Source organism: Amphibalanus amphitrite, unplaced genomic scaffold, assembly GCF_019059575.1.
Source record: "Amphibalanus amphitrite isolate SeventyFive unplaced genomic scaffold, NRLGWU_Aamphi_draft 000004F_arrow, whole genome shotgun sequence".
Classification (NCBI taxonomy): Eukaryota; Metazoa; Arthropoda; class Thecostraca; order Balanomorpha; family Balanidae; genus Amphibalanus; species Amphibalanus amphitrite.
Window position 1 is genome coordinate 2,525,468 of NW_024881501.1, and position 144,179 is coordinate 2,669,646.

Here is a 144,179-nt window from a genome sequence, read left to right on the forward strand (position 1 = left end):
TCCCCAGTCCCCCCAAACAACAATTGTTGACAAATACTGTAATGGCCTAAAAAATGCCCTCAATTGTGTTACGTAGGGGAGAATGAGGTAAGTTGAGCCGCTTTTTGTTTTTCGTAAGCTACAGGCTAACTTACTGATCATTTTTCTGCGTTTACGGGTTGGACGGACAGAGTGGTCATTTGCGCATGTAATGGTGGCCAGAAATGTTTCATACCGCTTATTTTTGTACTGAAAGGCTACGTCAAAAATCATCTTGCACGTTGCTCATCTTACCCCATGGGTGGGGTAAGTTGAGACACATCGTGGGGAAAGTTGAGCATGGATAGAAAAAGCGAACCTCTTCTTTTCCCGGGAGCGGCGAAGAGTGGGCTCTTATTCACTCCATGGCATACATACTTATGGCAGTTTTTTTCCTCCATCAAAAAGTGACTGTAACAACAAAAAGTGACAACATAGTGCCTTCCAATAACTCGTCAAGTTTTCTATCACGGAAGAAATCATTTTATCCTTCAGATAATCTGCAAATCACTTACAACTTGTGTAATCAACAAAGAAAAACAATTTGCTACCATTTTTATTCAGCAGAAACAAGCGCAGCTCAGTTTGGTTTTCGACAGCGGAGACAACAATGGCTTATCCGGCTCATCTTCCCCGAGGTGAAAGTGGCTCATCTTGCAGCCCCACCCGTGGCCATTTTCGATTAATGACACCCGCTAAGGAAAATAACCATGCACAGCAGATAACAACCATCTCATTTTAAAGGCAAAACATGTCTTAGTTATCAGGGGCGATACCACATGTTACCGGGTGCTGAGCGTGAGAACGTTGCCGTCTCACGTGAAAGACTGCAGCATCGTAAGCGAATGGCACATGGAAGCTCAAGTTAATTAGCGTCATAGGAGCTGAGAAACATGGGGTGGCTAAACTTGCCCCTTGGCTCATCTTACCTCACTCTCCCCTATTTGGGGCTCTCAACCTTGATTTGTTAAAGTTATTTGTCTGTTCATTATAAAAGCTGTCAAATTTGCCGTATCATTTAACTTTTATTGAGTTTGTATTTCACACTTACCTAAAATGAACAATTTTGTCACTGGCTTCTTTTATTAATGGAATTGGATGGTCGCATGAATGAACGAATGAATAGCTCCATTTGAGCATCAGCTGAAATCAATCCTAAAATTTAATCTACCAGTCTGCAACGAAAAGGTTTAAAAACCAGTGCAAGTTAGGTGCAGTTTCTAATCTATGCCGTTTTTTATTAAGTGTCTCATAGCTCCTCAATCTTGAGCCGCTTCTCTCACGATTCATTTAATGTGGTGCTTCTTACATTGTTCAAGAAGTCATAGTATTCGAGCTCGTTGGTCTTAAAAACTGCTATCGAAGTAAATTAAAGTGCTTCGGGCTTCGGCACTTAAAAACCAATCGATATTTAACCCTCACCCATTTAGGCATTTCTTTTCAGCGTCTTACATGTAGCGGAGGGGCGTAGAAACCCTCAGCCATTCGGCCCTTGATAAAAAGAGCCAGAGCTTCGCTGAAAAATAAAAAAGAGCGAGCTGCTCGTGACGAGAGAAATCCGATGATTTGAGGGTCCTGGTCATCGCTGACAAGAAAAAGCCAATTATTTTTATGTCCTGGTCAATGCTGAGATCCTAGGTCACTGGTTGACCTCCCAGATCAGGTTAATAACCCAAAAGCACGGAAAATTGGGTCCTGCTAGAATTTCTACAAGTGAAGTTTGCTGGGACTTGGCTTGCTTCTGACTCCGAATTTGCACTTGTTTTGATCAAAGATGATGTATCAAAGCATTTGGGGTAGGACGGGTCACGCCAGATCACCCATTAGGCGTTCTGCCGGCTTTCCATAGAATGTTAACCAGCACTTACAGCCTTGCAACATATTGCATAGGCACTATAACTGATACCTAAGTAAGTATGCCTAGTTTTCAAATGCTAAAATGGGTGATAAATTTCAAACCAACACTTCCTAAAAACCACAGTAAAAAGGTGTAAATTTAAGGAAGTTAACCGAGATCATTTCAAGTAAATGACCTCAACCTGACTTTCACGTGACCTTGGCACCCACAACAATCAATGATACAAACATTAGATAGTATATTTCACATGTTGTCACGTTGCTAATCACGAAACGACTATGGAAACACACAGAAGATGTGCGCTGACTTTCAATTGCTATTCTGGCCTGACATGATCTTGAGAAAAATAATCACAGGTTAAAGATATTTTGGTTCAGGGATTTAAAATTCTCAGACAAGATGCAAAAAATGATAAGGGCTATTTAATTTTCCGGGAAGTTATAAAATTGATTAACTCCAGGGCACCAAAGAATCGTCGCAATCCTTCGCTTTGCCGCGATTTATTGGCGAAAAACAGGGGGCGCGGTCTACTTACCTCTACTTATATGTGTGGTGAGGGCTAATATTCATTTTATCTGTGTTGATGAATGTGCAACAATTTCTACATGAACTGAGACCAGTCCATATGAGTATGTTCTTCTCACGGACAATGACAATATAAAAACAATGCGAATAAAACCAAACGTTTCGGACAACAACGTGCCTTCGTCAGTGGAGAAAAATAAGTGTATAGGTTTAACATCGATGAGAACTAAATGCGGCACCGTCTCGGTCTGGCCAGCCGGGTTGCCGATAAAATACACAAATGTTTATAAGCTTCCATGATGTGCCTTAAAAAACTTCTGAAAATGTATCTTAAAAATAAAGATAACTATACTTCACCGATTTTATCGAAAGAAAACATGTATGCCTAATTACTTATTTATTGCCACTGACGGAGGCACTTTTTGTGCGAAACGTCTGGTTTTATTCGTATTGTTATTTATTGTCATTTCCTGTGAGAAAAAAGGATAACTCTTCAGTTAGTAACCATAACAGCGAAACGGCTTATTGTAACACAATTCACTGTGTATACGAAACCTATAAGTCCCTAAAAATAATCCTATTTACAACTTTTAAAAGATACAGCTTATACAGCTTGAGCATACAATTTTTTCTGCATTAAGATAATATTCATTTATCTCCACAGAATATGGTAAATTAGTGCTGCTGAAGTTCGCTTTCGAAGAGTCTCCTTCAGGCATTCCACAGCTCTCGTGCCATTTTGGATCACGGAACATGGCTGGGCGCAGGACAGGTCGTCTGCGAGCTTGGACGGACCACGTGACCACCTCCTCCACTCCCCCTCACTCCCGTCCCCTTCCCCAGCACGGCGTCCGATGAGATCTAACCGCGCCCCAGGCAGTCGGCTCGGTCCGACCCTCCCCATGGTCGAGCCACGGCCCGGTGCCGCCTGAGTTTGTGCCGGGTGCAAAACTGGAGCAGTAACTAGCGCCGGAACTAGTAGTCAGCACGACCATCGTCAGATGGCAGGAGTAAATGGAATAAGCGGTTCCAGGTTTCAGAAGGAATGGGGCAGGAAAAAGCGCTGAAAACAGTGTTTTGCTGATACAGCCATAAAAAGTTCACTGAATTAGGAGACCAGCACATCAGTTTAAAGCCCTTCAGATGGTGGTTTTAATAAGCACAAAATCATTTCCCAATTCGCCTCCAACGGTGTCACAGGCCAAGAATACGCTGAAATACTAGTGTGTACAGAAGCAACTGCGGGTCCCTGTACCTCTCACTAAACTGCACCTCTGCTACCGTACATGCAATTTATATTTCTGGTATACACAACATGGCGGAAATCGATAGACAAAAACAAGTCACCAATGCTCCTTCCAGTATATATTAGAGTTCAGTGGATTTCACCCAGTTTTGCAAGCGAAGAAACTGAGCCTAAGGCGCGTGCCGTCTGCTCGGCGCCGGCCGCGGCCAAAATTCCGCAAAGATGCGCCCGCCACGTGCAAACCGCCGAGCGCACCCCCACCAAAATTTAATACGACAAACAGATGCACGCGTCTGACTCGGCGCGAAAATTTCACCCCCGTAGCCCGCACCGTTCCGGAGCAATAGCCCGCCAAGCGTGACTGACGCGTTACATACATACGTACAGACATTTTGATTTTTATATATGTAAACTAGAGGGACAGCATTACGCGCAGCGTAATAAATCAATTTTCATTAAAATCGGCCCAGTAGCGGCCGAGTTATGGCCAGAATAAATTTGGCGTCTCCTCCTGGCCGGCGGTGCTCTGTTCCGGTATTCATTGCCAAAGGTCAGTGACCTTCCGGCTCCGATTTGGCTCAGTTTTGCAAGCGAAGAAACTGAGCCTAAGGCGCGTGCCGTCTGCTCGAAACCGGCCGCGGCCCAAAATCCCGCAAAGATGCGCCCGCCACGTGCAAACCGCCGCACGCACCCCCTCGAAAAGTTGATACGACAAACAGATGCACGCGTCTGACTTATGTCCAAAATTCCACCCCCGAAGCCCGCGCCGTTCCGGAGCAATAGCCCGCCAAGCGTGACGGACGCGTCACATACATACATACATACATACATACATACGGACATTTTGATTTTTATATATGTAACTAGAGGGACAGCATTACGCGCAGCGTAAAGAGGGACAGCATTACGCGCAGCGTAATAAACCAAGTTTCATAAAAATCGGCCCAGTAGCGGCCGAGTTATGGCCAGAATAAATTTGGTGACTCTTCTTGGCCGGCGGTGCCCTGTTCCGGTATTCATTGCCAAAGGTCAGTGACCTTCCGGCTCTGATTTCGCTCAGTTTTCGCAGCGAACAATCTGAGCCTACGGCGCGTGCTCTCTGATCGGCGCCGGCCGCGGCCAAAATGCGGCAGAGATGCACCCGCCACGTGCAAACCACCGAACCCACCCCCGCCAAAATTTAATACGACAAACAGATGCACGCGTCCGACTTGCGTCGAAAATTTCACCCCCGCAGCCCGCACCGTTCCGGAGCAATAGCCCGCCAAGCGTGACTGACGCGTTACATACATACGGACATTTTGATTTTTATATATGTAACTAGAGGGACAGCATTACGCGCAGCGTAATAAATCAATTTTCATTAAAATCGGCCCAATAGCGGCCGAGTTATTGCCAGAATAAATGTGGCGACTCCTCTTGGCCGGCGGTGCCCTGTTCCGGTATTCATTGCCAAAGGTCAACGACCTCCGACTCTGTTTTCCCTCATTTTCGCAGCGAACAATCTGAGCCTAGGGCGCGTGCTCTCTGATCGGCGCCGGCCGCGGCCAAAATTCCGCAAAGATGCGCCCGCCACGTGCAAACCGCCGAGCGCACCCCCTCCAAAAGTTGATACGACAAACAGATGCACGCGTCCGACTTACGTTCAAAATTTTACCCCCGTAGCCCGCACCGTTCCGGAGCAATAGCCCGCCAAGCGTGACTGACGCGTCACATACATACATACATACATACGGACGTTTTGATTTTTATATATGTGACTAGAGGGACAGCATTACGCGCAGCGTAATAAATCAATTTTCATTAAAATCGGCCCAGTAGCGGCCGAGTTATTGCCAGAATAAATTTGGCGTCTCCTCTTGGCCAGCGGTGCCCTGTTCCGGTATTCATTGCCAAAGGTCAACGACCTGCCGGCTCTGATTTTGCTCAGTTTTCGCAGCGAACAATCTGAGCCTAGGGCACGTGCTCTCTGATCGGCGACGGCCGCGGCCCAAAATCCCGCAAAGATGCGCCCGCCACGTGCAAACCGGCGAGCGCACCCCCACCAAAATTTAATACGACAAACAGATGCACGCGTCCGACTTGCGTCGAAAATTTCACCCCCGTAGCCCGCACCTTTCCGGAGCAATAGCCCGCCAAGCGTGAGTGACGCGTTACATACATACATACATACATACGTACAGACATCTCGATTTTTATATATGTAAATAAATTCATATTTCACCAGAACTGTGGTTCATCAACCCGTGCAGGAAAGATCACGTGCAATGTTTCATGCAGCACGGCTATAGGATAATGCTAAAGGGATATCTCGGCGTGGGGAAAGACATTCAAAAACGGTTATGACTTATAAGTGCAGATGCAGGTCTTGCTTTCTGGAATAGCCTTATACGTTATACCACTTTCTAAATCAGCATACAATAGAGAGAGAGAGAGAGAGAGAGAGAGAGAGAGAGAGAGAGAGAGAGAGAGAGAGAGAGAGAGAGAGAGAGAGAGAGAGAGAGAGAGAGAGAGAGAGAGAGAGAGAGAGAGAGAGAGAGAGAGAGAGAGAGAGAGAGAGAGAGAGAGAGAGAGAGAGAGAGAGAGAGAGAGAGAGAGAGAGAGAGAGAGAGAGAGAGAGAGAGAGAGAGAGAGAGAGAGAGAGAGAGAGAGAGAGAGAGAGAGAGAGAGAGAGAGAGAGAGAGAGAGAGAGAGAGAGAGAGAGAGAGAGAGAGAGAGAGAGAGAGAGAGAGAGAGAGAGAGAGAGAGAGAGAGAGAGAGGAGAGAGAGAGAGAGAGAGAGAGAGAGAGAGAGAGAGAGAGAGAGAGAGAGAGAGAGAGAGAGAGAGAGAGGAGAGAGAGAGAGAGAGAGAGAGAGAGAGAGAGAGAGAGAGAGAGAGAGAGAGAGAGAGAGAGAGAGAGAGAGAGAGAGAGAGAGAGAGAGAGAGAGAGAGAGAGAGAGAGAGAGAGAGAGAGAGAGAGAGAGAGAGAGAGAGAGAGAGAGAGAGAGAGAGAGAGAGAGAGAGAGAGAGAGAGAGAGAGAGAGAGAGAGAGAGAGAGAGAGAGAGAGAGAGAGAGAGAGAGAGAGAGAGAGAGAGAGAGAGAGAGAGAGAGAGAGAGAGAGAGAGAGAGGAGAGAGAGAGAGAGAGAGAGAGAGAGAGAGAGAGAGAGAGAGAGAGAGAGAGAGAGAGAGAGAGAGAGAGAGAGAGAGAGAGAGAGAGAGAGAGGAGAGAGAGAGAGAGAGAGAGAGAGAGAGAGAGAGAGAGAGAGAGAGAGAGAGAGAGAGAGAGAGAGAGAGAGAGAGAGAGAGAGAGAGAGAGAGAGAGAGAGAGAGAGAGAGAGAGAGAGAGAGAGAGAGAGAGAGAGGAGAGAGAGAGAGAGAGAGAGAGAGAGAGAGAGAGAGAGAGAGAGAGAGAGAGAGAGAGAGAGAGAGAGAGAGAGAGAGAGAGAGAGGAGAGAGAGAGAGAGAGAGAGAGAGAGAGAGAGAGAGAGAGAGAGAGAGAGAGAGAGAGAGAGAGAGAGAGAGAGAGAGAGAGAGAGAGAGAGAGAGAGAGAGAGAGAGAGAGAGAGAGAGAGAGAGAGAGAATATAAGAGCCAGAACATTTATTTCCGACAAACACTCCACGTCTCGGCCTGAACACTTCAACGTCTGAGGGCCTGAACACTTCAACGTTTAAGGGAAGCGTCACCTTGTCGAGCCTCGATAGGTGCCTCGTCTCTGTCCACTGACGCAGCTAGACAACGCAATAACATAAAAACTGGAGCACCTTTCGTCGAGCCTCCGCCGGCGGCGTCAGAGGTGCCTCGGCTTTGGAGGCACCTCTGAGGGGGCTTTACCCCATCGTCAATGACGAGCATGTAACGTTGTACGTACGCGTATAGAGGGGCCAGCTTTCGTTGGAACGAGAGATTGAACACAGAGTGCGCAAGAACCACAGCTATGAGCGCCTCCTCTTCTTTCATGTGCTCAATATCAAAGAGGACCACCACCACCTGGCGTCCTTCGATAATTGACGGCACGGGCGCCCCCGTCTCGTTGTTGAAAATGTCGTCTTTTGTGACGCCCAACTGTCGATACAGCTGTCCCAGCACCTTGTCTGGAACAAAAGAAAAAAAACTATAAGTTCTAGGACATTTAGCTGTTTATAGAAGCTATTTTCATAAGCATGCAATGCTCCTTTCCCAGTCTTCGACCAAGAGGCCGGACCCGGGGGTGGGTGGGCGGGGGGGGGGGGGTTGGTACCCCTCCTATAGTTTTTTTTTTCGCGATAGCTCAAAACAAGCTGGCGATGGAGAGCTGAAAGTTTGCATACCTGACCTTTGATTCAAGCCGGATCGTGTGACAATAGGGGCATTCCACGATAGATCGTACCACTTTTTTCCAATTTGACACCCTCATCTGTCGGATTTTAACGATAATTGGTCTAAGGGGTAATCAGGGGCTCTGAATCCTCCTGTGACAATTTCAGGCTAATCAGATGAGTAGTTTTTGAGTTATAATGTATAACATGTCTTGGATCTTGCGTTGCAGCGCCAAGTTTGGCGGGCTGTAACTCTAAGACGGATAATCCAAATGCCAAATGTTATACGGCATTGAACTTGCATTGAAACAAAGAATAATATGAATTTTTAAAATTTTGAAATATAAACTTTTTTATACATAACACATCGAGTTTCCATTCATTTGCATTTGTATGCCTTTGGGACCAATTGTTTTTGAATTTTTATTTATTTAAAAAACATTTTTGGATCATTATTAAGTAGCATGCAAAAATTAGAAGGTGTTCTTTCTATAAATGTACTTATTTTGCGTCACCGTAATGGTCTTAAATTGTGATTTCGGGAGGTGAGCCTACAAATGGCGTGGTAAAGCTGCCTAGTGACATCACTGGTTACTGAAAGTCCAATTGAAATCATTTTTGCCTCACATTTGCATTGTTGACCTTGCGTGACGTCATTCGTACGTCACTAGGGTCATAAGAGTTTCTCGTCAATACCTCTCGATCAAATTGAGCTAGAGAGACGGGAAAGCTACCAATGGACTCGGGAAGACCTTGCGAATCGAATAATGTGCAATATGATCTCATTCACCCAGCTTCGCGGCCTGACCCGACTGTTAACCATCTCTGTGGCGGCGCTGTTTGTCCAGCGCCGCGGACTCGGCTTTGCCGCGGACTCGGGGCGGTCACGTGATGCCCGGGGGCTGGCTGCCGGCTGGGCCGCCCGGTCGGGGAGCGGAGCCAAATACACGGCAGTGTGCTGACCCGAGGTCAGCGACTTAAAGGGAGATAATGACCTTTTTCCACAAAATCTGAGTTAGGACCATTTTCTGACAAAACACAACAAGTTATAATGTAAATTAAAACCATTTTGCTCAATTCGGTACCTTGCCGCAAATATCTCAACTTGAAGTCACGTTAGCGGGGAGCGCTGAAAATGACCGTTGAATAAGTACTTACATCACTTTTTGGTACTTGCATGTAATTTTGTAAAATGAGCGTATTCCTTACATTTGATCTTCATCACATCTAGTTAGTTAATGGTCGTCTATAGTGCCTTCAAAAGATATTCATGGTTTGGGGGTGGTTTATGTCTAAATTTACGCAACTATTTTTCCTGTTCATCATCTGACGCCATATGCTGCTATTTTAGTAGCAACGACTCAATTTTGAATCGGTCCCGCCGACTGCACAATAAAAGAAGATAGACACAACACTTTTGCGGCATCACTGAAAAACTTATGCAGTACTGTTATCAAAATTATCATAACACCGTTCGACAAACCTGAAGTCTTTGTGAAATAAATATGCTTGTATTTTTCGCTTCAGGCTCTGACGCCAAAATAATGAATTTCGTAGTCGCAATCGCAAGATTTGGCTGCGTTTCTGGCGCATGCCGTTCATTTGTGCCGCATGCCGCATGCCGAAACAAAGAAGAGTAGGCACTATGTACCCCCGAATTAGAATCTAATTAATTCTAAACCGAATTAACTCTAATTCAAATTAGAATCCTTACAAACAAGCAACGACAAGGCGATAACATAAACAAAAACCCAAGCGTCGCTGTTTGAAACAAAAGCGCCATATACTGCGACTTTTTTATAGAGAAGGACAACGCATTTCGGTGGGTGTTACAAGTACTGCAAGTACTGCTTCTTTTTTGCAACAATAAAACCTTTTTCACATACGAAAAGTGCTAGGAAATTTTCATATTTTATAGAAACTACAGTAGAAATAGTATAGATGTCGAGTAATTTTTATTAAAGAAAAAAGAAAGCTCATTATCTCCCTTTAAAGGGACAGTATCATCGAAAAAAAAACCAATGTATGGAGCTGATTTTTTTTTACTAGCATTTCTTATTTTTCTGAATCAGAAAAACATAGTTTGAGGACCGAACTCGGTGAAAAATATTGCAACCACATTTCATTTTCATGATTCATTTTCATGAGCGAACCACCACTATACAAGCATGGCCGCCAGTTTGGAAGCATGCAAAATTACTACAGAACTGGCGCAGATAATACATTTGTAGAATCTTCAGAGGTGATATCTTGAACGCATTGATTTCGTGTAGTTTATTAGAGCAACACAGACAGTTTCAAATGGTTTAAAGATTTTGCCGATTCACAGATTGAAGATTCTATAAACCAAGATGGCACTAGAGAAATTTAGGCAGTTATTTTACACCAAACAAAACCAAAATAATGCCCAAATATTCACAAACCAGGCCAAATTAAATTTAACACAAACTCGAGCTCATGTCAAAACGAAAAGTCAAAACAAAAACCGACACATTTCAAATAAACCACAAGCACTGATCCCAAAGCACTTCCGTTTGAGGTCGCATCACCACACTCCCCCCAGTGTGACGCCAGGAACACTCCCATCAGCAGCCGAGCGACCACGTCAGTATAGTTCGAGCAGCAGGGCGGTCACGTCAGTAGTTTCCGAGAAGCAGAGCGGTCATATCAGTAGTTCCCGATATTTTCCAGCACGCATAGCTTGGTAACGGGTCTCCTGTACGTTCCACTTGCAGTCTGCACCTCAGCTGAACGTACTCTTCCATCAGAGCTTGGGTATACTTGGGTGACCTTTGCAAGTGGCCAATGACCCCTTGGTGCGTTTTCATCATAGATAAGCACGATGTCATCCACTCGCAAATTCTGTGTTTCATTTGTCCATTTCTGACGCGCGATAAGAGTTGGCAAGAATTCTCTTCTCCATCGTTTCCACATCTGATTTGCTAGGGTCTGCGAATGCCGCCAGCGTCGTCTTCCCACGTAGTCTAGTTCACCAAAGACACCAGGCGGCAGTCCTGCGCCGCTTTCTGACGACTGTAGAAGAAAATGGTTCGGTGTTAATGCTTCGGGATCCCGGTCATCTGAGCTCACGTAAGTCAGAGGTCTCCCATTTAGCATGTACTCGACTTCAACGAGCAGGGTGTGAAGCACGTCTTCCGGTACACACTGAGTGCCGAGCACAGTCCGGAGTGCTCGTTTGACTGATGCCACTAGCCTCTCCCATGCTCCCCCCATATGCGGGGCGGATGGAGGATTCCACTTCCATTCGATTTGATGCTGACTGAGGTAGTCGGTTATCTGAATTTCATTCCAGGATTCGATGCCCTCTCGCAGTTCCCGTTCACCACCGACAAAATTGGTCCCACGATCTGAGCAAATCACAGTCGGCTTTCCACGGCGTGCTATGAAGCGGCGCAACGCCATAAGGAAGGAGTCCGTGTCCAGGCCACAAGCCAGCTCCAAGTGAAGTGCACGAGTGGCTAGGCAAGTGACGAGAAGGACGAAACGTTTTTCGGTCTTCCGGAACTTGCGTACTAGGAGTGGGCCAAAATAATCAATTCCGACAGAGCTGAATGGTCGGCTTTGATCGAACCGTACCTCAGGGAGACTGGCCATCAACGGAGCTCTAGGTCGGGCTCGTCTGTTGCGACAGTAAATACACCCATTCAAAATTCTTCTGATCGTCCCTCTGGCTCTCGGCATCCAATATTTCATCCGAAATTCATTGAGAGTGTGTTGAAGACCCGAATGAAACAGCTTCTCATGAATATCACAAACTATCAGTCGAGTTATGTCGCTGTCGGGCGCCATGATGATCGGATGCTGAGACGCATATGCGACCGGAGCTCGCTCTAACCGGCCGCCGATTCGCTGGAGGCCACGGTCGTCTTCAAATGGAGACAAGTGACCCAGCCCGCGGCCACCCTGCGCCTGATTTTCCCGCAAAATGAAAACTTCTGCGTTCTCTATTTCTTTGCTTGAAAGGGGACCGCTAAGACTCTCTTGTTCTGTTACATTTCGCCTCGCCTTGACATTTTGAATGAACCGCAGTACCCATGCCATAGTTCTTCGGAATTTATTCCAGGAAGAGAACCGTGTCGTATCGAGCAATTTTGGCCGGTTGTCTCTGGCAATTGCACGTACGTCCACCGGTACCACTTTGACTTCTGTGTCATCGGAATCTAGGGCGTGGTCAATACCCGGTTGTTTCGGCCAGCTTTCTTGTTTCATTTCTAAGAACACAGGGCCTCTCCACCACAATTGCGACTCTTTCAATTTCTCTAAGGAAGCTCCGCGAGAGGCGACATCGGCTGGGTTATTTTTACCTGAGATATGATGCCATTCGTTTATGCTAGAAGACTCTTGAATTTCAGAAACTCGGTTTGCTACAAAAGTGTGAAACCTGCGGCTTTCGTTTCGGATATAATGAAGCACAACTTTGCTATCGCTCCAAAAAAAAGTTTCGTCGAATCTGTATGTCATTTCTTGTTTGATTGTTTCCGCCAGTCTGACAGCCAGGACGGCAGCCTGTAGCTCCAATCTGACAATCGTCATTTGTTTGAGAGGGGCGAGTCTCGCACGTGACATTGCAAATGAGGTCAGTCTGCTTCCGTCAGATGCAACGGTGCAGATGTAAGCTACAGCCGCGAAGGAGCTTTCACTGGCGTCACAAAATACGTGTAGCTCGTACCGAGTTATGTCTCCATCCAGACCTTTGAAACATCTCGGAATCATGATCTCCTCCAAGTGGCTTGCTTGTGAAAGCCACTTCTGGCAGTCAACCAGTTCTGAGCCCCTCAGCATTTCATCCCAGGAGTACTTCAGTGCCCAAAGACGTTGGATAATAATTTTTGCTTTCAATGTAAATGGAGTGGCGAGTCCCAGAGGGTCAAACACGGACGCCATACTTCGCAGGATACCACGCTTAGTAAGAGAAGCCTCATTCACTTGTGACTGAACGCCTAATGTGTCTTGCTGTGGCATCCATGCACAGCCTAATGCACGTTGCTTTGGCATGGCCATGGCTTCGCGGGCTCGTTCCGAAATATCGATATTTTCCAGTACTTGAATATTATTGCTCATCCATTTGGTTAGTCGAAACCCGCCGCGTGCAACCAATTTTGTCACTTCCCTTTGCATAGCAACCGCTGCTGCCACATTGGGCTCGGATTTGAGGAAATCGTCCATATAAAAATGTTGCTTTACCGCCAAAGCGGCAGCCTGCGAGTCTGACGTGTCTTCAGCATGTTCTTCGGCAGCCCTGCGCAGCACATAGTTCGCGATAGCTGGGCTACAAGTCATGCCAAAGATGCTAACAGTCATTTGATAAACGTCAGGTTCCTTGTCGGTGTTCAAATCTCTCCAAAGAAAGCTCATCGCTGGCTGGTCTTCTTTGATTATGCGTATTTGATGAAACATTTGTTCTACATCTGCCACTATTGCTATCCTTTCTTGGCGAAATCTCAGTAAAATGCCGACCAAATTTTGCAGCAGATCAGGGCCTTTTAGAAGTTGATCGTTTAAAGACTTTCCGGCGAATCGTGCGGCGGCGTCAAATACGACTCTCAAGCCTTTCTTGTGTGGATTCGTCACAGCGTGATGTGGTAAATACCACCGTTTTGCATTACAAACGGCCAACTCTGATTGTGATACCTTTCGAGCATGACCACTGGCAATGTATTTCTGAATATTTTCTTGATAAGCTTTCGCCTTATCAGGCTGCTTGAGAAGGCCCCGCTCGAGCGATTTCAACCTACTGACTGCCATTGCCTTATTCGTAGGCATTATCACTGCTGGGTTTCGCCACAATAGCCCTACCTCGTATCGCTCACCGCATTTTCTGGTTGTTTGTTCCATTACAGTCAGCGCGATGGTGTCTTCTGCCGAACGATTGTCAGAACCCGTAAACTTGGTGCCAAAAGACTCGGTAGTCCACCAGTTTAGTATTGTTCCCTCGAGATGATCCTCAGGAGCACAGTCAGTGTACATAACTTCTTTTATTGTTTCAGGTACAAAATCAGAGACAGGGCCCGTGAGAGCCCACCCGAATGCCGTGCGAACTCCCACCGGTTGTCCCGGACGGCCCACTCTGACCTCTTGCTGCAATACCGCCTCAAGAACATTGGCGCCAAGTAGAAGCTCAATTTTTTCTGCAGTAAAATCTCTGATTGGCAGTCCCTCAAGATGTTTCCAGTGTTTCCAATTGTTCGATGGAATTACTGGCGTTCTAACATTCACTTGGGGCACAGAAAAGGCCTCAGGTACGATTATTTTGTGCCCATCAGCTATGGGACTCAGAGTCAACTTGACCTTCCGAGATCTCTGAGGCAGCCCCGTACCTCCTATGTGCCTGAGGACCAGTTGGGTGTCATTCCCAGCAATATTCAAGTCATTCACCACGTCATCATTGCACAATGTCGTTTGAGAGCCGGGATCTAACAGAGCCAATGTCTCTCGTGTGTGACCATTGGCACCATGAACGCGCACCGGTACGACTTGCAGCAGTGTTTGAGGACAATTTTGAATGACAGCGACAGATCGATGCTCATTTTCTTCGCCCTGATCTTCCACACCATCGTGTAACAATCTATGATGATTTTGCTTACAGTTGTGGATACCACACTCAGTCCTGAATTTGCAATATCTGGACAAATGACCTTTCTTGAGGCACGAAAAACAACGTCGATTGCTGAAAACATATTTCGATCTGGCAGCGGGAGTCATTTGTTTGAAAGAAGGACAATCATCTAACTGGTGCGTTCCTGAGTCACAACACACACAGTCCTTTGGAATAAAAAACGACGTGTCAGTACTGTAGTTACTTCTCATAGTTCTGGACATTTTCTGTGGCTCTGGTGTTACTGCCGACCGCTTACTGGTCGAAGTGGCTACGGCGGCATAATTTAGCGCAATGCGCACCTGCCTCTGCAGCCAACTGTCAAAATGAATCAAATTCGGCATGTGAAGGTCGATAGCGTATTCTCCCCAGTCTCTTTTTAACTCCGCCGGCAGCTTTTGGACAGCACGACGAAGGTTTTCAGTCGATCTCAAATCCCCGTCAAAGCCCATGTTTTGCAGGACGGTTACGGCACAATGAACGGCTCCGTGAAATTTCTCTAAACTGGACGGGTCGAGGTAAACAGGAGAAGAAGCAGAGAATATTTGAGACAAGTTGGCATGGACAATATCTTCGTCTCGACCAAAACGATCTTTAAGTGCGCACATCGCATCACGATATAAATTTCCATCAAACAACATACCTCCGATTGTGTGGCGTGCAAGTCCAGTTACTGCACCTTGCAGATGGGCCATTTTCTCATCATTGGACATTGGCTGGTCGTCGACTAAAGATTTAAATAGAGAGTACCATCTTGGCCAGTCTGCAACATTGCCGTTAAATGCTTCTAGCTCCAGACGAGGTAAACTGCTTCGGAAGAGATTGGACGGATTCGGTCGCTGCTCGTTCGTTAAATCTCTCGTTCGTTCAACTTCGCTGATTTCGGGATTGTGCATTCGTTGTCGCCAAATCGTTCGTTCGCTATCGTTTCGCTCGTCCGAGGTGCTATCTTCATCATTTTTCATTCGGTGCTCTACTTCAGATTTAATTGACGCATACGATGTGTTTAAATCAACGTCATGTAGTTTCTTTTGACCATCTTCGCTGGCTGCTGCACCTTTCCTTTCTCGCAACCGCGAAAGTATAGAATCTTGTAGCGCAGTGCACCTTTCAGTCGCTTCTTCTTCATAACGTTCTGCGCGTATTCGTTCAAATTCGTCGTCCTGAATACGATCAAAGTAATTCCAATTTGCATCTTGTAATTTGTGTAGTGCGTCATCGAGCTCCTTTAAAATGATCCAGAGCTCATCGCGGGTGCCGTCAATATCGAGAAGAACAAATCCTCTTCGTAGTATCCGATTTAGGGCGGCAAGTTCTTGACCACGTTTACGACGTAAATCTGACAATGAACGACTTGTACTTGCCATGGCAATCTTTAAACTGTAGAATCTTCAGAGGTGATATCTTGAACGCATTGATTTCGTGTAGTTTATTAGAGCAACACAGACAGTTTCAAATGGTTTAAAGATTTTGCCGATTCACAGATTGAAGATTCTATAAACCAAGATGGCACTAGAGAAATTTAGGCAGTTATTTTACACCAAACAAAACCAAAATAATGCCCAAATATTCACAAACCAGGCCAAATTAAATTTAACACAAACTCGAGCTCATGTCAAAACGAAAAGTCAAAACAAAAACCGACACATTTCAAATAAACCACAAGCACTGATCCCAAAGCACTTCCGTTTGAGGTCGCATCACCACAACATTATTGACGCTACGCTTACGCGGTCGTTCTTCTGATTGAGTTGTCCTTAGGGAGAGGTATCCTTAGGTATTGCCTATAAAAATATCACGTGACAATTGGAGGGAGTGACAATTGGACGTGACAATTGACAATGGGAGAAAATATCACGTGACAATCACGTGATAAACGTCATACATTGGAGGGAGATTGTGATTCAAGCTGGAGGAATTCCTTTGTTGAGCCGCTAGAATCCGAAGGAAACAGCGGAAATTGCCTACGACTATTTACTGAATTTAACGGTGATGAATAAGTGCGAAAAACGTTTTGGCGTTATAAAATTTGATGAAATGACCAGGGTAAAAGTTTTATTACTGGCGGTCAATTCAAAACGGCGCAAACATTTAAACAGTGAAGATAGTGAAGCACGATTCAAAGTGTAGTACACCTTTCGTACTTTGAGCGGCGATAGCGGGATAACGGTGTGGAGCTTCGAGGATCGGTCTTCAGTTCCCGGACCAGAAAGGTGGGGCCTATGCAATGTCAAATTTCATCAAAATGGTGATACTGTCCCTTTAAGCTGACCTCACCATAACAAACAGTATACCATTCGACGCGAGCTACGCAAACACAAAGATGCTAAAATCGCGGCTCTGCGACCATTTGTTGCGAAGTTATCTACCAAAAACCGGACCCATAATTTGGGTCACTTGAAATGACCTCAGGGGTAACCAATGAACCCGAGACCATAAAATGTGGTATCATTCGATGCATCTTGTAACGGCGCACATGCTCGTTTTTTCCGCAAGGCTCCATTAGGGCAGGGCCGTCCCGCCCGCCGCCGACGGTCTCGGCGGAGGGGATGCAGGGCCGGCAGGAAGGTGAAAATCTTCCGGGGGGAATGGAGCGCCGACAGCCATCTGAGCGCTCCAGGCACCGGGGTCTCTCCCCGTCGTGTAGGGTGCCGACAACCAAACCGTGACACCAGCCATGACAGTCCTGGCCAGCCACCGGAGGCCTCTGTTCGGCTCACCATCAGCCAGACCAGGCGGACGGCGATACACCTCACTCAGCCGCCGACCTCAGCGCAACAGCGGCCATCCGGCAATGACGATGCTCCAGCCCGGTCGGCCACCGCTCGTTCGCTGATCATCGGACACGCAAATGTCCGTTCACTGATGCCCAACATGGACAGTGTCCAGCAGACTCTATCTGATCACAAAATTGACGTTTTCTGTTTAACTGAGACCTGGCTATCTGAAAACGTCAAAAAGAAATTTCTGGTATTCCCTGGATATAAAATGGTGCGGTGCGATCGTCCGGGGGCGGGAACTCGTGGAGGCGGCGTTGCCATTCTTTACCGCGAACAATTAAAATGTGATACTCTCTCGATTACCAGTGACAGTGTCTCTAGTGAATCTCTGTGGGTCTCCATCAGCGGGGGCGGGAGACGCTCAATCACTGTGGGTGTCTTCTACCGCCCACCCTCTCAGCCGACCGCAGCAGGTTTGGACAGTCTCCATCTCCAACTACAAGCCGCCATCGCTACTGGTCGGCCTGTGTTCTGTCTTGGTGACTTTAACGTGAACCTCATGTGTCCCTCTGCTCCAAGCACGCGTCTATATACATCTGTTTTAAGTGATCTTAACCTCTCACAGCTCATCAGTTCCCCTACTCGATTCAATCCACCCTCCACTCTCGATCATATCATCACAAGCCTGCCCATTTCGGAATGCTCGGTAACAATACCTCCGGTGCCCATAGCCGACCATATGACTATCTTGGCCCGCGTTCCACTCCGTCGTCATAAATCACCGCGCCAGTCTTTTCAGATCCGCCCCTGGCGAAAAGTTAACTGGGACGCGCTGTGTCTGCATCTGTTACAGGCCGACTGGCAACCTCTGTATCGGGCGGAGGGGATCGAAAGCAAATTAGAGGAATTCATGAAAGTATGGCTCAGCGCTATTGATATTTACTGTCCAACTAAAACTGTGACGCCGCGCCGTCCACACTGTCCTTGGGTTGAAAATAACCCGGAACTGCGAGAGATCATGGACGAGCGGGACCGTGCTTTTACAATCTGGCGTGCATCTGGTGCAGAGTCTGATCTGTCAACGTACCGCCACCTTCGAAACCGTGTCAAGCGTCTTCTTGCCAAATCCAAGCGGGATTACTTGTGTTCTTCAATGCTATCCGACCGAACAAATTTTTGGAGGAACATTCGAAACTTCGCCATACGCCCAGGGACTGACAGCTCCTCCGAACCTTTAGGGACTGAAAAAGCCGACGAATTCAACCGCGACTTCGCCTCGGTTGGTCCCCGCATTGCCACAGAGCTGAAGGAGCGTCATATTGGCAACGACATGCCTGATATCTCACACAAGCCGCCCCGTGTCATCTCCACAAACCTGATCCTACATCCTGTGACACTTCCCGAGCTTTCCAAATATCTGAATGAACTATCCTCTTCAAAAGCCGTCGGTGTCGATGGTGTACCATTGATTGCTATTAAAAACTGTTTTGCCGTTCTAGGACCACATCTACTTCATGTCATCAATGCGTCGATTGTCAACCGTGTCTTCCCGGCCGCTTGGAAAATGGCATTAGTGGTACCAATCCATAAGTCAGGACCGCGCCATGTCGCGAACAACTTTCGGCCTATTTCCATTCTACCAGTTCTCTCGAAACTGTGTGAAAAAGCAGTGTGTGCACAGCTCTCCGCGTATTTTGTCAAATGTGATTTGTTTTCTCCCTCACAATACGCTTACAGGCCGTGCCACTCGACCGAGGACGCCGTCCTTGATGTGACTGAGTGGACTTCGCGACGAGTCGATGATGGACATGTGGTAGCAATCACGTCATTGGATTTAAGCAAGGCTTTCGACAGTGTTGATCACAGTGTGCTCCTGATGAAACTCCAGTGGTACGGTGTTGACCCGACCTGGTTCAAAAGCTATCTTGTAGGGCGACGACAGATGGTGAGGGGCGGCTCTCTTTTCCTTCCTCTATCCCATGGGGTCCCACAAGGATCCCTCATTGGTCCGATTCTCTTTAGCATCTTTACAAACGACCTTCCATCCTATCTCCCCCACGGTCGTTTGGTATCTTACGCCGATGACACCCAGCTACTTGACTCAGCACATCCAGACGACCTATCATCTCTTAAATCACGCCAGGAGAACTCTCTCCTAGCCGTTCAGTCTTACTTTACTGCAAATTCACTAAAAATGAACCCCTCAAAGACCACTCTCTTGCTAATAGGTACCCCCAATTCTCTCAAGAAGACAACATCCTTTCATCTGAACTTTCATGACTTCATTCTAAAGCCCTCCTCGTCCGTTAAAATCCTTGGAGTTACCATCGATAGCAATCTAACATGGGAAGCTCATATATCCACCGTTGTTAAAAAGTGCAACTCCTTTCTTTTTTGTCTACACAAAATCCGCCATCATTTAAATGCTGATGCCCGTCAACTACTTATCCAGGCACATGTGTTCCCCTTAATCCTTTACTGTCTTTCCGTCTGGGGAGGAGCCACCGCAAACCGTCTGGGCCGCGTGCAGAAAGCTCTTAATTTCGCTGCGAGGATCGTCACGGGAGCGCGGCGTAGCGACCATATATCTCCGATTCTAACAGCATTAGGCTGGCGCACTGTCTCAGAGTTAGTTAACCGTCGCGACTGTATGGCCATACACCGGGCCTTGAATGACCTCCGCGCTCCTACTGCCACCCGCGCACTGTTTTCGTACCGGGCTGATGTCAGTGCGCGAACGACGCGCGCCAGCAGTACGGGGGTACTTGAGTTACCTGGTTTTCGCCTCAGTATGTCGCGGCGAAGTTTCTCCTACAGAGCGGCCGCAACTTGGAACCGCCTGCCGCAACAACTTAGGTCTTCTCGCACCCGTGCCCGTCTCACGGCTATGCTCGATGAACATGCACTGCCCTGAATTTTGTATCGTCTAGTCGTCAATTTCGTCTTTGTCTCTGGTCACTCGTTCTCTGTTCTTTCTGTTGCACATGTACTTACTGATGTTACTGAACCTAACACGGATCGCACAATAAGCCACACACGTGGAATGATTCGTTAAATATATGAATATGAATATTAGCTCCATTAGAGGCGAAACGGCGAGCGGGTCGTACCGACCCCCCGGAAACCCATTTTGTATGCATTAAAATGAGGAACTTATAGAAAGAACACCTTTCAATTTTTTTTTGCATATCGATTTTAAATGACCTGAAATTTATTTTGAAGAAATAAAAATGGCAAAAATTTTGGTCCCAAGGGCCGTTATAGACAATCTTAAAAAAATATTACGACTTTTTTCAATATGTAAAGCTTTCCTTTCCAAATTGAAAAAAGCTGTATTAATCTTTGATTCATCGTTAGTTCAAAGCTGTTTACCGTTTGTTGCTTGCTTAGCTCGTTTTTGAGTTATAGCTCATCAAATTCACCCTTATGTACAATCTGAAGTTTAGAAAATATTATGCAATGTAGCTAAAAATGTTTTCATCTAAGAAGTCTGATATTTTGGCAGGTGTTTTGGAGCCTATGATTACCCCTAGTACCAATTTTCATTCAAATCTGAGAGATGAGGGTGACGGGCCTGGTACGATCTATCGTGGAATGCCCCAATAACCAAAATTTCAGGTCAGGTCAGCTCACTGATCTACAGGGTCAGCTCACTGAGACTGGCGCCGTCGAGGCGCCAGTCTCCAACAGCCACTGTACCACCATCTCCGGGATCTGACAGGGCGATCAGCCCAGCAATGCTGGAAACCCTGAAGCGAGGAGAGGAGGAGCGACGGGCGAGGGACGCCAAACGTGCCAGACTGGCCGAGAAGGCCAGGGAGGGGAGGCCGTCCCCAGCGGTGAACGCCCCGGCCGGCTCTCCGGCCATGCCCCCTCCCCCTCCCCCGCCTCTCCCGAGGCGGCCCCCTCCGCCGTCCCTTGGGGCAGCATCCGGTTCCCTCAGCGTGCCGGATCCTGCACCGAGCCCCCCAAGCTCGGTGCTGGCCGAACGCAGGCGTTCGGCCAAGCGTGGTCCCCCGTCGCCGCCAGAGCAGGGCCCTGGCCGGGTGCGGTTTGGCAACCGAACCGTTTCAGGCCCTGTGGGACCTCGGTCCCAGTCTGCCGACGGCCGACAGAGAACTAGCCACGCGAGGATTCAATACGAATCCTCTGGGGAGGTGATCTTTTAGTCGTTTTTCTACTCAATCTTTTAAACAGTTTTATCGCCTTCTTGGGCTGTTTTACGTCTGGACGGGCTTTTAAAACGCTTCTGCGCCTCTTTTACTGTCTTCTCCATGCAGAGTTTCTTACAGTGGAACTGTAGAGGACTCCGCAGTAGCCTTGTTGATTTACAGACGGTGATCCGTCGCGACTGTCCTCTCCTGGTCTGTCTACAGGAGACGAAGCTGAAGCCAGAGCATCACCTACATTTCAAAGGGTATTCCATTTTCAGGAAGGACCTGGATACCGACTCAGTTGCTCACGGTGGTGTTCTCGTGGCTGTCAGCCATAGAGTTTCGACGAGACCAATCCCGGTCAGATCCCCGCTTCAAGCGGTCGCTGTTCGGGTGGCTCTCGGTCACCGGGAGCCAACCTGTTGTTCGCTGTACTGCCCACCAGGGGAGTCTCTCCCTGTGCAGGATCTTCGTATGTTACTGGCAGAGCTACCTCAGCCAGTTTTGATTTTAGGCGATTTTAACTCTCACCACTCTGCATGGGGATGTCAGACAGATTGCACCCGTGGTCGACTTTTAGCATCTTTTATTGGCGATGAGGACTTATGCGTCCTTAACTCCGGTGCTCCAACTCATTTTACTCTACCTTCTGGCCAGACATCAGTTCTAGATCTCAGTCTTAGCAGTCCGCAGCTCGCTCCTCTTTTCACGTGGCGCGTTGCTGCGCACCCAATGGGCAGCGACCATTTTCCGATCTGGCTGGACCTCCGGGAGCATGGCTCAGTTGGCTGTCGGCCACCCAGGTGGAACTTAACGAAGGCAGACTGGACCGAATTCGAGGCGAGACTGACAGAGTCATTCTCAGATGTTTCAACATACAGTTTGTCGGTCGATGATTTCACGTCCAAACTCGTCGAGGCTGCCGAAGCCTGCATACCCCGCAGTTCCGGTATGCCCCGACGACCACCAGTTCCGTGGTGGAGTGATGCCTGTTCTGATGCAATTCGTGCCCGAAAGCGTGCTTACCGTGCCTTTCAGCGGAATAGTTCCACGGCCAATATGATAGCTTTTAAGAGAGCCAGAGCGGTTGCCAAGCGCACTATCAAAGAGGCCAAGATCTTATCTTGGAAACGGTATGTCAGCACTCTTAATCGTTTTACTCCAATCGGCGAAGTATGGTCGCGCATAAAGCGCATCTCGGGCCGGCACTCCTCTGTACCCTTACCCGTGCTGAAGGTGGATGGAAGGGACATCATGGAGCCAAACGCCGTTGCTTCGGAGATAGGCCGCGCCCTCTATCGGCGGTGTGGTGATGAGTCCCTCGACGAATCCTTTGTCAGGCACCGCTCGTCTTGTGAAGCTTCTGGGGTCAATTTTAGCACCTCCGACGTTTTGAGCTACAACGATACTTTTACCATGGTTGAGCTCAAGTCAGCTATAAGCTGTCTTAAATGTGTCGCAGAAGGCCCGGATTCTGTCCACAATGAGATGCTTCGCCATCTCCCTCCGGTTGCTCTGGATGCTCTCCTTCAGCTGTTCAACCTCCTATGGATGACGGGTGTTTACCCAAACTCCTGGCGGGAGGCAGTTGTCATCCCTGTTCTGAAAGCAGGGAAGAGCGGTTTGGACCCTCTGCACTACCGCCCAATTGCGCTCACATCCGCCGTTGGAAAGCTGTTGGAAAAGCTGGTGAATATCCGACTTACCTGGCATCTGGAGCGGCACGGACTTCTTGCGAATTCTCAGTGTGGTTTTAGTAAGCACCGGAGTACTGTCGACCACGTTCTTACTCTTGACTCAGTTGTCCGCTCGAATTTTAAACAAGGTCGTCAAGTAGGCGCCTTGTTCTTCGACATTGAAGCAGCGTATGATACCACTTGGCGATTCGGTATCTTACAGAAGCTGCATAAGCTAGGCATTCGAGGCACGATGGGTCATTTTCTAAGCAGTTTTCTTGGTGATCGTTTCTTCCGTGTTCGTGTGGGCAACCAGTTATCTGAGCGGTTCGCCCAGATTAATGGAGTCCCACAAGGCGGTGTGCTCAGCGTGACGCTTTTTGGTGTCATGATCAACGACATTGAAAAGGTCCTCTCTCCAGCCATCGGCCGCGCTCTTTACGTCGATGATTTCGCTATTTGGTGCAGTGCGGCGTCGACTCGATCAATGGAGCGACAGCTGCAGATGGCAGTTGCTCGAGTGGAGGCATGGGGCAAGGAGAACGGCTTCCGGTTCTCCTCTGCAAAGACGGTAGGCATGCAGTTTTCCCGTAAGCGTCGCCCCACTGCACCCATGGTGGTGAGGCTCTACCGTGAAGCCATACCAGTGGTTGCGGAGGCCAAGTTCCTTGGCATGACTCTTGACTGCCGACTCACATACCGAAGTCACATAAAGTGTCTCCGTGACAGATGTCTTAAAGCTCTTGACATTCTGAAATGTGTCGCTCGCATGTCCTACGGCGCTGACCGTAGTACGCTACTCCTTCTTTATCGGTCTCTGGTGCGGTCCCGTCTGGACTATGGATCTTTTATCTATGACAACGCTGCATCCTCATCCAAGCTTATCCTTGACACTGTCCACCACGCAGCGATTCGCATTGCGACTGGTGCTTTCCGAACCACTCCTGTCGTCAGCTTGTTAGCTGAGGCGAACGAGCCCCCTCTGGCCTTACGAAGGCAGATGTTGGGCATGCGATACGCCATCAAACTTCGTCAGTTCCCTTCCCATCCTGCTCACGGACCGGCTTTCTCCAGGTCGCTCTTAGCAGTCTTTGATGGCGACGAGAGGAGCCGCTCTAGAGTTTTCTGCACCCGAACGGCCGATCTCCTCCGAGATTGTGGCCTAAGCACTCGGGACATCATGCGAGTTGCTATCCTGCCTGAACCGCCTTGGAGGTTATCTGTCCCCTCTGTGGACCTAACCCTATCAGGCACACGGAAAGACCAAATTCTGCCTCTGGCCTTCAAGGCGAAGGCATTGGAACATATTGAATCATATTCAGGCCATGCCGTGGCATACACCGATGGGTCCAAGTCGGACCTCGGTGCTGGCTGTGCCTTCGTCTGCGGCGACGCTGTGCGATGTTTTACTTTATCTAAACATGCATCCGTTTTTACCTGCGAACTGGTCGCCGTCCTCAAACTTTTATGTTTTATCCAGATTCATCCCGCTCGGTCATATCTTGTCCTCTCCGACTCATTGAGCGGACTCCAGTCCTTGACACAATTCTATCCACTTGACCCCCTCGTACAGGAGATTCTTCTCCGTTTGACGGCTCTCGCCCGAGAGGGTACCTTAGTGACTTTTTGCTGGATTCCTAGCCATGTTGGTATAGCTGGCAATGAGCGGGCGGACCGTGCTGCGAACCATGCGGCGCGGCAGCCCTGCTCCCGCCGGTTCCCTCCACCGGCCAGGGACTTTTTCCCTGCGGTGAGCTCATTCTTCCGCGGAAAGTGGCAGGAGGCTTGGAGCAAATGTCAGACAAACAAGCTGCTACGCATCAAACCGGGTTTGGCAACCTGGTTGTCTGCGTCACGCAAGTCGCGTCGAGAGGAGGTCATCCTCTGTCGGCTTCGCACAGGACACACTTTCGGTACCCATGGACACCTTATTGGCGTCGGCCCAAGACCTGTTTGTGCGAGATGTGGCGACAGACTTTCCGTCCGACACGTTTTTCTGGAGTGTCCAAGACTGGAAGCTGAGCGGCTGAAATTTCTGGGCCTGCGCGGGGCCCAGCTTTCTTTGAGAGCAGTCTTAGGTGACGAGTCCTCTTTGCTTGACTCTTCTCGCCTCTTTTCGTTTATTGCGGCCTCCGGCCTTCAGGTGATTTTTAACGCCCGACACTGAGGAAGTCAAATAAGAAATGGGCGCGATATAGCCTCGCAGCTGGTGCGCCCTGTCACTCCAAATCATCATCATCATCTCACTGATCTATGACGTCATAAATGAACATGTGCAAGGTCGTAAAATGTAGCAAATTCGTTAGACCCTCAATGGCAGAGGAGCTTTCATAGGGAGATGAAGCCTACAGGACATAGTATCCTCCAGAGGTCTCACAACTTTATATCTCGGAGTTTTCATACGGGTCACCTGAAATCAGACCAGCCGTGTGACCTCATCATTGTAACTCAATGGGTAAATATGACAACTGTTATTTTGGCGCCGCGAATCATTAATGATCTTAAAGTAGGTATCTTAAGGACATGATATCCTTCTCCTTGCATGGTTCGATACTTCATTTTTGCATTGGTGGCCTTTCGTGACGTCACCAAGGTCATATGAGTTTTTCTCCAATAACTCCCGATGGAACTGAGCTAGCGAGTAGGGAAAGCTACCAACTGACTCTAGAAGACCTACCGAATCGAATGATATATGACCTCCTTTGACCCACGAGCCGCTTGGGAAGGTGGCATAAAGCTGCCCCCTTTACGTTTTGTGTAATATCTCCGAAACCTGATAAAACATGAGCTTGTTACATGATATACGTAGCTTCAAATGAATAGCTATACCATATTTAAAGAAAGGTTGATGGGCGCAGCACTTAAAATGACGTCACAGTGTCAAATCGAACACATTCCATGTCAAATCGAACAAAAATCGGCTGTTTTGCACCTTACCATCAACGATTTCATTATAAGTTTGTGAGCGAGTTCCTGTGTCGCTCCGGACATTACACTGACATTTTTGCACATTCTGACCTGAAAGACCTGACCACAGGTCTTTTAAATATAGGGCATCAAATTTTTACAAAATGTTGCATCTTTATATTTTTGAACGACCATAACTTAGGCTGTACTTGTTTGATTTGAATGACATGATACACTTCAACGGTAAAATAATCGTTCTAGAAGTTGTTGACTTCTTCTAAGGGCAATTTTTTTTTTAAATCATTCAAAAGGACGTAATTGACAAAACCCGTTGGTAACTGCACCCGGGGGATGGCACATTTACCATTGAAATGCGCCCCCACTGGCGCAATCAAATCACTGAAAGTAGTTTGCTTACCTACACATGCTATTCAGTTGCGCATATCAATAAAAAGCGAAGTTCAAATTTGGCACATACCGATGAATACCTATGTACGACTACGCACCGTACGTATTCATATCTTGCAGTAATTGAGGGTGAAGATGTAGGACGATCATTAGCGTCGCCACGGGGGGGGGGGGGCAAGCGGGGCAGCTTGCCCCCCCAACCTCGGACCGGGCACCCCCTGAGATCGATAGGGGAAGTTGGGGCAATGCCGGAGTTAGGGCAAAGCCGAAATTCAAGATATTTCGAAAACTGTACTACATGGATGCCACCTGTCAGTGATGTTCTGAAGCTTAAGTGACTACAATTATCGCATGTTTGTTACGAGTCGTCATTCGGAACACTTCGGCTGTGAGGGTGCCAAGAGCGTTTTCAAGGTACGTTTCCCTTGCACTACATGCGCCTTTGAAGCTGCATTTCTTACTCATTATGCTACCGTTTGTCTGGCCAATTCGGTCAAGTAATCTTCAGCATGTCTTTGCATAAGCGTGCTGCCTATTTGAAATTTATACAGCACGTTTAAAAGTTATGGGCCTGCAAATGAAAGTATGGCTGGCTGGGGTAATGCCGAAAACATGCAATTACGCACGTTAAAGCACGCTACGTGGACTTAACTGCTGTAGAATAGCAACGCGTATTTTTAGTCACACAAATTACACTTTCAACCGACACAACGGCCTGTTACCTATAAGGAATTATTTACCTGGCATTTTCTTATTATATCACACAATTATAACTTCCAGTGTGCACCAAGCGTCCTCAAGCTCTTAAAACGCGTGTCAGCTTTGATGAACTCTGGATAAAGTTTGAGATAAAATGGCAAAACATCAATGTCGGCATTCCCCGTAGATCATTTCTCCCATTTTCGGCTTTCCCCGCAGTCCGGGGCAACGCCGAAAAAGTCACTACTTTGATATTTTTAGTTTGTGCGCTTAACGGTATGCGAATTCATCAAATGCGCCTGGTATGTTTGAAAGGCAAAAGACTGGTCTCTCGAATGACGCCAACAAGAATAGCTTATGTTGTCTACCTTGAGTGCTACGGGCGTCAGAAAAAAAGTATTCGGCATTCCCCCAACTTCCCCTACAGATCCGATGAGATTTTGGAGTCGGGAAAAATGGGGGTACCTTTCTGAGAATGTCTGTGAGGTCAGACTCGGTTGGAGCAGAGTCTGACTCGCAGTTGCCAAAATCTTCAAGACTCCGAGTCCAGACTCGGAAATGTCAATGCTGTGATTCATTCCATGTTCCTGTAGTTCGTTCTTTATTACATTTTACAGCTGATTTGCATAAGTTTTGGAGTGCTGACACAATTTTCGTTCAAAGCGTGAAACGAAATCTTCGGGGCCTTTCTCAACTCTCGTCAAATGTCTGCGACAGGCTCAATTACCGTACAAGTGTCGCAGGGCTCATGAGCTTGCTTTAAACAAAGGCTCCTAAGGAGCTCCACTGAGCCCTAAAGAAGCTTTCAGAGGGCCCAAACGGGCCTCTGAAAGTCCCACTGGTGTCCATGCTCTCTGAGGGCCCATACAGGGATCTTTGAGCCTTCGAACATTTCTGAGAACCTTAACTGGCCTCTGATAGTTCAGCCAAACCTTTGAGGCGACAGACTTTGCTAACCCCAAGCCGGCATCTGAGGGGTCACAGCTCACGTGTCCCTCTGAGGTCCGCAACACATGTTTATTATGTCCCTACGTAAGGTCCTTAGGGATTCGACACAGACCCCGAGGGTCTGTGTCGAATATGTGGGTCACTGTTATCCGAGGGCTCCAGGCTCACCCTGGGCCTAGTCTCTTAGCGCCCGCCGCCCACACTGGCTTCTGAGGGCCCCACCTTGGGCTCGGAAAGCCCTAAAGCACCACGTACACGTAAACATTTGAGGTGACCCACGCCGATCTCCGGGATCCTAAGCATGCTTCTGAGAGTCAGCACTGGCCCTGAGTGGCCTGAAATGGCCTGGAAGTCCCAAACCTATCTCTAAGGGATCTCTTGGCGCTATGCCGTGCGTAACTTTTGGTTCCGTTTAACAGTTTTTGTTCGCGTTTGCAGCGCTTCCCTTCACACGAAAAACGAGAAACTTTTGTTCACACTCGAGTGAACAAAACACTTCCTCTCACTTGAGCAAAGATGAATTACTTCCGATTCACACTTCCGACATTCACTCTCCGCCGAATGCCCAACTTAGCTACGATCGGTGGCTGGGATAAGTCCAATGCATTTTACGTAAAACCTCTACATACATGCGTGAATGGAGGTTTAAGCAGGGTGATCCGATTAAATGGAGCGTTTTTCACCTTTTCTGGGTAATGATCATGAGCGTCGAGCGTCTACACAGGGGCCCTCTGCAGTGCGTCGGCAATCGCAGCCACTATATACTATAATTCTACCAGTTGTTTTTGTCATGAAATTTCAAAATTTCGAATTTTTCTGTAAAAAAATTACATGTCATAGCTAGAAGAAAACCTTTGTCACCATCGGATTCCTCGCACCATTGCGCGTCGAATGATATGTAAAACGAGTGAGTAAAGACTGGGGAAAGGCAAGTTTTAACACAAAAGTTAATTTTGCCCCCCCCCCCCCCCAACCGAAAATCTCTGGCGACGCCTATGAGGACGATGGTGCAGAAAACTTTCCAATGCTTAAAAACAGATGTATTCCCATCCTCCTTCCAATTGGGCGAACACCGTAACTTCAAACACGTAAAACGCGAAGCTACAATAAGTGAATACTGGTCCAATACTCACTGAAAGCCTGCAGTGTCCTTATGACTTAGCACGACTGTCAGTCGAATAAGGCTCGACACACTACAATGAATGAACCAGCATGAATGAACCAAAAATAAGAGGGATGAAAACTATGAAACACATCTCATCAATGAACCAGTAGGTGTAGGCACCTATGACTCTTTGTACTTACCTACGACATAATCACAGACAAATCCTGCGCTCGAACTTCCCTGAGAACAAATATCGTGATGTACTCAACGACAAAAATCACAGACAAATCCCGCGCTGGAATATCCCTGCGAGCAAGCATCGTGACACCAATTCTGACAGGCCTGACACTGAAGCCAGAGCTCATTCTGGCCTCTTACACCTTCTCCGCAGAAAATGCACGTATCTTGAGCCTCCTTCACGCTAAGACTGTTCTTTCTCATTCTTTTCTTCCCGTCCGCTTCTTTGCTTGCCTCTTGGCTGGCCGTGCATTCTTTTCCTTTTCCTCAAGCCTCCGCTTCGTAGGGGAACTGGTAAGTATCGTAGATCTCTGACACTTTACTTTTCGCTTGACCTCCCTCGGGGAAGGAATTGGTACTTTTAGCACATCTGATACTTTACGCCTTTCGCTTTCGCTCTTCTTCTGTCCGAAGCGGTCCATAAGCAGCTTGGTTATCGACTGAACTACCGCTTCGTCGCCTGGTTTTAGCTCTTCGTCACACTCACCTCCGGAAACAATGTCATCTATGTCAATATCGTCAAACGGCTCAGGTCACCCAGCCGCTGCTCCCCGGGCAGAATGGCCGGAACATCCCTCTAACGGGTCCTCCGTCAGCTGGCCAGACCGTCCTCCTGACGAGTTCTCCGCCAGCTCGCATGAACATCCCCCTGTCAAGTGCTCTCCCAGTTGACGAGAGCGTCCCCCTGCCGGCAGAGTTAAAACACGGCTGAAATCATGGTGTGTAAATAACGTCATCACACTCGCCACCATCACTATGTGATGACTGACGAGGGCGTGCTGATGGTGCACCGGGTAGATGTCGTAGACCGTTACAAAACGGCGTTACGTTAAAGCGACGGGAGTTCAGGTGAGTTTCAGAGTGAGCTGGAAAGAGTTCCGGTACATTCGGCATTCGGGATAAGGAAATAATTACGTCAGGCCTAACGACCGAAATAAGCTGAAGAAATTGCAGATACGCATATGGCGCGAACGTGTGCTTTTTACATGGATTGAAAACAAACCGATGTGCAGTGCCAGTGTTCCATTTTTCGGAAATTTGGGTGGAAAATCACACCTAATGAGCAAAATATTTGCATCTCAAAACCAGGAAAAATGGAATTCTTTTATGTTTGAAAAATGTTCGACGCATTCAAACAATTCACATCCAGATTACATACCAATGAATTGACAGTTGATAAACCCACATCCTTTTCTTTCAGATCCTGTCAAGATGAAGATCCTAACAAGAAATCCTGATTCCTGATCAATCAATCCTACACTGAGCAAATTGCCAGCTGTGGAGGGCTAAAACGATGGGTGGCCGCTTTGCCCCACTCTCCGGTGGTCGCGATCTAGCCTCCTTTGTACACCTCCTGCTTTATGACGCCCCATAGGTCTTCGAGTGGAAGACTACTTGAGGTACAGCCCACCGCTAAAGTAGTGTGTGGTTTTACCAATCTCAACGGATGGCTTTGACCGACGATATTTAAATGCGGACTGATTGAAAAGAAGACGTCAATAGATAAAGTTGTAGCTGTAAGAATGAAGATACATGTAAGCTACATTTAAAGTCTCGTTGCAGTCTGGCTAATCGTTCCTAGGCTTCAGAAGCAGAACATACCCATGACTGAAACCACACATTACTTCTGCTGTGGACTGTACTTAAAGGGACCCTCCCACCTTCAAGAAAGTTAATGAATTGGCATGAAAGTGATGTCGCTCGGTTCAGAAAGAGCAAAAACGAATATCTACCAAATTTCATCGAAAAATATTCACCGGTTTTCAAGATATTAGACTTTTACTTTTGTTTACTTTTTGGGATCTCCGCTGTTCCTAGCGACTTTATTTGAAAGTGCGGCATTTGTTGCGCGCAAAGCAGCATATACCACCGCGTGCTACAAAACGTTTTAGTCAAACATTTAACGGACGTTCGAAAGCCTGATGACGTCATCAGATTCCCGTAATGGTTAAGAGATAGGGACCACGCTGGTCCCACCCTGCAAGTAAAGGGAAGAAATTTCTTGAACACCATAAAGCTGCGGGGGTTGCGACCAGGATAAATGGTGGTTTCTGAGCCTGGCCGCAAACTTGGCTATCTCAACTCAAAACTAATGTTAAGGTGGGAGGGTCCCTTTAAGTCTGACTGAGTGGCGACTGGCGAGCTGTGACAACTCTTGTACGTGCGGGTGTATGGGGGTGTGTATGTGTGTGGGTGTGGGTGTATGTATTCGACGATTTTTTGTATGTGTTCTTTTTCCGTAAAATTTCGAGGTATGGTAAAACTTGTAGAGAATTCGGAAGGCCTGTCACGGAACTATGCATTTGTTTAAAGGTAGTGTGCCAGCTTTCTTGGACCATGTGGAGTTAATGACCCGGATAAGGAGAACCGGATTTTTAGAACTTATCCATACCTTCAAAACTCACGGAAACGTCTTAAATTCTTCAAATTTTGAGTACCCCAGTGCGAAATTCGCCCCGACGGGTTGTCGGTCGTACCCTAACCACATTTCACACCACTATGAACAATAAATCCACACACTAAAATCGCTATTACCGATAGGCTCATCCAATCAAGTTTCGATAAACCCGTTCATCATCATCTCCTGCGGTTTCGAACACGCCTGTTGGGTGGCTTCTGATGCTCGTCGAGGTCGGAATTTCCAAATACGCGTGGTGCGTCGGGCCGCGCGCTCTGACTTCGGCCAAGAAAAATGCGTGAGCTGATCATTGTCATTTCTGCCACTTGCGTGTGGTGAAATGGGGTCATAACTTAAGAGATGGCTGTTTCATATCAGTTATTTTACATAAAATTATATTTCAAAGCATAAATTAATGTTCGACAGCCAAATTAAAGAAACAATACCAATACAGGCTTACAGTTTAAGTTCAAAATTGTGTTGTCTACGATTAGACAGCTGATAACTCATTCCCGTACGTCGTAACTCTATAATGACCTTTGCTTATTGTCACATGTGCGCCGCATTCGCGATTGTTGCCGACGCCTGTTTGCAGGTCAGCCCACTACAGTTGTTATACATATCGAAAAACCGATAAACTTTTAGGCAAAAAAGGCACTATTCCAGGCCCATTTTTTTGCGATATTAGGTAAAAACAGAAGCTTCTTATCCTAGGAAAAATAAAATGGGAAATCATTGGAAGGTGGCACACTACCTTTAAAGGGACATGTTCATGGGGAATGGAGTTGAGATAACAGTTGTTCTAAATGAATTTGTATATAACCTCGCGTTGTGTATTATCTTAACATCTTAACGATATTTCTTAAAAAGTGATACTTTACTTAACCCTCGCACGACCAGGCCATTTCTCATAACACGAACGACCAGGGGGGGGGGGGGTTGTTACGACCCCCCCCCTGGCGTTTCGAAACGGAAGGTCGTAGAGCTTAGCGGAAAAAAACCAACGGATTGCTCTTCAACGAGATCTCGCGATTGGTGGTATATTTTTTGGTCCTAGGTCAACATTTGACCTACTTTTGACCGGTCCAAGGTCAAATTTTCGGAAAAATAGACTTTTTCAACTTTCCGCGGCGATTGCGGCAAAACGGTGGGAGATATCGACTTGAAACCTTCACTATCGTGTTCCTTGATCAATTCTCTATCGTTTGGTATGTATTTCGTTTCCCTAGCTCTAAAAATGGCGCGTTGGGAGCGCCGGAAGTCGGCAAGGTCACAGTCGGCGGCAGAAATTCGAAAAATCAAAATTTAAATTTTTGAAATCTGATTGTATTTTTGGATTTGGAAGGTCCATTTGCTCCTTATAGAAGCTAATATTGCTGCATATTGCCATTGAGGTGACAAGAATTAGCAAAATAGTGGTTCGGGCGCTTTTCAAAAATAGTACCGGACGCTGTTCCTCTTATGACGTCATAACTCCGTGACCTGACCTGACCCGGTCAATTTTCTTGCACCACACGATAGCCAATGCTTGCCCCAACATGCATGGGAAGTTTCATCATGATCCATCAAACAATGTGGGTATCACCGGCAGAAAACCTAGGGATTCGGCGCACACGTTTGGTAACTGTCGGCCGGAGGCTGTACCTCTTATGACGTCATAACTCCGTGACCTGACATGACCCGATCAATTTTTTTTCGGCAAAAGATGCGCAAAGGTTGCCCCAGAGGGTATTGAAAATTTCAGCCCGCTACGACAAGCCGTTTAGCGTGCACTTCGAAAAAAACCTCAGGGGGGGTTGATACAACCCCCCCCCCCTAGGCGTTCTAGGGTTAATTCTTAATGCTACTTCAAAACACCACGGTTGCTCAGTTCCAACAACTTTTATTTCTCTTCTCGTATTTTCACGGCGCAAGATATGCGCCTCGCGCTATGCCTGCTACTCATCCTCGTCTACATCTCCCCCCCCCCCTCTTTGGACTGACCTGTCAATCCAACACATAGCTAACTCAGAGACCACCTCCTATGGTAGTGGTTCATCGACACTGAGTTTGACCAGTTTGACTACTGGTCTCGTGACTGTTTTGCCCTTCAGCTTGACTGAGACCACTCTGACATGACCGTCAGCACCTGGCATCACCTCCTCCACACGACCCATTGGCCACTTCCCCCGTGGTGCGGTTAGATCGGTCACCAACACAACGTCACCAGAGGCGATGTCGATCTGAGGCTGAAGCCACTTCTGCTTCTGCTGCACTTCTGCTACCTGCCATCTCGATGTCTGATGGTCCTGTGATAAAGTTGGCAGGCGTCAGTGGAGGCTCGTCATCAGGGTCAGCAGACAGCACCGTCAGCGGTCTGGTGTTCATGAGCGCTTCTGCCTTGCAAAAGGCTGTCTGGAGCTCTTCATCCGACAGATCGGCATGTTCCAGGGTTTTCACCAGCGCTCTTTTCGCCATCTTAACCATGGCTTCGCAGGGTCCATTGAAATGCGGAGCACCGGGCGGTGTGAATGTCCATTTTGTGTGCGACTTCAGGAGCTCCCGCTGTATTTTGTTGTTGTCTAGACGTTCCACAGCCTGCCTCAGCTCTTTGGAAGCTCGAACGAAACTTCTTCCGTTGTCTGATGTTATCTCCGTGGGTCGACCTCGTCTGGCTATAAATCGTATCAGAGCCCTGACGAAACTTGCAGTGTCCATTCCATACGTCATTTCTAGGTGAACGGCTCGTACTTGAAGGCATGTGAAGACGCATAAGTATCTCTTCTGACGAGCTTTTCCTCGACCCTGCTTCGTAATGAATGGACCCGCAAAGTCCACTGAGCACTTGTCAAACGCACGGTAAGATGGGCAGACTTGAGAGCTCAGTTTGGGTGCCATCACTTGCGTCTCTGTTTTCTGGCGGAGTTTCTGACATGTCACGCACTGACGAATGCAGACTTTGATCATTTCCCTTGCCGCAGGAATCCAATATCGTGTTCTCAGTTCAGCCAAGGTGTGCTCTACTCCTACTCCGTGTCCTGCATCTTCATGGATTTGTCGGATGATCAGCCTACTGACTGGGTGTTTCTTCGGGAGAAGAATCGGGCGTTTTGCATTGTAGCTGAGGTCCGATCTTTGCAATCGACCTCCGACACGGATCACGCCGAATTCGTCCATGAATGGACTCAGCTGCCTGACTTGGCTCTCACGACATGCTTTTTTGGAGACGAAGTGACCCGTCTGCACCTTCGTCAGCTGCTTCACTTCTACGGGGAAGGACTCTTCCTGAACTTGTTTGATCCAGAATCTTTCAGCTTCTTCTACTTCATCTGGAGTCAGTTCATTCGACTTGGTTCTCTCAAAATTGCTTCCCTTGCTGCTTTCTCTAGACTTGAGTGCGTGTATGAACCGCCATACCCAGGCAGACACTCGGAGAAATCTCGTCCAGCTAGAGTAGTTCTCTGGCTGGAGCCGGAATCCTGATGCAACCGGTGTTGTCACAGCAAATGTTTTCCTCTGTTACAGCTTGCGAAATTCACTCTTGTCGAACTCTTCCTCGCTGAATTCCTTTCTTTTTTGGCCAGCACTGTTCGCCATCTAACAGATATGCCGGTCCATGCCACCACAAGCTGTGGTCCCCTAGTTCTTCCAGATCCAGGCCTTTTGTCGGCGCATCCGCAGGGTTGCTTGATCATGGAACGTGTTGCCACTGTTCCGGTGCGGTGAACTCTCGGATTTCAGCAACACGGTGCGCTACAAATGGCTGAAAGTGAGCCACTTCGTTCCTGATCCAGCATAAGATATCCATGGAATCCGACCAGAAGTATACTTCCTTTAAGTCCTTACCAAGTGCCTGGCATACCTTTTTGACCAGGCGCATGCCGAGCAACGCTCCCATGAGTTACAGTCTCGGAATGGTTTGCTTCTTTGCTTTTGGAGCTACTCTAGCGCGTGCTAGAACGAGATTCGAGACTCGAACGCCATCGTCTTCTGACACCACATACACCGCTGCGGCGTATGCTTGCTCCGAAGCGTCGCTGAATACGTGTACTTGTTGTTCAGGCTGTCCTTGAAATGGGTGGATGCATCGAGGCACAGATATGGTGCCGAGTTCGCCCAGCTCGTAAAACCACTCTGACCACTTCTTTTGCTGGTCTTCGGGTAGGACGTCGTCCCAGCCAGCACCATCACTCCAAGTCAGCTGGAACAGCATCTTCGCTCGCAGCGTGAACGGTGCAAATAAACACAAGGGGTCAAACACCGTCGACATCTCTCTCAGAACATCTCTCTTCGTCCGACTTCCAGACTTTGAACTGCGTTTTGTGGCATCCAGTGAGAGACTGTCATCTCCTGCTGACCACACTACACCTAGTGTCTTCGTTGGGTTTGCTCTTCTGTCTTCGATCCGGTGATGAGAGGTTGGAGCTCTGTCCTGCGCCGGTATCGTTTCCATAACTTCCTGGCTATTTGACTTTCATTTCTTCATCTCCATCCCAGCCTTTTCTAGCATTTCACGAAGCTGAGCTCTAGCTTCAATGGCAGACTCTGCATCCTTGAAGGACGCTATCGCATCATCCATGTAGACATGTTTGCTGACGACTTCTGCAGCTAAAGGAAATTCATCAGCATTCCTCCGTGCATGTTCTTTCAAGACGAACTGTGCCACAAAAGGCGCTGCAGCATTGCCGAAGATCCAGCGTTTGGCTTCATAGACGGTAGGTTCCTCATCTGTCTTCATGTTTCGCCACAATACGCGATGAAACTTCTGGTCTTCAGCCGCCAGTTCTACTTGGAGGAACATCTCACGGACATCCCCAACAAGCGCGACTGGGTGCTGGCGAAATCCGACGAGAGTTTCGATGAGGTCACCGTACAGTGATGGTCCTGGCAGGAGCTGGGAGTTCAGACTCATTCCTCGGAACTGGGCTGCCGCGTCGTACACAATGCGAATCTTGGTTGATGCCTTGTCTTCACGTATGACTGGGAAGTGAGGAAGAAACCATTCCTTTTTCCCACTGTCCTATCTTTGCTTGGCAGGAACTTTAGTCATGTATCCTTTCCGAACGTAGTCCTCCAAAATCTCGTGATACTTTGATGCTAGATCAACTCCTTGATGACGGAGAGAGTTTTCCAGCCGCACGAGTCGGTGTAGCACAGCCTCGTAGTTGCTGCTCAGCTCTGGTTCCTTCTCGCGCCATGGGACCGCCACTTGATAGCGAGTTCCTGTTTTTTTTTTCAGAGATTCTTCAGCTTTTTTGACTGCCAGCCTCTCTTCACATGATAGCAGGTTGGCTTCAGATGTCTTCACTTCAAGGAGTTCTATGTCCGTCATTGCCTTCATCGCTTGGAGTTCCTCAGAAAGTCGCTTATCCACCAGGTGAGTCCGCAGCGTACGTGCAGTGTTCGTCATGCTCTTCAGCTTTTCCAGCTCATACGACTCACCACTCAGCTCCGCTTCACCTATGCAGCCAAAGGCTGTCCATCCCAGTGGCGTCAACACGGCGACCGGGCTTGTTTTGTCTCCAGAAATCGTCTTGATAGGCACGAAGATCGGCATGGTTTCAGCACTGAGACCAATCAGCAAATCTATGCCATCACCTGCCATCTTGGGGATTGGAACGTTTGTCATGTGAGGCCAGTACTGCTTGATGTCCTCCCATTTCGAACAAACGGAGGCACCTTCCAGGCTGGGAATTACGTTTACGTCCAGCGACGCCTGAAAACTACTATGCAGTGATGATATCTCGACAGAGCCTGACATCATGCTGACGTCGTTTCTTCCGCTAACAGTGCCAAGCTCAAAGTGTACTTCTTCGCCTTTCAGGCCCAGTTGGTCGGCAGCAGCCTGGCTGAGAAAGCTGGCGTCCGAACATGGATCCAGTAGTGCATTCAACTTTAGGGAACGATTTTGGCACCGTACGACTACTGGAGCCGTTTGGAACGCGATCTTGCCGTTTTTCTTCTCAGGATCCAAGGATGCGACGTTGAGACTTGTACCAGGGGTGACTCCACTTCCTTCCGAGTTCCCTGGAGTTTCCACGCTGATGTGCTCTTGAGCCGTCCGTGGTATGAATTCTCGTGCTTGATGATTCATCTACTGGCGACTCACTTGCACCCGCTTCCCTGTTTCTGATTTGGCATGACGTGGCTTTTCACTCCCATTGGCATGCAAGAGGCTGTGGTGGGTTCCTCCGCATCCTTCTATACTGCACCCAGGAAACTTCCGGCAGTTCATCCCTCGGTGTTTTCCAGCTAGGCATCTGAAGTATATTCCTTCACTTTTGCAGAAGCCGTATCGTCTGGCCACACCCCAGCTTTGCCGTTCAGCGCAGCTTTCATTAGGGTGTTCCGCCTGACACACCCAGCAGCTCGGTCTGCTGGTTGGACGACTCGGCTGTTTCCGGGAAGAAAATGTCTTTTTCTGTCCACGACTCGTTTTGAACGTCGGCACATTTCTCTCCTTGCTTGAAGTAGTGGTTTCCTTTGCCTTTTTCTCCCACATTGCCTCTTCAGCCAACCAATTGGCAAATACTTCAAAACTGTCTTGCCGGCCCACAGTACTGAGCCATCTGTGGTAGTTTTTAATGTAGGAGTGGTGTAACTTTTCCGATACCAGCATGTAGAAAGCTGACACTTCTGACAGGTCACCCTCCGAGCCACTTTCTTTGAGACAGGTGACGAGACTCAGTATTTTGTGAGAGTATCCTTCCAGTCTTTTGGTGTCATTTTCGTCTATCTTCGGGTAGCTTCGAATTTCGTTCATCTCGCTCCTTCCTCGCCTTTCCCATCCACCGTATTTTTTCTCCAGCTCTTCTCTTGCCTTTGTGTATCCTGATTCAGTCAACCGGTAGCGTTCTACTATCCGAAGAGGGTCGCCACTCAAACTATTTTTCAGATACACCATCTTAAGTTCCGCTGAAACGTTAGCGTTGCCCACAAACGCGTCGAAAATCGCACACCAATCACTGTATCCTTTGTGGCCATCAAAGTTGGGCAGTTCGGGTGGCTTGATTCCTTTTATGGCTGTTTCATTTGTTCCATGACGATTCTGACTTTTTTCTCGTTCTTTCCTTCCGTCACTTTTTTCTTGTTCTGCCTCTACACTGGTTTCTGCAGCGGAACTGTTCTTTTCACAATCGATGTTTTCTGTCAATGCTCTTCTAATGTATCTGCTTGTGACATTCACCGACTCTTGAACGCTAGCTTCCACGCTGTGATACATCTCCCACAAGGGGCCCGATTGCACTTCACCACCGTTTGTTTCCTCCCAGATCGCTTCCACCACATCCAGTAGTTAACCGGCCTGTTCTCCGAGTTGGCTAGTAATCGCTTGCAGCTCTTCTACTGATGGGCTTTGGCTTCCAATTAGATCATTTAACTTGCTCTCACTCATACGAATTTCCTTCAGAATCCGTTGTTTTGTTCTCATTTTGCTCTCTGGCTTCTGTCTGTCCATAGCTTCTTCATTCGATGGATTAGCCATTTTGCGCGGCTTTCTCATATCCGGGTCACGGCACCAGGATGCTCTAAATGAATCTGTATATAACCTCGCGTTGTGTATTATCTTAACATCTTAACGATATTTCTTAAAAAGTGATACTTTACTTAATTCTTAATGCTACTTCAAAACACCACGGTTGCTCGGTTCCAACAACTTTTATTTCTCTTCTCGTATTTTCACGGCGCAAGATATGCGCCTCGCGCTATGCCTGCTACTCATCCTCGTCTACAACAGTTTTGTTCGTTAGGGTAAGGTGCCTAATTAGCGACCCTTTCCTATTTGCGACCTACCTCCCTATAGAAAAAGTGGTAGGAGAAATCGTGGTAAGAACATTGTCAAAAGGTGAGGCATACTTCGGTTATCAAACTTAATTATTTTCCGGTTGTCGGTGTTTCTGGTGGGACGTTTCAGGTGAGTTTAAATAAAAATGACGAGTTTCTTATCCAAAACGTGTGTATTTGGGCCCTCTCTGATGGAAAGCGATGCACATTAGTGTGATGCACCTTTTTTATTCTGAATCGACAATCCTTTTTCAATTGATTGCCGTTTTCCCATAGTGAATGGCTTAAATGTGCACTGCATGGTGGTTAAAAATGTGCTGCAACTCATATTTCCTATTTGCGCCCGACATGGTCGCAAATAACGCTCAAAAAGGGAAAGACAGGAGAAAAGAGAAAAATGAAAATGACGTGTTGCTGAAGCTTGCGATGTGTGGCGGGGGATACTAAATGTCGTCACCGAATGCAGGGTTTCTGAATCCAGCGCAGGCCTCGAATATCATACGAGGTAGCCCGCAAAATTTGGGTTTTCGCCTTCTTTTCGTCTTTGGTGCATCACGTGATCAGTTTTTACTTACGTAAACGTATTGGACAAACGTTCCTGTTCGAGTGATTGAGTGCTTTGCGTATAGGGTACCTTTTTGGGCTCATACTTCATCTTTTCAGGCGTCGCATTTTTGCCATTTTTAATATGGGAAAACCCATAGACTTATTAGCGACCCTCCCCGGTCGCTAATCGGGACGAGTTCCCTATTAGCGTTTTTTTTTTTTGCAATTGTTTGCCAAAATGCTCACTACAAAGAAATTGGTGGATATTGGGGCAGAACATGACTAGATTTTAATAGAAAAATGAACGATCTCTCCGAAAATCAAGCCAGTAATACAGTGGCACCCATAGAGCGTGAGCAATGACGGTTCAAATTAAGGGGGTCGCTAATAAGGCACCTTACCCTATATGCTAAAACCACGTAATCCGGAGCCATTCGTCTCAAAAATATAATTTGACAACACTAGAGAGCAATTTCGGTGGTATTTACCAGATCGCCAAGGTCTTTACCAGATATGACCAGAGGTGTATGACGTCCGCAAAGAAAAGCCTAGATTTCAAGTAAACGGGAACAGATTCGCCTAAAAGATTGGCTTTTTTTCAAATTGTGTTAGACTGTCCGCAAGCAGCATGTTTAGACGACACGGGCAGATGCAGCGCGAATCGTCGTAAAGCTTGAAAAGTTAATTTGACTGAAATGGATCCAAACTATTTCTGAAAAAATAGCACCAATTCAGGTTATTTTGTATGATACTCAGCAAAAATTAGCACCAATTCAGGTTATTTTGCATGATACTCAGCAAAGCGCGGGGCGGGGGACGGGACGGGACGGGATGAGATGGGATGGGACGGGACGGGACGGGACGGGAGGTGAACAGAGTGACAGTAGGAATGATTGAATTCAACATGTGGTTAGAGCAGTATTTTTATACATCACTAGCCTTGAAAAGGAAATTCTCGTTACACAGCATTTGATATGCACCTCCGCTGGACTTTTTAGGTGATCCTCACGTCTCGACCCCCGATGACAACGTCTGGATGGATGACGGGCCGCCGCGCGCCCGTCAGCAGGAGGCTGCCGCGCGCCAGTCTGCCGGTAGCTGTCGCGCGCCTGTCTGCCGGGAGCTATCGCGTGCCGGTCTGCCGGGAGCTGTCGCGTGCCTGTCTGCCGGGAGCTGTCGCGCGCCCGTCTGCCGGGATTCCTGCTGGCTGTTCCACAGTCGGTGGAGAGTAGGTAATTGAAGTAAATCTTTTTAATCTGTAGTAAATTTTCATTTAGTTAATCTAGTAATTTGGAAAAAAACTAGGATAGTTATAGCCCCGCAGGGGGCTGACCGTGGTCAGAGCTGCTGCTTAGCCGAGGTCATCTGGCCCCGGCTTTGCGGCGGCTGTGACTTCGGCCAGTAAGGGGAGTAGCGCCCCCTCGGCCCCAGCTTGACGCGCGTTTGACCTGGACTTGCTTTGGTTGCCGGATGGATTGCCTGCTGGATTGGCCCCGCAGGGGGTTGGCAGTGGCCTGGGTCGCTGTTGGACTGGGCTCCTTGGGCCCTCGCCCCGCGGCGGCCCTGGCCTCGGCCAGCAAGGGGAGTAGCGCCCCCTCGGCCCCAGCTTGACCCATGCTTGCTTACGATTTGCTTTTGATCACTGGATGGACAGATGGTACGGCCCGACTTTTCTTGGTTTCCGTGGTTTTGTTTCTCTTGAGCGGTCTTTGTTTGCTTTTGCTTTGCTTCTCACCGGATGTCCGCGTTTAGTTCGATCACATTTCCTTTCCCCCTTTTTTTCGTTGTTTTTTGCACCCGCAGGCCGCAGGAACACAGCCGAGTTGGGCTAGTGTAAGGGGAGTGGCGTCCCCTCGGGTACCAGCCGGTTTTACTAGGCTAGGCGAGCCGACCCGTACCCCAGGACAACGGGATCCTGGAGGTTGAGCCCCCCACCGTGCGGAGCCAGTCGCGGTGGCTGGGCAATACGCCTCTTTGGCCATGAGTTCTGTAAGGGCGGGACACTCAGTGGGGCGCCGCACTTGAGGAGCCATTCCCAGTCGTGATGCCGCCGGGGGTGGTGTCGGAGAGGTGTCGCCGGCGGGGTTCGGGCACTTGTGCTCGTCCTCCGTCGGTGGGACTGATCTGTCGCTGCCCCTGGCGGTGACTCGGCGAGGCGTCAAGGGAGGAGGCGGTATCCGACCGTGGGGGGTGGTGAGTCTCTCTCTCCCCCCTCGGAAGGTGCCGCCAAGTCCCGTACAGTCAGCTCGGCCGTCCCAGGCCTTGTAGCGGCGCCGTTGCGGAGCGTCGGCGGCCGAGCTGGCGGAGACCAACTTTTTCACATGGATAACTTGACCGATCCCCCTTCCCCCCAGTCCAATCCCTCGGCCTCGGCCGATCCTCGCCCGTTGGCCTCGGCCGACAGGCGAACGGTGCTCGACAAAGGTCCACGATCTCCTAAGATCCTTATCTTCCGGAGCGCAGACAGGGAGCTGAGCTCTCTGTCGCCCTTCCAGCGGAAGGATGGCTGTGACCGGTTTGGTTCGATTGTTCGTTGTGACCGGATGCGTGATGGCGCGCTGGAGGTCGAGTTCAGGAAAAGCGAGGAGGCGGCGAAAGCGTTGGACGCTACTCGCTTCGTGTTCTCCGAGGGACGGGCATCCGGCCGGAGGCTCGTCTCCATCCCGCTTACAGTGGAGCCCCACCGCTCTAAGAACTCCTCACGAGGGGTCATTAACTGCTTCGATCTGAGGGGAGTGAGTGACGAGGACATTGCGGACGGGCTCGCCGATTTCGGCGTGACAGCGGCTGGCCGCATCATGACGAAGAGAGGCACGGTCTCGACCAACAACATCATTCTGACGTTTGACTCCACTGACTTGCCGAGTGAGATTCGCGTGGGCTACGTGAAGGTTCGCGTGCGGCCTTTCGTCCCAGCGCCCATGCGCTGCTTCCGCTGCCAACGTTTCGGCCACACAAAGGACAACTGCCGAGGAAGACCCACGTGCTCCAAGTGTGCTTCGCAGGACCACACTTATTATTTATTTATTTATTTATTGCACTTCTTAGGTTCATTCCACACATGTGCGGCTATTCCAGAGCCCGTGTCAAGTACATATAAAGACTAGACGTAAATGAGGTGAGCGGATCACATGCATACAAGCATCACATCACTCATTGCACATCATACTCAATATATACAGTTCTGACGAAACCTGTGACTCGGAGACCCCCCGATGCGTCAACTGCGGAGAGGGGCAGACGCCGCACTCCGCGTATGATAGGTCTTGCCCTGCATACGTCAAGGAGAAAGAGATCATGACCATCAAGGCTACCAGAAATTTGTCTTTCAAAGAGGCCCGGGAGGTGTACAACCAGAGTCACCCGAAGACCTCGTATGCCCAGAAGGTGAGAGTCACAAACTCTACCGATGCCTCCCAGATGAGTGTAGCACAGCTCGTGCAGCTTCTCAAACGATTCGGCCTCACCGTCGTAGCCACTGGTGACTCAGCGGACACCACGGCGCCTCGTGCGCCGCCGAGCAACACAGAGCAGGCTGCTCAAGGGTCAGTGTGGGGTCCACCCAGTCCCGCTCCAGCCGCGAACGGTGATGGAGACGGCTGGACCGTCGTCCAGCGCCGACAGGGTGGTCGGCGCCCCCCGGCGCAGGGTAAGGCGCCACCCACCCCGCCCCGCCCCCGACCGCCCACGGCGGTGCAGGAGGCGCTGCGGCGGGGGGAGGAGGAGAGGAGGGCACGAGAGGCGAGGAGGGCTCGCCTCGTCCAGAAGGCCCTCGAGGCTAAGGAAGCCTCGTCTGCCGACTCCGCCTCCGGGAGTACCAATGCGGCTGTCGCCGCTGACACCCCGGAGACACCTGAGGCGGGGACTCGGCCCATCATGGGTCCCCCGCCGCCTCCTCCACCTCCGCAGCGGCGGCCACCACCGCCGCTGCCAGAGACGCCTGTGTCGAGGACACAGGCCGCCGCCTCGACATCCCCGTCGGGGTGGCAACAGCCTTCCGCGGCTCCAGGGCGCCTCGCCAAGCGGCAGACGCCCCCGAGCTGGTCACCTTCGGAGGGCGACGCCCCCCGGTCGAAAAGGCCCCAGCCGGGCCCGAGCCATGCCCGATCTGCCTCTGCTGAAGGGAGGCTTCACCGAGAGGGCTCAGGGCACCCCCGTATCCGCTACGGGGGGGAGCGCCTCCTCGGAGTTAGAGGACCTAGTCTAGTCTTTCAGTCTAGTCATTTCCTCTTTTATCCTTTTATCTTTTTCGCGCTATTGCGCTTTTTTTACCAGGTGCATTTCTCTCGGTGCTTTTTACCTTTTTTGTGGTCAGTCAGGTATCTGTGTGCGCCTTTGCCTCATGTTATACGCGCCCTTTTTGCGCCTTTTTAACCACGCCTTTTATTCTACAGTGGAACTGTAGAGGCCTCCGGGCCAACTACCAGGACCTACAGTCTCTTATCCGTTGGCGCACACCCCTTGTTTTAGGTCTCCAGGAGACCAAGCTAGCGCCAAACGTTACCTTTGCCATCAAGGGTTACTCTGTTTTTAGAAGAGACTTAGACACCCCGACCATTGCCCATGGAGGTGTACTTTTGGCAGTGCACCACAGTGTGCCCGCACGTCAGGTTCCGCTGCAGACTCCTCTGCAGGCGGTAGCCGCTAGAGTTGATTTCAACCACCGGGAGCTGACAGTTTGTTCTTTATACCTTCCACCAGGTATAGCGCTCCCGGTGGTTGAGCTGCATCGACTTGTCGATGAGCTTCCACCTCCGGTCCTGGTAGTCGGCGATTTTAACGCGCATAGCTTGCCAGCTCACGACTGGCACTCGTGGTCGAATTTTATAATCTTTTATCCGCGATGAGGCGCTCTGTATTTTAAATACAGGAAAGCGCACCCATTTTACCACGCCCTCCGGTCAAACATCGGCTCTGTACCTACCTGAGCTTAGTCAGTCCGCGGCTAGCTCAGCTTTTTACCTGGTCCGTCCATGACGACCCACTCGGGAGCTCAGCTTTTTACCTGGTCCGTCCATGACGACCCACAGCCACACTTCCCAGTGTGGCTGGAGCACCAGGAGTCCCCAGTGTCAGGCAACCGTCCACCTAGGTGGAATGTTCGGAAGGCCGACTGGGGCGAATTCCAGGCCGCCGTAGAGGCCACGGTTTTATCCAGAGCCGACGCCTCTGTGATGTCTACAGAGGATTTTACATGTTTACTCATTGACTCCGCAAACGGGTGCATACCCAAGACGTCGAGTCAGCCTCGTCGTCCTCCGGTCCCGTGGTGGACCAAGGAATGCGGAGATGTGATTCGTGCCAGGAAGCGCGCTTTTAGAAAGTTTGACCGGAGTAGTACTACTGAGAACCTCATCGCTTTTAAGAAAGCGCGGGCTTTTGCCCGTCGCGTTTTAAAAGAGGCAAAGGCTGTTTCATGGCGCACGTACGTGAGTTCCTTAAACCGTTTTACTCCTACGACCCAGATATGGGCACGCATAAAGCGCATTGAAGGCCGGTTCAGCTCTGTTCCGCTTCCGGTTTTAAGAGTGAACAACACGGACATATCCCACCCTTTAGACGTCGCAGAGACGATAGGCCGTGCACTCTATCAGCGCTGCCGAGGAGAGCCGTCCTCACGACCTGCACCAGCCGCCGTGGACTTCAGCACAGCTGAAAATTTGGTGTACAACGAGCCTTTCTCTACGGCTGAGCTCACGTCTGCCATCAGCTCGTTGCGCAGCGTCTCAGAAGGTCCGGATGCTGTCCACAACGACATGCTCAGTCATCTCCCGGCAGTTGCCCTCGAAGCGCTGCTAGCAACTTTCAATTCGCTTTGGGAGACTGGCACTTTCCCTGAGACCTGGCGGGAAGCCACTATCATTCCTATCTTGAAGGCTGGCAAGTCGGGACATGACCCTCTCCACTATCGGCCCATCTCCCTCACATCATCGCTTTCAAAGCTGATGGAGAAGATGGTCAATGTGCGTCTTAGCTGGTTTCTGGAACATCACGGTGTTTTTACAAACGCCCAGTGCGGTTTTAGAAAGCACCGCAGCCCTGTTAACCACATTTTAGCCCTCGACACCGAGATACGCACCTGTTTTACCGCAAAGAAGCACCTTGGAGCATTGTTCTTTGATATTGAGGCGGCCTATGATACAGTGTTACGACACAGAATACTTTCCAAAGTACACAAGTACGGCATACGCGGCCGGATGGGCCTCTTTATCAAGAACTTTTTATCGGGTCGTCGGTTCAAAGTCCGAGTTGGCAGTCGTCTTTCGAGCAGTTTTACTCAAGAGAACGGAGTTCCCCAAGGCTGAGTTCTCAGTGTGGCGCTGTTCGCTGTGGCGATCAATGATATTGGCGACAAACTTGCACCATCCATCGGCAGATCGCTATTTGTCGATGATTTCGCGATCTGGTTTTCTGCCACGACCGCCCGTCACGTTGCCAGACAGTTGCAGCTCGCTGTAACCCGTCTAGAGAGGTGGAGCGACGACAACGGCCTTCGTTTTTCAACAACGAAGACCGTCGCTATGCACTTTTGCCGCCGCCGCTGCGACGACTTAGCCTTGGGAATCAAGCTCCGTGGACAGGTGATTCCTACTCGGCCGGTGGCAAAGTTTCTTGGAATATTTTTTGACAGTCGTTTGACGTACAGAGAACATTTTAGAACGCTTCGGGAACGATGTTTTAAATCCCTGAACGTTTCAAAATGTGTCGCCCGCACATCTTATGGTGCGGACCGCAGGACGCTCCTTCTTTTATATCGGTCGATCGTCCGATCGAAACTGGATTACGCATGCTTTGTTACGACTCTGCCAGCGAATCCAGTAAAAAGGCTCTTGACTCCGTGCACCTCGCGGCGCTACGTGTTGCCACAGGTGCATTCCGCACGTCGCCCAAGAGCAGCCTCCTCGCCGAGGCACACGAACCGCCACTATCTCTCCGCCGTCAGATGCTGGGGATGAGGTACGCACTGAAACTCCGCCAGTTCCCAGGACATCCGACGTATCCGTACGTCTTTTCTCCTGATTTTAATCGTCTTGACAGAGTGCGACAATCGGTCTCCTTCGGATTGCGCATAAAAGAGCTCTTTTCTACAGTCAACATAGAGTTCCGTGAAGTGCGACGTACGTGGGGTACGCCCTCTCCGCCATGGAAATACGCTCCAGCGCAAGTAGACCTCACGCTCTCAGCTCTCTGAGGTCAAGAAGGACGACCTGCCGCCATGTGTGCAACGAGCACGGACATTGGAACACATTGCGTCATACGACGGTTTTATCTCGGTGTTTACAGACGGCTCGAAAACGGAGGACGGCGTCGGCTGCGCTTTCGTGGCTGGTCGCGACACGCGCACTTTTTCATTGCCTTCCTCTGCCTCCGTTTTCTCATCCGAGCTCATTGCAATCGAGAAGGCGTTGTGTTTTATCGAGGTGTCTGACAACTTGTCTTACCTCATTTTATCGGATTCTCTCAGCAGCCTGCTGGCTATACGGAGGTTTAACCCAGACAATCCGATAGTCCAAGACATTTTATCTCGGCTCGCGTCGGTGGAGCAGTCAGGCAAAACTATTAAGTTTTGCTGGATTCTAAGCCATGTGGGTATAATTGGCAATGAGCTCGCCGACGCGGCCGCGAGACGCGCGGCCGCGGCTCCATGCCTTCGGCGTTTGCCCCTGCCGGCTCGTGATTTTTACCCAGCCACCCAAACCTTCACGATGTCAAGCTGGCAGGCAGAGTGGCATCTCCAAGGATCTGGGAAGCTGCGGGGCGTGAAGCCTACCTTGGAGCCCTGGCAGTCTTGCTTCCAAAGCAACAGGCACCAGGAAGTGGCCCTGTGCAGATTCAAGTTCAAGTTCAAGTTCGGTGTATTGAGGACATTTCCACATAGTGGCTTAATATTTAGTCCGAGTCAGAGTACATAGATAAAAACATGACACAGTCAATATCACAGTAAATCACAATCAAGAGATGGGTATATAAAAACACGGTCCAAAGTCGGACAAACCAGACCCTCGACTAGTTCGACAGCCGGCGCAGAAACTCGGCGCGGGTTACAGAGCTGGTGACAGCCGGCAACAGGCGGTTCCACGCCGCGGCCGCTCGGTAAGAAAACGCGCGGCGCGACGCGGACAGGCGGTATGGAGGCAGCTCGAGAGCGCCCGCCTCAGTCGACCGGGTGCTGCGCCGGGAAACCGCTGTACGAGGGACGAACAGGGAGCGGATCGCCGCGGGAGCGTGCGGGTCCCTCAGCGCCCTGTAGACGCCGAGGCAGTCACGGCGCTCAACCAGCTCGCGCACGTCACACCAGCCCAGCGCAGCTAGGATCGGCGATATATGGTCATGCCTGCGCACGCCAGAGACAACCCTCGCACCAAAATTCATCGCCTTCTGCACACGGTGAAGGTGGCATGCAGCGGCGCCACCCCAGACAGAGAGGCAGTACAGGATGTGAGGAAAGGTATGACACTGGATAAGGAGCTTAAGGATGTCGGGATTGAGATGATGGCGAATTTTATACAGACATATAAGGATGGAATTGCACTTTTTGACAACGTTGGAGATGTGCTTTTCCCAGGATAAGGTGGGGTCTAGGGTCACTCCCAGCATCTTCACAAATGGCGAGGGTGTTAGTAAGTAGTCTGGCAGGTTAAGGTGGAAGGATGAGGTTTTCTTAAGGTTTTGGGCAGTGCCGACAAGGAGCAGAGTGGTCTTGGATGGGTTCATTTTTAAGGAGTTGGATGTGAAGTAGGAGAGGACAGCACGGAGGGTATCCTCCTGTCGGGATTTAAGGATGGATAGATCTTTAGGACGGGCCGAGTCAAGTAATTGGGTGTCGTCGGCGTAGGAGATGAGGCGACCGTGAGGAAGATAGGATGGAAGGTCATTTGTGAAGATGCTGAAGAGGATGGGACCGACTAGGGAACCTTGCGGAACCCCATGGGAAAGAGGCAAGGACAAGGAACCACCTCTCACCACCTGCCGTCGACCAGTCAGGTAGCTACGAAACCATCTAGGATCAATACCATACCAGCACAGCTTTCTAAGCAGAACGTCAGATTACGTATCGATATCGTCAGATTACGATACGTAAGCAGATTACGTATCGGTCATACGTACGCGACTCATGGCTATCTCCTCCGTGGAGAGGAACAACCCACATGCAGTCGGTGTGCCGTGCCTCTCACCGTCTCTCACGTGCTTTTATCTTGTCCTCTCGCTGAACCGAACCGGACACGCTATCTCGGGCGCATCGCTCCGGATACCACTATCCGCCACCTTCTGGGTGACGACTCACCCTGGGTTTTATCCGGCAACATTTTTTCCTTTATCCGTTCGATCAACTTCCAAGCGATTTACTCGACCTGACATTAAATCCAACTAGTCCTCTCTAGTCCTTACATCTAGTCAGTTGTCTAGGACGACACTCTTGCGCTGCTTTATCTTACCTTGCTCTTTTATATCGAGTCTTTTACTTTTTAGTCTTCGTATCTAGAAGGTTCTCTCTTTTGACACACTTGTTTTATTAAAACGACGTTATGGGCGCAAAATGACCTAAGTAGTCGGCGCGCCCTAAAGCCCCAATTAACAAACAAATAGGATAGTTATAGGCCTGCTGAATACATCTATGGTTCTACTTCTGTCCATTGGTAGCAAAATGATCTTGCTGTCAGCTGCTTACCTCCTCAGCTGTTGTGTTTATCCAGATGTACAGAAAGAATGTCCAGTCTGTTGAATACGTGCGCATCTGATCTGGTACACTGTAATTGCATCTGTTTGAACCATGTGGACTGAAGGAAGTCATCTGGTGTATGATATGATTGGCAGTGATTCGGGAGTCAAACTTTGGGAAAATAATATAAATGCTTGTGCTTCAGAAGTATTATTGAGGAGCGTCCCTTAAGTTGTGTCAGTCCCTATCCATGCCAGATAGCAAAGCCCAAAAGCTCCAAACCAAGGCTATATAAACTGCAAAAAACACTCAGGATTATCACAAAAACATATTTCAAAATTCAAAACACCCAAAGGTTGGTCACACACCAGTTCTTTAGGCGACCCCACTCAAACACAGACTGCTGATGCCAACACCATTTGCCAATTAGACTCAACATCAGCCATCAGTGTTATGCATCACATCAGGTGTTCAAAGTAACAAGGTATGTGCCACTTTTACAAGTTGTGCTACAATCATATTTGATAACCTGAAATCAGCCAGTAGCGCCCTAGCGAAAAAGTCCTATAGGACTGGCGAACTGTCCTATAGGACCAATAGGATTCCTATAGGAATTTGTCCTATAGGACACTCTTCTATAGGACTCCTATAGAATTTCTATAGGATATTGTCCTATAGGACAATTTCCTGTAGGACTTAATAGGACACCTGTAGGACACTTTCCTATAGGACACTGTCCTATAAGAGTGCTATAGGAATCCTATATGGCAGTTTCCTATTGGAGACTCTCCTATAGGAGTGCTGTAGGACTCTTATATGACCGTTAGCTTTAGGATACTGCCCTATAGATAGGAGTGTTATAAGACTCATATATGATACTTTACTTTCCTATGAACACAGGGGCGGTCGCAGACTTGGCGTTTGGGGGGGGGCCAACTTGGCAAAGGGGCCCCTGCACTGACCTGGGGGGCCCGGTGCTAGCTTAATAAACCCTCGCGGGCCCGGGGGGGGGGCGTTTTTCGCCCCCCCCTGGCGAATATTTGCGATAGCTCCCGAACGCTTAGGGATAGGAAAGCGAAACTTTCAGTACCTTTTCTCCCATCAATTTGACATCTTCTGAAGTAAAAAATTTGGACCTAGCCCCCTTGATGACGTCACAAGGTCCATTTTTCTAGACCCCTGCACGGCAAACTTCGGCGTCACAGACGCAAACTTCAAATAGCTGCTAAAAATAGAGTTTTAGAGATAAAGACAAATTACGAGCACGGTTGTGTAGCGTTTGACCTAGAGAAAAATAGAAAAATAGTTTTGGTGACCTGAGGTCAGAGGTCAGGTCAACGACCCCGAAATGTGGTTTTAGTTTTTCGCAAATAACTTCGACAAAAATTGTCCTAGAGCTACGGCAGTGGTACCATCGCATTTGCCTTGTCAAGCCGCGTCGAATGATATATATTTTGTTCGGAAAAGGTCAAGTTTTATGTTGACCTCATGTGACCTCGAATGACCTCTGGTTGACCTTGACACATGAAAGGTCTTTTATGATGGATTTGTACCCGCTGATCACGAATCTGGCATCTATTTTCCTCTACGCCTTCATTTAGAGCTTCCGGATGGCAAAATTGTCTTATTTATTATTACTAACTTGAATTAGTGAAATAGCCTCTAGCAGGGATAGGGTAAGGGCGGGTAAGAGTACGCGGGCGATAAGAGTACGCATCAGCTGTTTCGGTTGCTTAGCAACGCGGGTTTGTCGAGTTCATGAAGTGACATGAAGCCGCCAGTGCGTGCTTGTCAACCAACGGAATGTGGGCGCTGAGCGGCGACGCTGTTTAGTTTAAGGCGATGAATATTATTTTCGAGCGTTATGATATTATTATGGTATAGTACAATAATTTTGATACTTGGCAGTTGAGATAAGGTACATTTCCGTGATTGTTGTGGGAAACTTGTGAGGTTATCTGGGGAAATACTGTGCAGTGCAATATTCTGTTTGCGAAGTTTTGCACAACGTTTCGGGGTTGTTTTGTGCGCGAATTGCATGTACGGTAAGAGGACGCACTGTTCAGGACGGTAAGAGTACGCATAATTATACATTAAATCGAATATACAGAAATATAGAATTATTAATGTATCGCTCAATGACGTTTGTTTTGTAGGTATATCATCATTGGAGCACTGTGATGCAGATGCGTACCTGAAATTCTTCCAAATACGAGTTATTCTCCCTTATGATTGTGTATTTTTTTAAAGAAACGCACGACATGATTATTTCCTAATTTATAGACTTGAAAGATTTATTTTATGTTTTTCTTTCTGGATACCTACTAGAATTAACTTAAATGCCTTCTGAGTTTGAAGTTAAGCATTTTGACAGTACAAGCTGCATAGGTGTGTGTTCATATGCTTGCGTACTCCACCCGCCTGGCGTGCGTACTCTTACACACCCCATATGGTAAGAGTACGCAACTGCAGCGGTTCAGAAAATGTCAGTTTTAGACCACTTCCATTTACGCTGAAGGATCGTTGCCCCATGGGTTGATGGCTAATTCAATGAACTTTCATATTCCCTATTTACGATTTCTTTCCTTCAAATATTAAACAAATGAGAGCAAGAAATCCACTAAGTGCGTACTCTTATACGACTTCACCCTACTCTTCAGTGACCTTGACCTTTGAGCAGCCTTGTATCGTAAGAGGAACCACAAATAGGGAACTGATAAGCCTCAAAACATTTCAAGACATCTTGAAGGCTAGCACGCAAGATGTGCGAAAAAGTGCCAAGTTTGAGGTCAATTTTGAGCGTGACCTTGACCTTGACCTTTGATTTTGAGCACATTTTCGGAATCCTCAGACTCTCTTCTTTCGTTTGACACCCAAATTTGCCGGTTTGATGCCGCCTGCCCTCCCCTGGAAGGCTTACTTTGAGATCACTACACATGTGCCGGTTTTTGCCTTTGACCTTCACCTCTGACCTTGAAAATTGACCTGAGGTCAAAAATTTTAGGTGCTTTAGAATCGTCTCGTAAGGACCTTTCGTTTGGTATCGCTTTTGTTTCCGTAGCTCTCTTATTTACGGAGTTAGACAGGGGGGGGGGGGCGAAAAACGCCCCCCCCCCGGGCTGCGGTGGTTGGGATTACCCCCCGGGCCCGGCCGGGTTAAAGGGGCCCACGGGCGTAGTGCATGAGTGCAGAAATCCAGCCATGACCGGTGAAGCGGGGGGGGGGGGGGTGGTAATGTCAATAATTCACGCAACTGTGAATTGACTACCGCAAAAAAAAGTAAAACCGGCTAACATAGCCATTTTGAAGATATCGTGATAAACTTTTAACAGTGGGTCATCGGTATGTGTTCAATCACATGTGTTCCGTTTCTTATTTTTCACTTGAGCACGCATGTAAGTTTTGAAGACCATCACAGTAGCAAATGCATCGAAAGATAGATAGTAGTGTGCAAAATATCCTGAATTTGTCGTGCTGCATCGAAAGTAGTGTTGATGAGAAAATGGGTTTTATTCCAGTTTATTGTGGGTAGAGAATACATTGTCTGCACCCACTGGAGAATTATTGTTGGTGCAACTTCACCCACTGCACCTGTGGCTCCTACACTAATAGGCCCATGGATAACGCTTCGGCGATACCTATCGCATAGAGGCTGCAATGTGACCCTTAGAGTACAGTGTCAGACCCCCAGAGGCCGGCGTTGGACCCAAGGGTCAGCGAAGGGCCTCAAAGGCCCCAGATGGGGCCCCAGAGGCTGATGTGGGCCCTCAGAGGCAAATGCGTGACGCCCAAAGGTAAGTCTTGGGCCCCCATAGAACATAATACGGCCATCAGTGGCCGGTGTAGAGACCTCATAGGCCAGTTGGGGGCATATAGAGGCCAGTTTAGGGCCCTCAGAGACCAGTACAGGGCCTGCAAAGGGCAGTTTGAGACCATCAGGGACCGACTTGGGCACTCAGATGCTAATGTGGGTCCTTACAGGCCAGCATGGGGCCCTCAGAGGTTAGCGTGGCCGCCGTGGGGCCCTTAAAGACCGGCATGGGTCGGCGTTGGACCCCAGAGGCCAGCCTCAAAGGCCAAAGATGGGCCCTCAAAGGTGATGCGGGCCCTAAGAGGCCGGCATCGGGTGTTCAGAATCCAGTGCGGGGCCCTCAGAGGCTAATGTGCGCCCTTACAGCCCAGCATGGGGCCCTCAGAGGTCAGAATGGGGCCCGGAAAGACTGGCATGGGCCGGCGTTGGACCCCAGAGGTCAGCAGAGGGCCCTCAAAGGCCAAGATGGGCCCTCAGAGGCCGATGCGGGCCCTTAGAGGCCGGTATCAGGTCTTCAGAATTCAGTGCGGGGCCCATAGAGGCTAATGTATGTCCTTACAGGCCAGCATGGGGCCCTCAGAGGTCAGTGTGGGGCCCTAAAAGACCGGCATGGGCCGGCGTTGGACCCCAGAGGCCAGCGAAGGGCCCTCAAAGGCCAAGATGGGCCCTCAGAGGCCGATGCGGGCCCTTGGAGGCTGGCATTGGGTCTTCAGAATCCAGTGCGGGGGGCCTCAGAGGCTAATGTGGGTCCTTATAGGCTAGCATGGGGCCCTAAGAGGTCAGTGTGGGGCCCTAAAAGACCGGCATAGGCCGGCGTTGGACCCCAGAGACCAGCGGAGGGCCCTCAAAGACCAAGAGGGGCCCTCAGAGGTCGATCCGGGCTCTTAGTGGCCGACATCGGGTCTTCAGAATCCAGTGCGGGGCCCTCAGAGGCAATTAAAGGCTAGTCTTGAGACAGAAATGAGGCCACCAGAGCCTGTGTGAGGCCCTCAGCCGCCGGTTGGGCCCCTGAGACCGGTTTAGGGGCCCTAAAGGCCAGTGGAGGGCCCTCAGAGGTCAACGTGGGTCCTCAGCGGTCAATGTGGGCGCTTGACCGCCACTGAAGGGCCCTCAGAGGTGAGTGTATACCCTCAAAGACCGGTATGGGAGCTGTTAATAGCTGGCGTGGGTTTCTCGAGCCTCGTGACAATCGAATACGGGCCAGGGCCCCAATACGCCCATGGGGGCCCATCGGTTGTTTGGGGGGGGTGGCAAATGATATGATGGCCCCCCTGATTTGCCTTTGGGGGGGGGGGTCATGGCCCTGATGGCATCCCCCCCCCTGCGACCGCCACTGTATGAACACCCATCTGACAATGTCCCAAAGGATTCTAAAGGTAATCCTATAGGATATGCCTATTGGACACTTTCCTATAGGAGTCCTACAGGACACTGACTATCATATATATGATTCCTATAGGACTCCTTTCGCAAGCGTAACTTGTAGCATAGGGGTGGGTCTTCGCGCCAGATATACATGTGTGTGAAGCATGGGATCTTTGGAAATAAAAACGACGGATGATCACTGAGATTTTTGTTTGTGTGCGTATGTTGTAGTTTGCATGTGCGTGCCCGCAACAATATACACTATTTCACGCTCCTGCGTGGTGCCGTTCCGGCGCAAAACACCCAGATATGGATGACACTTTTCGTTTGTTACAGACGGACCTACAACTTTTTTATAATATGTAGGGGAAGTTGGGGCAATGCCGGAGTTGGGGCAAAGCCGAAATTCGAGATATTTCGAAAACCGTAAGACATGGATGCCACCTGTCAGTGATGCTCTGAAGCTTAAGTGACTACAATTATCGCATGTTTGTTACGAGTCGTCATTCGGAATACTTCGGCTGTGAGGGCGCCAAGAGCGTTTTCAAGGTACGCGTTCCTTGTACTACATGCGCCTTTGAAGCTGCATTTCTTACTCATTATGCTACCGTTTGTCTGGCCAATTCGGTCAAGTAATCTTCAGCATGTCTTTGCATAAGTGTGCTGCCTATTTGAAATTTATACGGCACGTTGAAAAGTTATGGGCCTGCAAATGAAAGTAGGTATGGCTGGCTGGGGTAATGCCAAAACGTGCAATTACGCACGTTAAAGCACGCTACGTGGACTTTACTGCTGTAGAATAGCAACGCGAATTTTTAGTCACACAAATTACACTTTCAACCGACACAACGGCCTGTTACCTATAAGGAATTATTTACCTGACATTTTCTTATTATATCACACAACTATAACTTCCAGTGTGCACCAAGCGTCCTCAAGCTCTTAAAACGCGTGTCAGCTTTGATAAATTCTGGATAAAGTTTGAGATAAAGTGGCAAAACATCAATGTCGGCATTCCCCGTAGATCATTTCTCCCATTTTCGGCTTTCCCCGCAGTCCGGGGCAACGCCGAAAAAGTCACTTCTTTGATATTTTTAGTTTGTGCGCTTAACGGTATGCGAATTCATCAAATGCGCCTGGTATGTTTGAAAGGCAAAAGACTGGCCTCTCGAATGACGCCAACAAGAATAGCTTATGTTGTCTACCTTGCGTGCTACGGGCGTCAGAAAAAAAGTATTCGGCGTTCCCCCAACTTCCCCTACACTAGTTATTCTGTATACTGTATTTGGTACAACCGTCAACAGAACATGACCAATTAATGACGCGGAGTCATATACGTACCTACATAGGTACCATCAGGTCAACTCATGCATACATGCTAAATGCAGCTACAGCAGCTTAAAACATTAGGAGGGTACATGTACCTACCCAGGACAAGGTTTGTGCCCACTCCACGGTTCCATCACTGCGTACACCAAATGCCATTTCAGTCGAGAACACCTAGATCTCGCATCTCGGAGACACGCTCTAATACTAAATGGTTGATGTAATAAGATTACATTTTCAGGCTATTGACAGGTTGGACCATTTATGCAGTCACTGTCGTTAAGAGCTATGTTATAATTCCTTTACCGTAACATGGAAAACACTAGTCCTGGTGGCGTAGTTAGTTAAGGCGTTGGTCTGCTATGCGGAGGGTCCTGGGTTCGATTCCCGTGTATGAATGGACCGCTGTTATTTACGTTTCCTATAGGATTCCTATAGGACTCCTATATAAAATTCCTATAGGACACCGAAAAAATACTATAGGACAGCCACTACGTTCTAACTTCTATAGGATGCCTAAAGGACTATGTAAAGGTCCTATAGGATTCCTATCACAAGTCCTATCGAACAACACGTCCTATAGGAATCCTATAGGTATCCTATAGGTATCCTATAGGTATCCTATAGGTATCCTATAGGTATCTTATAGGTATCCTATAGGTATCCTATAGGTTAGGGTGTGTCGTCAATCCAAAAATGATCTGCCGTTAGAATTATTTGGTGCCCTGATATGTTGCTAAATCATCTAGGACGATAATTCCCCTCAAAACTCCGTACTTGATGGCCTCTTCTGAAAAGTTTGTGTCTCCGTTCAGTCTCATTTGTATTAGTGGCGCCATCTGCAGAACAACATACGGCATATTGCGGAACTACTCCTTCTCATAAGTGGCGCTAGGTGGCGCTGAGTGCAAAACCTGTCCGACCGCTCCACGAACGCCGTTTTATGTCGTTTACTTGCCATTTCCGTGCTTATCAATATAATACTAATTAAATAGAACGATAGCAAACATCATGAGAGCCTGGCTCATCTGAATGCAGTACATGGTATCTCACAATGCCACGTATATCGATAGCTAACAAATGAAGCAACATTCACTACACTTCGAATCATCAATGCGAGATACGAGACAGGACCGAACTTTTTTTTCGTGAAAATCCTCGTACTAGATGGCATGTTTTGCGCTATAACTGTGCGTTTTTATAGATGCGTTTGAGGGGGCATTAGTTTGGGTGTGGGAACTTTTGATTTTTATTTGTCTTATTTTGTCGGAGTTGGATATTTGTTTGAACGGCATGGTACGCTGGTGCTGGTTGCGGGTTGTTAGAGCCTTTCTCATGGTTTGCCTTTATCGAACTCAAACACACCCTACCCTACCCTAACCTACTCATACCCTACCTTACTCATAACCTACACGTAGTTACCCTTCTCATACTCGATTAAAGTAATGTACCAAATTTGAGCGCAATCAGCCCAGCCGTTCTTGAGATATAAAAGCGGCGCGCTGCACGTGCGCACGCGCTAACTGAGACTCCAGATGACTTTTGCCAGCCACCTTTCTAAATTGTCCCCAACAGTGTACAAAATTAGAGCGAAATCGGCCCTGCTGTTCTTGAGATGTATAAGTGGACCCCTCACGTGCGCACGTGCAATCGATCCACCCTACCTGTCACACATGACCATACATCGTCAGGTGAGTGCCCCCTCCACCCACAGTCCAAGTTTTAGCTCAATCGGCCCAGTAGTAGCTGAGTTATTCCTAGTACAATAATGTGCTGTTTACTGGTAGGCGCTTATTTTCAGTGTTTGGAATTCCCCTTGGCGGGCGGTGCATTGCAGCCCATGCTTTGATAGCTATTGTCAAAAGTTGAATGGCCTGCCTGCCGAAGCCACCGATTCGATTTCGTCGAAAAATACCGGTAACGTTAACAAAACACGGTCGTATGTTTGAGTCATTTTCACAAAAGTTTATTGACTTTTCGATAATATTTTGGGTGGATATTGGTCAGAAAAGAATGCTCTTTCCGAATATGTAGGTTTCATAGCGATTGATCAGCGTTTTCAATACGTTTGATGTTGTAAAGGACAACGCGCTCCGCGCGAATCACATTTTCCAATTAATTTTTCGTTATTAAGGAAATGGTACGGATCATCACTTTTTATTTGTTTTCCTATCATTACACGTACATATGTCTGCAAAATGCTACAACACCGATTTCATTCCGTCAAGCCGTTTTCCAGCGGCATCGGTTTTCTTCCCACAATGCATGAAATCGGTCATTTTTTAACAACCGGGGGTATTGCCTTGCACGTGACGCGTGCTATACTATGAAACCATGTCAATACGCTAGGCCCATCTCTCCTCTATCCAGTGGTGGCAACCCGACCTCGCTGCGGCAATCTGTCGCCGAGTTTTGGGCCCGGGAAGTGGGCGCCGCAGGCCGGTTTTCGCCCGATCGTCGATTTGACCGTTTCCCGTGTTAACCCTATGGCGCACGCGAGCGCGTGCTGACGGCGCACCCCTGGCCCGATGACGCCCAAATTTTAATACAAAGGCCGCCCACGCCCACAGATTCGGCATGCCAAATTTCACGTCGCTACGCGGCGCCTTTCAGGCGCAATAAGACACATAAGGCATGACAGTCGTACAGACATGTTATAAATCATAATATAGATTAATCAACCACATGTAACATAAAATACATCAATCACTGCACCCGACGCAAACCGAAAGCCGAAACCATACACCAGACACCCACGTATGGGGTCTCATTCACGACATAATTCACGTATGAAGAAAACATCCTTTTACAGAATCGCAAAAACACGAAAATCTTCCGAGCATTCACGTAACGGTATGGCACTGCACTCTTAAAACCGGCCGAGCGGGGCGGGCGGGGGGGGGGGGTGGGGCGGCGGCAGCAGCGACAACCACATCACAGCGAGCGGCAGGGGCAGGCCCCGGCGGGTCGCAGCGGGCCAAGGCAGCGGCGACGGCAACTTCGAAGACACGGCGACAGGACCGAACTGGCAGTCACACGAACGGGTGACAGTGATCACTGAGCAGTTCAGCATATCTGGAAGTCTTTCTTCGAAGCGAAGACCGGATGGCAGCGGCGGTGCTTCAGGCGTGCAGTGATGTAGCCGTGACGCGCCTCTTCCCCACGCACCGCCAGGCACGCTTCGGTTACGGTCCGAACTGCCCGCTCCACCGCCTGCGTGTGGACCGGGTAGTTCGGCAGCTGCAGCGGAGAGTGCTCGATGGCTTGCAGCTGCTCGTCTGTGAGGTGGCGCAGCAGCGGCGGCTGCGTCACACTCTCCGGCGGGCTCCAGCTGATCACCTCTGTGTAAGCGGAGGCGCTGAAGTTCAGCTCCGGCAGCCGGAATGGCCGAACGTCCTCCGTCTCGCGCTGTCTGGCTGCCTGTATGTGGCGCACGGCCTCCTGTCGGACGCCAGCGTCACCGTCAGCCACCATCGCGAGCAGCACCTGCTCAGGATGCGCCCAGTACCCGTTGCGCTGCAGGACGGGTCGCACCACCTCCTGGATCATCTCCGGCAGCTCTCGGAGAAGCTCCACAGAACGGTGGAAGTTCTTTGCACCGTCTGTGCAGTCGGGGTGTCGCCTGATGCAGAACCACACCGGCACGTAGTGAGTCACCAGAAACTGCACGAGGAGCCGCAGGCTGTCAGACGGTGACTCTGTGCTCACGTACAGGCGCAGCACCCGCGCGCCGAGTGTCAGCCATCTGAAACGGACGCCACAATTTTGATCAGAAGAAAATTCAAGCACGCACACAAATCACAAACCAACGATAAAGTGCCGTACAAACACGGCTAAAATAAACCGTTTTCTGCACTGAACAGCGAACATTCGTTAGCTATAGGTAGAGGCGCTACTCCACTCGTATCACATGTGTTCTGTTGCAGTAACACAGTTTTATCAAAACTTAGGTAATTAATTTGATAATGGTATAGTCATTACTTATGTCTGTAAGACAAGTGAATGAAAGTTGACAACTTTCATGTTTCCAATGGTAACATAAACATGTATTTTGAAACCTGTATTGTTTTAGAGTAACAAAGAACACAAGCGAGGTTTCGATCTAAGTTATTAGGTAATAGGTATCTACTTTGAATGAAACGAACTAATAACTGATTATTATAATATTTGCATGCATAACTTATTCATTAAACAATATTCAAACTTGATAATGACGTAAGTTAAATGCTCGTTTGTCATTCTTTGCATGCTTCTGAAATAAACAATACCTGCATATGATTGTACGTGCGATCAATTGTTAATCTATTTTACTTGCGTAACTATGCATGTGTCACGAAATAACGGACATGCCTCATATTGCGCCCCGAGTACTGACCTGGCGTGGTTGAGTGGCCCGATCCTCTGTCGCGCCACGGAGTCCGACATGTCGCCAGTCTGCACCGCCAGAGCCAGTCGGTACAGCAGCTGCTGGTCGTGACTGAGGGTGGCGACCAGCTCGGCTGTCATCTCCGGCACGTGTCCGGGCACGGGCTGGAACGGCGCCACCTCCCTCCTCCACACGTCCTCGGCGCAGCTGGTGCCGATGGCGCCGTTGAAGGTTCGAGGTCCGCTGGTAGTGCCGTCCAGCGTCTTGAATACGTGCCGCAGGTTCAATTCATTGCCGTGCAGCATGCACACAAACCAGTGCACGGGCTTATTTGTCGCCAGCTCGAAAAGTCGGCACACACCACCGCTGGTCCCGATATTCACCGCCGTACCATCGCATCCCAGTGCTTTCACATGTTCACCGAACGCCACAGCGATGGTGTAGAGCTCGTTCACCATGTGAATGGCGCTCCCAGACTGAGGGGTGAAGTGTGTCAGGTACAGATTCCCCGGCTCAGACAGGACGACGACATGTTCTTGTATGTCTGTCGCCGCCGAACAGTCGGTACATGTTTTGTCCTTGCGCCCGTCAAAGTACAAGCTCTCTACTCCTCCGGACACAGCTGCGTCGATGTTTTGTCGGGCCGATTCATTCCTCATCATGTTTCTCGCGCGCCATATTTTCTTGGCGTCGACGACGTTCGACATGTCGTTTTCATTGATGCGCCCGATATCGACTTGAAACGCGTTTATGATAGCAGCAGCGGCCCGGTTAGAAACGCCGTACCGGTCCGCTGCGAGCGCCGTCTCCCTCAGATCATCTGCGTTCTTGGCACTCGGAAGTGCAGTCGGAGCTGTAAACTCTTCGTCATCCGCAGACGAGTCGCTGCCGGCGTCGCCGCCGCCGCTGTCACTGCTGTCAGTGTCGCCGAGGCGGAGCTGCTCGGCGGGCACAGCGCCGACGGTGCTGCCACTGCCAACGCCGCTCGGCCCAGGAGAAGGCTCCGTAGCGCCACCATGCTGCTGGTTGCGGTGTCGCGATAACTGACGCTGCAGACGCGCCTGCCTCGCCTCACTCGTGGCCCGATCGTATGATCCCAGCGTCAGTCGGCGCTTGTGTCGCTGGTCCTTGAGGAATGGCCACTCCTCACTTGGAACTTTTGCATCTCGCGGACAGCAGCACGCCGCACGGGAGGCACATTTGCACATGGCGATGTCGAATAGCTTCAAGAAGTGGCTATTGTCAGCGTCCGCCCTTTGAGATTTTTTCGTCCTGTTCGCGTTTTTATATGCAGCATACTCCTTTCGCACGAGCTCTTTGACATATTTAATTCCATGGACAGGGATGCCCTCTTGCGACCACATTTCACTGACACTAACAGCGACATGATTGAAAACTGAAGGAGCTGGCGTTTTCCGGGTGGTCGAGAACCCGTTGCTGTCTTGATCGAGAAATTTTACATAGTTAATCACATCACCCTTTGTCGGCAGCACGGTTGTAGGCAATGGACCTGCCTTACCCAGGATGAAATGATGCGTAGTAGCACGTGTTTTAGGCATCAGTTCAATCGACTTTGCTATCATTAGATACCCACCCCAGTAAGCCCTATCTCCCCACCACCGTCCGTCTCGGTATGAATTTGACCCGATGCAGAATTGTTTTGATTCAAAGCAGAATAGCATAAATCAATAACAAAAAAAAAAATATATATCAGCCGGTATCCTCGGGTTCCAAAACGTAATAAATCGTACATGTATATGACAACACATTCAGCATATTTCCATAGTTAGTTAATTTTGCAGATTTGAATATTACAGAATGAAAATAACATTGCTTGCAATAAAAAAACTGATCATAACAAAAACGACGCTCAAATGCCCTTGATATTGCATGCCGACAATCGAAGACTTCGAAACGATCAGTGGCGCCACCTTTAGTTTCGTAGCCATATCTTTAGTTCTTAAGTCGTCCGTGTGTTGTATCACAGATGGCGCTGGGGCATCTGACATCGGTGCAAACTTTCCTCCAGAGGCCAACATCTGCGCAGTTTTGAAACAAATGTTAGTGAAAAATTGTTTTGTGATGAATCAGCGCAACAAATTCCGGACACGGCATTAAGATCAGCGAAAATCACCCCCTCCACGACACACCCTACTATAGGTATCCTATAAGTATCCTATAGGCATCCTATAGGCATCCTATAGGATTCCTATTGATAAGTCATACACAATTTCTATAGGACTGTCCTATAGGACTCAATAGGACGTTTTTGCTAGGGCGATCAACGTCAGACATTGATGTAAAGATCAGACGTTACTTTTCGCACCATCAGCACCATTTAGTTGTGTTCCAAACATACCTTACATCAACATCAAAGCACAACCAGTTAATAATTATAAGTTGTGCCGAAAGAAGTCATGATGTTTGTAAGCGACTGTCCCTGGCTCCGAAACCTAGAAGTATGGAGCATTCAGAACCAGCTTCACCTAAATTCATTTTCTTTGCTTGATTAGCATTGTTCTGCATCGTGAATTTTGTAATGCATTATGCATGGCTTGAAATTATTCAAAAGGTTCTGCACTCCGCCGAATTCAAATTGATAAATTTAAATTTGATTCACCACTGTTCCATCCAATTTTCTTCATGGCTCTATCGCTTTGAAGTTTCGTTGCCAAACCCTTCTTGTGCCACACGTAGGACAAACTTCCGTTCGTTTCAAAGTTAAAATAAAAATAAAATTGCCAGGAAAAATGTTACAACGAAAGGAATGGGTAGAAATAGCCACAAACGCTTGCGCAATTATCGAAACTTCCACGCAATGTTTGTAACACACAGGATTCACCATAACTTGAAGTGGCTTGTAGTTCACTTCATTCCCACAACGGGGCTTTGTGTTGCACATGACGTCACTACCCTAAATAACGTCATCATTTTAAATATAGTTTTTCGCTGTTTTCATCCAAATTCGGCCAATTAATGGCATGTAGCCACCCATTCAGGTATTATCGACTATTTTAAAGTGTTTTGGAATCATCCACTTCACTTTTTCAAGGTGAAAATATTCCTTTAATGTAGGCATGATTTGTTCTGCATTCTCATTACCATAGCGATTAGTGTGTTTGTGATTGATGTGTGTGATGTGCTTAATTTCATCACATTCACCCTATAGATGTGATTGTATAGTGCAATTATAGGTGATTGTCACAAATCATTAAATGTGTATTTGTGCTTTGTAGCCTATGTATTAGAAATTTTTTTGTAACCCTTCGTAGAAGTGCCTATACCTAACTGCTGCTGCTATAGATTTGAATTTCAATGTGTTTGCACCAAAAATAAAAATAAAATAGAGCGAGTTGAAGAAGGCGTAAGCCGAAAGCTCCTCTGAATTATTAGGCCATTTTTACTATTTTCGTTTTTAATTATGAAAGTACGGTTACTTTTTTATTATATTTCTACGGATATTTGATTTGTAATAAAATAGAGCCAGTTGAAGAAGGCGTAAGCCGAAAGCTCCTCTGACCAGGGTTGTATACCAATCAAGTCGATTGAATTGATTGATTTGTTTCAACGCGTATTTTGAGTTGATTGGATTGAGTCGATTGACTTTCGAGATGACTGGTTGACTGACTCGTTTGACTTTAGCGACTAATTGACTGATTTGATTCCCGAAAATTAGAGTGACTCGTATGATTGAGTCGATTGAATGGAAAGTTCAAATAAGTTTTAGTTGACGAAAAATAATGACACCAATTGATGACATCAAAGATCACAAAACTACACTAAAAACTGTTTGTCATCACAACTGCAATATGGGGTAGATGGCCAAATAAAGAACAGGGCCTAAACATGAACAGCCAACTTTGACTTTCAACTGCAATAACTGCTCCAATCCTGGTGATAGAACCTGGCGATGCACCTACCTACCTTTCTGCACTCAGCAGGAAACGATTTTATTTAATCCAGATGATAAAGTGCAAGGCCCTATATACTAATAAAGTGTGATTAATTAATAATTCACATCTTCACATCTCCTCAGAAACAACCCACTGTGACTGAACTCTATAAATATCTGAAACCCCTACAAAAATAACTGAAACAAAAGCGCCGTTTTCGTCTCGCTAATTACGTTTCCTTACCTAACTAATAGCTAATTTGCTGCATTGTTTAATTTGCAGCAGAACGTTTGTTGATCCTTTTCTCCTGAGAGCCTAAGCATAACATATTTAATATATTTCATTTTCCTTAAAATATTTTACCGAATATTATTGAGTGGTTTTATTTCAAATGAAATAATAATTAAAACGAAATTGGTGTTTTCCAACCGATTTATTATATGATGATCTACCATACTACATGATAATCAATGACGTCATCTTACCAAAAAATCAAAAGACGAAGAATAAGGATTTATAAAAGCTTAGCATACTTAGGTATTGGCAAAACGTTTTCTTTGCTTCGCAGTCGCACCGTGCCTAATTTTCCTTGTTCCTACTTCCTTTGTCCTTAACTTATCCTGTGGTTCCAGAGTCCCTGTCCTCTCCATTTCCTTTTAAATATATTTTTAATTCTCACCTCTATCCCCTAGTCCTAACAGTTTCAAATTGTATTGCAATAAAATGTTTTGAATTCTCATTACATGCCACGTCCAGAGTCGTGGACCGCTAAATACCTCAAATCTCTTCCTTCCCAATCTGACAACATCCCACGTCTCAAATGCACATTGTGTGGAAAGATTTTTAAGGCTGCCCGTCAGTCTCTGTCTAACCGAAACCGTCACATGCAGGTAAGATAGTTATTTCTATTTCTCTATGGTTAATATGTTATTGATGCATATTATCCATTAAAATAGACATGGTGTAGGGTAAATGACCAAATCACGAACACTGCCAAAATCCGAGCAGTCATCTTTCAACTGCAATATCTGATATTTAGTGTAAATTGAGTTGGAATATGGCCAAAATTAAATTGACAACTTTTAGGTGAAAGGTGGTGATTTGGGTTAAGGGGCGACTCAACTACTGGGTTATTTTGCACCCATTAAATGAAACTTCTGCTCCAATTCTACCCATTGAACCTCAATATCATGATCCACCTGTCCATCACTAGGTATCCTTCCTTATTACATAGAAACTTTGAATGGCATGGCAATTTATAATTTCAAATTACAATATTTTTTATGTTTCTTCTGTAGGTAGGTAGGTAGGTAGGTACACCAGACTGCTATGGACACTTTTCCAAGTTGGTGGGGCAAAAAAACTAATGTATGTCTTGGTTTGAGTCGTTTGATTGAGTTGATTGATTCCTTTCATTGTCGCGTTTGAGTCGATTGAATCAATTCCCGAAAACTGCTGTGACTTGATTGATTTGATTGGTTTCCCAAATTTCTCGTGATTGAATTGATTGCTATTGATTGAGTCGTATACAACCCTGCCTCTGACTTATTGGCCATTTTTGCTATTTTCGTTTTTAATTATGAAAGTACGGTTACTTTTTTATTATATTTCTACGGATATTTGGGGCGTTCCACGACAAATCGACAAGTGCCCTGCACCCTCATATTTTATTTTTTGCTTAAAATTTGTCTAATGGGTTGTGATGGGCGGGGAAGCCAGCTGTGGCAAGGATTTTTTTCTTCGAGCAACGGTTTCCGAGATATAGCCTCGGGCAATTCCTGGAGGTCGCGCTGCAGCCCTATGTTTGGCGGCCTATAACTCAGAAACTATTGGTTTTCTACGATAAAAGCTTGATATGGTTCAACTCACAATCAACCAACAAACATTTTGGCTATCTCGGATTTTCAATTTTTGAAAATTTTGATCACACGACCTTTTGACCTATTTTTCGAAGAGTGACCTTGATATTTTCCCCACGGAAAGTTGCAATTTTGTCTGAAGACGATTAAAGCCTTATCATTTGTCATTCATATGCGATAATAAAAAAAGTGGTTATCGCCCTGCGTTGACCTCAGGTCAGGTCATTTTTATGACCTGTCCATTATTACGAGCGGGAGCGACAGCGAGATCTCGAGAATAAAGCAAGATAGCGACAAGCGGTAAACGGTACAGGGTACACACGGATAAGGTCCATAATTTTTACTAAGGTCATTTTCAAGCCAGGTCAAATATGACGTCACAGGAGCAAAAAGGAAGTCAAAATAGCGGCACTACATATATATGAAGTTTTTCCCGAATAACTTTCAAGGTATCCCAGCTAGGAACAAACTAATAGCACCATCGTGATCCTCTCGTCGATCCGCATCGAAACATATGTATGTTGACCTCGAAAGGTCGAAAGGTCAAAAGTTGACCTTAGGTCACGTGACCTCGAGGTCAACTTTTGACCTTTCGACCTTTCGAGGTCAGCATGCATATGTTTCGATGCGGATTGACGAGAGGATCACGATGGTGCTATTATTTTGCTCCTAGCTGGGATACCTTGAAAGTAATTCGAGAAAAACTTCATATTTATATGTAGTGCCGCTATTTTCACTTCATTTTTGCTCCTGTGACGTCATCTTTGACCTGACCTGAAAATGACCTCAGTAAAAATTATAGACCTTATCCGTGTGTACCCTGTACCGTTTACCGCTTGGCGCTATCTTGCTTTGTTCTCGAGATCTCGCTGACGCTCCCGCTCGTAATAATGGACACGTCATAAAAATGACCTGACCTGAGGTCAACGCAATGCGATAACCGCTTTTTTTATTATCGCATATGAATGACAATTGATAAGGCTATAATCGTCATCAGACAAAATTGCAACTTTCAGTGGGGAAAATATCAAGGTCACTCTTCGAAAAATATGTCAAAAGGTCACGTGATGAAAATTTTCAAAAATTGAAAATCCGAGATACCCAAAATGTTAGTTGGTTGATTGTGAGTTGAATCATATCCCGCGCCCCAGTGGCGGTCTCGGCCAACTTCGCCCTAGTGAGGGGGGGCATATGTTACCACCCACCTCTAACTCAAAAACTAAGAGGGCTAGAAAGACGCGGTAAAAAGCAGTCGATAGCTCTCAATACGTACGTTTGAAAGTATTTCGGTCATTTTTCACCTTAGAGCAATATTGGGGTCACCAGAGGTCATCAAAGGTCAAAATTTGCCAATTGTCATTATATTTTTCAGAAAACATGCCGCTATCTCAGGAACTGTGGTAGCTAGAAAAACGCATGGAAAAGCACTCGATAGCTTTTGAGCTCTTCTTTTGAAAAGCTCATTATCAATATTGTCCCCAGGTCAACGGTTTAGCCTCCAGAGGGCAAAAACTCCAAAAATAGCTGTTTTTACGAAAAGTGTTTTTCGACAATAACTTTCGACTACAAAAAGCCACGACATTTGTATTGCCAGAATCGTGTTCCCCTCACCGAGACGCGTCGAATGAACTATAATTTGACCTTGAAAGGTCAACTTAAAAATTTGACCTCAGGTCAAGGTCATGACCTGACCGAAAAAGGTCATGTTGCATATCAGTCGATGCGTCTCAACAAGACAAACACAATGAGACCATCCCCAGCGTTCTATGTCTTTCCAATCGCGAGTTATTGGCAAAAAACTGTTTGTAGCCTCAAATGACCTCGGATGACCTTTCTAGAGGCTATCAGCAAAAATGACACCTTGGTCATCACGAGTGGACTAAATCATTGTGATTCTGAAATATTTGGACTGTTCCTATGCGTACACACGGATCTAGAGGCATTTTCATTTTTCTCCATTGACTTGTAATGGAAAGGTCATGCCACTGACCTGACCTTAGGTCACGGATATAAAAAATCCGAGATATACAAATTGTAGGCTCCCATAACAGCATGCAATCCACCAAGTTTAAAACCTTTCTGACAAACACTGCAGGCTGGACATGATTGCAAACTTTTTTTAAGGCTTGGTCAGTTAACTTGACCTGGTGACCTGACCTGACATGACCTGGGGTCAAAAATTTCACACATTGTCCAAAATTGATGTACCAAAAGCTACCCCAAGCGGCGCGGCGCTACGCGCCGCGGTTTTTTATTCACACGCGAAAAACGCGACAGGGTGGTAACATATGCCCCCCCCCCCACTGGGGCGAAGGATATAAAGTTTTTATAATAGAAAACCAATAGTTTCTGAGTTATAAGCCGCCAAACATAGGGTTACAGCGTGACCTCCAGGAATTGCCCGAGGCTATATCTCGGAAACCGTTGTTCGAAGAAAAAAATCCTTGCCACAGCTGGCTTCCCCGCCCATCACAACCCCTTACACCAGTTTTCAACGAAAAATAAAATATGAGGGTGCAAATTTAATCTTTTATTTGTCGATTTGTCGTGGAACGCCCCATTTGATTTGCAACAACCTACCCCTGTAACAGATAGCCCCACTCCCCCTTTCAGGTCAAGTTGGATGATGAGGTAAATAATAAACCAAATTATTACAAATGCATTCAAATATATTCAAAAAGACACACAAAGCTTTCGGTTCATGGAACCTTGATCACTGTGCAAAAACAGTGATCAATAGGGTTGTTAAAAAAAACCGAATTTTGGAAAAGTATATGGGCTCATGGCTCATGTGGTGCGGTATTCTTTTCTGAGACCAATGATGCCCTTTTTTCTGAAAAGTATCATCTGTTAGGGGCTCCTCAAACGGCTTAAATAGGACCATGTTACGCCCGCCGACCGGCCTGTGTCAATAAGGGCGAGAACTCGACGCCGCGCGCCGGCGGCAGCGCCTTATCGGCACCGCGCGCCACGACATCTGCCGGGGTAACCGGACAAAAAGTCAAAAGGAATAAAGTCAAAAGACAAATAGTCAAAAGACAAAAAGTCAAATGCAAAAAGTCAAACGGGATAAAAGTCAAAAAGATAAAAGTCAAAACGGATAAAAGTCAAAAGACAAAAAGTCAAAAGCAAAAAGTCAAAATGTGCAAAAGTCAAAAACGCAAAAAGTCAAATGACAAAAAGTCAAAAATGAAAAAGTCAAAAGGATAAAAGTCAAAACGGAAAAAAGTCAAAAGACAAAAAGTCAAAAGCAAAAAGTCAAAACGTGTAAAAGTCAAAAGACAAAAAGTCAAAAATGCAAAAAGTCAAAGGATAAAAGTCAAAACGGAAAAAAGTCAAAAGACAAAGTCAAAACGAGTAAAAGTCAAAAGACAAAAAGTCAAAACGGAATAAAGTCAAAAGACAAAAAGTCAAAAGCAAAAAGTCAAAACGGGTAAAAGTCAAAAGACAAAAAGTCAAAAATGAAAAAAGTATAAAATAGAAAAGTCGAAGTCAACCCGCGCACCGACGGGGGGGGGGGCGGATATCCGCCCCCCCTGAGGTTTTTCGCGAATAGCGGGAAAACCGCGGCGCGTAGCGCCGCGAAATTTGGTATGACTATTCCCTTATTAATTTTACACATGGTGTGCAAGTTTGAACCTCCTACCTTTCAAGGTCAGGTCACCAGGTCACTTTGAATGACCCAACCTCAAGTCACTTTTTTGCAACTTTGTCACCGTGCCACAGCTACAGTAGATGTCGGAGGCCTTTGAAAGTCGCAGGATGTTATTAGGTCATTAGTAACTACAATTTGTATATCTCGGAATTTTGATATCGGTGACCTAAGGTCAGGTCAATTTCGCGACCTCCCCATTATAAGTCAATGGGGGAAAAATCAACTCCCTGTTTTTACCACTAAAACGGGTCGGAATGGCCCCATATACCATACATGACTTCATATACGATCAACCTTCACTACCTTGAGGTCTGTTTTGCTGTTGGGCAGCTGTGAGGTCATGTGACGTCATCAAAGGTCACCAAAGGTTTTTGGCCAATAACTCCGTACAGGAACAAGATACAGACGCGTGGATGGTCTCATTGTGTTCAGCTCGTCAAGACGCATCGAATGATATACATGATGACCTCGAGGTCACGTGACCTGAGGTCAACCTTTGACCTTGACCTTTCGAGGTCAACATATATATCATTCGATGCGGATTGACGAGAGGATCACGATGATGCCCTTAGTTTGTTCCTATCTTGACTAATTCGAAAGTTATTCGAGAAAAACTCTCTCCATATTCAGCGCCGCCATTTTGACTTTTTCGACCCCTGTGACGTCATCTTTGACCTGACCTGAAAATGACCTTAGTAAAAATTGTAGATCTTGACCGTGCGTATCCGATGCCGTTTACCGCTTGTCGCTATCTTGCTTCGTTCTCGAGATCTCAGGGGGGGGGGGCGGTCATCCGCCCCCCCCCCCCGTCGGTACTAAGTTGGCGCAGACCCCCGTCGGTGCGCGGGTCAAAGTCTGAAATAAAAAGTCAAGGATAAAAGTCGAAGCATCGATCTTTTCATCTTTTGAAAAATATTATACAGCGCAACGTACCCTACCCACTGAAGTTGTAAGGAACATGTAGTACGCGAGGGATTCTGACAGGTACCGGGGTCCGCAGCAGCGGGGCAGGGACGCTGGCTGCGGTGGTGGGGCCCACGCTCACATAATACGCGTTGAGCGCTTCCGGCGTGCACGCTGGCGCAGCAGCAGTGGCACTCTTCCCCGCCCCGATCACTGGCCGCAGCACTGTCCACATCCTCGCCGGTCCTGCCTCACGCAGCTGGTCAGCATAGTATGCCGCGTGGTCACGTCTGATGGCCGCTCGACACTGCCGGTTCACCACCGTATACTCGGCGCGCGGGCCGAGCAGTGCGCGCCGCCGCGCCAGCAGCGCTCGCGTGGCGTCCGTGGTGCGCGGAGCACCGGGCGGCGGCAGCCCCTCCCCCATGGGAGAGGGTGAAAAGCAGTGCCTCCTCTAAGCAGTTTTGACTGGGGGGGCCCGATTACGGGCAATGACTAAGGTAACCCCTACCAAAAACGTCTAAGACTAAAAAATGACAAGGTACCCCTCAGTGACCAGTTTGGAGGATGACTGCGGGGGCTGCAGCTCCCGCAGTTAACATGTTAGAGGAGGCATGGGTGTCGCTTTGTATAGGCATGGTAGGGCCCGAGCCCTACCAATAATTTTGGAAATTTAACATTATGCCTATGGCGTTGCGTGGAAAGAATCGCTTTGAATTGGCAAAAATTTACATTAGAGCCCTACCAATAATTTTCGGAAAGTGTCGCCCCTGAGAGGAGGCCCTGGTGAAAAGCCAAATCCTCAAAATAAAAAAAATACCATGTGATTAACGCTTAAATGACGTCAATGGACTTAAAGTAAAAAATACAAAAGACGAGATAATTTCAAAATTTTGAGTTGCAATTTTTGTCCTCTCAACTTTCAACCTACCCCATCAACTTTTCAAACGTTCCCGGGTCACCACTGCCCCATCGTGCAGTTCCAGTGCTATGGCAAAGTTTTATCTGAAAGTTTAAACGTGCCCGATAGACTGGACGCGATCCCCTCCGTCCACTCACGCTCTCTGGTCTCTGTACGGTCATTGCTGACTGGTCCAGCATCCAACGCGCTGGGTTTATAGAAATTTGGTTAAAAGAAATGAACATACTTTAATGAACGAACCCATTAAGTAATAAAATGAAAATGATTCACAGGTTATTATTACATGTGGGAGCACTGGCGCTGGAACTTTCTCAATGTTGGAGGGGCTCGAGGCAGTTTGAACTCATTTCTTTCCATGCAACGCCATAGGGTTAATTACGAGCGAGCGAGCGCAGCGAGCGAGCGAGTTCTTTCGTGTTTAAGGCAAAAATCTGAGTATGCGCGACCCGGCCCGACACGATCCGACCCGACACGACCCCATCACGCTCTTCAAACCATTATAACTCAAGAACCGCATGCCGCATCGACAAGCGGTCTTCTTTGCTGAATACCACTTGGGTGTAAAAGTTGTATGGCATGGACACCATGTTGTCTGAGTGTCGATCTTGGCACGTGGCGCGTGCTAAACTTGGGGTACTTTGCACACACCCGAAAACTATTATCCTCAATAACCGCACAACGGCTGGACCGATTATTTGACTTTTCCCATTTGATTTTTATCATTTTGACTTTTTTGCCGTTTTTTCACTTTTTGTCTTTTTGACTTTTTGCGTTTTTGACTTTTTGCCATTTTGACTTTTCGCCATTTGACTTTTTGCTTTTGACTTTTTGCGTTTTTGACTTTTCGCCATTTTGACTTTTTGCCATTTGACTTTTTGCATTTTTGACTTTTGGACGTTTTGACTTTTTGCCATTTGACTTTTTGTCTTTTGACTTTTATCCGTTTTGGCTTTTATCCATTTGACTTTTTTCCATTTGACTTTTATCCATTTTGACTTTTTGCATTTGACTTTTTGTCTTTTGACATTTTGTCTTTTGACTTTTTGTCCTGGAATCATCTGCCGGGCGGCCGGCTGGGCGGTGGGAAGTTTAAGTGCGTGGTCTTATTGCACACGATCGGGGTGAGCTATCCCATGTTTTCGGGGCGGAAAGTTTCAGTGCAGCATCGGTGCGTCTGCCACGGTGGTCTGTGTCGATGGTATAGAAAATAACTCAAGTAGAGCTTAGACAATACTGAATGATTCCGGGTAGTTGCCTCGAAACAATCCGTTTTAAGAATACAGCTGCCTTCTTCGTACCGTATCACTTGTTAATTCTTCAAAAAACAAACCCTGAGCAATAACACACCTCTTTGCATTGCTGTTGACAATTTACGTTAGTTTTTGACGGTGGCTCGCACCCCCAATATGCTGCCGCGCAACTTTATTCCAACGGCGAAACGGCAACGTCGCGAGAATCGAAAATTCACGATATACGTACAGCAGGGGCTGGCAATGCAGTATGCACAAGGACAGAATATGGAGGATACCCGACAGTCATCGGCCCAAGTTTGGGGGTGGCTTTGACGAGCATAGGCGTCACCAATGTCATTATTCAGATACGTTGATGTCAGATGCTGGGGCAACAGAATCGACGCCAGGTTTAACTTAGATTAGCGGGTCGAAAGAAAACATAACATGTCTGGGAGTGACAGGGTGGCCACCCTGACAGTGTGACGAAGTGAGACATGAGTAGAGACATTAGCCGGAGTACCTACTCATATAAATCAAGCGCCGTTTATCCAATCCTTCGAGCATAAGCGACGCCGGCAGTCCGGCCGTGCCCACCGATGCCGATCAAGAGCCGAATCCAGACCCGGCATAGAACACAGCTCTGCCCTGACGTGACACATTACCCCGGTGTGTCACTCATGACGGATAGACCAATGCAGGAGCCTTGCCAGCTCCTGTTGTACCTACTTCGTTAAATTTTCGATTCTCGCTAAGTTGCCGTTTCGTCGTTGGAATAGAGTTACGCGGCAGCATATTGGGGCTGCGAGCCACCGTCCAAAAGCAACTTAAATTGTCAACAGCAATGCGAAGAAGTCTGTTATTGCTCAGAGCTTGCTTTTTGAAGAATTAACAAGTGATACAGTACGTTAAGAAGGCAGCTGTATTCTTGAAACGGATTGTTTCGAGGCAACTACCCGGAATCATTCAGTATTTTCTGAGGTCTGCTTGAGTTGTTTTCTATACCATCGACACAGACCACCGTGGCAGACGCACCGATGCTGCACTGAAACTTTCCGCCCCGAAAACATGGGATAGCTCACCCCGATCGTGTGCAATAAGACCACGCACTTATAACTTCCCACCGCCCAGCCGGCCGCCCGGCAGATGTCGTGGCGCGCGGTGCCGATAAGGCGCTGCCGCCGCCGTGCGGCGTCGAATTCTCGCCCTTATTGACACCGGCCGGTCGGCGGGCGTAACATGGTCCTATTTAAGCCGTTTGAGGAGCCCCTAACAGTTGATACTTTTCAGAAAAAAGGGCATCATTGGTCTCAGAAAAGAATACCGCACCACATGAGCCATGAGCCCATATACTTTTCCAAAATTCGTTTTTTTTTGAACAACCCTAGTGATCAAGGTTCCATGAACCGAAAGCTTTGTGTGTCTTTTTGAATATATTCGAATGCATTTGTAATAATTTGGTTTATTATTTACATCATCATCCAACCTGTCATGGATACTCAACATTTCAGGTCAAGGTAGTGTTAAAAACTTGGCCATGTGGTCATAATACACGCTGTCTTTTTAGGGATTTCTGTTTTTTTTTTTTTTGAAAACTTGCTAAGGTGGCCAATCTTGTCATATGATTTGTGGAAGCAGTGGCGGCGGAGCACCTTCAATTAAGGGGGACACGGCCGACTTTTGGTCCCATTCTTTCCATGCAACGCCCATAGGGCTAATGTTAAAATGCGTAAATCAAAGGGGGGCACGGTGCCTCGGTGCCCTCCCCGTTCCGCCGCCTATGTGTGGAAGTGAGTAAAAAAGGCGGAAACCATTATTTTTAAAGACTATTTTTGCTGGGCCAAAGTTGTCGAACTAGCGTGTACAACATTGGGCACTTGCATTTTCACAAAAAAAATGTGTGTGCAGTGTTGCAGCACACACGAATTCGTCATTTTTTGGAACGCCAAGATACGCCTCTATCTATAGGCCTCTATAGGCCTTCTTGCTTAACTTTGTACAATAACAGATAGCTGAATTATTGAAGCTTTACCAAACAAGTGGGCCAAAGTTACACGAAACTACGGTACCACAATTCGAGGACCCCGGCTTCTATGAAACAGTATTGCATATTTTAACACCGACCTCGGCCGAATAAACGGCGCCTTAATGGCGCGCTGTTTGCCCTAAGATTCTCCCCAAAATGTTGGCGCTTGCCGTAAGTATGGACATTGGACATGCATACTGCGCTGAAATGACACATCAAGCGTCGCAATATTATCATTGACGGGCAATAAACTGGCCACGAGCTGCCAGAATGCACCGGCGGCTTGCTGTTCACTCCACAGCGCACTTTGACTGCATTGGTTACAGCCAGGAGTGCGGAAACGGAGTCGGAGTCTGTTTTGAAAACCGGCGTCGGAGTCGGAGCCACCAAAAATCAAGTGACTCCGCAGACCTGGCAAGGCTCTGGGGTGGTATTCTGTATTTGTGTTAGCCGACTACAGTCCTTGCCAAATGACCTTTGTCGCCGAGGCGTCCCTAAACTCAAACCATCAAACAGACTACAGTCCTTGCAGCCCATTTACAGTGGCACACTGGCAGTCATACACTACCTAAACTAGGTGACGAGGACGTGTACAGGGTGTCCCATAAGTTCGTTCTCACATTATATTTGCATGTAAAACAGAGTACAGTGCGTTTTGAAATATTTATGACCCGTCAATGTGCTCTTCAGTTCATGGGCAAACACATGAATACATGCTGCGGCATGCCACCCGTCATGTTTGGCAGCGTAGCAGGCTTGAAGTTGGCCCAGACTGACTTGACATTCGCCGTGAGCTCCTGGAGGCTGGAACAGCGTTTCGCTTCGACGAGCCACGATTTCAGTATCCCCAACGTATTTTCATGAAATTTGGATCCGATGAGTTGCCTGACATGTGATCTTGCGCCAGACGCCTGTCACACTCTCCTGGCACCGCTTTTGAGCTTTCCTTGACCTGTTCACCGATTCAGTGTCTCGCTTGAAGATGGGCTTACGACCTCCCGGATGCCATTTTCTCCTCAAAAATGTGTTCATATTTGCAGTTTGAGTTAAGCTAGAACGCTGAGATTCCTTTCAGATCTTCTTGGAGAAGCATTCTGCGTCCCAAATCTGTTTCTGGAGAACCAACCGTACCCTGGTCAGCGTCTGGACGCCTATAACCCCACAATACCGTGACCCTGGCCCGCTGGCCTTTTGCATAGGAACAAAGCGGGACGAAGCGGAGGCCTTCTCTTTCGCCTTTATGGGGCCGTTTTAGGGTTTGGACGAGTGTTTCATCTCGAACATGGACTATAGGTAGTCCAGATGACCACATTGATGTCATCGGCCCTCCAATTTCTTAGCCTCAGGCATAACGAAACACATGTTTGGCCATTTTAAGACATTTTCGACTGTTTTGAGTCCTCCGGCAAGTCTTAAGCTTAACCCTATTAGTGGCAGGGGGGGGGGGGAGTTGTTTTTATCCACCCCTCAGGTTTTTCGGGAATATCTCCGAAACCGCTGAAGCTACGATGCTGAAATTTTCTGACTTTTCCTAAAACTAAATTGGGCACATTCCCTGAAAATTTCAAGTTCATAACTTTACCAGGGGCGGCTCCAGAGCACTGGGAATTGGGGGGTCCTATTCGTGAAGCGAGTCATTTGGGCGAAGATCACGATGCTGCACCAGTTTTACGAACAGTGAATGAAAGGTATCATGTGATAACATATACAGTTATTGTGCATCCTCTTTTGACACGTTTTTGCTATAATAGGCGGATCCAGGCGTCCAAAAAGGGGGGTTATGTTTTACCTCCCAACATAGGTGCCCTGACACCGCCTATGCATGACCAATACAATTGTAGTCGTTCTCTCATAAGAAAATTGTAACATAACAAGACCATTACCACCCTTTTTAGAAACAGTACCAACAAAAACCTTATTTACTATACTTTTTGTGTACCCCCAATCTCAATGATCTGTATCCGCCTATGATTTTTGAAAATGCATATTTTTAGGATCCATGTGAATTCCTGGTTCATTCTCTATCGATCGGCAAAAGTTGCGTTAAGATTGGTTCAGAAACCTGGCCGTGATAAACAGCCTGAAATGTATCTGCAATTTGCCCGTTTTTACCCCCCTCTACCCCCCTATTGACATTTTCTAATTTTTATTTTTTAGAAATGTAGATCACGTTGAGCGAAATCGAATGCCGTTTGAATTTTGAAAATCGGCCCGTTAGATCTCGAGATATCAAGGGGGGGTCGTAAACAGCCCCCCCTGCCACTAATAGGGGTAGCCAAGGAGCCTGCCACTAATAAGTCACCTTGAGATATGTACCCCGAAAAATATTCTTAGACAGCTGATGATCCATCCTTAAAAGTCAGCTTATCAACTTTCAAACGTTTTGACCTTTTTAATGGCCACTTTGACGCTAGAAGTTTTGGCCATATGGCTCACTCTTGAGGGCTGACTGGAAGGAGGACAAACTTGCAGTGATTGACTCCCGACAAATCATCGGCGTCACGTGCTGACAGTGCGTACTAGAGATGTCAATCGGATACCAACTTTTTGGTATACCGATACCAAACCGATGCCAACTTGGTATTTGGTATTTCAATCCTAATGTGTTTGGTATTTTGTTGGTATTATTAACCCTTACTAATGTAAAAGAGGCTAAGAAATTGGTAAAAAGTTGGTATTTCCCTCATCTTTCAAAGTTGGTTCGGTTTCGGTATTTCCCCACGGTTTTTGGTTGGTATTTGGTTTGGTATCGGTATTCCGATTTTCTGTAATTGACATCACTAGTGCGTACTATAGCGACAGACATTGGCTTTAGACTGGTTGGCTTCAATCACCCTCAATCGTCACGAATGGTCACGTGCTGACTAAATACCGATACGATACGTACCCGTATCGGAGACCCCTATGTTGCGGCGTTAGCCACCTCTGCAGGAAGCGGACTTTCTAGCAAAAATTATTTTGCCTAGAGAAATTAGCTACTGAGTACTGTGGAGCATGTTGCTACCAGCCATGGCAAACACGTAAGCCCAGTTACGAGCCAAGTTCAGCGTGCCCTTAAGCAAGAGAGCCTCTAAACGAAAAATTTAGGTGAGTACGAACTTATGGGACACCCTGTACACTACGATGAAGACGACACATTACGTGTACATTCCCTGAGAGCGAGCAAACTCACGGATGTCTGATAAAACGGAACACGATGGTGCCAACATGTCAGCGGTGGGTGTATGCTGCAAGAAGCGGTTACAAAGCGCAGGGACACGGACAGTGAACCCTGACGTCACAGCATTCACATAACTGAACGACACGTGGAACAGCACTTTCTGCCGAGAGCGGCTGTTGGGAACTACTAGGCTAAAGACTGTCTTCAGGTAGAGGCAGTCGATCCTACTGAGATACACATTGGGTCTGTTCCTTTGGCTTCTCAGAAAAAAAAAGATGAGAGGAGCTTTGGCCTTTGAGGAGGTTGGAGGAGGCCGTATTTCGTCCCGATTTCGGTGACCACTGGAACGCAGTTCGCAGGAGGTATCAGCTGTTTGTGGAAAGAAAATGTTTGCAATCCTGGCGCATTTCACTCATAATATATATAAATATTTGGTTAATATTCGGTTATTAAGATTCGTTCAAATATCGGCTAACTTGCCTAATTTCATCCGATAACTACGCACACCGATAACTAGGCAGCACGGTGCACCTGTCTTGTAGTTGCCGCACCATTTGTGTCGTCCATGGCCTCCTCCGAAAAACCATCTTTCATTTCGGAGCAGGTTAGAGGAGGTTTGAAGCGAGTTTCAGAGGAGCTTTGAGGAGGTTGGAGGAGCCACTGGAACGATTTCATGAGCTTTGAGGAAGTTAGAGGAGTTAATGGAACATGCCCATTGAGTAGGAAAGAAAGATCGGCCTGCACAAATCGGGACTTCATCGAGCACAGACTAAAGCGGTTCAGGAGACACACATAATCGAGACTAGGCTCCATATCGGAGTCTGATGTAAGCCACATAAAAAACGGTGCTGCATAATTCGCTCAACCGCACAAGGTGTTTTTTTTTTATTGCTGCACCGCTCCAACACTGAGGAAGCTCCAACATTGGGGCACCGCCGGGGACATTGAGACAGTTGTCCACTGCACATTATTAGGCCTAACATCTTATTATATTTCCGTATGGTGGCATCAATGTGCTGTGCAAAGGTAAGCCTAGCGTCCAGAAGGATTCCTAAATCACGTACCTCTTGACGAGTGATCCCGTGACTGTTCACACTGTAGGTCGACTGAATGGGAGATGTATTAACCCTATTCCTGGCGGGGGGGGGGGGGGGGGCTCAGGAGCCCCCCCCCCTGAGGTTTTTTGGTTATTACTCCCAAACGCTTTAAGCTAGGAAGCGCAAATTTTCTGACTTTTACTAAAAGGCTTTTACGCAACATTTCTGAAAATTTTGAGTTGATCTGACCTCAGGTCAGGTCACCAGAGGCGGTTTGGTGACCCTACCTCAGAAAAGTTTGCAATCACGCCAGAGCTAGAGTTTTTGACCGATCAATTTCTTCTCTTCAGGCTTTAGTTAAGGTACCAGTATGTGTAATTTGTATATCTCAGAATTTTCATATCTGTGACCTGAGGTCAGGCCAGACTCGTGACCTTTACATTGCAAGCCTATGGGAAAATATTGAAACGCCTCCTGCTTCGTGTAAACGAGTCAAAACCACCCAATTCTTTCAGTACTATGGAAGATTATCTCATCGGTGATGATCCTGGTGCCGCTAATTGACAGGGGCACCGGCAAAGGTCATCTGAGGTCATGTGACGTCATAAATCGTTTTTTTTTTCTGTAAATAAATCACGACATGATGGTGCTAAAGACTTGTAAGTGGTACCAAACTGCTCGCCTGGTCAAGGCGCGTCGTTTGGTATGCAGCATGACCATACCCCACAACCTCATTGATGAATGACCTGACTTTGACCTCAGGTCAAATTTCAAATTGACCTGTGAAGGTCATCACATACTTATTTCGCATCGCCTCGGCGAGAGCAACAAAAAATGTATTGGTTTTATGTCTCTATGTTTCTTAGTTAAAAAGGTATATAGGTAACTAATTCCAAAACATTTTATCGTTGATGACCTCTGGTGACCTCAATATTGACCTGACCTGAAAATGTTTTATGTAAAAGTTGTAGATCTTTAAACGACCTATCAAACGCCGTTCGCCGTTTGTCGCTGCGATGTGTAGTTTTTGAGATCTGAAGGGGGGCCGAATCGGCCCCCCCCCCGCCAGTTTCTTGTCCCGGCGGAGCCCGCCAGGAATAGGGTTAACCCGCGAGTTGCTGGGGGGGGGGGGGGGCGTTAAACGCCCCCACTTTTTTCGCCGGGCCATAGCATAAAAACGGCGCCAAATTTTGGGTACCTGTAGGGAATTGATTGAAGTGTATTGTGACTAATTTCAAAAAAATCGGTCGCAAAAATTTTTGAGATATCGAGGTTTTAGTGACGTCATGATTTCTGAGTTTTCGGCCAAAAACGGCATATGTTCATAAAATCATATAAAATCACAGAATAGACATACAGACATGCCGTAAACGCCATTAGACTGCCAATACCATGAACAATCAAATGGCTATCTTCGATTATTGATTATCGTTCCGCATTTTCCAAAATCTTCAACTGAATCTTGGCAATTTCTCGTGACTACTTCACGACCATGATACATGCATTTCTTAAATTGAACTTTTTAAGCCAAACACGTACACATATGATAAAATGAATGTCACCATCGTGTTCTACGCTCCAAATTACCCATAAAACATGTGTCATAGGCTGCGAATATCAGTTTTGATTTTCGGGGATATGTGCCTACCCGGTTGACCTGACCTTGACCCTGACCTATGCTTTACTGACCCCTACATGGAGCTGACACTCTTGTAGGCCTTATATTATGGATTCTGCACCGTTTTGACAGAGTTTATGACGAGAGGCGCCCATTGCGAAGTCCTGAAGTCCATGCTACTGAAAGCCCGATTTCAGGTGTTTGACCTGACCTTGACCCGACCTGTGACCTCAAAATTCAACTTTAAAGTACTTATCTGAAGCGTCTCGTGGCGTTCTTTCGTTTGCCGCCTCGTGCGTTTCGCTGCGCCTATTGGTTCTCCAGTTATCGGCTGGGGGCGTTTAACGCCCCCCCCCCCCCCAGCAAACGGTGGGTGGCGAAATACCCCAGCAACTGCCGGGTTAAGGGTGAAAGTGATCGATCGTCTGACATCTAACCGGGTTGAGTTTTAGCCTCCATGTTTTACACCAGTTATGAAGTTTGTCTAAGTCAGCCTGAAGTAGAGCATCATCTGCACGTAACAGAGAGCCAGTCTTCATACACTTCGGGATATCAACGAGAAAACACGCGAACAACAAAAGACCCAAAATGCTGCCTTCGGGCACGCCGGACTGGACAATAGTCCAATAGTCCACGCCAGGGGCGTAGGCAGGGGGGGCACTGGGCCATGCCCCCCCCCCCCATTGGGCGCCGAAGGCGCCCTTTGCGATTGGAGGGCGCCGAAGACGCCCTCCAATCGCAAATGCAATTGTGATAGAATCGAATCGAAAAACAATCGCGACTGGAGGGCACCCAATAATATCATGATATGTATTTTAATAGAACCGTCCGGAGTCGGAGTCGGAGTCGGAGTCGATTTTTGAAGCCGGAGTCGGGGCACCCTAAAATCCATCGACTCCGCAGCCCTGGTTTCCAGCCGGCTCGCGTTGGCGCACTAAGGTCCTAGTGACACTTGATTTCAAGTGTCACTAGGCGATTTCGGTTCGCGCTGAACGACTAGCCGATTGGTGCAAAATACCGCTTAGTGTCAGTTGTCACCACCTTCAAGTGTCACTTGGCCGCCTAGTCTTACTAGCTTCTTAGTGCGCCATCTCGAACCGGCCCCAGAGATCTCGAGAACGGCTGGGCCGATTGTGCTCAAATTTGGTACATCGCTCGAGACCGGTTAGTTGGGTGCCGTGCACAACTCAGTTGGAGGTACATACCCCCTCGCAATTTTGCACGTGCAAGGCTTAGCCTCTCGCTCGCTACGTTAGTCGCCCCAAAAGGCGTTATACTGGTCAGTGGCGGATCTAGGATTTAAGTTTAGGGGGGGGGGGGGCAAACATTGCGCCGCCAGGCAAGTCGGCGAGAATTTCAAACGTCCAGTCTTAGGAACAAAAAAAAAAAACGAGCTACCCCTATTTTTCTCCTCGGATTTCGGGAATTATTTATTTTTTTATTTTTTACATTTTTGTCAGTTCGGCCAAGCCAGGGCAGCGCAAAAAAATTTGCAGCCACCCTGACTCCGGGAGATAGTTAGAGAATAGCTCACCGGCGCTATGGACGGTCCGTCCTCTACCTCCCGCATCACCTCGGCAAGACCTCGTCCGAAAGGTCCGCCCGCGCCGGTTCTCAAGGGCTTCTGTATCCGGAGACCGATAAGGGTCGCAGCAGCAGGTTCATGTGTAAATGCCCACGACCAAAGGCCACATCAGCGTACCTGCGATACTATACGCAGTCAGGGTTGCCACGTAGTTAAACGTATTAACAGTTGTTTCCGGTAATAGAAAATGAGATCAGTCGATTAAGAATCCCAACAAGAAATAGACGAAGAACAGCGCATTTGTTTTCGGTCCTGTATTTATTGATGCAATTACAATGAACATTCCTTAACTTTGGGACTAAACTTCGCGAGCTAGCAAAACTATACAATAAGTGTTACTTTCGAGAGGAGATAAACGATGCTTCTACAGACTACATAGGACCACAGCGCAACAGCCAACGGAATCACACTGAACAGCGTTAAGTTCCCACAACATACTGAGCTTCTCCAACACCTCGCAAACCAAAAGCTCTGACTGAGCCTTTCTGTGTTTGTCTCCGTTAGATAACGGTATGGCTCATGAAAAAGCCGCGATTGGTAATCTTCTTTACGTTATTCCCCTCAGAAACCTATCTCGCACTTGTTCGCACGCAGTACACCGTTCTTTCTGGCCATCACTGAGTGACACAGCGGCAGTAGCTCAACCATATCGTTCACTCAACCAGTTCTATCTCGCCTGCCATGTTACAGCTACCACCAGCGCAGCTTTACTTCACATTTCACAGCGTCTGACTGCCACATTGTTTACCCATCACTAATATCCACCGAACTCATCACTAATCCTCACCGACACCCTCTCCGGGTCAGATAAGTAGCCGGACTTATGAAGTGTCCACACCTCTCACTCACCTTCAGCGAGGACGCCTTGCACCATCCAGGAATCGCCTGACGACCTCAGACGTGGCTGGTAGCTCGGTGCGGTGTGCTTGTAGCAGAATCAGCGACTCCAGACGTTCCTCGGTCATGGTCGCACGTATGGCCGACAGGGTGAGGTTTACTTTCGAGAAAGTGCGTTCCGACTCAGCAGTCGACACTGGTAGCGTCGCCAGGATCCTCAGCATTGCTGATAGCGCTGGGAACACTGTCTTGTCACAGGCAGCGAGTGCTCTGATGGCTGTCACTGGCCGCTCACTTGGCGGAGTTCGGGACCACCGTGCCTTCCAGATGGTGAACTCTGCATCGGTCTGTCTTCCGACGACTTGACGAGTCCCTCCATTTATTTCACATTTTCTTTTCAAACACCATATTTTTAGTATTCAAGTTGTAGTTTTTTAGGGGGGGGGGCAAAAAGATATGTTTGCCCAGAGGTTTTCCGTTTAGGGGGGCAATTGCCCATTTTGCCCCAACGTAGATCCGCCACTGATACTGGTTACTTTAAAGTGAGACGTGTTTTTGCACTTATACTAACCTGCGAACCGATTGAGAAAGAGCAGTGCTCTAAATATATCGTTTTGGTATTGTATTTTTGTCATCACATTCTACTTAAAGGATTGAGGATAAGGTCAAATTACTCATACTGCAAAATACCTATCCAATCCTAAGTCAAGTCGGAGAAAGTGATGGGCGGAAATAGTTTGTTGGGGTAAGTGCGACTTGTCGAACTCTGAAATGAAGCGCTATTCGGTGAGCCAGCCTTGCACCCTCCCTGTGTAATGGCGTTCAGCCGTCTCGACATCTACTGGGCCGGCGGTGGCTCGTCGCCGTTGCTGTAGCCGCTCCCCTCGGTCATCCAGGTGTCGGTCCTCCAGGCCGGGTCGTAGCGGGCCACCCGGATGGTCTTTGGCCCGCAGCAGCCGCCGATGCCGACCAGCGTGATGTCCGGAATCTGGTGTGGAGCCGTGGTCGTGTAGATTGGAATGGCACCGTCGTTTTGGTGAATGGTGATGTCGCCACTGCTGTAGTGCACGGTGAACGTAATAAACTCCGAATCGCTGGTAATGGCGCCGGTTCTGAGGTACCCAGACGTTATATCACTGTCGCCATAGTAAATTAGCCCGATTCCTTCGTTGAACCAGCCACCGACAATTATGTCCATCACTAGGTGAGCGTTGCCCTGCAGTCGAACAATACAATCTCTCGCCGCTTTGCAGTCGTACTTGACGGTGACCTCGTTTGTGGCGGCGATCCGGCGGAAGACGTAGCTGTAGGACGGAACAGTCATGACGGCGTCGGTGGCGGTACCGGCCTCCTGGAACAGCCATGGGTCGGCCACGCCCGAGTCCACCCTCATCCACGAGTCAGCGTGCTCGCTGTGCACCGTGAAGAAGTCGAGCGGCTGGCTGACGCTCGCGAATGCTGTGGCCAGCGTCGGGTTGCTGGTGGGTCCGATGGCCATGTTGCCTCCGCACCAGGAAACCTTCAGTTGGCTGTAGGTGTCGCTGTTGACCATGCCGTTCGTATCAACTCCCATCAAAAGGTCGTGATCGGTTCCATCAATGTCCTTGTAGTACAGGTTTATGACCTCGCTTGTGAAGCGGAAGTACAGCCGTGTCCCAGCATGCTCGTCCTTCCAGGTGGTTACCAGTTGGACCTCTGCTCCAGTACCGAGCTTCACGGAGACATCGAGGGAGCAGGTACCCGGCTTCAGCTTTTTCCAGGTCCATTCGAACCGGTCCATCCTCCAGAGCTGCCAGCGGGGCAGCATCAGGCCGGGTCGCACCTCCCAGAACTCGTCGGACTCGGATTGCTGACAGGTGCTGTTCAAACAACGGTAAACCCCTGTGGGCTTCAGGTGGACGCTGCAGTGCGCGTCCACAGCGCAGAACTCACCGGCCGCCTCCGCTGCACACTCTGCCGCGCAGTATCCCCCTTCCACACAACTGGGGTCGTCCCAGAACGGCGTCTGGGTCTCGGCGGTCAGGTTCCGACGGTCGTCGTACACGTCGTAATAGTCGACGGCGGCGTCGGCGACGAGCGGCAGGCCGTCGCAGGCGCGCTGACCGAGCAGCTGGCAGTTGATCCCATCGGAGATGGTGCCTGAGTTGAGCGCCACACAGCCGGCCAGTTCGCCGCACAGGGCCAGACACTGTGTGACAGAGACCGCCTGACGCTCCTCCAGGGGCTCGGTCAACAGCTTGAAACCTGACCGACGAGCGCCACTGGCGTACCTGGTCTCCATGCTGGCCATGACCGTCCCCAGTGTGATGAGGAGTAGGACGGGTATGGGCCGCGGCACCGCCGGAGACATGACTGCTCACGGGCTGGGCTCCACGGCGCCTGTGGATGGACTTTCTGCTGCTACTGGACGGTGGTAAACAGGGCTGTCGATGTAGGCTGGCGTTGTGGGCGTGGCGACGCGACAGGCCCGCAAGTGGCCAACGGACGCATAGTTGCAGCCCGGCTGCCTGGATACCTAAACTGTCCATAACGATGCGGGGTGTCGAATATAGGTGCAGTTCCCAACGGTTGCTACCCACCATCCCGGCCGCCCGGGCCAGGGGAGCAGGCTACCACTGCACCGTGTTTTAACTCTGGCCAAAAACTGGCCAGGACGCGAAATATCTACTATTTTTAAACGTTTTCATTTGGCCACTATCGTGTTCAAAAATGATCAGAGCATCTTTAACGACGGAAGCTTTTATTCTCTTCTCTTTACTTTTAAAAGGGCTGAAAATGTACAACAAAGTCAGACAACTCTCAAAAGCTAAACTTCGGCGAACAAACGCAGAAACAGTCGCCTTGATTCACGTCAACATCTTCGAGCTTTGGATTGACAAAACTATATAATTTGGGTACCAAACGATAGCGCGAACTTTTGGCTTTGTAATGAGTCATAATTTATATAATTATAATGCATATAGGTGTTACATTTATTGATTTTCGTCAGCCCTTACATTGGCACACTTTTTTGAAAAATGTCAATGTTCTTTTAGAGCTACAAAAAATTGTACGCTAGTGTACGGTCTCAGACTACCACCACACTGTAGGTCAAGGAGTTGTCTATGTGTCCTCAAAATTTCAGCTGCGCCTGAGTGCGCCGGTGTTGGGGGTGAACACTTTTTTGAATGAGTCATGTCTGTTCCTGCTGAGCCATGGGACGGGCTCTAGCGTGCGTTAAGGGAAAATACTAGTACTCCTCGTTCATTCTCTCGTCTATTGTGACGAGTTGGTGGCCAATGGAAGGTCGCCGACCTGTGTGCGACCTGCCGTACCCTGGGGCGTAATCAGCTGACGGCACGACCCCCCACGACACGTGCCAGTTGCATTTTCATGTGTCGCGAGAAGAAAGCAAAGGGTCTCCGGAACCGGAGACCGGACAATGTCGGTAAATGACAGTTGTTCATTCAAAAACTGCTAGCATTCCTATGAAATATACATTTCTTAAATATCAACAGCATTATCGGTATAATCTATTATGTATAGTACCTATAGGTCTATAACAGGAACTTTCCACTCCATGGCTATTGCAGGAAATTCATAGATGGGCTCTGGAGCTGTATGGTCGCTACACATGCTTGCTTGATAGTTTATAAACATATCTTAATACCTACCTGATGGAGCGCAATAAAATATTCATTGTGCCCAGTTTGCGATGGGACTGTGAACTGAAAAGTGACTGTATGAGACCGGCCACAGCACGCATCGCTGATCACGATGATCGGCAGGGTTACCATCGGCCTCTTCAGTTAGTATTAATACGTTCGACGTAGGTGGAATGGTATCATTAGTGCTGTCCACCTTTATGAAAAAGTATCCGTTTGCTGCAGTAAGCGTCAGTTAGTATGGCAATGAAGTGCTTTTACGTGCACGTTGCATGTTACATAACGCACCATACAATAGGAATTGGTAAGTTTTGGGATACATTCTACCATTTCACGTCATGCAATGGCGGATCCAGTGAAAGGCATAGTGGGTATTTGCCCTCCCCATAGCTGAGTCGTGTGGGCAAGACTATCCTTTTCCGCTCCCAAAGCTTTTGGTGATGATAAACATAATACGGCGTCGATGCCTATCTGGACGAAAAGCAGGTCTTTCCGTCACAACCATTCTGAGGGATGGAGCTGACCGCTCACTGCTCATTATTTAGGTCGGTATGCTGATAACAGATGGAAATCCCTGAACTACACGCATGCAGATTGCAGGCGTAGTGAAGCGTTGTAAAGTCACCGGCGCGGCGGTGGGTCGGGGTCGCCGAATGGGTCGGAAACATTTGCCCTCTCCAAACGGATAAGCTGGATCCGCCCCTGACGTCATGTGACGTAAAACATACAAGACTCTGGACTTACTAAAGTGGAGACCGGGTTAACATCAAGCTGATATCAAAACATACGTTTAAAATGTTTTTGAAATAAATATAAAGATTGTAGGTCCTATATGAATAAGTCTTATAACTATAAGAACATTCAAGGTCACCTGAGGTCATCAACGCTAATTAACAAGGTCATGTCCTCAAACTTGACTTGCCTCGTCGATGAGCCTTGCTAAGACTTGCGGTTATTCTAAATTTATAGATAGGGTAGCCTGGGGCAAGACGCCCCAGATAAATTATTTTGCTACATAAATTTTGTCCCACATCACCTGAAAGGCCAAATTTGTGCTCAATGCGTTCTTTGGACATTTTACTTTAAATTGCACCCCTCAAATTTATTCACTTATGATCGGACTCCAAGCTAGAAAGTGATTTGTGAAGCAACTGCAAATGGGGCATTTTGCCCCAAGCCCAGGGCAAAACGCCCCACGGCCTGGGGCAAGTAGCCCCATACTTTAGATTACAGATTTAACATGGTAGTTGGCTTAATCTTATGTGAGAGGTCCGTTAGACCTCTGGAGGCACGGCTCTGAAGTTAGCACATTCCATCCTGTCAGGTGTTCAGCTGTGACACTATTGTATGAGCAGGTTTTTCACCTGCCTCATAAGACCAAATAATAAATTATTGCAATGCAAATGTTTACAGAATACTTCCTTTGCCATCCAGTTGCTGAGAAAAATGCACATAAAGGCATAGAAACTTACTGTTCGCCAGCTACCAAACATTAGAAAGTGGGTAGCCCGAACAACACATGAGGTAAAACGCCCCTGTGATTTAATGTTACCGCTTGAAAGGGCGTTGTTTCAAAAGTGCACGTGAACTGGTCATTATTTGTTAAGTGAATTGAATGTTCTGCTTTTTGGGTCAGGTGGGGTTAGGCCCTGGCAAGAAGGGAAGATTGCTTGGGGCTTAGGGGCATCTGGGAGGAGTATGACTTATGAGTAAAGTGATTATGTGGAAGACTCGTGTGGAAAAGGCGTAGGCCGGCCTTGGTGATCCGATGGTTCTTAGTGTCAATTGTGATTACTGATCATGTTTGTTCATTAATACGAAAGATAACTTATCGGACAGTTTTGGTGTCGAAGAGATCAAAGGACGATAAATCTAATCAAATTCCTACAAGCTATTTCGGCATTCCTTTTCGTTTTAGTCATTATTTCAATTCAACTATGGCAAGTTTCGATGTGAGATTGATCCCAGAATTCGACGGTACTGGGGATGTTGTCGACTGGATCGAAAAGGTGGAAATGGTATGCAATCTTCAGCAACCGGCTGCAGATCAAGTGGTAGTCATACCACTGCGATTGAAGGGTGGCGCTTCTGCTGTTTATCGGCAGCTGCCTGAAGTGGACAGGAGAGAGGCGGTTAAGGTAAAGGCGGCTCTGCGACGCGCCTTTGCCGCTGATAAATACACTGCCTATGAAATGTTCAGCGCGCGTCGGCTGGGCACGGGAGAATCGGTAGATGTGTATTTGGCAGACTTGCAACGGCTGTCAACCCTCTTTGGAGGGCTCTCCGAAGAAGGGATGGGATGCGCGTTCGTTGCCGGCCTACCCGAATCTGTGAAGCAAATGCTACGGGCCGGCGCTCGCATGGAGTCATTGACTCTATCTGAAGTCGTGGATAGGGCCAGAGCCATCCTACGGGAAGACTGCAAGGTACCCGATATAACGGCTATGGTGGTGCGACGGGGAAGAGACGGCCAAGACCAGCGCTTCAATGGTGGGAGGAAGGAGCGAGGGCCGTGTTACGCGTGCGGTCGTCTGGGACATATCGCGCGTGAATGTCAGGCGCGTGAAGGAAACGGTCCAAGCATGGTGAGATGTTTCCGGTGCAACAAGCGTGGACATATCGCGGCTCAGTGCCCGGAAAACGAGGAGCGAGAGGCGGTCCATGCGCCGGCCTCCTCTCGGGACTGAGATGGAACGGCGCGCTGCCGGTGAGGGAGCTATCGATGAACGGAGTTGACTGTGATGTCTTAATTGACACGGGATGTACTCGCACTGTGATTCATTCGTCACTCTGCGCTGTTTGGGAGAAGCGGGACGTGTACGTGCTGACGGCCAACGGGGAGAAGCTGGAATGTGCGGGTACGGCTGGTGTTCGTGTGCAGGTTCCGGGGATGGCACCAGTAGTTGTTGATGCACTTGTGGTTGCTAAGAAGCCGCTGGGATTCAGTGCGATTCTCGGCATGGATGGAGTGAGGGCTCTCGGGGGAGTAGCGGTGCGATCGCCCTCTGAGGTAAAGTTCGCCGGCGAGAACGAAGCATGTGGCTGTGTGGGGGACCCGCAAGATCTGACTGTTGATAAGGAAGACTTCCGTGTCGTTTTCGCTGCGGAGCTGCAGCGCTGGACAGTGGAATGGAAGTGGTCCGGTGAGGAGCCACCAGTTCGCCTCAAGAATGGAGTGAGCGAGTATACTGTGCCGGATGAGGTCAGAAAGGACTATGAAGAGGAGATTGAGACCTGGATCAAGAACGGATGGCTACTAGAATACGATGAAGAAGAACACGGTCCCCCGAAAGGCCTGATTCCACTCATGGCAGTGGTCCAAGAGAATAAAGGGAAGGTGCGACCCGTGCTTGACTTCCGCGAGATCAACACATTTGTCGACACGTACACGGCAGATGTTGATGTGTGTGACGAGAAGCTCCGCGAATGGCGTCAGATGGGAGCGAACGTAGCGCTTCTGGACCTCCAGAAAGCATACCTTCAGATACATGTAGACGAATCTCTGTGGCCTTACCAAACTGTCGAGTACAAAGGGACAAGATACTGTCTGAGTCGACTTGGATTTGGCCTGAACATCGCACCAAGGGTGATGAAGACAGTCCTCGAGGCAGTGGTGAATCAAGACGAGGACGTGGCAAAGGCAGTGTCATCATATGTCGACGATGTCTTGGTCAATGAGGATGTGATGTCCGCGGAAAATGTGAGCAAACATCTTCGAGCCTTTGGGCTCCAGTGCAAGGAACCAGTACGACCAAAAGAAGGCGCTCGGATTCTCGGTCTCCGAGTTCAGGAAGAGCATGGCAACCTCAAATGGAAGAGGGACAACGACGTCCGAGAGATCGACGGGCCGGTGACGAAACGCAAGGTGTTCTCGCTTTGCGGCCGTTTGACTGGACACCTTCCGGTGTGTGGCTGGCTGCGGCCAGCGGTGTCGTTCTTGAAGCGAAAGGCTAATGAAGCGGCGGACGCTTGGGACGACGTCATCGAGGACAGTTTAGTGAATGGGCTGATCGAAGAGATAATGACGCAAATAAACACAGATGACCCAGCGAGAGGTCAGTGGGACGTCAAAGGGAACGAGGTGACGGTCTGGGCGGACGCCAGCATGTTGGCCTTGGGAGTGGTCCTCGAGATCGAGGGCGAGGTGGTGGAGGACGGATGCTGGCTGCGACCAACCGACGGAACACATATCAACATGGCAGAACTTGATGCCGCGCTGAAGGGCGTCAACATGGCCATCCTCTGGGGTGCTAAGAGAGTTCGACTGATGACGGATTCGCGTACTGTGTACCATTGGATCACTGACCTCCTGAGCGGCAAAGCACGGTTAAAGACGAAGGCCGTCTCGGAAATGCTTATCAGGCGAAGGCTGAGTACACTGAAGATGCTGGCCGACGAGTACAGCCTGGAGATCAGCGTTCACAGCGTGGCCTCTGCTGACAACAAAGCTGATAAGCTCACCAGAGTGCCGGAGCGGTGGCGAGACACGCGTGCAGGCAGCGGTCCGGCTTGCATCATGGCGGGTGCAGAAGGAGACGAAGATGAAGCCGGGCTAGTGAAGGAGGTGGAGCGGGTGCATCATGCCGCTGGACACCCAGGTGTCAGAAGAACTTTGTACTTTTCCAAGAGGGCAAACTTGCGGGTCACCAAGCGTATGGCACGATCTGTTGTATCAGCTTGTCAGACGTGCCGGTCGATCGACCCGGCACCGGAGAAGTGGACTGGCGGACAGCTGTCGGTAGACATTGTCTGGGAGCGCGTCGCAGTTGATGTCACGCACTTTCAGGGGTGCCTCTATCTGACGATGGTGGACTGCGGACCATCAAGGTTCGCGATTTGGCGCCAGCTGCGATGTGAGAGCGCGGCGTACATCACAGGGGAGATGTCATCGATTTTCTACGAGAGGGGAGCACCTTCAGAGCTGCTGGCCGATAATGCTACCGTATTCCGCAGCCGCGCATTTCAGGCATTCGTCCGTGAATGGGGCACCCGGGTGCGGTACCGAGCAGCGTACGCACCATCGGGTAATGGCATCGTCGAACGAAATCACCGCTCCGTGAAGGTGATTGCTGCGAGGAAGGGATGTGGCGTGCCGGAGGCGGTGTATTTGTACAATGCGACTCCGAGGGACGACTCGACCGACGCAGCAACCCCTGTCAGCATGGTGTACAAGTACACAGTGAGAGTCAAGGCAGTGGATCCGGTTCAGCCCGCTGAAGAGCCCGAGCCAGATACATGCAGGTACAGCGTGGGAGATGCGGTGTGGGTGAAATCGGCGCGGGGGCGATGTGACGATCGGTACAACAAGGGAGTGGTGACTGGGCGAGTGTCACTGCAGACTGTGGAAGTGGATGGGGTGCCAAGACATGTGCGCCACCTGCAGCCCCGTGAGGCGCACGTGGAACAGCCTCAGAGTGATACCGCAGATGACGAAGGGCCGCTCCTTGTGCGTCTCCCAGAGGAGAGCCGGGAGGAGATGGGTCAGGGAGAGGGACAGTGCCGGCGGTCCCAGCGGCAGGTGCGGGCTCCCATGCGGTACGGTTTCGATCAGGATCGGGGAGGAGTGTGATTTAATGTTACCGCTTGAAAGGGCGTTGTTTCAAAAGTGCACGTGAACTGGTCATTATTTGTTAAGTGAATTGAATGTTCTGCTTTTTGGGTCAGGTGGGGTTACCCTAGTGAAAAAATCCTTAAGGACAGTCCTAAGGATTTGTTAAGGACGATCCTTAACAAAATCCTTGTACGAAATTGATACATAATCCTTAAGGATTTGGTTAGAGATTCCTTAAGGATTCTGCGGACAATCCTTAAGGATTTTCAGCTAAATCCTTAAGGATTTTCAGCTAAATCCTTAAGGATTTTTATCAATGTCTTTAAGGATATCAGTCATAGTCCTTAAGGACTCTGTCGTTTTTCCTTAAAGATTGGTACCAAAATCCTTAAGGATATTGGCTAAATCCTTAAGGATTCTTAGCAATGTCTTTAAGGATATCAGTCATAGTCCTTAAGGACTCCGTGGTTTTCCTTAAAGATTGGTACCAAAATCCTTAAGGATATTGGCGATAATCCTTACGGATTTTGAGGCTATTCCTTAAGGAATAGTATAAAATCCGTAAGGATTTTGTATCCATTCCTTAAGGATATTACCATGAGTCCTTAAGGATTAGCATGATAAATTGCTGATGGATCATTAAGGATCGCTTAGTATCCGTAAGGATTTTGTGACCATTCCTGAAAGTTAGGTTGGCATGAATTTGAAATTCACCCCAACCAAGTAAAATTCAAGTGAAAGAATGGGATGAGTCCATGATCAAATCATACACGATCGTGTAATATTCTGTAAGGAACATAAGGTGATATCACAAGAATAACTGAAAAAAAGCATTCGTGAGGGGCGCAAGGAATATTATATGAAGGGATAGCAAATTGGGGTAACTGAAACTCTGGCAAAAAAAAGGACTGTTGCCAACGCGAGTTGTTAATAAATCCTATTGGTAATGGTACGACATTACTTTAACGCAAAATATTGAGTTTAAAAACACATTTAAAATAATTGTCCATTCCTGAAAATTATTGCGTACTCTCAGACTGAATGCACAATGAAGCTATAAGCTATCAATCAATTGACTCGACATCCCTTCAATGAAATTAAAACAAAAGCTTTACCTTGGAGGCTGATGATGCGGGCTCATCTGCATCCAGCAGTTCCAGGACAGCTTTTGACCTGGCTCGTTCGTTTTCTTTTACCGCAGACTTCCCGGTCTTTTTCTAAAAAGAACAAAAACACATCAGAGTTAAGGCACTGCCAATGCATTTAATGGCTAGTACATTTTTGCAATATTCTCTTTGTTTATGGTAGAACAGCCAATGAACATTTACTGCTTAGAAACATGTTAACATATGTATACTATTATCCTACATTCAGACATTCTGCCCCAATTCTCTGGAATATATACATATATGTTTTATTTCTATCATCATATGCCGTATCCTGGGGACAAAGTATCCTGCTACTGACATGGTCAACAACATATGATTACTTTTGAACGCACAGTGAAAGCAGAACTGACTCATTACCTTCTTCTCAGCTTTCTCCACTGAAGAGCTCTGTTCATTCAGCATATCACTCTTGTGAGCCAACTGCTGTGGCTGGTCATCAATGATGGTGAGGATGGCTTTGTTCAGCACAGCTTGTGAGCCTGTAATCAACACAGATTTAGTCTAGTTAACTGCTACATCAAGGTCGTATACAAGGCTGGGTATTATTACAGAAAGAGTACGATCAGGAATGTCACTATAAAAGTCATACCACATTATACATTTTGACCTCCTGAGCTCGTATCTGATAATTATTCATGGCGCAACCAAGTGCAATACACACATGCAATATTTAACATCACCAACAGACGCCCACTACTCCTCCCGCATTGAAGATACATTTCAAGGTTGAGTGAAAAGTCAGATTACATGGTGACGTCATATAAATATTTGTGACAAGCAGTGCAGTGCCGAAGGCAATGCCTTAGGAGAGGTTACAGGCAATGGTAAGTCAAATATTTTTAGTTTAAGCGGTTGTTTAGAAGGCCTGAAGCCTGATGCATAGCCGCTTAACCGCCTTACAATTTAATGAACAGGCATGAAACCCGACAAATATACCAAACTAGGGTTAGTTTCCAATATGGTTAGTTTGAATGAAGTTAATGAATGTAATGTGTTAATGGTTATTTTCATCAAGGACAAAGCCACTTACCAAGTTTCACTATGATCGCTGGGAACATGTCCCGTTCAAATTTAGCTTCCACACGTGCCCCTTCTTCCAAAGGACCCTTGACATCCTTCACAGGAACTACATCCCACTTAGGTGGCTCTTCTATCCATCGCAACAATGCGTAAGCGCCCATGCTCTCAAGCCTCAATCCAGGGAAGATTTGCAATACTGATAACTCCTGATAGTTTTAAAGTCACCGCGCAACAACCACTTCGTCGAGAGACCTGACGCCAGCGTCGTTGCCGCGAACAAGCCGCGAAGGCCAACAATTAGAAGCAAGGCAAGGTTCCTATATGTTTGGAGCAAGGCCATCCCAGGTCAACAGACTAGATCCTAGACTTGAAACCAAGCCGTGAAACTGTTTTATCTGGTTAATTTTAGATCTTTTAACAACATATCATATGAAGTAATTGCTGAAATAAGAACGTATCATGAAAGTACACAAATCCTCTTCAATTGTAGAAAAATAGCAAAAATGTAAGGCTAAGAAAGCTAGTAGGTGCAAGTAGTTGAAAATATAGTAGGAACTCTGTAAGCATCCTGATCATCAATTTTATGTACTAAATTTGTTTGATCATACCTTTTCGTGTTCTTAAATTCAATTTCATGCAGCCAGAAAAATTATTTTATTAAAATATTCTCAAATATATCAGTCATGACTCACTCAGAACCAGAACACCCTGCTCAGAACTAAGGTACCTTATGAAGCAATAAATTAGGTGACGTCATTAGACCATGAACACAACACAACCACACTCGAACAAAATTCATTTCATAAGACTGCATTTATCCATAAAAGCGGACACATGCTAAATAATGGCAGTAATTTAGCTAAGATGGCAAAAAACTAGCTATATTTATAAACAGTTACTAGCAAGTGGAAGGCTACAGCAAGCACGCAGGGCTCATTCAATGACGTCATTTTACTTTTGTCAAAAACAATTTCAAATCTACCAATTGCATTTGCCAGCACCTTGGCCAGCACGGCCAGCAAGGCACGTGGTGTGGCTTCTTGGTGTCGCGTTTGTAGCTCAGGAGATCAAGATTGGGTTGTGCCGAGGCCACAGACAGATTGAGTGGATTGACGGTTCTGAACATATTTTCATAGTTCTGATAGCTTATTCTATTTGCCTTGAGTCCAATAGCTAGGCATCAACTGACCACAGGACAGGGCACAGATTTTTCTTAGCACTTTTTGCCTCTGTCGGTCATCATGGTGGGAGAAAGAAGCGGCGGATACAAGAGGTAAGCCTGAATACGATATCTTCAGAGTGTCATCCCCATATTCATTGGGTTTTCCCATTTGATCCCAGTTTGAGCTGCTTAATCCAAACCAATGGTGGCGGAACACCTTCAATAAATGGGGGGGGCGGCACTGTCGACTTTTGGTCCCATTCTTTCCATTTAATGCCCATAGGGCTAATGTTAAAATGTCAAAATCAAGGGGGTGGGGGGCTTGGTGCCCTGGTGCCCTCCCCGTTCCGCCGCCAATGATCCAAACCAATGTTAATGATACATGCCAGGTGGTGTCATGCAAATTTGTGCTCTGGCTGGAAGACGGCTGACATGGTGTGAACACCTACTGCAGTTAAAAACCATTTATGAAATTGAAATGGTTTAAGATATAAAAATTCTATTTTTTAAATAAATTCCCTCAATCTTATCATAGAATCCGGAAACAATGCACGCCGATCAAATAGCAGGCGTTTCACGTACTGCAACCCATTTGCGAAAAGTCGCCTCAAAGCAAGCTATAAATTAGGATCAATTATCCCATTGGATTCTATGTACAAAATATATCTTGAATACGCAATTTCACAGGAGCGAACAAACATGTAAATATAAAACATAGCAAATGAAATAGGGATCACTAGTCCAAGTGGACCTCAACATATTCAACCTGTGAAATAATGTTTTCATATGATTTCAGGTCAATACCTGTACAAAATTATTAAATGTGACTAAACGGAGCTCGTCGTGCAGGCTTTGGTACATAATAATTAAACATCAGCTTCTGGGCAGACTACAAAATATGGCTGGATCTGAGATAACAAATTTGCACCTGTTTGCACCAAGCAGGATGAATATTCACACCAGTCTATTCTACACCAAACAAGACCCAAAACTTTGTAACACAAATGATAGATTTACATGTGTGATAAGACAAAGCTGCCATAGATCAATCGTTCCCTGGTTGAACCTGTTGCGTCTCCCTTGCCCCGTTTTTGAGGTAATGCTACCCAGCATTGTGGTTCAACTCCAGCTGTTTCAGGCATGTTTCACTGTTCACAGGTTCTTGGATTCTGATGAGCAAATGTCTCGCCAGACAGGATGGAGGAGAAAAAAGCCCAAGAGTTCTACAACTGAACAGCGGTCTGAGGACTTCCAGATTGTAAGTCAATATTGCCATTTGCCTTTGGCATGTGGTTTAGGAAATGCATCACCTCCCCTCGCACGACCAGGGGCGTTGATGCGCCCCTCTCTAAGGTTTTCGTAATTAAAGTAAAAAACAAGTTTGGCATCCCTTTTAGATCATTATTCTGGCATATGATATAATCTGAGAATCTCAAGTCCTATATATTTCAGTTCAGGTCTTCAGATTCCAAAAACTGATACACATTTGGTTAAAATCGGAATGTTTAAGTGGCATAGGAATAACCAAGTCGTTCATAAATAACCTTAGTATGTACATTAGTATGCAAAAATAAAACGCCTACCTATTTGCATTTAACAGTACATCTCTTTCATTGCAGGCACCAGACGAAAACAGCAGGGAAGAGCCCTGCCATGGTGATACAACTGGAACCATTGGCGATGCTGCCATGGTGCAGCAGACTCCGTCTCTCAGCCCTGGACCCCATACCGAGGTTCCGGAAGCCAACGAGGCAGGCAGTGATAACGATGATTTGGATGCAGGTGACATCGAGGAGCAGTGTTCGGAACCTGGTGTGCCAGATATAGGTGATCTGTCTGACGGGGACGTGATGAGTGTCATTCTTGCTTTTAGCATTCGACATAACTTGTCCAAAGTTGCTGTAAAAGACTTGCTTGACCTGCTACATGTGCTTGGGACAACTAGAAACGTGCCTGAGTCCAGGTACAAACTTTTCAAAACCATCATGGAAGAAATAAGTGAACAGAAGTTTACACATTTTTACTGTTCGTTCTGTTTGGCCTACATAGAAGGCGAGCCGGATGGCTGCGTTGCATGTGAACAGCCGTTCTCTAAGAAAGACGCTTTGAAAAAGGGAAACTATTTCCTGTACATACCAATGCGCCAGCAAATCAAGGAGATGCTGGAAAGTGGCTATGTAGCACGAGAAATGATATGCTGTGATCATGACGCAGACCTCCTCTGTGACGCAGTAGACGGAAAACGCTGCAAGCGTTTCAGTCGGCCTGGTGACGAAGGTATCCCCTTTCTCACCATAAACTGGAACTTTGATGGGCTGCCAGTCTATAAAGCATCAAGTGCTTCACTTTGGCCAATCCTGGTCCAGATCAATGAGCTCAATTATTCTGCCAGGAAAGAACAGCTCTTGATGTGTGGCCTTTGGCTCGGAGACAAAAAGCCGCTTTGGTCGACGTACTCGAAGCCGTTTCTTGCGGAGCTCAAATCAATGGGCACCGATGGCATATCTTGGCGCAGAGGTTCAGAACTGATGCGGACCATCATTAAGACCCAAGCCATCGTGTGTGATGCACCAGCGCGATGCATGGTTCAAGGCATCCACCAGTTTAATGGGGCATATGGGTGTGCGTGGTGCCTTCATGAGGGAACTGTGGTGCGAAAGGGCGACGGGACAGCTCGTATTTACGAGCACAGAACGGATGTCGAAAGGCGCACGCATGCCAGTGTCATCGCATCTGCGAGGACTGCTATTCAGGAGAACATCAGTCACCATAACGGTGTTAAAGCAGCCTCTCCCCTTCTCCTTTTGCCGGCGGAGTGCGGAGTAGACATCGTTGATAGTTTTTCAGCAGATTACATGCATGCGATTCTGCTGGGTGTCGTGCGCCAGTTTCTCGATCTTTGGTTTTCATCGAAGTGGAGCTCGTCGCCCTTTTCGATTAGGAGCAGCTTGCGAGAAGCGGATGATCGGTTGATGGCAGTTAGACCTCCCCAGGATCTATCTCGAACTCCAAGAACGCTTCGCGATTCTGCCCACTGGAAGGCGTCTGAGTGCCGAAACTGGCTCCTTTACTACAGTGTACCAGTCTTGTTTGGGTTGTTGGCTCCTCGGTTCCTTGACCATTGGTGCCTGCTGGTGAGCGCTGTTTTCGCCCTTCTTCAAGGACAAGTAGCGGCATCAGAAGTGCTGAGGGCGTCACATAAATTGTTGGCCTTCAACAAGGGTGTCGGCTTGTTGTATGGCGATGAGCACATGTCTAGCAACGTGCACGCGTGCATTCACCTAGGAGAGAGCGTCAGGAACTTGGGACCACTCTGGGCCTGCTCTGGTTTTCCTTTTGAAGGGTACATGATGAAAATAAAGAAGTTTTTCTCGGGAACCACTTACCTCTCTGATCAGGCAGCAAACACCTTCTTGATGCTGAGGATCCTGAAGAAAAGTACATCAAATGAACAGTGCAACGAAAAGGTAGCCAGGCTGGTCCAGAAGTGGCTTGGTGTATACAGTCATTTAGATCGTGCCATGAGGTCGCCTGACAACAGCGCTGTGGGTCTGAACTCTCCGAAAGCTGGGCGTCTGCAGGAGTACGAACGGCGCCTGCTTCAGGGACATGGCATTGATGTATCTGCGGATACCAGTGTCTTCCACTTCAGTCGTGCGGTGATTGGCGGGAGCATCTGCTGCACGGAAGAGTACGGCCGTTCCATGAAGCGGAACAGCTTCACTCTCTTCACACGGTTCGGCATTGGGTGTGTGCAAAACATCTGCTTCCTATCCGTTGATGGCATGGAATGCTTCCTGTTCTTGAAAAGGATGGAGGCTGCCAGCTGCCCCATCCCATCTCTCGAGCATGTCAGGAATGTGCGTGCCTCCACTTCCGGTGCGGTATTTTTGTGCAGGGCGGCAGATGTTCTCTGTAACGCTGTCGTGGTTCCACGTACTGTGAACGGCGAGCATGTGCTGGTATGCTGCAGGCAACCGAACAAGGTGGAAAAAGACTAGTGTCTTGTAAAGCGGAAAAATGGCGATGCTACCATTGCGCGTCACCTCAGCGCGTCGTGCTTATGCGTGTATGTGTGCACATGTGTGCAAGTTGCTTGAGCTGTCTTTGAACGAATGAACTGTCATGCTGGAATACAGCAGATTCGTGAATCGACCAGGATCAGGTTCGTGCAGATGTGATCTCAAAATACATGCAAGTGAGGAATGTGTGAAACTATTTTCTGTGTTTCGGTTGCACAAAGCTAGAAGAGTATTGTTGGATTGAGTTGTGTGAATAGCTGCCACCATTCAATGTCGTGCCCTCATTCATTGTCACCGTATGTGAAAGCCATCGGTACCTGCATGGAACGTTACAGCTGACGAGTCCCCAAAACTAGTCTTTTTCTCCGAATTAGAGAAAAGCAGTGTGAATTAAATGTGCATTTAAAATTGGAATGGTACATGGTGACACAAAGCGCTATAACGAACGCTGGTTCACTTGACATATTGAACGTGGTCCGCCACAAAGTTGTTGCACGGAATGATTCGCAGGATAACCTATTATTCAATAATGATGATTGACGGACCAGCACTAGTTGTCGTCCAACAGTAGCTGCGGAACACCTTCAATGAGGGGGCGGGCACTGTCGACTTTTGGCCCCATTCTTTCCATGCAACGCCCATAGGGCTAATGTTAAAATGCCAAAATCAAAGGGGGTACGGTGCCCTCCCTGTTCCGCCGCCTATGGTCCTTAAGGATTAAGCGACAAGAAACTTCTTTACGGAATAACGGGGGATTCTTAAGGATATCAGAGAGCGCATTCAACTCCTTACGGATCGGCGAATAAATCCTTAAGGATTCAAGCGGGCCTGAAGAATCCTTAAGGATATCAGAGAGCGCATACAAATCCTTACGGATCGGCGAATAAATCCTTAAGGATTCAAGCGGGCCTGAAGAATCCTTAAGGATTTCATATCCAATCCATACGGGTCCTTATGGATCCTTAAGGATTGTGGGGATTCTTACAAAATCCTTAAGGACTTTTTCACTAGGGTAGGCCCTGGCAAGAAGGGAAGATTGCTTGGGGCTTAGGGGCATCTGGGAGGAGTATGACTTATGAGTAAAGTGATTATGTGGAAGACTCGTGTGGAAAAGGCGTAGGCCGGCCTTGGTGATCCGATGGTTCTTAGTGTCAATTGTGATTACTGATCATGTTTGTTCATTAATACGAAAGATAACTTATCGGACAGTTTTGGTGTCGAAGAGATCAAAGGACGATAAATCTAATCAAATTCCTACAGCCCCATGGGGCTTTTTGCCCCGCGACCTACTGGGGCGTTTTACCCCATCACGTAGTTCGGTCAGAGAACAACGCTTTGCACTCCAGCAAGACATAATTTAACACGAACCAACCCGGCATGATAAGCGTTAGACAATAGTTGTTCAAAATACATAAAAGTCGTTAACCTGATGTGGACCATAAAGGAACGCCATCATGCCTAATCTGACAACAAAACATAAAAATCACTCAAAAAACACATTTTTGGCTATATCTCCCGAAAGAGTCATCACAATTTCTTTCCAGTCTGCTCATATAATGTTCATATAGTGCACGTTTTATAGAAGAGAGGATGTTTCCCCAGAACTCTGCCAGTTCCGAGAAACATCGGTGAGGCGTTTTACCTCGGCGGGGCGACTTGCCCCGGTCTACCCTACCTAAATGTTCGTGCATTCATAGCTAGAGCATGACAATATTTTCATATGTTTCGTGACACGTGTGACGTCATAGACAAGCACATAAGCATCTGGTCCGACACATTTTGCACTTTAAATGATCGTTAGTCTCCAACGTTTCGTTTGAGCCCAAAAACACGTCTGTATCTCATATAGTTTCTTAGTTATGAGCCCTGGCCAGTTTTGGTCCAGAGTTAAAACATAGTGCACTGCTTCTGCGGATTAAGTGCTACCATCCGACAAGAGATAGAAACACCACGTGACCAAGGTCACCGCAGGGCAAGTTCACATGATGGTGGGGCAGGGCGAAGGGAGCTTTTGCGCCCAGCACTAAACAAAGTACTCTGCAGTCATTGGGCGCCTTGGCTTGGACGGAAGTCGGGGCAGGATGCAGCTGTTCACCGTTGCTCGGGGGTACGAGGCGTTCTAAGCCACACTTACTAGTTTTTTTTTGCGTTTGTAAAAAGAACGTGGCGCCCAGCGCCGGCGTTCTTTACCGCAGGGCAAGCTTATTATACATCAATTTCGCATCATGCGTGAAATCTTTTACCCCATGTCATATTGTCGTATAAAGCAAGTCACCTGGCCAAGTTAAAGTGACCATCCCACCTTAGCATTAGTTTTGAGTTGAGATAGCCAAATTGGGGTCCCTGGCCTGCAATTTGCGGTTTGGGCACCCAGAACATCAAGACGTGCCTTAACCCTCGCATGTGTGCGGCGTTTGCCAGCTTCTAATGTGTAGGGGGGGGGGTCGGTTGGACCCCCCCCCCCCCCCTTGCCGTTTGGCCCCTGATCGAGCTAGAGCTACACGGAAAAAAACGAGCGTGTTGCCCGTGACGAGAGGAAGCCGATGATACCCAATTTTAAGGTCCTAGGTCATTGGTTGACCTTCCAGGTCAGGTCAATAACCCAAAGTCGGGAAAATCGGGACCTGTTAGAAAGTCGTAAAGTGTGGTTGCTGAGGGTTTTTTCGGGGTGCTGATCACGAATATCGTGTTAGTTTTGATCACAGATGATGTCTTTAAGCATTTAGACCAGGTCGGGTCAGGTCAGGTCAGGTCAACCAGTAGGCGTCGTGACGGGTATTCGTAGTACGTGTCAACCGCCTCTGACGGCTTCGTAACATGTTACGAAGGCACCAAAACTACTTCGTAAATGTTCAAATGGTTGCTAAATTCGAATTCAGCTCCAAAAACTAGCCTAGAAACATGTCCAGCTCGAAAAAGTGAACCGAGGTCACCCGAGGTCACCAAAGGTCAATGACCTGACCTGACCTTCAGGTGACGTTGTCACCCACCCTAATGCATGGAAGCAACATCAAATCACATGTTTGAACGTTTGAAACCACGAAAAGCTTACAAATGCGCGGCTAATGCGAGCCGACATACGCAGAATCGCGATTCTGGCCAAACATGGTCTCGGAAAAGAGGTCACAGGTCAAAGGTCATTTGGGTCAGGGTCATGAAATTTTCAGGGTAGGTGTAAAATTTATCAATGTGAGGGTACTGAAAGTTTCGTCGCGATCGGCCGTTTTTTACGCGAGTTATTCGCGAAAAACCATGGGGGGGGGGGTCCATCCGACCCCCCTCCCCTACACATGCGAGGGTTAATTTGAACATTTTGTATTACAAAGCCTGCATTTTTTATTCTATGTGGTTAGTGTATTTGAATGAACCTGAGAATTTTTTACGTCAGCGCAGATCTAGCGATTTTTAGATATTATACTAAAACCTTAGCAACAGATAATTGTTGCTGTGGTAGCTTATGCCTTGCGCGCAACAACTGTCGCACTTTTGAGACACCAAATTATCGCTTTCAAATGATGTCAGAGGAGCAGCTGAGACACACAAAAATATACAAAAATAAAAGTGGCTGTTTCTGAACCATGGTACATCGCTTTTATGCTAATTTTTAGCTTTTTTAAGGTGGGAGGGTCCCCTTAACCCTCGCTAGGACATGCCATTTTCCCATCCTAGAACGCACATAGGGGGGGGGGGGAGAGGGATGGTTGTCACCCCAGGGCCCAGTTGCGCAGTCAGGATTTCTTTTCGGGGGGTCATTGCCTCCAAAGCGGGGCCCCTAGTGTGCGGGCCCCCACCCATTTTTCAGAATTTCTCTATATTTCATACGCATTCTGCTGAGAAGGCCCCTTTACCTGCAGCTGTACGATAACCCTGACGAGTTTGAATCGGAAGGTTTTGATATAACAATAGCTCGGTAATCACCCGGTGTTCAATTTCTACGCAAATTGACCAGGACAGAAATATACTGTTAGGTACTATGAAGTGTATGAATTCGTATCTTTCGAGGCCGAAATGTGCCCGCTCAGCAATATGCATTATGCATAGCATATATGCAAACGGAGAGCTGTTGCCTGCTTCTGTCGGACAAGATATGATATGATACATTGATACATATGTGGTCCCATATGTGCCTGTCCTAAGTCATTTATTGGCTGCTGTAGTAGATGGTGCCATTATTCTTCTTCATTACGTGAATTCGCTCACAAGAAATTTTAACTCGCTCATATGGGACATTTATTGCCTTGGGCCGGGGTTGTTGTGGTGTGGTGATGTGGTGACTAGCATGGCAAAAGCCTCAACGCTTGCCTATATGCCGGTGATGATCTGCTATTAAAGCTGTCTGCGGTGGCTCTCAGCTTCCGCCCGTGTTCGTCCAGCACTCCTGCCTGCTGTTGGGGATGCTGTCCCAGTTCATGGAGAAGGACCCCGCAGTCGCTGGCCGTTGGCGTGGGTTGAATCTTTGATCGTCGGCAGCGACGGTCACCCGAGGGCAGCCAACGTTCTGATTAGAGTTGCAAAGTTTTCCCCAAAGGCTGCTACCGGCACCGCCCCGCCCCACAAAAATTTTCTGGGATACCGGCGTGCTACCACGCCCCAAGCAAAAAAACCGCCAAATTACCGGCATACTAAAAAAACCTGCATTCTTAATTCTAGCTTACCCCTACAAGAGATGCCACATTTTGGCATGCAGTACCTGTCCCACCCAGCAGCCATCCATTGTCCAACCACAAATACCAGCAGGCTGATTTTGGCTGAGTTGGCCCCACAAATACCCAAAATTTTGAAACTCAATTTCAGTCTATAACTGTTAAAATATCACCTGTAATCAAAGCGGTATTGCCTACAAAAAACTAACACATTCAGCAAAAAGGCGAGGACAAAAAGAACTTGAATTACTGAAATGTGTTTTTAAAGACTGGACAGTGAGCACTGAGCAGTAATCACATTTACATTTCACAGGTGTTCTACTTTTCCACATTCTCCTAAAATGTTGCAGGCACCAGCCAAATGTTTAAAATATAGATGGTCAAAACATAAACATGTACAGATTCGGCCATCTTCTTAACTGAGGAAGCGAGATCAACATCTACTGTTTCCTATCCACCATGGCTTGCTGGTTCGTGAATAAGATACGAATCATGTAAAAAATTAGTTAATAACTCACTGGTCCTGAGAACAGTCACCAAATAATATGTATAAAAACCAGGGATGCGGAGCCGTGGAAATTTCAGACGGCTCCGGCTCCGGCTCCGGCTCCGGGAAAAAAAATCGGCTCCGGCTCCGGCTCCGGCTCCGGGTGAAATGTTATGGCGGCTCCGGCTCCGGCTCCGGCTCCGAGTAAAATGGTCCGGCTCCGGCGGCTCCGGCTCCGACTCAGTACATCCCCTACGCAATCAATTAAATACGGGTGGAAGAAAAATTGGATTGGTTAATGGTTATACGCGTTACTCTTTGCCATGACCGGCTCACCGCGTCCCCGCGCAAACGCACCTCGGAGAGAACTGGCAGAACAAAGGGCTAGGAAGCGATGGCATTGGAAACGCAGTCGCCGCGAATCGGAGTTCAGTGAACCATCGTAAGCTGACACCCGTCTCGGCTGCATTGGGGGGTGAGGGGTGGGGGGTGTGTGGGATGAGACGGTGCTGGGAGTCGCAGTCCACTGCACTGGTTTGAAAACAATGGCCGTCACCTGATGACTGGTCCTCATGTTCTGGGGATGCAGTAGACTGGGGGGGGGGGGGGGGAAGAGCAAACAGGAAGTTGTTTGCGTACTGTGGAATACTGGGGATATTCGGATTTTTTCATTCACTTGATGGCCCATGACGTAAGTACCATATGTTTTACTGCCTTGTACTGTCAAACCGAACTAGGTCAATTATTATTTTTTCCTCTTCAAAAAATAAAAAGGAGCCGGAGTCGCCCCCTTTTTTGGCGGCTCCGGCTCCGGCTCCGGCTCCGGGCTATATTGTTTCACGGCTCCGGCTCCGGCTCCGGCTCCGGGCAAAATATGCCGGCTCCGGCGGCTCCGGCTCCGACTCCGGCTCCGGCTCCGCATCCCTGATAAAAACGATATCTTCCATCCTCTCCAACCTCAAACGGGAACAAACAGAAGGTTATGAAGGATTTCGAAACAAATGCGCCATAACAGAGGCTTTTAACCAGCTGAATAAAACGCTGCAAAAAAAGGTTTACGACTGCAGGCCACTGCCTCGTGAATGATTATATTAATAAAAATTATCCAACACAATATTAAATTATAATGAAATCAACAATGTGAGTGTAATTCACTACAAGAAAATTCATTTCTCTTCAGTTATTCAACCAAAAAAGGGTATATGAATAAATACCTATTACGTCATCAGATTACACCCATTCATTAGGGGAGAGAGCATCTCAATTCTCAATCTTAAAAGTAAATCCTTGGTTGTATTATTTTGCGCCACTTCGTGTCAATTTTGCCTTCATGATGTGTTTTCTTGTAAAGATAAGACAAAATGTCAGTTCAAATCCATTTTCATTTAATTATGGGACCAAAGTCAGGCTCAGGGCTTCCTAACACCTGCCTTTTCAGCTGGATTGTCAGTGTCAAATTCTGTGTAGAGTTTCTCAGACCACATCTCATGATCTCAAGACTCAAGGCCAGTTTCCAAACAATGTGTTTTTTGGTGTTTTGATTCTGCCTTTTCCCCTAGGGAATGTTGTCATGAACATTTATTTATTTTATTGTGTTATACATATTACCTACCATTAGACTTACTAATTGATCGTGCTTTTGCAACATGAATGAGTAGGTACCATTCCAATTCTTCCTTTTGTAGACCACAGTAGATTCTTGACAATTCTAATTATAACCAAGCCTGTGAAATGCTGAGGTCCATGTGTTACCCCTACCCTTAGCAATGGAACTTCTACCACAAAATGTATCTTGCAGTGGTTAATATTGCTGTTTTATTACAATTTGAGAGCCTCTTAGTGTCCAAAGTTTGAATCTTTTGCTGATTTTTTTTTTTTTTGCACAAAATCAAAAATACCGGCATGCTACCGGCAAGACATGCCAGATACCACGAAAAAACCTGCGGTAGTGAAAAATTACCAGCATGCCGGTAGTGCGGTAGGGAAATTTTGCAACTCTAGTTCTGATGCGTGGGAAGAGAACACGCAGGCCGATCAGCCGGCTCTTCCAGCTTGAGGCTGCCGCCTCGTCTGATCGCTGAAAACATGGTGAAAGGGTAGGAGCTCGAGTCGGTATAGCTACCGACGGCCCAGGGTTCTTCGTCGTTATTATTATAGGTTGCTTGTAGTTCATTAGAGTAAGGCACGTTCGGTAGGGGAAGTTGGGGCAATGCCGGAGTTGGGGCAAAGCCGAAATTCGAGATGTTTCGAAAACCGTACGACATGGATGCCACCTGTCAGTGATGCTCTGAAGCTTAAGTGACTACCAATTATCGCATGTTTGTTACCAGTCGTCATTCGGAATACTTCGGCTGAGAGGGCGCCAAGAGCGTTTTCAAGGTACGTTTCCTTTGTACTACATGCGCCTTCGAAGCTGCATTTCCTACTCATTATGCTACCGTTTGTCTGGCCAATTCGGTCAATTAATCTTCAGCACGTCTTTGCATAAGTGTGCTGCCTATTTGAAATTTATACAGCACGTTGAAAAGTTATGGGCCTGCAAATGAAAGTATGGCTGGCTGGGGTAATGCCGAAAACGTGCAATTAGGCGCGTTAAAGCACGCTACGTGAACTTTACTGCTGTAGAATAGCAACGGGTATTTTTAGTCACACAAATTACACTTTTAACCGACACAACGGCCTGTTACCATAAGGAATGATTTACCTGGCCTTTTCTTATTATATCACACAATTATAACTTCCAGTGTGCACCAAGCGTCCTCAAGCTCTTAACCCGCGCCCTGCTGGGGGGGGGGGGGTGTTTGAACACCCCCCCTTGTGGTTTTTCGCGAATATCTAAAAAACGGCGGCGCGGAGCGCCGCCGTTTTTGGTACACCTTATCATACATCAATTCTACACATGTTGTGAAAATTTCAGACCAAGGTCATTCAAGGTCAGGTCACCAGGTCACTTGAAGTGACCTCACCTCATAAAAAGTTTCAATGTCTGTCATAGCTACACCGAGTGACCGATCGCTTTGAAACTTTCAGCGATTGCTAAGAGCAATAGCATGTACAAAATGTATATCTCAGAATTTTGATATCGATGACCTAAGGTCAGGTCAATTTTGCGACCTCCCCATTATAAGTCAATGGGAGAAAATTGAAATGCGCCTCTTTTGGATGAAAGACATTATAAACACTCCCAAACACCGAATTACAAGTGGTTTAGACACACCGAACTTGAAAATGGTGTCCGTGACCCTTGTTTATGCCCTGAGGTCATCTTAGGTCACGAATGGTATCTAACAGTTTTTCGCAAATAACTTTTGATAGAGGCATGCTAGAGCGCTGAAAACGCCTTAGATGTCTTCAGCTCGACGATACGGATCGACTGATATGCAACATGACCCTTTCCGGTCAGGTCATGACCTTGACCTGAGGTCAAATTTTCAAGTTGACCTTTCAAGGTCAAGTCATAGTTCATTCGATGCGTCTTGACGAGAGGAACACGATGCCGGTAAAAATAAGCTCGTACAAGGCTTGGGTCAAAAGTTATTGCAGAAAAACTGTTTCCGAAAAAAATCGGCTATTTTTGCAGTTTTTGCCCCCTGCAGGCAAAACCGTTGACGTTAGGTCAAATCTGAGAGAATTACTCAGAAAGGGCGTTAATAGGGCTATCGAATGCGCTTTTCCGCGGCGCTGTAGCTCTATTGGTTCCCGAGTTATGCGTTGGCTTCTTGGAAATTTTCGACATTCGACCTGGAAATCGGCGAAATTTTGCCTTCAATGACCTCTGGTGACCTGACCTTTGACCTGACCAAAAAATTGACCGAAGTGATTTCGTCATTATTTTTGACGCTCTTTCGAACACCGCCTTCCGCGTATCGCTACGTGGCCCAGGAGCCGAGTTACAAGGGGGGGGGGTGTGTTCAAACACCCCCCCCCCCCAGCAGGGCGTGGAAATCCAGGACCCCCAGCAGGGCGCGGGTTAAAACGCGTGTCAGCTTTGACGAATTCTGGATAAAATTTGAGATAAAATAGCAAAACATCAATTTCGGTATTCCCGCAGATCATTTCTCCCATTTTCGGCTTTCCCCGCAGTCCGGGGCAACGCCGAAAAAGTCACTTCTTTGATATTTTTAGTTTGTGCGTTTAACGGTATGCGAATTCATCAAATGCGCCTGGTATGTTTGAAAGGCAAAAGACTGGCCTCTCGAAAGTCGAATGACGCCAACAAGAATAGCTTATATTGTCTACCTTGCGTCCTACGGGCGTCAGAAAAAAAGTAGTCGGCGTTCCCCCAACTTCCCCTATGATCACCGATGTCTTGATAGGCATCGTCGTCTGAAGCGATGTGCCAAATTTTAGCACAATTGGCCCGGCCGTTCTCGAGATCTGGAAGCGGCACCCTGCACGTGCGCACGTGCAAAATGGGTCCCAACTGACTTGTGCACGGCACCCTACTAACTGGTCCCTAACCGTGTACCAAATTTGAGCGCCATCGGTCCAGCCGTTCTCGAGATCTGGAAACGACCCCTGCACGTGCGCACGTGCAGCAGCACCCCAACTCTGGCACATGGATATGCAGTGACTAGTGGGTGCCTACCTACATGCCAACTTTCAGCGCAATCGGCCAAGTAGTTACCGAGATATTGCAACAATTACAGAACTGACACCTCTTCGTTTTGCACGTGGCACGTACATAAGGGGTCACCCACATGCATCGATAATAGTCCAATACTTGGTAGTTCTACCAAGTAGAGCGAAGCGAGCGGAGTTTTTCCTTAGATACGGAAATTTCTGAGTATGAGCGGCCGGCCGTGCGGACGCTTTTGCGAGGCTTATATCTCAGCAACCACGACCGATTTACACGCGGTAATTTTTGTAGGGTAGCTTCATTGCTTCTAAGCAATGAAGCTACCCTACAAAAATTACCGCGTGTAAATCGGTCGTGGTTGCTGAGATATAAGCCTCGCAAAAGCGTCCGCACGGCCGGCCGGCCGGCCGGCCGCTCATACTCAGAAATTTCCGTATCTAAGGAAAAACTCCGCTCGCTTCGCTCGCTCCGTAATCAATGCCTGTCTTGACCTTCTCTGACCTTGACCGTACACTTCAGCGCCAGAAACCGGCGAGGTTTATGGAGCCGGATCAAGAGCTTTGCTCTCCGCCCTGCAGGCGCCGCTCCAGCCAGCAGCGCTGATGACGTCACTCGACGGGCCGACGAATTCAACGCTCATTTCGCGTCGGTCGGCCCTCGCGTCGCGGCTGATGTCGCTCGCTCCGGAGGCGCTGACGTGGGGCCTCGCCCGCCCTGTGTGTGTGCCTCCGCCTTAGTGCTGGAGCCAGTCACCCTGCCGGAGCTGTCTGAGACTATCAGCTCCATGAGCTCCTCGCGCGCCGTCGGCGTGGACGGCGTGCCGCTATTCGCGATTGTGCGTAGTTTTGCTGTGATAGGACCCCATCTTCTTCACATCATCAATCACTCCATCTCTTCCTCCGTCTTCCTATCCGCTTGGAAACTCGCCCGCGTCATCCCCGTCCACAAATCTGGCGACACCTCAGACCCCAGCAACTACAGGCCCATCTCCATTTTGTCCGCACTATCCAAGATCATGAAAAAGGTCGTTTCTCGCCAACTCGTGTCTTATCTTGTGAAAAACAATGTTGTCTCCGCACCAGTACGCGTATCGTCCGTGTCATTCCACGGAGGACGCCGTGCTCGACGCTGTCCACTGGATATCAACGCAGATCGACGCTGGACGAGTCGCGTCGCTGACGACGCTTGACCTCAGCAAGGCGTTCGACAGCGTTGACCACGGCGTCCTCCTGGACAAAGTGGAGTGGTATGGTGTGAGCTCGATGTGGTTCAGGAGCTACCTGCACGATCGGAGACAGGTAGTGACCGGCGGCTCCTCCGATCCCCTCCCGCTGACCCATGGCGTGGCCCAGGGGTCCATCCTCGGCCCAATCCTCTTCCTCATCCTCATCAACGACCTTCCCTGTTTCCTCACCCATGGCCGACTCCTCTCCTACGCAGACGACACCCAACTCCTCGACCACTCACTTCCAACAACCCCAGATCTCTCTCAGCTCAGATGTCGTGTCGAGCAGTCAATCTTCGATCTCCAGCTGTGGTTCCAGGCCAACAGTCTAAAAAATGAACCAAAACAAAACCTTTATCACTCTCATCGGAACCCAGCAAACTCTAAAAAAGACTGAGTCATTCTACGTCTCACTCTCCGGTAACGACATTCGGCCAAGTCAGACCGTCAAAATTTTGGGTGTGCTGCTCGACCGGCACCTGACGTGGGATCCCCACATAACCCCACATAATAACCATGGTTGTGCGTCGCTGCAACTCCATCCTCGCATCCCTCCACAAAATCCGGCACCACCTCACACCTGACGTCCTTAAACTCCTAGTACAAGCCCACGTGTTCCCACACATTCAGTATTGCCTGTCCGTCTGGGGAGGAGCCGCCAAGTGTCAAATGCAGCGCGTCCAAAAGACGATGAACTTCGCCGCCAGACTTGTGACCGGGACGCGACGGTCCGAGCATATATCGCCGGCGTTGGAGTCGCTTGGTTGGGAGAGGGTGGATGTGATGCTGCGCCGCCATGATCATGTTCACGTCCAGAGAGCCCTGTATAATGACCAATGTCCCCCAGCGATGTCGGCCATGTTCACCCGCCGGGTCGAAGTGTCGTCACGTGACACTCGCGCGGTAGCAGCCGGGAAGTTTCAGCTCCCGAAGTGGCGGCTCGCAAGAACTCAGCGGGAGTTTGCATATAGAGCGGCAGCATCGTGGAATGCGAAGGACACCGCCACAGGCACCTGATTTTAGAATGTCAACCTGCTGATGTCAACTTCCTACATGCGGATGATGCGTTCGCGAGTGTTTTAAAGGTAGTGTGCCAGCTTTCTTGGACCATATGGAGTTAATGACCCGGATAAGGAGAACCGGATTTTTAGAACTTATCAATACCTTCAAAACTTATGGAAACGTCTTAAATTCTTCAAATTTTGAGTACCCCAGTGCGAAATTCGCCCCGACGGGTTGTCGGTCGTACCCCAACCACATTTCACACCACTATGAACAATAAATGCACACACTAAAATCGCTATTACCGATAGGCTCATCCAATCAAGTTTCGATAAACCCGTTCATCATCATCTCCTGCGGTTTCGAACACGCCTGTTAGGTGGCTTCTGATGCTCGTCGAGGTCGGAATTTCCAAATACGCGTGGTGCGTCGGGCCGCGCGCTCTGACTTCGGCCAAGAAAAATGCGTCAGCTGATCATTGTCATTTCTGCCACTTGCGTGTGGTGTAATGGGGTCATAACTTAAGAGACGGCTGTTTCATATCAATTATTTTACATAAAATCATATTTCAAACCACAAATTAATGTTCGACAGCCAAATTTAAGAAACAATACCAATACAGGCTTACAGTTTAAGGCTCGACATTGTGTTGTCTACGATTAGACAGCTGATAACTCATTCCCGTACGTCGTATGGTCGTAACAATATAATGACCTTTGCTTATTGTCACAAGTGCGCCGCATTCGCGATTGTTGCCCGACGCCTGTTTGCAGGTGAGCCCACTACAGTTGTTATACATATCTAAAAACCGATAAACTTTTAGCGAAAAAGGCACTATTCCAGGCCCATTTTTGATTTTTTTGCGATATTAGGTAAAAACAGAAGCTTCTTATCCTAGGAAAAATAAAACGGGAAATCTTTCAAAGGTGGCACACTACCTTTAATGTAATCGTCGATGTGTTTTAACGTAGCTTTTGCCATTGTATCAGTATCATATATTTTTAATTGGGTCTCATTTAGCTCTTATGTCACCATGTCACATTCCTGACCGGATTCTTAATACCTACCCCGTGGAAGAATTCTAATAAATGACTTTGACTTTGACTTCGACACTTGACTTTTTAAGAACACTTTAAGCACTCACCTGAACCTTCTCGTACGCGCTTTCGTTTGCCGTCTTCGGTGTATGTATTGGCCTAGCAGGGGATGGGGGGTAATATTTACCCTCCAGCGCAGCGCGGGCTAACAGTAACACAGATGCACGAAAAATGGCACAATAGTGATGGTAAACTATGGAACATATTTTTGACTTCAAATTTCGTGCTGCTCCACACAACCCCTTTCAAATAGCTAGTGGGGTGCACACAGGAAAACACACGAGGGCAGCTTCGCCTTGTCAGGGATTCGCTTTCCTTCCCGCGCTATCACTTCCACATAACATACTCGTAAATACACAAGTCTAACCCGCGCCCCACTGCACTGGGGGGGGGGGGGGGCTATTCATAGCCCCCTCCCGTTTTTCTGCAATAATTTCCAAACCACTTGACGTATCGACGCCAAACTTTCAGTACCTTCGGCTGCATCAATTTGACACCTTGTGTCAACATTTGAACTTCGTAGCTACCATAGGTCGGCCGGAAATGACGTCAGAGTGACGTCATGTTCGGCCGATTTCGACGCAAAACATGGAACCGCGGCAATCGCTCCCTAGAGCTCAGTTTTTAAACTAGATCCAATTTCTTTGCAAGAAAAGACTTAGAATTGACTGCGCTATCAAACTGCTATCTCGGATTTTCAAAATTGAAAATTTTGAAAATTTTATACACAGATAACAGTAGTACTACTGTTATCTGTGTTTAATGTAATAATATTCAAAATTTATATTTTTATATTTTTTCCAATTTTTTTTTGACTTTTCAAAAAACCGGAATATATGTGACAGAACGCATGCTTATGAATAACTCTAGCAAGTTTAAGCTAAATATCTTTAAAAATGGCCAAGTTATACGCATTATTGCAAAAAAAAATCACAATTATTAATTTTTCAAATTAATTTTTCAGTACGTATTTGACATCGAACACCAATATAAATAGCACCATGGTGTTCCTGAGCTCAAACTGCATCCAATAGACACCTTTTTTTGTTGAAAAATTTTAACTTCAAAATTTGACCTTTTTTGACCTGAAAGTGACCTGACCTAAGCTAAACTCGACTCAAAATGACCTCGAATGACACAGACGACATCAAATTCGAAATATATGACCTAAATGGACCATAAAACATGTGTCAGGTGACCGACGCATGACATAATATTTCCGTGACCTGTGATGACCTGACCCTGACCTGAAAATCAAAGTACAAGCTTGGTACCCTCAAGGTATCTAGAGCATCTGTTCACGAGTGTGTAAACCAAAAATGAGCCTGATCTGACTTGTAAGACGGCGGCCAGAGCCCAAAATGTGAACAAGCCAAAATGCTAATCATTTTTACTTTGACCTGACCTCAGACCTGTGACGTCATCGGTGACCTCGAGGTCAATGAAATTAGGTTTCGCTCGACAGTTTTTCCGGGGCTATCAGACGCCGTTTGAATTTTGACGATCGGCCCAGTAGTTTCGGAGTTAGGATGGGGGGGCTATGGAGAGCCCCCCCCCCCCCCCCCCCAGTAGGGCGTGTTATACGCAGACCCCAGTGCACAGTGGGCGATCCGGCCGATGTAGCCTCGCGAAACCTATCGGTATTCATAACATCCATGTTTTTGAAGCTAGAACCACAATATTTAGGAGCAACCTTCTTGAATATCCAATGAGCATATGTTTTACATAAGGACTATCTCTTATAGGATTTGTGCTCTGTGGCGAGCTTGCAATTTGCCTAATTGCTGCTCGAATAACGCAATACGCATGAATACTTTTGAGGGTAGGTCGAAATTTATGACGATATGAGCTGGGTAGGACATTGAAATGGTGTGTACCTCCATAGAACATTGCTTTCAAACCAATTTTTTATTCAAACGATCATGCCCTACCAATTTATACATATCATGAAACAGCGTAAATCTCGTCCGGCAAGGCCCTATTTCATAACGTGACCCAAGCAGCGGGTTTGGTTTTTGGTAAATAACTTCGCAAAAAAAAATGGCCGAAGAACCACGATTTTGACATTGTCGTGTTCGCCTTGCTCAGGCGCGTCGAATGGCATACCGACTTTTGTTTAAGTGAGGCCACCGTAAGGTCAACCTGACCTTGACCTCGAGTCAAGGTCAGGTCAGAGGTCTTCAAATCACGAAGTTGGTCAAAGGAGGTCATATTGCATATCATTCGATTCAGCAGGTCTTCCGGAGTCCATTGGTGACCTTGTCGACTCTCTAGCTCAATTTGATTGGGAGTTATTGACGAAAAACTCGTATGACCCTAGTGACGTCATAAATGACGTCATGCAAGGTCAACAATGCAAAAATGCAGCATCAGATCTTGCAAGGAGTGCATGAAGTAACGATTCCATGTATTTGAGACAATTGAATATCATTCCTGGCGCCAAAATAACAGTTTTCATATTTCCCCATTGACTTATAGGTGAGGTCACGTGACCAACCTGACTTTATGTGACATTTAGGAAAAATCTGAGATATACAAGTTGTAAGACCTCTGAAGGACAATAAGTCCTGCAAGTCTCACCTCCCTGTGAAAGTTACCCTGGCACTGAGAGCGTTGCAAGGTTGCGACATCTGAGGATTGTGCAGAGGTTCATTTATGACGTCATAGGTCAGTGACCTGACCTGACTTGAAAGTGCGGTTGGTGTCACAAGATCCAGCGTGCATCAAAGGTACGGTATGCCAGGTTGCAGCTCTCTATTGCCTGGGTGGGTTGAGCTATCGCGAAAACACCCTTTGGGGCATTTACCACTTGTGCTCAAGTGCACCAAGCCACGGCCAACCCTTAGAAGAAAAAAGTTTCTGGATGCCAGGGCTGCAAGTGGCTGCAAATTTTCACTGGCTCCCCTAATAGATAGTGTCTTAGTGCATGCGATACAGCATTATTTTCAGTTCATCCTCGTAAAACTTTTTTTGCTGGGCTTGGTTAATTCAGTGAACGTAATGTTAAGTGGTAGAAAAAAATATATAAAAAGTTAACCTAATTATAAGACATTTTGAACTGATTTTGTCTACTTGTTTTCTATGGCGGAATCGTCTAAACACCTAAATTTCACTTTCCATGCATAATGGATGCTCAACACCTAGCAATTTCATCGTTCCGCAAAATGTTCAAAGGGCGTAAAAATCGGCTGTGATTATCCCCCTTATGAAGTGTTACGGAACGCTGTCGTTAACGATACTTTTGTCTACGAAAAAATGTCTCCTGAGCCATGCAAATGCACTAATCGTAATCTTTGATGAATTTTCTGTCGACTAGTATGCGTTGTTTTCCAATTTTCGGAAAAAGTGTCTTTGAGGTTTCGCGAGGCTAGACCGGCCCGATCGTGCAGTGGGGCGCGGGCTAACGGATATGGGCCACACAGGCAGGGGAAAGCAAAAAAAAAAAAAAGTTGAGTCAGACCATCTCATGCGTGAACTTTTGGCCCATGCCTCGGGGCAATGGTGGGCACTACTTAAGCTGGAAAAGGACCCTCGAGATTTTTCAATTTTTCCATTTTCTACAGATGATAATGCCGCTGGACTGCACCACACCTCAAAAGAAGGACACAACTTCAAAATACCGAGGCACTCAGGACAAAGGCAGCAAAACTCTTGTTGGCGATCGCGAAGAGAAACTTTTCACGGAGCTTTCATCAATGGAAAGACTAGTGCTAAGGTTAGTTCATATGCTCTAAGAGTGCGACTATGTAGAACCAGTGGCGGATCCAGGATTTTCACTGGGGAGGGGCTGCAGGTCATAATTGGGCGCCACGCCCCGGATGGGCGCCATAGTCGCATCGTATTGGCGCTGAAATATTGGCGCCCAGTGGCCCTGACAAGAGGCGCCCAGGATCAGTATGTACAGTGACACCACACGATTGGAAATATCGGTGCGGAGCGTACTGAAACGACGTTATTCGACTGATTTTTGCATCCTAGTCCTAGTATGCGGCACTCCGATGAGTTGCGAATTGAAAATTGGCGCCACTGCGCCTTCGGCGCAGTGGCGCCAGTTTTCCTTGGGTGGGGGCTGCTAGCCCCCGCAGCCCCCCCCCCCTGGATCCGCCACTGCACAGTGGCCCTTTTTCAGAATTAGCACGCATAAATTCAAAATATTTTTTTTCTTCTTTTGAGTAACAAGCAGTCTAATCGTGTGCAAAACATTCCAAACTATCCGATGGTGCCATTTTTACCTCCTAAAAAATAATTATCTTTGGTAAAACTGACCGCAAAATCGAAGTTTGTCGAGAGGCGCGCGGACACCACCGGCGGACCCTAAAAAGTAGGGTGAGATGAACATCAATTTGTAAGGCTTTCGGTGAGAAAATATTAAAAATTAGTGGCATGGCTGTGAAGCTGAGTTTACGTAGAAGCCCTAGAAACCACAATTTTCATTGTATAAACTTAAATAGACCACTTTTGCCGAATATTGTGGACACAATAACAGGACAATTATTAACTGGAGATGGCGGCATACATATGAAGCTTTATGTTAAGTAACACACTCTGGGACATATCGTATTATACATCGTTCGAATCGCCGATCTCTTCTGACCATGTCCACCAAAGGGCATCGCGCCATTTTGCGCCATTTTGCTTCTACGGTGAATAACGTGAGCCAGTTCAGTCCGCGAGCGGCTGTGGCTCCTATTCGATACGACTAAGCTCATTGACCTGGCTCGAAGCTGGTGTCACCTGGTGGGCGCCTAAATGTGGCTTGACTTTTGCCATAAGATGTGCTTATTGAAATGTCATATAGGCATAACGCTGTGCTCAAGAAAAACTGTCCGATTTCTTGTCGCGTTTGATGTCCAAGCCGCACAAGTCCCGTGGTCGGCTTAAGATCTAACGTCAAAAGCGCCTATGTGTTTGTATTGTTCGCGTCGCGCTGACCTTAGTTGCTGCCCGGCCGGGGCCGATTAACGGTGGCTGGCAACAGCTGCAGATGCGGTCACGTGACGCCCTGAGGCGTCCTGGCGGTCAGTGCAGCGCGGTCGGCTGGCGGGCTCGCCACACTTGCGTTCGGAGCGGCCTGGGCCGGCGGGCGAGCCGTGCGAACGTGCGCCAAATCTTGGGCCGAGCGGCCTGTCGCTGTTGGGCCGAATCTCCTTGGGCAGTTCGTTTCTTTTCTTGTCTTTGCATTGGCAGGGAATACGTCCTTGATCACGTGGTGATGTCTTGCACCACTTTCAGGTAATGTGGGAATTAATGCGTGCTAATTCTGAAAAAGGGCCACTGTGCACTGTGTAGAACCTCTGGGAGCAAAGGTTAACTGAGACTAAAGGTGGGCGCGTAAGACATGCTAATTATGCTTGTTCATTCGGGATGATAAGGTCCTAATGTAAGCGGCATTCGGTGAGCCTTTCACCCTCCCTGTGTAATGGCGTTCAGCCGTCTCGACATCTACTGGGCCGGCGGTGGCTCGTCGCCGTTGCTGTAGCCGCTCCCCTCGGTCATCCAGGTGTCGGTCCTCCAGGCCGGGTCGTACCGGGCCACCCGGATGGTCTTTGGCCCGCAGCAGCCGCCGATGCCGACCAGCGTGATGTCCGGAATCTGGTGTGGAGCCGTGGTCGTGTAGGTTGGACTGGCACCGTCGTTTTGGTGAATGGTGATGTCGCCACTGCTGTAGTGCACGGTGAACGTAATAAACTCCGAATCGCTGGTAATGGCGCCGGTTTTGAGGAACCCACTCTCTAGTTCAATATCGCCGTGGTAAATGAGCCCGATCCCGTCGTTGAACCAGCCACCGACAATTATGTCCATCACTAGGTGAGCGCTGCCCTGTAGTCGAACAATACAATCTCTCGCCGCTTTGCATTCGTACTTGACGGTGACCTCGTTTGTGGCGGCGATCCGGCGGAAGACGTAGCTGTAGGACGGAACAGTCATGACGGCGTCGGTGGCGGTACCGGCCTCCTGGAACAGCCACCCGTCGGCCACGCCCGAGTCCACCCTCATCCACGAGTCAGCGTGCTCGCTGCGCACCTTGAAGAAGTCGAGCGGCTGGCTGACGCTCGCGAAGGCTGAGGCCATCGTCGGGTTGGTGACGGGACCGATGGCCATGTTGCCTCCGCACCAGGAAATTTTCAGTTGGCTGTATGTGTCGCTGTTGACCATGCCGTTCGTACCAACTCCCATCAAAAGGTCGTGATCGGTTCCATCAATGTCCTTGTAGTACAGGTTTATGACCTCGCTTGTGAAGCGGAAGTACAGCCGTGTCCCATTATGCTCGTCCTTCCACGTGGTTACCAGTTGGACATCTGCTCCAGTACCGAGCTTCACGGAGACATCGAGGGAGCAGGTACCCGGCTTCAGCTTTTTCCAGGTCCACGTGAACCGGTCCATCCTCCAGAGCTGCCAGCGGGGCAGCATCAGGCCGGGTCGCACCTCCCAGAACTCGTCGGACTCGGATTGCTGGCAGGTGCTGTTCAAACAACGGTAAACCCCTGTGGGCTTCAGGTGGACGCTGCAGTGCGCGTCCACAGCGCAGAACTCACCGGCCACCTCCGCTGCACACTCTGCCGCGCAGTATCCCCCTTCCACACAGCTGGGGTCGTCCCAGAACGGCGTCTGGGTCTCGGCGGTCAGGTTCTGACGGTCGTCGTACACGTCGTAATAGTCGACGGCGACGTCGGCGACGAGCGGCAGGCCGTCGCAGGCGCGCTGACCGAGCAGCTGGCAGTTGATCCCATCGGAGATGGTGCCTGAGTTGAGCGCCACACAGCCGGCCAGTTCGCCGCACAGGGCCAGACACTGTGTGACAGAGACCGCCTGACGCTCCTCCAGGGGCTCGGTCAACAGCTTGAAACCTGACCGACGAGCGCCACTGGCGTACCTGGTCTCCATGCTGGCCATGATCGTCCCCAGTGTGATGAGGAGTAGGACGGGTATGGGCCGCGGCACCGCCGGAGACATGGCTGCTCACGGGCTGGGCTCCACGGCGCCTGTGGACGGACTTTCTGCTGCTACTGGACGGTGGTAAACAGGGCTGTCGATGTAGGCTGGCGTTGTGGGCGTGGCGACGCAACAGGCTCGCAAGTGGCCAACGGACGTATGGCTGCAGCCTGGCTGCCTGGCTACGTCAACTTCTAATTACCGGAGTTACGTTAGCAAAGCAAATATGCATTAGGAACGGATTCACAGCTTTTGCGAAAGGAGCGCATTACTGACTCATGTAGCCACCTGCTAATACGATTTGGCGATCCGAACTGGGGATACATTACTCATGAGCAAAGCAAATACGTATTACAAACGGTTCACCGCCAATGCGAAATAGCTGAGCGCATTGCTGACTCATATATGTACATAGCCACCTGCCAATACCTACGAATCAGCGAGCAGAACAAAATCCGTTAGAAAAGATGGAATTGGAGCGTGATACGTTAATACGTATTACAGGAACTATTATTTCCCAAATAGGAGCGGCAAAATGCAAAATAGCAGGCATTTTATCATTCGTTGTTTTTGGAAAATCGGTTACACTCGCTGGACCTATTGGTTTTCTACATACGCGATGGCCGAGGGGGTACGACCCCCTCGCCGTTTCGCCCCTGATAAAGCTAGAGCGTCGCGAAAAAAAACGAGCGTGTGCCGATACGAGACGCAATGATTGGTAGGGGAGGGTGGGGAAAGATGCCCAGGGGTTTGTAATGTCATTATTATTCAAAAAGACGACTGGAAAGCAAAAACTTGGTGTTCCAATGGATGCTGACATCATTTTTCTCCACAAAATATCACACTTTCGTGCTTGAACCATAATTACTTTTTTTGCTATTGGGCATTTTCCTCCGCACTATAAATGACATAAATGAGCACATGAATTGTCTGAACGAATCAGCTTCCCTCGAGTCTGCAGTAGGCACTTAAACGCCATCGTAAGGGCCCTCAAAAGTCGTGAGGGGCTTCGGAGGTCATCGTGAGGACCATCATAATCCAGCGCGGCCAAATAAGTCGCCGTGGTGGCGTTCGGAGACCATTGTGGGGCCTTTTAGGTCTTCATGAGGCTTGAGGGCCCTCAACACCATCGTGGGGACCTCAGATGCCAGCGCGGCCCGTGAAGCCAGCGTGGGAGCCCTCAAAGGATGTTGTGAGCAGGGACTGCGGATTCCGGGGGGGGGGGGAAATCCCGAGGGTGTGCAAATACCTATTTTGCACACCCACAGCTCGATGTGGGGGCCCATGCGGGCTGCTGAAGGCCATCACTGGCGCTTGAGTGTCCCAAGCCGATGTTCGAGGGCTCCAGCCCGAGCCTGATGGCCCTGCACCGGTGCCTGAAGGCCTAAACAGGTACCACTGTTATCTCAGAGGTTATCTCAGGGCCCCACGCAATTTTTGAGCGCTCCCACCGGTTTTTGAGGGCCCCAGGCCGATGCCCGAGGGCCCCAAGTCGATGTTTGAAGGCCCCACGCCAGTATCTGAGTACCTACATACACGGCACGCTCAGGGATCCACGCCAATTTCTGAGGGCCATAATCAGCTCTTGAGGGCCCCTGCCTCCTGCTCCCTTAACCCCCTCTTGGGGCCGATGCCTGAGGGCCCCGCATCGGTACCTGAAAGCCCGCACAGTTATCTCAGGGCCCCACCCCAGTTTCGGAAGGCCCTCACCGGCTCTTGAGGGGCCCCAGACCGATATCCAAGGGCCTCTGGCCAATGCCCGGGGGTCCCAGGCCGATGCCCGAGGGCCCCAAGCCGTTACCCGAGGGCCCACACAGCTATCTCAGGGAATAATGCCACTTTCCAAGGGCCCTAACCGGCTCTCGAGGGCCCCAGTCCGATGCCTGAGATCCCCAGGCTGATGTGAGAGGGCCGGCCGACGCAAGTAGGCAGCCCCTGAGGCGGCCCCTCAGTCAGTTTCTAAGGTCGTCCACGAACGCCGTCTGGTCAAAGCTGATCTCTAAGAGGGTCCTACGCAGGTTTTTAAGTGCACTCAGCTCCTATTTAGGATCTCACACCGGCCTCTAGAGATCGGATGGCTCATGCATACCGCGGAGGAGCCCTTGCTGGCTCCTGACCCTGAGGGACCCGTACCAGCTGAGGGCCCCATGCCGAGGAGAAAAAAAAAAAATCGACCCAGGATTGGGACATGGAAGAAAAAAAGATTTGCACCACCAAATGAAATTAAGATACATCACTCCCGTTATATTAGCACGCGCACCGACGGGGGGAGGGGGCGGATATCCGCCCTTGATGTTTTTCGCGAATAGCGCGGGAAAACCGCGGCGCGTAGTGGTACGACTATTCTCTCATCAATTTTACATACGGTGTGCAAGTTTGAACCTCCTAACTTTTAAGGTCAGGTCACCAGGTCACTTTGAATGACCCAACCTCAAGTCACTTTTTTGCAACTTTGTCACCGTGCCAGAGCTACAATAGATGTCGGAGGCCTTTGAAAGTCGCAGGATGTTATTAGGTTATTAGTAGTTACAATTTGTTTATCTCGATTTTGATATCGGTGACCTAAGGTCAGGTCAATTTCTCGACCTCCCCATTATAAGTCAATGGGGGAAAAATCAACTCCCTGTTTTTACCACTAAAACGGGTCGGAATGGCTCCATATACCATACATGACTTCATATACGATCAACCTTCACTACCTTGAGGTCTGTTTTGCTGTTGGGCAGCTGTAAGGTCATGTGACGTCATCAAAGGTCACCAAAGGTTTTTTTTGCCAATAACTCAGTGCAGGAACAAGATAAAGCCGCGCGGATGGTCTCATTGTGTTCAGCTCGTCAAGACGCATCGAATGCTATACATGATGACCTCGAGGTCACGTGACCTGAGGCCAACCTTTGACCTTGACCTTTCGAGGTCAACATATATTTCATTCGATGCGGATTGATGAGAGGATCACGATGATGCCCTTAGTTTGTTCCTATCTTGACTAATTCGAAAGTTATTCGAGAAAAACTCTCCATATCTAGCGCCGCCATTTTGACTTTTTGACTCCTGTGACGTCATCTTTGACCTAACCTGAAAATGACCTGTGTAAAAATTGTAGACCTTGTCCGTGCGTATCCGATGCCGTTTACCGCTTGTCGCTATCTTGCTTCGTTCTCGAGATCTCAGGGGGGGGGGGGCGGTCATCCGCCCCCCCCCCCCCTCCCCGTCGGTACTATAGATGGCGCAGACCCCCGTCGGTGCGCGTGTTAGTATTGCGTCTTTCATGAAACAATGTCGTTATGCTACGGCAAACAGCATGGCATTTGGCATACATAGGTGTAGGAACAGGGGGGGGGGGGCCGGGGGGCCGGTGGCCCCCCACTTTTCATAGTTGGGGGGGGGGGGCAGTAATGTTAACTGCCCCCCCCCACTTTTTGCCGAACATTAATGTATTTGTAGGTACCACCACGAAGAACAAACTTGACGGTTCTCCGGCCTGCCCTTCCATGACGATTTCCATTTGTGCTTCATCGTCATTGAGTGCAAATTTCCTCCACCCAATGAAAGGAAATTTTGTCAGAAGCAGTAAGTGGCAGCTTAGGGGCAGCGCGCGCTGCAAAGAGAGAATCTGACTGGCGCAGCAGGATGCGTAAAAGGCGTAAACTAACAATTTATGTTGGGCGGCCTTGCATTAGTTGATCGAATACTGGCATAGGCGTAGGAACAGGGGGCAGGGGGCCATGGTCCCCCACTTTCGAATGGGGGGGCCAGCAATGAACTGCCCCCCCCCCCCCACACACACCTTTTGCTGACTTTTCACTTCTCACGTTTCACGCTCGCCCGTAATAAAAAAAATGTTTGGTATAAGTATATATTAGGTCCGAGTGGACAATTGTGACGCTGTTGATACAAATATGTAACAGCAAAAAATTTAGGTTTTAGGTTAGGTTAGGTTGTAGGTTTGTAGGTTTTAGGTTTTAGGTTGGTAGGTTTGTAGGTTAGGTTAGGTTGTAGGTTTGTAGGTTGTAGGTAAATAGGTAAGGTTAGGTCAGGTTTGATTATGTTTTTCTTTTATTTCCAAGACATATAAGTATCATTTTTGGATTCAGGATGTCAAATAATGTAAGAACATGAAAACTTTATCTTTTAACGGTCACTCGGACTCAATGTATACTTTTACCACGTGTTTTTGGATGCTTCTGGAATTTGCATGGGTGCCAACCAGTGGCGGATCCAAGGTGGGGTCACATGGGTCATGCCCCCTTGGGGTCCGGGGGCACTACAGGCCAGGCCTACCAGGGGCATCACCGACCTATCAGGGGCACCACAGACCTGACAGGGGCACCACCGGCCTGTCAGGAGCACCATCGGCCTAGCAAGAGCACCACAGGTCGGCCAGGGGCACCACAGACCTGTCAGGGGCACCACAGGTCTTCCAGGGGCACCAAAAGCATTCCAGGGGCACCACCGGCCTCGCAGGGGCACCTTGGGCCTGTCAAGGGCACCACAGACCTGTCAGGGGCACCTCAGGCTTGTCAGGGCCCAGGAGCACCACAGGCCTGTCAGGGGCACCAGAGCCTAGCAGGGGCACAACAGGTCTGCCAGGGGCACCACAGACCTGCCAGGGGCACCACAGGCTTGCCAGGGGCACCCACTGGCCTCGCAGGGGCACCCTGGGACTGTCAGGGGCATCACGTGCCTGTCGGGGACACTCCAGGCTTGCCAGGAGCACCACAGTCCTGTCAGGGCCCAGGGGCACCAGCGGCCTAGCAGGGGCACCACCGGCCTCGCAGAGGCACCATGGGCCTGTCGCTGGCACTTCAGGCTCGTAAGAAGCACCACAGTCCTTCCAGGGGCACCACAAACCTGCCAGGGGCACCTGCGGCCCGTCAGGGGCACCACAGGCCTGCCAGGGCAAAAGAAAAAGAAAATAGGGCACCACCAAAATTAAGTGGCCGAAATCCGTTGAGGTTTTAATTTTGGGTATAGTAGAGGCACTACTTCGATTCATGACCCTACCTTTGGAGTTTTCCTGGATCCGCTCCTGGTGCCAACGCGGCTGCGGAGGCCAGGGGGACGCGTCCATGAGATTTAATATCTGGACGGGAGTCTCCCTGAGATTTTGGTCGATTTTTTTTTTCCTGTCACTTTTTTACCGATTTGAGCATGCTTGCGAAAATAAAGTGGCCGAAATCCGAGGAGAAAATGGATTTTGGGGGTAGGTGAGGTTTTGTGCCTCCTGGAGCCTGCCCCCCCCCCTCCCCCACTTCCGAAAACGTTCCTACACCTATGTTGGCATACCTATATTAAGACACATTTTACTGTATGTATAATATATTTTGTAGTGTTGATAAACATTTTATCTTCTGCTGCCAAATCCCGGTGCCTCTTCTTCCCGAATCATGGTAAAAAGTACGTCAGGGTGAACATATATTACTGAAATTAATTGCAGTATACCTACCTCATTTTTCAGTTTATCGTTAAGTCTCCCTCTCCACACAGGGACGTTTTCAATTTCATCTGAAGCTTGGCCGCCGGAGCAAACGCGAGACCTAGTTGCACGAGTAGCCGATAGTCTGCGCCACCGCCTCACTCGGCCGCAACCAGTATACTGGCAAAAATCAGGGGCGCACCCAGTATTTTCCAGGGGAGGGGGCCTGGGCTTAAGGGGGCCTCCGTATTTTGCTTGCCAGGGGGCCTTTCTCTATCGAGGGGGCCTCCAAATGGGTTACTTTTTGACGGCCTCTGTATGTTTGGTGACGTTCCTAGCGTTATTAGTAAAGTTTAACCCTCGCCCTGACAGGGGGGAGGGGGGTCGATGCGACCCCCCACTCCTAAGGTTTTCAAAGATAGCGTAAAATTGGCGGAACGCAGCGCCGTTAGATTTGGCACAGTCTATGGGGAAACCTTTTTACATACATATATGATCAAATTTCAATTTTCTCTATGTATCTGTCCAACTCACAGTTTTGGACTGATTTCCTTCAAACTTTCAGGATGTGCTAAGTTCACCTTGTTGTATAACATATAGTTCGTTTTTTATGTCACTGATTTGCGGTCAGTTACAGGTCATTACGTCGTAATGTTAAGCCTATGAGAAAATATTCAAATTATTCCATTTCGGAAAATACTAGAGATATCCGCTTCGTTCCATCACATTTGTGCTTTGAAATCACAGTAGGTACTTAACATTATGTCACTCGGTTTTTCTTTGTTTGGTGTACTTATCCAAGGATGATCAGGTCAATTGAGGTCAACTGAGGTCAAATGACGTTTGTGCCAATAACTTGTCACATAATAAAGATAAAGCTTTCAAAATGGTATCATTCTGTTCCTCTTGAACAGCCGAATCGAATGATATGCAACATTTTAAGCATTTGAACCATGGCCTGTGGTGCCCCTGTCAGGCCTGTGGTGCCCCTGATAGGTCGGTGGTGCCCCCGGGCCCCAAGGGGGTGTCGTGGGTGACCCATGTGATCCCCCTCCTTTGGATCCGCCCCTGTGATCTGATCACAACACCCAGAAATAAATAATCGTATGATCATCAATTGCTTCCGTTGTATTCAGGATACGAGAAAATTGACAACACTATTGCCGGTTGGGTCATTTATGACCAAGGATATTTATCGAGGAAAACAAAGTTATCCGATGGCGATAAGAAGGGCAAAAATATACATCATGCTTTTTGAGACAAATTTAAATGCCAGATGGTCAATCATTCAACAGATAGTAAAGTGCAAACATAATATAATATTACTTTTTGGGGCGGCGCGCCATTGCCAGTGACCGGCGGCTGTGCACTGTGCAGTCCCGTCGTCTTTGGCTCCAGAAACTTCAGTGGACGAGCTCACACAAGTTTTATACGGCTCCGACGCTCGTCACTGAACTGAACCCACAAATCCAACAAAACACACGCGCAAGTTCCTCAAAGTGCCACTTGCCTCCGAAGAAACATTAAGATTTTGCTTTTGGGTCACATAATAATAATAATAATCCATTTATTTAGCACCGATATTTCACGATACATATTCAACACATAAGAATACGAGTACACACCAACACAACACACGAACATGCAGACATAGCACAGCTACGTTTTTCCCATTAAGTCAGACATCTAGGTCACAAGATCTAGGTGGTCCCGCCTCATCATGCGTTCATTGACTAACGCTCAATGTTCGACATAAATATGTTTTGTAAGTCAAATGGAGTTATGACACTGAAATCCAAGCCTAGTAGGTCGTAGCGTCTCCGTATTGCGAGGCTAGCTTTCGCAGATAATCCATTACGGCCTATTACACTATTTCTAATACACTGGACAATACCATTACTGCTTTGATTGATGCGACGGTGAAACATGAGCTGTCTTTTAGCCAGAAGCATAGGACAAGTAAGTAATTTGACTCGATGACACAGTTCATGATTTCTTGTTCCAAGGGGCAAATTCATAAGGTTTTTAATACACCGATGATACGCAAGAAGCATATATGACCCAAGCGGCGTTAATGGGTTAAGTACACTTAAGCAAGCAAAAAAGTATATCATTCGACGCGCCTTGACGTGCTGAGTTCACTGGTGCTTTTGTTTTGCTCTATCTTAATTAGATCAAGCGTTATCTGCGAAAAACTTTGGACCTGTTTTAGCAATTTTTTTTTCATTTTTACCTCCCAAAACCCCCTAAAGATTGACCTAGAGCAACCAAAGTTGCACAGGGGCGAGAATTCTAAGGAGCCACCTACCTACCAAATTCGGTATTTCTAGGTGCTAAAGCGCCAATCGCGAGGGGGGGGGGTCGCATCGACCCCCACTCCCCTGCCAGGCCACGTTATGAAAAATGCCCTGCCAGCCCGATAAGCTGTCACATTTCCTCAAAACCACAACTTCAAACGAAATCAAGGTTCAGGAAATAGGTACGGCTGTCGCATGTGACAGCAAACAATCCGCAAACGGCGAATAGGGAACACATGCAGTGCATTTCGTTCGCGTGTTTGCCATTTTTTCTGCGTATAATTCGTGACTAAAACACTGCATAATAATAGTTCAGCAAAATAAAGCAAGAGTGGGCAAACAAAAAAGGATAGGTACGGCCCTCCAGGTATTAATAAGTGGTTGGTTGCCAACATCACAATAATTGATCTGCATTGATGAATACGTCTAATGGCTGTTGAAAACCACTGCCGAAATGTGTGCACGAACCCTCTTCTCATTTCTATTGAGTCATTTTGCGGCAGTGTCTCTGTCATTTAACCCTCGCACGACCAGGCCATTTCTCATAACACGAACGACCAGGGGGGGGGGGGGTTGTTACGACCCCCCCTGGCGTTTCGAAACGGAAGGTCGTAGAGCTTAGCGGAAAAAACCAACGGATTGCTCTCAACGAGATCTCGCGATTGGTGGTATATTTTTGGTCCTAGGTCAACATTTGACCTACTTATGACCGGTCAAAGGTCAAATTTTCCGAAAAAAATCAAACTTTTTCAACTTTCCGCGGCGATTGCGGCAAAACGGTGGAAGATATCGACTTGAAACCTTCACTATCGTGTTCCTTGATCAATTCTCTATCGTTTGGTATGTATTTCGTTTCCCTAGCTCTAAAAATGGCGCGTTGGGAGCGCCGGAAGTCGGCAAGGTCACAGTCGGCGGCAGAAATTCGAAAAATTAAAAATTAAATTTTTGAAATCTGATTGTATTTTTGGATTTGGGAGGTCCATTTGCTCCCTATAGAAGCTAATATTGCTGCATATTCCCATTGAGGTGACAAGAATTAGCAAAATAGTGGTTCGGGCGCTTTTCAAAAATAGTACCGGACGCTGTTCCTCTTGTGACGTCATAGCTCCGTGACCTGACCTGACCCGGTCAATTTTCTTGCACCACACGATAGCCAATGCTTGCCCCAACATGCATGGGAAGTTTCATCATGATCCATCAAACAATGTGGGTATCACCGGCAGAAAACCTAGGGATTCGGCGCACACGTTTGGTAACTGTCGGCCGGAGGCTGTACCTCTTATGACGTCATAACTCCGTGACCTGACATGACCCGATCAATTTTTTTCGGCAAAAGATGCGCAAAGGTTGCCCCAGAGGGTATTGAAAATTTCAGCCCGCTACGACAAGCCGTTAAGCGTGCACTTCGAAAAAACCTCAGGGGGGAGGGGTTGATACAACCCCCCCCCCCCTAGGCGTTCTAGGGTTAAATTTATTCCACCAAAAGCACATAGGCTAACCAACCACTCTTTTGCTGGAGGGCCGAACATCCGAAGAACGAAAACGTATTATGAATGGCAGTGTTCTTCGCATAATGAAAAATCTATGAAATTAATAGCGAATTCTGTCGCGCTAAGTCCGCAAAAAGGGCCTTCTCTGTCGCGTACGGTCGTTCGCACGTTCACGAAGTTTTTCACCTTTGGCCTAGGCATTATGTGGAATGACGGCAAAGACTGAACCCTTCGTAGAAATATGCGCGTTACAGCGAATGCTTGAAAAGCTTAGGCATTTCATAAAATGCCAGACGGAGACCAGGCAGTCGCTAAAATATTGTCGACATTTTTTAAACGAATTTAGTCCGAACCTTTTGATAGGAAGGATTCACAAGGACAGAGCCACCGCTAAGCGAAGCTTGTTGCGGTGACCCTGCCCTCTACCCTACGATCGCGTAATTCCAGTTCTATGGCAGAATTTAGAGTTCAAAGTTTAACGTGCGCACTGCGCACATAGCCGCGCACGGCCGGTCCCCACATTGACTTCGCCTGGCTACGGCCTGCCACCAACCGCAAACATACCTGTCAGGAGGCCCATAAATGTCAAGCGCCCGTCGCGCTTCGAACCCTATAACTTCTGCTTCGGACTGCTATAACCGGGAACGCGTGCTCTCACCATGTTGAGTCCAACGCTCTACCAACTGAGCTACGGGACGGACATAAATTAAGTATGCTCGTTACATTAGCATTACATGAAACGCCGAAGTGACGACCGGCACTTTCAGCAACGATTAACGCAGATATGCGAGTTCCCGTGCTTTTTCATATCCAACTATCACCGGTGGAACGCTATAATGATCATGAATCATGATGGTGTAATGTGTATGCTGCCAGATATTGGACCCCATGGCGAGATGGCGGGTTCAAATCCCGTCGGGTCAAGCTCATTTCTAACTCAAACATGATCTTACCTAACCTATCCTACCAGTATAACGCCTTTTGGGGCGACTAACGGAGCGAGCGAGAGGGTGGGCCTTGCACGTGCGAAATTGCGAGGGGGTACCTCCAACTGACTTGTGCACGGCACCCTACTAGCTGGTCTCTAGCGATGTGCCAAATTTGGGCACAATCGGCCCAGCCGTTCTCGAGATCTGGAAGCGGCACCCTGCACATGTGCACGTGCAAGATGGGTTCCAACTGACTTGTGCACGGCACCCTACTAACTGCTCCGTAACCGTGTACCAAATTTGAGCGCAATCGGTCCAGCCGTTCTCGAGATCTGGAAACGACCCCTGCACGTGCGCACGTGCAGCAGCACCCCAACTCTGGCACATGGATATGCATTGCCTAGTGGGTGCCTACCTACATGCCAACTCTCAGCGCAATCGGCCTAGTAGTTACCGAGATATTGCAACAATTGCAAAAGTGACACCTCTTCGTTTTGCACGTGGCACGTGCATAAGGGGTCACCCACATGCATCGGGAATAGTCCAATACTTGGTAGAAGGAATGAAGCTACCCTATAAAAATTACCGCATGTAAATCGGTCAAGTGGTTGCTGAGATATAAGCCTCGCAAAAGCGTGACCACAGCCGGCCGGCCGGCCGGCCGGCCGACCGCTCATACTCAGAAATTTCCGTTAATCTAAGGAAAGACTACGCTCGCTTCGCTCGCTCCGTAATGAACCAAATCCTACTTTCACCTACCTACCTACACAACATATCGAACCTAACTGAACAGAGGCCTCTTGCACCAAAATACCTAGCTAGGTAGAATCGGCAAAATACCTACCTAGTAAAACTACCTACGGCTGTAGCTTCTCTTGCACCATCCTACCTACCTACCTAGGTAAATTTGACAGCTCGCGTTTTTAGGATTTGTTTTGATTGGCTGTTTGGCGACGAACTATTTGTGGGCGCAAACAAATAGTAACTAAAGAAAACAATTAAATGGATATTGTTTTTATTAATATACATTTTGGTATTATGAAATCATTTTTCATTTACGTAAATACCGATAGTAGCTATTTTGATATTAAATTGCTTGAACAAATAAGCTTCGTTTCCATGGCAACGAGTGAGTCTTCAACCTGGCTGTTCTGCTACGGAGGTTTATCGCCTTGGTACGGAGGAGCACCTCTGTGAACCAGACTTGTGACAGCTCAAGAAAAAAAGTGAGCTCGCTCAGCTCAACTCCGTCTTATCCGCTCCCGCTCAGCTCCCGCTCAGTTTAACGCGGCTCAGCTCAGCTCCCGCTCAGTTTAACGCGGCTCAGCTCAGCTCACGTTCCGCTCAAACCGGCTGCGCTCCGCTCACGCTCAGCTCAGCTCAGTTTCCACTCAGCTCAGCTCAGCTCAGTTTCCGCTCAGCTCAGCTCAGCTCAGTTTCCGCTCAGCTCAGCTCAGTTTCCGCTCAGCTCAGCTCAGTTTCCGCTCAGCTCAGCTCAGCTCAGTTTCCACTCAGCTCAGCTCAGCTCAGTTTCCGCTCAGCTCAGCTCAGCTCAGTTTCCGCTCAGCTCAGCTCAGTTTCCGCTCAGCTCAGTTAAGTTTCCGCTCAGCTCAGTTTCCGCTCAGCTCAGTTCAGCAGCTCAGTTTCCGCTCAGCTAAGCTCAGCTCAACTTAGTTCCCGTTCAGCTCAGCTCAGTTTCCGCTCAATTCAGCTCAGCTCAGTTTCCGCTCAGTTAAATTCAATGCCACCCATTGCCGAATGCCGAATGCCACCCATATCTCCGTAACGTGTCGGGGTCCGGCCAATGACGTCACGGCAATGCGTGTGCTGATTGGTCATGGACATCGAATCATCGGGACACAGGTCGGGACATCACGCCGCAGTGGATAAGGATACCAACCGAACGGCTTACAACGGTGCGAACGGGGTGCAATAGAGGAATGTAGCGATTTCCCGACCGATCGCTTCAGTTTGCGGTGTCGAACTACATGGCCTTTCACCTAGTGACGTCTTTGGTTTGTATATAATATTATTTCCAGTTTATCATGTTTCTAGTGTTTATAGTGTATCAATATTCAATGCACACTGCATTCGGTTTTATATTTTTATCCGTTCTCATCATCTTCCAGTGTACCTACTAGAACTGGATCAGCTCAGCTCAGCTAAATCAGCTCAGCTCAATCAGCTCAGCTCAGCTCGCTCAGCTCAGCTCGCTCAGCTCAGCTCGCTCAGCTCAGCTCAATCAGCTCAGCTCAACTCAATCAGCTCAGCTCAGCTCAGCTCAGCTCAATCAGCTCAGCTCAGCTCAATCAGCTCAGCTCAGCTCAATCAGCTCAGCTCAGCTCAATCAGCTCAGCTCAGCTCAGCTCAATCAGCTCAGCTCAGCTCAGCTCAGCTCAGCTCAGCTCAAGCTCATTCAGCTCAGCTCAGCTCAAGCTCATTCAGCTCAGCTCAGACAGCAGCTCAGCTCAATGCATTACTGAGCCGGCTCAGCTCACAGCTCAACAATTTGGCAAAATATTGAGCCGGCTCATGAGCTGAGCTGATTTTTGAGCCGGCTCAACTGAGCTGATCACAAGTCTGCTGTGAACCCATGGAGCATTTGGTCAATTATATTATCATTCACTCATAAAACATTGATTTATCATTGTCTAAACATTTTGTAATGCCTAATTTACATGAAAGTACCCGTGGATTATCATGTATTGTGCCTATTGTTATTAATTGAATCATTTTACCTAAGGTTTTGCTAGTTAATTTGGAAGCCCGCGTTTACCGTCAAACCGTCAAAAATTCCTCCGCGAGTACTTCTTTCCGGCTTTCGGTGCAAGAGGAAAACAGCCGGTATGACTTTAACAATTGGTAAGTTCTTATGCCGCTCGGTAGAATTTCTAGGTAAATTTTCACGGTAGCGTTTTTTGGTAGGTAGTTTGGTGCAAGAGAATCTAGGTAAAATCTGAATTTACCTAGGCAGGTAGTTTGGTGCAAGAGGCCTCTGAACGTGCTAGTCAAAGTAGATAGGTTAGGTTAGGTTAGGTGGTGTTGGCTAAGTTTGGTTCCGAGCCAGAAGCCTTTGGATACCTACGAAAAAGACGCGGGAACTCGCACATCTGCGGTAACCGTTCCAGAAAGTGCCGGTCGTCACTTGGACATTTCATGTAATGCCTAGGCAACCAGTGTGTTCAGTCGATTTCGACCATATTTCAGCGACTGCCTGGTCTCCACCTGGCTTTTCATGAAATGCCTAAAACTTTCAGGCATTCGCTGTAACGCACGTATTTCTTCGAAGATTTCAGTGTTTGCCGCCTTCCACGTAATGCCTAGACATTTCATGAAATGCCGAATTTCAGCCGATGCATAGGTACGACATACACATTACACACATCTCTATCATGGCATGGTAAAACATGCGAACAATTACAAATTGTCATTTATTACGGAGCGATCGAAGCGAGTGTAGTCTTTCCTTAGATTAACGGAAATTTCTGAGTATGAGCGGCCGGCCGGCCGGCCGGCCGTGCGGACGCTTTTGCGAGACTTATATCTCAGCAACCACTTTGTTACAGGCAAAGTGAAAACTCGGGCATTTTGCAAAATGCCTAGGCAATTTGCAAAATGCCTGACACGCCAGGCATTTTGCAAAATGCCCAGGCAGTTTGCAAACTGCCTGACTCTCCAGGCATTTTGCAAACTGCCTAGGCATTATACAAAATGCCTGACCCGCCAGGCATTTTGCAAAATGCCTGAGTTTCCATATATTCCACCGTTTTTGTTGACTACAGGCGTTGATCATAAACGTTCCACTGTGACTGATCCCACAACACATTTCACATGTGTTGTGGCACATGTGACACATTCCACGGTCACGAATACAGGGTGTCACGAAATTGTTGCGGGATGTTGTACTTGTGTCCCGAAATGTATTGCATCGTAGTTGCGTCAGTGTTCTCCAGCACCTCGCTGACAAGTTATCAGCGGCCACATGGTCTGTCCCCGCGGCACCTGGTGAAGCTCAAATAGGCCTCTGTAGCCCATCATGCCCCAAACGAGAATCCCCAGTGCCCAGTGGGTGCTTCACCGTCTCGACGGTGCAGCGCCTCTGAACTGCTGTTGGCCCAGAACTGCTTGTCGGGACGGTTAGTGACTAAGAAGAGCTCTAATAGTCGTTTTCACGACGGGCTATCCGGCGAGTGCACCTAATTTGACCAAATCTGCACATAATCTCTTTTACAGCAAATATCTTTATTTTATGAATTTATTTCAGTGTTTTAACCGATGATGCTCTCTGATAATATGACAAACGAGGCATATAAGCAATTAGTACAACCCTAGCTGATGGCTACTAAGAGACACACTGAACCTAGTTTGACCAAATATGCACCTAATCTGCACCAGATGTGAACCAAATGTGTACCAGATGGCCGTCGTGAAAACGGCTAATATCGCCTCACGGCCTCATCATTGAAAAGTCTGAATCTCTAGTCCTAAATGGTCCAGATTTGGTGGGTTTTGTCGAAATCCAGCTGCATCACTTATGGATGACGGTAAGTCAGGGTTGCAGCCTTAGGTTGAGCGGCTTCAGCTTCAGGGTAAAATCTTCAGATACCGGGGGGATGGCCGATTTAGATGCCGAGTGCCCTGGTTCAGATGCCCTGGTGCCGGACCCGTTCAAATTACATCCATTCAGCACTCAGGAGGGGCATGGAGGGACAAGACCGCGCCAACCGCTTATCAAGTTCGTGACACTCTGTATACCTACGTCTTGCGTCAAATCTGTCGAGATGGAGCCAACGCTGAATGGACTTGAGCCACCGTCTCCGTACCTTTCGTATACCTACACGGATTTGTAGCCGTGTGTATAAAAGCTGCGATGTCCAGTATTCTGCCCCGGTGGGCAACTGTTCCGGCATAGACGATTGATAATGTACTTAAGCGTGTAACAATCAAATTTTCGTAAATTGGAAGAGTATTCTTTTCTGATCAATATCCACCCATAGTATTTTCAAAAAGCCACCAAGAGCTCCTAGAAACAGTACAATCATTGTACCGAGCGCATGTTTAGGTACCCACGAAACCACGCCCGGTGCTCGGCACCCGACGGACGCTGGGACTCAGTGACCTGAACTCGGCGGCGCTATCCGGAGAACGCAGTGTCCCCTCACTTGGTGCGCATTGACATTGACAGCGATTAACTTTTGTAAGCGGCATTTACAAATGATGCTTACCTATACATCGTCGCTAGTGCGAGTTTGATGTCAGGCATTTTGCAAAATGCCTGGGAAAATATTTCAGGCAGTTTGCAAAATGCCTGGTGGGTCAGGCAGTTTGCAAACTGCCTGGGCATTTTGCAAAATGCCTGGCCGGTCAGGCATTTTGCAAATTGCCTAGGCATTTTGCAAAATGCCCGAGTTTTCACTTTGCCTGTAACACACTTGACCGATTTACATTTGGAGAATTGTTTTACCACATGCCGAGATATCCCTTTAACATTAGCACGTGCATTTGGGAAATGGCTTCGGCCCGCCTCGGCTAATGTTGAAGGTATTTGGGAAACGATTCGGCCCTAGGGCTTTTTGATTTTCCCAGACAAAATTTTACTGAATATTCTGAGCGGAAGAACCAATTTCAAAGAAGATATTTACGGATTGTGTGTTCACTAACAGCAACAGCAAAAGTAACTGACTGCGTGTTTACTTACTTTTGCTGTCAACGTAATTCAACTAAACAAGGTTATCGTTCCAATGCCAATGTATTTATTGCTGCAGAACATGGTCGGAAATCGGAATAATAATTATTTCTACATAATGCACGCAAAAAACGATCAATTTAAATGCGTGAAGCATCTTACGTGCCACAATGAAATATTTGATATTGTTCCAGCTGGGATCCAAGACGCGTTTGATTCAGCGTTTCACCCAATTTTCAGTTTTCTCACGGTTTTCTCACTCCTGCTGGACTCCATATCTTTATTCTAACTTCTGGCGCTTCACCATCTTCATCCTCAGCTTTTTCAAACCCTAAATAAGGGGGAAGTAGGAATTTCATCTTGCATACTCAACGCAGCCCAATAATGAAAAACACAAAAAATAATCACGGTGACTATAAATATGAAAATAGTACTAATATAATATTAACACAATATTAAGATTTAAGTGTAAAATATCAAATTAATATTATATTAACTGTTGCGCCGGTACCTATACGGCATGTGGTAAATCTCTTCCCAACCTTGGGCTGTGAAAATGCAGTTTTATTCACATTCATTCATTTATTGATTCATTCATTCATTTATTGACTGGCACTTCGGCCTGCACAGGTCATTTCGTGCCATTGCGCTTCATGTGATCATACATGGCACAGCAGTTTAGTACACTTGCATATCAATACATATAACATACACATCAACATTCACCAATACATTTTACAGACATATGTGCGTTAGGTACAATATATGGTGTTTCATAAGTGTTCATGAGATAAGAATTGTCATTTGCACGTTGCTCATTTAGATGGAGTCGTAGAGGTTTGTAGCTTTCAAGAAAGTAAAAACCAAATTTAACAACACAGGGTTATCATTGCCAAGCAGCGTACTAAGAGCAAAATTAATATTGTTCAATTGGCAGTGGTGTTGGAGAGCGTGTCTCTGTTGTCTATATTTTGGACATTGCAGAAGCACATGCGAGACTGTGATATGCTCATCGCAGATGTCACATCTTGGTCGGGGGTTTTGAGAAAAAATGTGAGTGTGTCAAGTATGTGTGCCCTATTCTAAGCCTGCATAGTTTCTTCTCCTCTTGTCTATTGTTTCTACATGAGGAGCGCCAAGCTTTAGTGACAGTTTTAATCGTGTGCAGCTGTGTCGTTGATGTGTCCGCCTGCCACTGTGCCTGCCAGTGGCTAAAGACCTTTCGCCGGATGTCCGATTTAATAGACTCAAAAGTAAGCGGCACGTCTGTAATTATGTCTAATGAAAGTGACTGTTTTGCATAGAGGTCCACGAGCTCGTTTCCTCGGATACCACAATGACTGGGAATCCAAAGAAAATTTATTTCAAAACCTGTGTTGTGTAGCTCTCGATGTAGGTTACGAGTATCAACTTGTAAATGGTGTGAATATGGCTCGGTTTTTTGCTACGGACCTCGTGCCTACCGGCACTCGGTCCTCCGCACAAAAACCTCGGTGAATAAAACGCATTTTCCCAGCCCCGGTCGGGAATATATAAACCCGGCCGGGCCCGGGGGGTAATCCCAACCACCGCAGCCCGGGGGGGCGTTTTTCGCCCCCTGTCTAACTCCGTAAATAAGGGAGCTACGGAAACAAAAGTGATACCAAACGAAAGTTCCTTACGAGACGATTTTAAAGCACCTATATTTTTTGACCTCAGGTCAATTTTCAAGGTCAGAGGTCAAGGTCAAAGGCAAAAACCGGCACATGTGTAGTGATCTCAAAGTAAGCGTTCTAGACGACGGCAGGATGCATTAAACCGGCAAAATTGGGTGTTAAACGAAAGAAGGGAATCTGAGGATTCCGCAAATGTGCTCAAAATCAAAGGTCAAGGTCAAGGTCATGCTTAAAATTGACCTCAAACTTTGCACTTTTTCGTACATCTTGCGTGCTAACTTCCAAGATGTTTTGAAATGTTTTGAGGCTTATCAGGTCCCTATTTGTGGTTCATCTTACGATACAAGGCTGCTCAAAGGTCAAGGTCACAGAAGAGTATCCTTGCTAGAGGCTATTTCACTGATTCAAGTTAGTAATAATAAATAAGACAATTTTGCCATCCGTAGGCTCTAAATGAAGGCTTAGAGGAAAATAGATGCCAGATTCGTGATCAGCGGGTACGAATCCATCAAATGACCTTTCATGTGTCAAGGTCAGCCAAAGGTCATTCGAGGTCACATGAGGTCAACATAAAACTTGACCTTTTCCAAATAAAATATATATCATTCGACGCGGATTGACAAGGCGAATGCGATAGTACCACTGCCGTACCTCTAGGACCATTTTTGTCGAAGTTATTTGCGAAAAACTAAAACCACAGCTCGGGGTCGTTGACCTGACCTGTGACTTCAGGTCACCAAAACTATTTTTCGATTTTTCTCTAGGTCAAACGCTACACAACGGTGCCCGTAATTTGTCTTTATCTCTAAAACTCTATTTTATGCAGCTCTTTGAAGTTCGCGTCTGTGACGCCGAAGTTTGCCGTGCAGGGGTCTAAAAAAATCGACCCTGTGACGTCATCAATGCATCTAGGTCAATTTTGTTTTACTTCAGAGATGTCAAATTGATGGGAAAATAGGTACAGAAAACTAAACTTTCTTATCCCTAAGCGTTCGGGAGCTATCGCAAATATTCGCCGGGAGGGGGGGGGGGGCGAAAAACGCCCCCCCCCCGGGCCCGCGAGGGTTAAACACGGCAATTGTCATATTTGGACACAAATGGAGATGTCTGGCCTTGGTGTCGATGACAAAAGTGAAAACAATCGTCAATAAATGGGTAGTTTCTGAGAAAGAACACGGATGAAGGGGGGGGGGCAAAAGATATGTTGCCTGCCTTTCTGCGTCAAAGAATGGGCCATGGCCCCGTTAACCCCCCCCCCCTGGATCTCTCCTTGGTTCGCAGCCTAACTTCACGACGTTCTAACAGGTCCCGATTTTCCCGACTTTTGGGTCATTGACCTGACCTGGAAGGTCAACCAATGACCTAGGACCTTAAAATTGTATATCATCGGCTTCCTCTCGTCACGGGCAACACGCTCCTTTTTCCGCGAAGCTCTAGCTCGATCAGGGGCGAAACGGCGAGGGGGGTCCAACGGACCCCCCCCCTACGTTCGCAGCTGGCAAAACACCAACACAGGCGACGGTTAACAGGTCATTGTTGGTCATTCTGAGGCACACGTTAGCAGGTAGCCATTCCTCAGCATCTGAATTATTAATTCTTTTCAGTTATGTAACACCACCATCCTGTTGGATGGCGACGCGTGTCAACCCAAGAAGCAATTTGCTCTGTAATCGGAGCTGCAGCGCACTGCACGTGCGGCACTCCCGATCGATAGCAGTGTCACCGGCTCGTTCGCGGCCGACATACGTATGAGGTAATTACACACCAGAATGGGAGACATGCTGAACTTGACAGGACGCTTAATAAACTATAACTACACGGCTCATTACTGTGCAAGACGAGTTAATCGCATGTAGAGCAATCGCAAACGAGTTAATAAATCACGCATGCAATGTGTATTGTGCATGCTGCTCGCAAAAGATTGTTTCTTTGCTACCTTTGGATGCCTGTGTGGTGTCAATAGTTTTTAATCCATTCATTTTTGACGGGCTGGGCCGGGCTGGGCTTTGACGCTTTTACCATGAATGGGCTCGGGCTGGGCCGGGCTGTGAACCCATAGGCCTGGGATGGGCTGGACTGGGATTTTACGGCCCGTGGCGAACAGTGATCACAAGCACACACACACACCTACAGCCACCACAGCACACATCACATAGGTACAGTATCAGGTGCTCAGGTAGACAACGACTAACTGTTATCCACCCCACTGATAACGTTGGAAACATTTCAAACTTTCAATGGTACCTCTTAACCCGCGCCCGGCTGGGGGTCCTGGATTTCCACGCCCTGCTGGGGGGGGGGGGTTTGAACACCCCCCCCCCTTCTAACACGGCTCCTGGGCCACGTGGCGATACGCGGAAGGCGGCGTTCGAAAGAGCGTCAAAAATAATGAGGAAATCACTTCGGTCAATTTTTTGGTCAGGTCAAAGGTCAGGTCACCAGAGGTCATTGAAGGCAAAATTTCGCCGATTTCCAGGTCGAATGTCGACAATTTCCAAGAAGCCAACGCATAACTCGGGAACCAATAGAGCTACGGCGCCGCGGAAAAGCGCATTCGATAGCCCTATTAACGCCCTTTCTGAATAATTTTCTCAGATTTGACCTAACGTCAACGGTTTTGCCTGCAGGGGGCAAAAACTGCAAAAATAGCCGATTTTTTCGGAAACAGTTTTTCTGCAATAACTTTTGACGCAAGCCTTGTACGAGCTTACTTTTACCGGCATCGTGTTCCTCTCGTCAAGACGCATCGAATGAACTATAACTTGATCTTGAAAGGTCAACTTGAAAATTTGACCTCAGGTCAAGGTCATGACCTGACCGGAAAGGGTCATGTTGCATATCAGTCGATCCGTATCGTCGGGCTGAACACATCTAAGGCGTTTTCATCGCTCTAGCATGCCTCTATCAAAAGTTATTTGCGAAAAACTGTTAGATACCATTCGTGACCTAAGATGACCTCAGGGCATAAACAGGGGTCACGGACACGGTGCCTACAGAGTAAAAAGAATCAGCTTTATGACAGTAATGTGGCCTGGGGAAGGAGGTAATTTTGGGCTGTGACGTCACATATTTGAAAGTTTGTGTTTGGAATATGGGAAGCCTAAGATGTTTAATGAAAAATAGATGCCAGAACCGTGTTCCTGGTCATCCAATCTATAAAGTCGGGCACAATTTAACTGGTTTTAACAACATTTTAGAAGGTGGGATAGTCCCTTTAAGTATATAGGTATCATGACATTAATCTTTTGCTTACTATGAGCGGCATTGAACCAAATCCCGGCCCGCCATTAACACATAATTTGAATGTGGCTCATGTAAATATCAATAGCGTGACGGCAGAAAACAGAATTGACGAACTTTTTCAATTTGTCGAAATTAATGATGTAAAAGTTTGTGCGCTTACAGAAACTAGATTAGATGACAGAGTTTCTCCCACATTATATAAATTAGACGGTTTTCACGATCCTTTCACTAGACATAGAGGCAGGAACGGAGGCGGAGTGGCCCTGTATGCCCACGCCTCACTGCCTATAAAAAGATGACTGAGCTTGAATTGGAGGAAGAGGAATGGATATGGGCGAAAATAAAAACGCAAAATCAAACTATTCTTACTTGTTGTACATATCTGCCGCCAAATTCAAACGCTAATAGACTACAAAGTTTCATTGAACGTTTTTCGGAAAGCGTAAGCCTCGCTCAAAAACACTTACCAACTGTAACCATCATTTTAGGAGACTTTAACGCCGGGAACGTGTATCTCAACAACATGACTAATCACAGTGGTATCACGACCTTCGACCAAAGACTCCAAGACACTGCTAGCATGCTAAGACTCAGCCAACTTATCACACAACCCACCCTAATGACAAACGACAAAAGCAACTTACGCGACTTAATATTTACAGACAATAGGTACTGACGTTATTATCGATAGTGGGATATTACCTTCGTTTTCACGTTTGGACCATTTTCCGATATTTGCGACTGTAGGGGAAGGTGGGGTAAGACGGACCAGCTAAGGTTTGAGGCCGCATATCTTGCTACACTGCTCTCGTAATTCATATTATTTATAAGAGGAATGCTCAATCCTTCCTCTGTTGATATGTGTAAAGACTAAATTTCAAATTAAAGACATCTAGGTGGTGGATGCTCTTAACCCTCGCGGGCCCGGGGGGGGCGTTTTTCGCCCCCCCTGGCGAATATTTGCGATAGCTCCCGAACGCTTAGGGATAGGAAAGCGAAACTTTCAGTACCTTTTTTCCCATCAATTTGACATCTTCTGAAGTAAAAAATTTGGACCTAGCCCCCTTGATGACGTCACAAGGTCCATTTTTCTAGACCCCTGCACGGCAAACTTCGGCGTCACAGACGCAAACTTCAAATAGCTACTTAAAATAGAGTTTTAGAGATAAAGACAAATTACGAGCACGGCTGTGTAGCGTTTGACCTAGAGAAAAATAGAAAAATAGTTTTGGTGACCTGAGGTCAGAGGTCAGGTCAACGACCCCGAAATGTGGTTTTAGTTTTTCGCAAATAACTTCGACAAAAATGGTCCTAGAGCTACGGCAGTGGTACCATCGCATTCGCCTTGTCAAGCCGCGTCGAATGATATATATTTTGTTCGGAAAAGGTCAAGTTTTATGTTGACCTCATGTGACCTCGAATGACCTCTGGTTGACCTTGACACATGAAAGGTCGTTTATGATGGATTTGTACCCGCTGATCACGAATCTGGCATTTATTTTCCTCTAAGCCTTCATTTAGAGCTTCCAGATGGCAAAATTGTCTTATTTATTATTACTAACTTGAATTAGTAAAATAGCCTCTAGCAGGGATACTCTTCAGTGACCTTGACCTTTGAGCAGCCTTGTATCGTAAGAGGAACCACAAATAGGGAACTGATAAGCCTCAAAACATTTCAAAACATCTTGAAAGTTAGCACGCAAGATGTGCGAAAAAGTTCCAAGTTTGAGGTCAATTTTGAGCGTGACCTTGACCTTGACCTTTGATTTTGAGCACATTTTCGGAATCCTCAGATTCTCGTCTTTTGTTTGACACCCAATTTTGCCGGTTTAATGCCGCCTGCCGTCCTCTAGAAGGCTTACTTTGAGATCACTACACATGTGCCGGTTTTTGCCTTTGACCTTGACCTCTGACCTTGAAAATTGACCTGAGGTCAAAAATTTTAGGTGCTTTAGAATCGTCTCGTAAGGACCTTTCGTTTGGTATCGGTTTTGTTTCCGTAGCTCCCTTATTTACGGAGTTAGACAGGGGGGGCGAAAAACGCCCCCCCCCGGGCTGCGGTGGTTGGGATTACCCCCCGGGCCCGGCCGGGTTAAAGAGGGACATGTCAAAAACTCAGACAAGAAAAAACGCGGGGTAAGACGGACCACCCAGCAGTGCCTGCTATCCGTTCATGTGTGTTACACTTCTGCTCTGTACTCTTGTAAGAAAAAGTAACCAGAATGGTAAAATAACAAAATGAGCCTTTATTCTTTACTCATGTGTGATGGAAGTGCAGCTAAAAGCTGGGAACATGTGTGTTGATTGTCGTTTGGCATGAATGCATCTGCATGCTAACTGAGCACTTGCATGCATGGCTCACATGCAACAAAGACTCCTTCCTGAAAAATTAGCTTACTTAAACTTGTGTCAATGTTTTGGAAAAGAACTTTCCATATGCAGGGTACAATGGACCACCACAGGGTAAGATAGACCACAGTGGTCCGTCTTGCCCCAAATCTAAATTCTGTCATTATCATGACGTATATGTCAAACAGCCCAACATTGGAAAACCTTGCCTTTCCTAAAGTGTGACTATAACTAAGTTTATAACTTTGTTTTTCACTGTTAAGTGCAAAAAAGAAACTAATCATGCAAGAAAGGCGCCGTAATTGAATCACCCGTAGACCTCTTATATTAGATCGGTTTGACGAAAAACAACATTTTTCTCAATAACTCAAAAGCTATGCATCCTAGCAGCATGACCTCAAGGTGGCCATTGTTACGAAGGAAAACAAACATAGTGAGTGCATAAAGCAGTAGATACCAGCAGCGGTTCAGCTGGGAGGACTGGTGGTCCGTCTTGCCCCGCTGGGTCGTCTTACCCCACCTTCCCCTATATGTACCTACTGCTTTTCCACGACAAACGACAAGCTTTACTGGAATGTCATCGGGGCCCGTTGATTTGTTGGGATCGAGTGTATTTAGTATTTGAAGAACCTCTCTCTCGGATGTTATCAGTTCACCCAGAGTGGGCACCGGCGTTCTGTCTGAGTCATGATTTAGTGGATGTCTGTGTGTGCCTGTTAAAGGAAAAGGGCCACCTTCGTGAAATATGAAGATATCGTTGCTTTTCATTTTGACATTATTATTTTTCATTTTCTTTTTAAAACTGGTGCCAGAAGTGCACAATTCGCGAAAAAGTATTTAAAACTATTTAACATATTGGTACTATGTTGATACTCTCTACGGCACCTACTGTATGATGGCATAGCGATGACGTCACACTCAAGCCAATCAGCGTTCAGAAGACAGACTCGTCGGATTGTGTCAGATAAGCTGATTGGTTAAAGCTGAGCTGGTTGGAGCTGATTGGTAAAAAACCAAAGCCTCGCCGCGGGTGGCTGTATTGTCGGATAAGAACGCATTCCTGGGATAAGGACGCATTCCTGGCGTATTTTCTTTTAAAATTGCCGATAACTACGAATGGAGGCCGAAATCGGACGTAAGGAGGTAGACAGATGGGTTTTCGGACACGGGCTACAAGATGGCTATCTCAGTTTCAATCCCCATGTTAAAGGTGGCCCTTTTCCTTT

At 47.8% G+C, this 144,179-nt stretch overlaps 3 protein-coding genes and 1 long non-coding RNA gene across 4 annotated transcripts; 2 read left to right on the forward strand and 2 right to left on the reverse strand.

Annotated features, from left to right (window-relative positions):
* Positions 1-29,079: 29,079 nt before the first annotated feature.
* On the reverse strand, positions 29,080-95,035 carry LOC122372342. The gene is made up of 4 exons (XM_043349473.1): positions 94,749-95,035; positions 94,076-94,197; positions 93,665-93,766; positions 29,080-30,081 (listed from the first exon to the last, which is right to left on the reverse strand). Exons 1-4 carry the CDS (start codon positions 94,897-94,899, stop codon positions 30,049-30,051), a joined length of 408 nt encoding a protein of 135 aa, XP_043205408.1. The 5' UTR covers positions 94,900-95,035; the 3' UTR covers positions 29,080-30,048.
* Positions 58,946-62,328, reverse strand: LOC122372290. Its single transcript, XM_043349351.1, has 2 exons — positions 60,640-62,328; positions 58,946-60,009 (listed from the first exon to the last, which is right to left on the reverse strand). The coding sequence occupies exons 1-2, from the start codon at positions 62,310-62,312 to the stop codon at positions 59,331-59,333; spliced, it is 2,352 nt and encodes a 783-aa protein (XP_043205286.1). The 5' UTR covers positions 62,313-62,328; the 3' UTR covers positions 58,946-59,330.
* A 728-nt stretch (positions 95,036-95,763) lies between the features above and the next one.
* Positions 95,764-100,201, forward strand: LOC122372406. Its single transcript, XM_043349588.1, has 3 exons — positions 95,764-96,011; positions 97,059-97,158; positions 97,520-100,201. Exons 1-3 carry the CDS (start codon positions 95,980-95,982, stop codon positions 99,899-99,901), a joined length of 2,514 nt encoding a protein of 837 aa, XP_043205523.1. The 5' UTR covers positions 95,764-95,979; the 3' UTR covers positions 99,902-100,201.
* A 16,321-nt stretch (positions 100,202-116,522) lies between these two features.
* Positions 116,523-118,660, forward strand: LOC122372468. Its single transcript, XR_006254882.1, has 2 exons — positions 116,523-116,670; positions 118,456-118,660. It is a non-coding gene; the product is annotated as an uncharacterized LOC122372468 (long non-coding RNA).
* Positions 118,661-144,179: the final 25,519 nt, after the last annotated feature.

Coding starts and splice junctions, on each gene's coding strand:
- LOC122372406 (XM_043349588.1), top strand. CDS start 95,980: ATGGTGGGAGAAAGAAGCGGCGGATACAAGAG. Junction 96,012..97,058: donor AGAAGCGGCGGATACAAGAG/GTAAGCCTGAAT, acceptor CACTGTTCACAG/GTTCTTGGATTCTGATGAGC. Junction 97,159..97,519: donor GGTCTGAGGACTTCCAGATT/GTAAGTCAATAT, acceptor CTTTCATTGCAG/GCACCAGACGAAAACAGCAG.
- LOC122372342 (XM_043349473.1), bottom strand. CDS start 94,899: ATGGGCGCTTACGCATTGTTGCGATGGATAGAAGAGCCACCTAAGTGG. Junction 94,198..94,748: donor AGCGATCATAGTGAAACTTG/GTAAGTGGCTTT, acceptor TGTTGATTACAG/GCTCACAAGCTGTGCTGAAC. Junction 30,082..93,664: donor CCGCATCATCAGCCTCCAAG/GTAAAGCTTTTG, acceptor CTCTGCCGGCAG/GGGGACGCTCTCGTCAACTG.
- LOC122372290 (XM_043349351.1), bottom strand. CDS start 62,312: ATGCTATTCTGCTTTGAATCAAAACAATTCTGCATCGGGTCAAATTCA. Junction 60,010..60,639: donor GGGCCACTCAACCACGCCAG/GTCAGTACTCGG, acceptor CGTCCGTTTCAG/ATGGCTGACACTCGGCGCGC.